This window comes from Pelecanus crispus, chromosome 7 (assembly GCF_030463565.1).
Source record: "Pelecanus crispus isolate bPelCri1 chromosome 7, bPelCri1.pri, whole genome shotgun sequence".
NCBI classification, from domain to species: domain Eukaryota; kingdom Metazoa; phylum Chordata; class Aves; order Pelecaniformes; family Pelecanidae; genus Pelecanus; species Pelecanus crispus.
In genome coordinates this window covers 1,926,788-2,038,465 of record NC_134649.1, presented here as the reverse complement: position 1 = coordinate 2,038,465, position 111,678 = coordinate 1,926,788, and the positions used below count along the sequence as shown (strand labels likewise).

The 111,678-nt window shown below is 54.1% G+C and overlaps 3 protein-coding genes across 3 annotated transcripts; 1 reads left to right on the top strand and 2 right to left on the bottom strand.

The window, feature by feature from the left end:
- Nucleotides 1–1,235: 1,235 nt before the first annotated feature.
- CLN6 (CLN6 transmembrane ER protein) lies at nucleotides 1,236–9,352 on the bottom strand. The gene is made up of 7 exons (XM_075713813.1): nucleotides 9,270–9,352; nucleotides 8,085–8,199; nucleotides 7,226–7,324; nucleotides 4,467–4,655; nucleotides 4,259–4,314; nucleotides 2,727–2,849; nucleotides 1,236–1,524 (listed from the first exon to the last, which is right to left on the bottom strand). The coding sequence occupies exons 1-7, from the start codon at nucleotides 9,350–9,352 to the stop codon at nucleotides 1,236–1,238; spliced, it is 954 nt and encodes a 317-aa protein (XP_075569928.1).
- Nucleotides 9,353–13,979: 4,627 nt separating this feature from the next.
- Nucleotides 13,980–18,541, top strand: FEM1B (fem-1 homolog B). The gene is made up of 2 exons (XM_075714371.1): nucleotides 13,980–14,227; nucleotides 16,794–18,541. Exons 1-2 carry the CDS (start codon nucleotides 13,980–13,982, stop codon nucleotides 18,427–18,429), a joined length of 1,884 nt encoding a protein of 627 aa, XP_075570486.1. The 3' UTR covers nucleotides 18,430–18,541.
- Nucleotides 18,542–25,583: 7,042 nt separating this feature from the next.
- Nucleotides 25,584–76,576, bottom strand: ITGA11 (integrin subunit alpha 11). Its single transcript, XM_075713862.1, is given in 31 exon segments — nucleotides 25,584–25,661; nucleotides 25,942–26,055; nucleotides 26,433–26,528; nucleotides 26,950–27,060; nucleotides 27,307–27,393; nucleotides 28,239–28,322; nucleotides 28,324–28,353; nucleotides 28,492–28,582; nucleotides 29,874–29,963; nucleotides 30,688–30,764; nucleotides 32,134–32,232; nucleotides 33,921–34,128; nucleotides 35,465–35,550; nucleotides 35,783–35,893; nucleotides 37,031–37,173; nucleotides 38,959–39,125; nucleotides 39,788–39,918; nucleotides 40,406–40,612; nucleotides 41,675–41,815; nucleotides 42,112–42,260; nucleotides 44,418–44,562; nucleotides 45,410–45,480; nucleotides 46,565–46,730; nucleotides 47,141–47,285; nucleotides 48,021–48,169; nucleotides 49,212–49,339; nucleotides 50,861–50,975; nucleotides 51,286–51,377; nucleotides 53,702–53,811; nucleotides 68,875–68,986; nucleotides 76,525–76,576. Coding segments are annotated over 31 exon segments (3,585 nt in total).
- Between the last annotated feature and the right edge of the window lie 35,102 nt (nucleotides 76,577–111,678).

The following is a 111,678-nucleotide window of genomic DNA, read 5'->3' as shown; positions in this document are numbered from 1 at the left end:
AGCGGAGCCAGCAGCTTGGCCGGGTGTTCCTGCGTGTGGGAGTTCTGCCTCGCCGGATCCACCAGTGCTTGAAGTATCCCAAAAAGAAACCCAGGGGCTGTGCAGGCAGGGCTAGCACGTATGCGGGGGGATGAAGTACCTGATGCCAGGCTGTGGCCGAGATCTAGACCCAAGGACAAAATATTTAGTGGCCATAGTGACTGTTGTGGCAGGGACTGGACCCTTCCCAGGGTAGACCTTGCCCCGTTACAATGAGAAGTTCAGGGTCCTTCAATCTCGTGGGATAAAGGTTCTCCCTTCAAAAAACAGAGCTGCTTCAGGAAGCAGCGTGAGTCACTCAGCTTTTAGTTTTTATTCAGCATGTTTTGCTAATAGCTTTTTTTTCTTCTACCACTTGGATTCTGTCAAATTTTACAGACATAAACCACCGCAGGGGTGCAGCTGGAGTTGCGGGAGCTCAGCTCCATCACCTGAAGCTGGGGGAGCGGGAGCAGACCCCACGCGAGCGGGGCCGATGCTGGAGCTCAGCCCCTGCCCGCTGCTCTTTTCGGGTTGCGTTCGCAGGGAATCGGCCCTTCTGCCTCTGCCGCCGGCCAGGTCCTGCCTGCACCCTGCGCTCATCACCCTGACGCCGATGGCCGGGACCCTGGGGGGCTCCCCGGGGAGGCACGGCCGAGCGGAGCCGCCGTGCAGATGCGAGGTGGGGCGGCTCAGCCCCTTCCCGGCATGTTTACTCGGCTGGGAGCAGCGTGGGAGGAGCGGATACATCTCTCCGTGCCAAGACACCGGGAGGGCGAGAACGCTCTTGATTTCCCGGCAAACCGCTCCCGCTAAAGGCGGGGGTGCTCTGCGGGGCGGCGATGGTGGCACCGGGGGTTCGCCGGCAGCGAGGACCGCGGTGAGGCTGGGATGCTGCGCCCCTGCTCCGGGACGGGAGGGATTTGGTGCTGTCCCGTAAGCACCTGAAAAAGTCCAGCGTGGAGCCGGGTTGTGTGATCGTGAGGGCTGGCAAAGCCAGGAGGACGCGCCTGCCACGGCCCTGGCTGCGAAGCGTTAAGTCGCAAAGATTATTTTTTCCCTTTTGTTGAAACACCCCCTCCCTAGCTAGGTCTAGTTAACATACGATACGTCTTGCAGCTAATGTTGGTCAGGAATTTATTTGAAATACATCTACATTAGAAAAACTAGATTTTTTTTTTTTTTCTTTTCTTCAAATCGCTCTAAAATATCAAAACTTATAAACTTTCCTTTGCTGCATGGAGGTTGTTCATGTGCAGGGTGTAAAACGCCCACGGCTCGGGGATATAGATCACGCCAGGGTACTTCTTCCTGAGAATTTTGTCATTCCACAGCCAAACCACCCAAACAGCGATGAGGACCAGTGTGATGATGAAGGAGTAGAAGAGAAAAAGCCCATTGCTGTCCAGGACGAGTCCTTTGCGTTTCTGGTGCATCACTAAAGCCATCATGGCAAAGAAAGTGAAAATGTAGAGGATGAAAATCTGACCCTCCGTCACGAGGTACCTACAAAGCAAAAACACCCGTTAGTGCCGCCGGGAGAAAGCACCGGCGCTTCCAGCTTTACCTGGGGTCAGCGTCTCGCCCTTCTCCCTGCTCTACATCCAGACAGAGCTGCGCTGCTTTCTCCTGCCAGCTTTTACGCTGCAATTTCACGTTTCTCATCAGTAATTTAACAACAGAGCTACGGGCTTCATTAGGAGACCGGGTAAAGAAACGCGCGCCCAGTACGGGATTTGAAAGGTGCGGGGCTCAGTTTGTGCATGCGATGCTTAAAGGCAGAACCGAAGCCAGGCGCTGGCTGCAGCTCGAGGATGTTGTGCTCGTTTAGTCCAAAAATCCACTGCTCCCCCTGCGCTGCGCCTGGCAGCGGCCAGTCCTGAACGGGTGTTAGCGGGGGGAAGGAGGAATTACGCTCCCTGGTTCTTCAATGGCTAGCACGCGAGCTGCGGAGAGTCACGCCGGTATCTTTAAAAGGAAGTGCAATGGGGTGACTGGGAACTGACCACATCTTCCTGATGATTTTGACTATCAAAAATTAATTTACTGTATAAAAAGTCTCAGCAGGGGGCAAAGCCACGGGCAAGAGAGAACATCATCTCTGAAGATGAATGAAAAGTTGTTTGGCTGCCATCGGGGAAACCGTTTGGGAAGATGAGGCTAATGAAAATGGGAAATAAATACGGCCTCTCTCAAAAGGCGATTTGGACCCACAGGGCGAGCCGAGGAGGCAGCATCTGAGCATCACCCAGGTGGCCTGGGCTCGCTCTAAAATCCCTGGCCAACGGGTGGGAGCATCCCTATTGCCACCAACAACCCCAGACCACGGAGATGCGCTGCAGGCACCGGGCGACCGCCCCAAAATCATCGGGGAACTGTAACAGCGCGGCGAACGGCAGCCTCTGAAGCGGGGCAGCCGGCAAGCACTGCGGAGGCTGGACGCTGGAGCTACAGCAACAGCAACACGACCGACCGTGCGGCTGAGGGAACACCCCAAGCAGGGACGGGAGCGACCCTGAAGTTGTCCCAACTTGCAAAGCGGCTGCAAATTTCAACCAGATTTGATTTTTTTTTTTTTCCGGACCTGCAGAGCAGAAGCTGGAAGTTCTGCCTTGGGGAATGGAGAGCCCCTGCCTGCACGCTGCCGGGCTGCCTGCGGTACTCCCTCGTCGTCCCTCGCCCACCCCGAGCGGGCAGAAGCCGCTTACCAGTAATAAAGGCTGCTGGGCCCCATCAGCAGCAGGGCGGGCACTGGCATCCTGCTCTCCTCTTCAACAGGGGTGAAGCAGCCGGTGAAATATATAAACAGTATCAGGAAAAAAGGGATGTACCTGCAAGCAGAAACAACGCGCCGCTCGCCGGTGTGGCCCTGGGAAGCATTTAAACCCCCCCCACACCCCCAAATCTAAACCACGCACTGAGGCGCTTCCTATGCTGAGCCTGTGAGTGAATCTGGTGAAAGAGCGGAAGCGGGGGCGGGTGAAGCAGTGGGGCGTGGGGTCCCGCTCCGTGGGGTCCCGCGGTGCCAGGCAGGGCATTGCCCCTCTGCCAGCACCACAGCTCTTGCTGCGAGATTGCCGCTGCGTCCGTACGACAGCCGAAGGGCTGGGGGTGCCGGGCTGCTGTACGTCCTGGCTGCACCCAGTGCTCCTGCAGCTAACGAGGCTTCTGGGGCTCTCGCAGGAAAAGCCCGAGTTTGCTGATGAGGTCAAACGCCGGGCTCAAGCGCTCATCGAATTTGTCACGCTCCCAGGCTCTAGGAGGCTGTTTAAGAGCGCTGTGTTGTGTTAAAAGCTGAACTGCGGGAAAGCAGGACGTGGACCGGGATTTCAACAACCTAACAGAGCCCTTTTATTTTTTTTTCATTTTAAAAATAATTCATTTCATTTCATTATCCCAGTTCATTTTAAAAGAACGGGATTTGCTTGCGCCGCAGCACTCGAGGAACAGCAAATAAACCGGGAAAGCCTGATGGGGGAGAAATTTCCCTCCGCGCTCGGAGAGGTTTCAGGCTTATCTGGCAGCAGATAAGGGCTGGACAGTCCTTTCTGGGGTCTTCGGCGCTGGCAGGACACAGGACACGTCGGCAGCACCGGGTGCTGCTCAGGCGGGCAGGAGCACGCCGTCCCGCTGCAACAGGCACTTCTAGGGTCAGCTTGGGGTGCTGGCGCTGAAATCGGCCCCTAACTGAGCTCCCTGGACCACCCTGCCCAAACGGGCTCTGTTACTGGGCTGCACTGGTCTGGCTACGCGAGCAAGCCGTCCCTCTCACCGGGGAGTCGCTGAACGGCTGCACGGCAAAGGAGGGGAGCGAGCAAAGGGCTAGAGAGGCCGGGCAGAGCCGGGTTGGGTTGGGGTCAGCTTCCAGAGGAGCAAAAACGTGGGTGGTGACAGCCAAGGAGCCTGCGGGGCCCCCAGACCCACGCTGTAACTTCTCTCTTCACCCGGGCGCCCCGTGGGAGGTGGCCGAGGACAGATGAGCCGTTCCTCTGGCCCCTACGGCTGTCAAACAGCTGCCACGTCCCAGAAATATCACCCAGACGGAGACAAAACTAGGGGGAACGGGCATGTTCCAAGGGAGAGACCCACTGTCCTCACACTGGCTATGAGAATGTTATCCCCAGCGAGCTCTCATCCGCTGCGTTTTATTTTTTTTTTACGTATTAAGCTACGATCAGATCAGATCTGCCCTTCCTTGTATTATGTTCCGAGGCCTCTAGATAGACTGTAAATTGCTTACCACATCGAATGACCTAAATATTCATCGTAGTAGTACAGCAGCTCAAAGGAATCAATCTGCAACGCAATGAAAAGAGATTTAAAAGGGCAGGGGGAACAGGATGCTATTAAATAAGCAATTAATATGCTTTTTTTTTAAGTGCTTGTATAAAACACAGCCATTAATATACTTTTTTTTTAAGCGCTTGCATAAAACACAGCCTCTTTACCAGTGTCTCTGGCTTCAGGTTCTTGATGATGGGATTCTCTCTTACAGACAGATGGTGCTGGTAGCCGCTGAAAATCAGGCGATGGTTTACGGAGTCTCCGACCAAGTGGATGCTGGCTCCCATGACAAACATGATGATGCTGACGTAGACCATTGATCTCGGTAAGGTCTTGGGGGATCTCTCGATGAGCTAAAACCAGAGAGACGTGTTGAACAGCAAGGAGGTACCGGCAGAGACACGCGACAACTTCTGCCCTCCCTGACTTCACGGTGCTTTGCAGAAATCATCTACACCCAAGCAGGGGCTTGCAGAAAGCTGCAGGTTGTGCTGCCGTAGCGGCTGTGAGCTGCTGCCTGCCGCGGCCGGGGAAAGCAGTTGTCCCCCAGGGAAAGCGGTGCGACCGCACCAGAACGAACTGCCCCGATTGCAGCTCTTTGCCTAAGCACATCTCAGACACGTTTCCACCAGCCTGCGTGGCTTTCAGGTTCGAGTACAGGCTTTATCGCTGTTTGCAACAATAAACACCGCGTGGTTTTTGCCCTTGCTAAACCTTTCTGCAAAGCAGCATCCTTAACCTGAGTCAATGCTTAGACTGAATCAGTGACCCAGTACTTCTAAAAGAGTACTCAAAGCAGTTTCTTCACCAGATGCGATCAAAACCCATTAATGAGAAGTAAAAAGGCAGCTGCTTTCCCTAGCCGGCTCTGGCAGGCTGTCTGTGCCCTCCAGTGGCAGCGAGAGCCTCCAGCAGCTCTCCAGCTGAGCTCTCCAGTGCTAAGAGACACTTGCTCCTTTAGAATTCTCCGCTGGATGATTTTCAAAAGGCTCTTGTTGGGTTTTCTTCTTTTTTTTTTTTTTTTCCTTTCTTCCTAGTGGAATCAGACTCGCCTCCCTCTGTACTTGCTTGTAAGGAGGAAGCTGCATTTAAACCCCTATCTAGAAATCCCTAAGTACCAGCACAACCGGTTGAGGCGACCTTTTGAACGCCGGCTTTGGTGAGGAGCTCTCCCCGTGCCATCTCCCGGTCTGCCTGGGTCTGGGCGGAGGCAGGCACGTCAGGCTGGCGGGGAGCCTGCTGCTTGCACCCTGGGCTGAGCCCTTGCAAGCCCGGCTGGGGACGCGGAGCAGGAGCTGCTCCCCGGGAAGGAGCTCCCCACTCAGCCGGCAAAGCAGGGAAGACCTCGAAAGACGTAAATCCCAGCTCAAGGGGTTCAGGCTTTGGAAGCGATGCCGAGCCGGCCTCGGGAACCGCGGGTCGGGGGGGACACGCATCAGCCCAGCCCCAGGATCAGCTGAGGCCACCGCCGCCTCCCTGTTGCCAAATCAGCTTTGCAGCCCTTCATAAACAGCGAAAAGCTCCTTATTTGTGTTTAATTTTGAGGCTTAACTTTCCCTTTCTCTGTAACTGCTGTATGAACGTCAGAGGAGTCAGCGAGGACGAGTAGAGCGAAAAGTCCAGGAGAGCTCTCGTCTGATGGAAAAGGACAGTGGGACACGGCCTTCGAGGGGACACTGGGCAAAAGAAATGCACCCTGAATAACAAATGGATTTTTTTCTGTGGACCAACCCTTCATGCTGTGCTGCCAGGGAAGTCCAAGACAGCAAATTTTAACCTGATGAGGACCCAGCCTGCAGAAATCGGCCGTGTCAGACTGTGACGGGTCAGACCGAGCTTCAGAGCTTTCACGTCCCCCAAAGGACCAGATCCTGAATATTCCTTTTTGGCCACAGTGGCATTTTAAAATCTCCCAGACAGACTCAGGAGAGAGAGAATCATTTACATCTTAGGAAATAATTCAATTTCTAGCTAATGGAGGTTAAAATATATTTATAATTGCTTTCTTCTGGCTGCTAAGTGTTTAATATAAGAAGGTTTCTAATGATACGACAGTCTTTAACCTCATAAATGGTTTACATGATCCAGTGGCTGGCAGCTGAAGCAAGATAAATTCAAGCTGAAGATACAATTCTACTGTCGAAGAGCAAATGTAATTAAGCTCTGAACAATTTAGAAAATCTACTATAGTTCCAGCTGCCTCATAAGGTCTTTTAAGTCATGGATGGATGTTGTCTTAAAAATACGCTTTGGCTCAGCCAGGGCGAAGGGCTCTGACCCCTCCTGAATCCAGACTTCCCAGGGGATGCGATTTGCTTTGTATATGCAGGAAATTGAGTTGGATTAAGACGCTCACTGCCCTGCTCTTTAAAAGGTGGCACCACAAACTCCTCCTGGAGTGGCAAACCTCTAACGTACGGTGGGGCCGGCTCGCTTGCAGGAGTTTGCGAATAACCAACGTTTGTTCAACAAGTTTAGATTGGATATTAGGAAAAATTTCTTCATGGAAAGAGTGGCCAAGCACTGGAACAGGCTGCCCAGAGAGGTGGGGGAGTCCCCATCCCTGGAGGGGTTCGGGCAGAGGTGGCACTCTGGGACATGGTTTAGTGGGCATGGGGGTGTTGGGTTGATGGTTGGACTGATGATCTTAGAGATCCTTTCCAACCTTAATGATTCCTAGTTTTACTTTCATTAAAAAATAATCCAGCCACCAAGCCAGGAAACATGAAATTATTACTCCCCCCTTAATTGGTTTAGTAGTGGACTTGGTAATGTTAGGTTAATGGTTGGCCTGGATGATCTTAAAGGTCTTTTCCAACCTAAACGATTTGATGATTCTATGGAACTCTTAGCCTTTACAAAACTGTATTGTTTGCCCTGGTAATATTAAGAAAAAAAGTAACACCTGCACCTCAAGGTTTACCTTTAGCAGAAGAAATGGTGTGATAACATTGTAAGCCATGTGGAAATAATCTCCAGCACTTGGTTTGTTTAGAGGAAACCACTCCAAAGGTAGGATTATCTGAGGAGGGGGGAGAAAAAAGCACATCAGTATAGCCTCACCACCCAGCTCGCGATCACAGCCCCGTCATGGGCTGAAAGACGGGGAGAGAGAAAATCTTTGCTTTGGACTGCCGCTGCTTGCTAATTGCCAGCTTGATTTCCCGTAGCTGTTAGTAACGAGGTTGGGCAGCTCTTCTTGCGGTAAAGCATCCCTAAAAGCGCAATCTGGAAGCGGGTGCTAAACGCACGGCGTATTTACGTCTCGGCCGTTCAACTCCTGCAGCGCTGCCCGAAGCCGATGCCGTGAAGTTGTGTGGCCAAGCGAGCGAGCAAGGCGTTCGGGAGTCCTGCAGCAGCGGATCTCTGTTAACTCTCTGCCACGTGCAGATGCCAGCAGTAAAAAATTACGTTTGAGGGTAATGGCCACTTCTGCCCTTCACCATTTAGAGAGCAGGAGTGCCAAGCTCTGGAGATACAGGCAAGGCATGGGGAAGAGCGGTAGGAATCTCTCCAGGTAACTTTTGTTATGAAAACGTAAAGATGTGGGATAGACGACATGGATACCATCCCCGTGACTGGAGCAACACGCTTGGTAGCAGTTACTCACACCAGTACGTCGCAGCGGTCCTCGCCTCAAGGACAGCTCCTCAAGGGCATCGCTCTGGGGTAGAAAACAGCCCACGGGTCTACGGGGGACCGCCACGGCTCTGCCACCCTGTCCCCCACCCTAAAGAAGTTGAGCGCAAGCAAAGCAGCGGGCCTGCCTCTGCCACACTCACCATCGCGATGGGGCGCCCGAAGTCCAGCACCCAGTTCTGCAGAGTGAAGTAGAACCACAGATCAAAATGAAACGGGGAGGTCTTGAAGGTGTCCTCGTTCTTCACCGCCCCATGCCTAGAGGTGACAGAAGTGACAGTGTCAGCCTGAAGTCACGGAACAGGGTTCTGAGCAGACTCCAGGTCTGCATCCCTACCCAAAACCTGTGCTTCCCTGGCTGCCGGCGCGGCTCCGGGCTTTGGGATCTGTGGAATAACAACAAAGTTGAGAGGCCGAAGAGAGGAGGCGGCAGTACAGAAGGGCAAAGCGTTGTTAATAAAACCTGGCACATCCCCGTAAGAAGGCTCTTCCTGGCCGAGAAGTGAGCACAAAAGCAGGATGAAAAGCTTAAGTGCTGAATTAAGTGCAACTATTTTTAACTTTTGCATGACAAAGCAAAAATTCAACTCCTGTGGCACTTCTGCTGAACGCCAAAGATGCACGGATGCCTGGCGGTACTCGAGCACAGGGACGCTCTGGGTGCACCATCACCTTCAGCTTCCGCTCTGACCATCCTCCTCTTCTGCCTCTGCAGAGCACGGCCCGATCCAACCCCGCTGAAGTCTTTCCACCAAATAAATAACCCCCCAGCACCACCGGACCTTCCCCTCCCGACAGGAACAGCGGACGAACCGCTCTCCTGCGGCGCCGAGACCCGAACGGCGCCAGCCGCATCAGCCACGAGCTTGCGCTACCCAAGCCCATGGTCCAGACCCGATGGATGGAGGAGGAGGATGGTGGGACCCTGGACGAGCCGGCGTGCCCTGGATGAGCCGGGACAGCCGCGGCTTCCTGGAAGAAGCTGTCAAACCCTGGACCAGCTGGGGTTCCTGGACCAGCTGGGATAACCCAGGTAAACCAGGATGCCCTGGACGAGGCTGCGGTGCCGAGCTGGGGAACCCTACACGAAGCTGGGGGACCCCGACCCTCTGGGACACCCGGGATGGGGTGCTGGTAGCCAGGATGGGGTGCTGGTAGCCGGGATGGGGTGCTGGTAGCCGGGATGGGGCTGGGGGGCCCGGGGGGAGGTGTGGGGGGGTGGGATGATGCCGGGGGGGCTTGGGGCAGGAGGAGCCGGGGGGGCCTGGGTGGGCTGGGGACCCCCGGGGAAGGGGCAAAGGGGGTTCCCGTGCCCCCCCGCCGCTCACCTGCCCGGGTAGAGCGGCCCGGCGGGCTGGGGGGAGCCCGGGGCCGCCGCCGGGAACGGCCGCCGCCGCACCGCGCCCTGCATCGGCCCGGCCCGGCCCGGCCCCGCTGCTCTCGGCCCCGCTCGGCCCCGCTCCTCCCGGCCAGGCTCCGCCCGGGCCCCGCCTCGGCGCCGGGGGATGAGCGGCGGCTGCGCGGCCGGGGCCCGGGACCGCCCCGGCGGGGGCGGGACGGGACGGGACGGAACGGGCGGGCCTGGCTCGGCTCGGCTCGGCTCGGCCCAGCCCAGCCCAGCCCAGTTCAGCTCAGCCCAGTTCAGCCCAGCCCAGTTCAGCTCAGCCCAGCCCAGTTCAGCTCAGCCCAGCTCAGTTCAGCTCAGCCCAGCCCAGTTCAGCCCAGTTCAGCCCAGTTCAGCTCAGGCCAGCCCAGTTCAGCTCAGCCCAGTTCAGCTCAGCTCAGTTCAGCCCAGTTCAGCCCAGCCCAGCTCAGCCCAGTTCAGCCCAGCCCAGCCCAGCCCAGCCCAGTTCAGCCCAGCTCAGCCCAGCCCAGTTCAGCTCAGCCCAGTTCAGTCCAGCTCAGTTCAGCTCAGCCCAGTTCAGTTCAGCTCAGCCCAGCCCAGTTCAGCTCAGGCCAGCCCAGTGCAGCTCAGCCCAGCACAGCCCAGCTCAGCCCAGTTCAGCTCAGGCCAGCTCAGGCCAGCCCAGCTCAGCTCAGGCCAGCCCAGTTCAGCCCAGCCCAGCCCAGTTCAGCTCAGCCGAGCCCAGTTCAGCTCAGCTCAGCCCAGCCCAGCTCAGCCCAAACCTGTTCAGCCCAGCCTGGTTCAGCCCAGCCCAGTTCAGCCCGGTTCAGCCCAGCCCAGCCCAGTTCAGCCCGGTTCAGCCCAGCCCGGTTCAGCCCAGCCCGGTTCAGCCCAGCCCAGTTCAGCCCGGTTCAGCCCAGCCCAGCCCAGTTCAGCATGGTTCAGCCCAGCTCAGCCCAGCCCGGTTCAGCCCAGCCCAGTTCAGCCCAGCCCGGTTCAGCCCAGCCCAGTTCAGCCCAGCCCAGTTCAGCCCGGTTCAGCCCAGCCCAGCCCAGTTCAGCATGGTTCAGCCCAGCTCAGCCCAGCCCGGTTCAGCCCAGCCCAGTTCAGCCCAGCCCAGTTCAGCCCGGTTCAGCCCAGCCCAGTTCAGCCCAGCCCAGTTCAGCCCGGTTCAGCCCAGTTCAGCCCAGCCCAACCCAGTTCAGCCCAGCTCAGCCTTCCCCTCGCCGTGCTCTCCCCGTTCAAAACCCAGGCAGCGCATTTGATTTGCCTTCCCTCTCCAAAGCACAAATCTGTTGCTGTTTTTAAAAGAGAGGCAAAGGAGCAAGGCGACATTTAACTCCTTAATTGCTCGTCAGATGAGCAGCTCCTGGCCCGATGCACAGCCACGCCACACCAGCGCTCACCCAGCCAAGCAAATGAGACGCAGAGGTGGGAAAAGGCTGGCGGAGAACGACACGGAAAATACAGACCGTCCCATGCAATCACTGTCTCGGCGTAAGCCCGAGGTTTAATGGAAATAAGGTGGTGGAGCACAGCGTGGCTCTGCCTCAGATTTCGCTTATCGCCACGAGCGGATCGCTACGTGTGCCAGGTCTCGCCTCCGTTAGCCGGGAACGAAATAACTTGGGTTCTGCACCCGCACGGCGTAAAGCAAACGGTTGTTGTTGCTCTGATAAGTCAGGAGACACGGATGCTGTGCTCTGTTCCCTCTCCCCCATTTTGACCAGATAAATGCCATCAGGTCGGGACGATTCACAGGCAGTAAAAGTGGAAGGCAGGGAAGGATTTGCACCCCTTGAGACTTAATTCCCACCCCCTGGGACTTGTAGTTTAGGGTGTAAATCGGGAGATGCATCTGCGTTTGAAACAGGCAGAGCTCCTCAAGTGGAGACACAGCTTAAGATGTGCTGCTGGTCAGGGGAAACGGGCATTTAATGGCAAAAAATGGTTTGGCGTACTGAAACCCTTCGGCTTCTGCCCCTGCTCCTAGGCAGCTGGAGGACTCTGACGCTGAGCACGATGGAGCTCAGGGCCTTACACGTGCTCAGGCACCATCAGGATCGGCACTGAGCTGGGAGCTCTGCTGTAACTACGCCGAGACGTTCGTGTCTCTCTGCGGCTGTGCACATCTATGTTGTTGAGATGGTAACTGGGGATGATCACTTGAAGCTGCGCCGGAGCTTTCCGCTGCGGAATCGTGGTCCAGACCACCATGAGCTGGACACACCGAAGTCGATGAGGCTCCAAGAAGCTGCAAAACAGAGACCTCGGTCTCTCCCAGGAGTGACGGTGGCAGCATTGGTGATTCCTCATGGACCTTCTCCGTGCCATTCATACTAACCCATGAGGCAACACGAGTGGCGTCCGCAGCTTTTGTTGGCAAAAAAAAATCCTTGAAAAGCAGAGGAGGTCGTTGAGGTAATGGAGACGGGTTCCACTTAAACTTACCGCGAACCCTGCTTGTCGTACTGTACCTTACATGCATACGTGGCTGTTAAAAGCTGATCCTCCTTGACTGAACACCGTAGAGCTGACCGCAGCCTGACTCACTTCCCTCTCGCCTCTCCGGGGCTCCTTTGGCCATGCTGGCCGCGCAGCCAGGCCACTGCTCCCATACATAATGCACGGCCCGGCCTGCACGAAACTTTCCACAAAGAGCAGCAGCTCCAGTTGCAGGTTTTTACATTAATTATTAACACGGCTGATACCGTATCCCCTTGAAAACAATGGCACGCAACGGACAGCAGCACAGGTTGTGTATCACGTTACTTACCGTGGCCTTTATCGGTCTCATGTTAACTGGTCACAGCGTGGGGCACCTCCTGAAGGTCCCTGGGAGATGATCTGTACAGAGGAAAGGAGAGGCGGCCAAGCAGGTGGGTTGCGTTTAGCTCTCGGTTAAGCTGATACGCATGCAGCAAGGCTGGTAATGGCATCCTGGAAACCAAGGACGAAGCTCCTGCATGCACCAAGACTGGGCACGACAGGCTTGTTGGGGTGGAGTCATGGCTGAGGTGATGAAAACTGCTGGTCCCTTCTTTAAAAAAAACAACAAACTGAACCAAACAAAACCAAACCCAACTCAAGTCAACCCAACCCTACCCAACCCAACTGAACCAGACCCAATTCAGCTGAACCAGACTCAACCCAACCAACCCCACCCAGCTGAAGCCAACCCAACCTAAACCCACCCAACCCAACTGAACCAGACCCAACGCAGCCCAACTGAAGCCAACCCAACCAACCCAGCTCGACTGAACCAGACCCAACCCAGCCCAACTGAAGCCAGCCCAACCCAATCCGACCAACCCAGCCCAACTGGACCAGACCCAACCCAACCCAGCACAGCTAAAGCCAACCCAACTTAACCCAACCCAATGCAACCAACCCAGCGCAGCTGAAGCCAACCCAACCTAACCCAACCCAATCCAACCAACCCAGCCCAACTGAACCAGACCCAACCCAATCCAGCCCAAATGAAGCCAATCCAATCCAACCAACCAGCCCAACTGAATCAGACCCAACCTAATCCAGCCCAACTGAAGCCAAGCCAATCCAACCAACTCAGCCCAAGTGAACTAGACCCAACCCAATCCAGCCCAACTGAAGCCAAGCCAAGCCAACCAACCCAGCCCAAGTGAACTAGACTCAACCCAATCCAGCCCAACTGAAGCCAAGCCAAGCCAATCCAACCAACCCAGCCCAACTGAATCAGACCCAACCCAACACAGCCCAACTGAAGCCAACCCAACTAACCCAGCCCAACTAAACCAGGCCCAACCCAACGCAACCCAACCAACCCAGCCCAACTGAACCAGACCCAACCCAACCCAGCCCAACGGAAGCCAACCCAACCCAAGCCAACCCCATCCAACCAACCCAACCCGATCTAACCAACCCGACCCAACCCAACCGGACCCAGCCCAGGCCACCCGAGGAGGGCGGGCCCGGGGAGGCCGTGCAGCGCCCGGCCGGACGGCGGGACAGGCGGCCCCGGGGGCGGGCGGCCGAGCAGCCCCGGGGTGCCGGGGGCAGGGAGCCGCCTCGCCGCCGCCCGCCGGGTCCTGCGCCTCCGGCCACCCGGAACGTCCGTGCGCTGGCACCGGTTGCCGGGGGGGGGCGGGAAAGGGCGCGGCGCTTCCGGTTTCGCTTCCGGTAGTCGGCGGCGGGGGCGGAGCGGCGGCGGCGGCGGCGGCGTCGCGCGCCCGGCGGGGCCCTTCCGGCGACCCGTAGCGGCGCCCCGCGCGCGGCGCGGCCCTCTGCGGCAGGCGGAGCGGCGCCGGGCCCGGGCCGTGCGTGGCCGCTCCCCGGGGCCCCCTTCACCCCCCGTGGGGCCGGGCCGGCGGCTTCGCGTCCCCGTCCCCGCTGCGGCACCGCCGCCGCGGCCGGGCCAGCTCGGGCGGCGGCGGGGATGGCCCGCGGGCCCGGTGCGGGCGGCGGGGGCTCGCAGGGCGGGTGAGGCGGCGGTGGGCGCTGGGGCCGCCCCGCCTCGCCGGCGGCCCGGAGGGGGCTGGCCGGGCACCGGGGGCGGCTGGCCCCGAGGGGGCCGCATGTGCCCCCCGCCGGGCAGCGAGGCAGGACGGAGGAGGAGGCGGAGGGAGAGGCCGCCCCGGCGGCGGGGCAGGCCGGTAGGCCCGAGCGGGGCAGGCCCGGCCGTCGGGGCCGCAGCCGGGAGGAGGAGGAGGCGGCGATGGAGGGCCTGGCCGGGTACGTGTACAAGGCGGCGAGCGAGGGGCGAGTGCTGACCCTGGCCGCGCTGCTCCTCAACCGCTCCGAGAGCGACATCAAGTACCTGCTGGGCTACGTCAGCCAGCACGGCGGGCAGCGCTCCACCCCGCTCATCATCGCCGCCCGCAACGGCCACACCAAGGTGGTCCGCCTGCTCCTCGAGCACTACCGCGTGCAGACCCAGCAGACCGGCACGGTCCGCTTCGACGGGTACGTAGAGCCGGCCTTGGGAAAGGCGCTTCGTCGGCCGTCAGAATGCCTTTGCTGTTTGAGATCCCCCGCCTGCTGCTGAATGCCTTTGCCCTTCTGAGGTCTCCCGCCTGAAGCCGTAGACGGAATAATATTCGCCGCAGCCTAGAGAGCTCCGCGTCGAGTTTCCCCTCGGCGAGCAGGTCGCCTCGTGGTCTCTCAAAACAGCCTTTTCTGCGAGATTGCTCGCTGCGGCGGGTGACAGGAGCCGTGGGCTCAGGGTAGGGTGGTACCTGCACGCCGGGAGCCAGGCCTTTATGTACACAAATTGAGGGTTTTTCAGTGTCCGGCCCGGACATCCCAAGGGACATCCCTTCTTTGCTGCAGGGAGCCAATGCACGAGGAGGCCAGGAGAGAAGTGTGATACTTTAGGACAGGGAAAGAAGGGGGTTCCACGTCCCCAGCCGGGGCAGCGGCGCTGATGCCGCTGTTTTGGGAGAAGCCTGGCAGCGCTGTCCAGGTCCACGGGCGGTGCGCTGCCACGGCAGAAGGAAGGAGGAACGTTGTTTGTAAAATCTCCCACAGTGCCTGTAAAATTCTTGCCCGTCTGTCCGTCTTAAACATCGGGCTGACTAATTATGAAGGTAGATTTGTCTTTTGAAGAGCTTCAGGTTTTGCATGTAGCTTGTGCGGAGAGGAGAGCTCGCATCAGATACTGAGCGAGAGGGATCGTAATGGGTCCCCGCTGATATCTTTCATCTGGCTCCTTGATGAGCTGGAGTTTTGCCTGTGCAGCTCCACCTGGCCCAGGGAAAGACCGGCTTGGTTCTTACATGCAGAACGAAGGGGGAGGAACCATCTTCCCTGTGTGGTTTGGGGGTTTTTTCTTTCTTCCCCTTTTCTTCCAGCCCTGTTTTTCACAAGCAAAAACTGGTTGCGAATACCAAGGGTGAGGCCTGCCCCAAATTCAGTTAAAGGAAGGGCCTCTGCTGACAGGAAGCGATAGGAAGGGCTGTCAGCCCCCCTCTGCTGCTGAATTTTCTCCTTTCTCAAGCTGTGCCTTGATGGGATGGTGATCTGCTTGCCAGAGCCTGGCGCAGATTAAAGGAGGTGTTGTGTGAGACACAATGGGCACAGTGGGAGTCGCAGCCTGGTGAGAAGAGAGAGGAGGAGGAGGAGACATGTGATCCCGGCGTTATTGTCGTTCTTCTTGAGATAAGGTGGCACAGCAGCTCCGCTTGTTTGGGCTCCGGGCTTGTGACTTGTAAATATCTGCCTGTAGCTCACCAATAAACTACCTCGTGTTCATTAACAAATCCTAGGTCCTGCCTTTCCTCCTGTTCTAATAGAGAAGTATTTTAATGTGCTTATTTACAAAAGAAGGAACTTCTTACTGTGAATAAAGATGTAGACATCTCTGCATGCCGGAGCTCTTAAATGGCCTCTGATGTGTTGTCTGGGGCTGTTGGATTTACAAACAGCCACACAACTATTCCTGTTGAGCTACAGGGATAAAATACCATAAAATGATAAAAATGGCTGCTAAAACTCAGTCGGCGTCTTACGATATTTTTAACTTTGGGAAACGTGACTGATTGGACATATGGAAATAAGATACTTGTTCCTCCTCTGTGATTTGGGATGCGCTTTGCATGTGTATTAGCCGCGGTGTCAACACTGCCTGTTTCTACGTTCAAGCGCTGCTTCAGAAATCAGGGGAATGGAAAGGAAATGGGCCTTTATCTTTGTAGTTACACAAGGTGCTGGATTTGGGAATGAAAACAGCTTAAGGAACTGTGATGCTTTCCTAAAGTTAGCTGTCCCCTCATTTACGAGTGCAGGCTGATTGATATCGTGGCCTACGAGGCCATGAGGTAAAGCAGATCTCTGAAACGGTCCAGCTCAGAACAACAACTGCTTTTTCACATTTTCTTTTATTCCCGGAGTCCCATTTGTGTAACTGGATGCTGGTCTGGTTTACGGCACGGTCTCTCGAACCAGACGTATCGGTGCAGCGGAAGCGGTGGCGATTTTGCAGCTCAGGGAGAGAGGACAAGTGAAGCGATACGAAATTCTTCAGCCAGCTTTGCCACCAGGCCTGGTGTGTTGTATAGCATAGCTGTACTGTTATTCATGTCTGAGTTTGGGTTTTTGTGTCGATATGCCGATTTTAAGTTTTTTCTCTTTCTTTAATGTGTCAGTTTCTGGCACAAGGTATCAAAGAAGCAGTAATTCTTGTAACTATTCTTCCCAAGACCTCCGTAGGCTGAGGGCTGGAGCTTGCAGGTAGGATCTTCAGAGCAGCCCGGGAAGTACTAGTGCAAAATGTGGCTAAATCCCCTGGCTGCTTTGAAGTTTCAGCTTCCAAGGCTTCTTCCCTCGAGAGGTCTGCGTGCTTGATAAGTCTCTCATTCTTTTACCTTGGCTATCCCGGTTAAGTTCCTTCAAGTACAAAACCAGGGTGGCTATAAAATGTCTTTTAACGGCTGGGTACGTACGTGCCTGTGGCGTGCTGCTCGGCTGCCTGTGAAAGATGCTTTTGGAAGAGCGTCAGTTTAACTCCTTGTTTCTGTCTTTACGTTTTTAGCTTTGTCATTGATGGAGCCACAGCTCTCTGGTGCGCGGCGGGAGCCGGCCACTTTGAAGTAGTCAAATTGCTGGTGAGTCATGGCGCCAACGTGAATCACACCACAGTGACCAATTCGACTCCCCTGAGGGCCGCGTGTTTCGACGGCAGACTGGACATTGTGAAATACCTGGTGGAAAACAACGCCAACATCAGCATCGCCAACAAGTACGACAACACTTGCCTTATGATTGCGGCTTACAAAGGCCACACGGACGTGGTGAGGTACCTCCTCGAGCAGCACGCCGATCCCAACGCCAAAGCCCACTGCGGTGCCACGGCGTTGCACTTCGCGGCCGAAGCCGGCCACCTGGAAATAGTGAGGGAGCTGGTCAAGTGGAAGGCGGCGATGATGGTGAACGGGCATGGGATGACTCCGCTGAAAGTCGCTGCCGAGAGCTGCAAGGCTGATGTCGTAGAGCTGCTGCTTGCTCATGCCGACTGTGATAGGAGAAGCCGGATTGAAGCGCTGGAACTTCTGGGTGCCTCGTTTGCGAATGACAGAGAAAACTATGATATCATGAAGACTTACCACTATTTATATTTAGCCATGCTGGAGAGGCACCAGGACAGCGAGAATATAATTGAAAAAGAAGTTCTTCCGCAAATTGAAGCTTATGGAAACAGGACTGAATGCAGGACTCCTCAGGAATTAGAGTCTATTAGGCAGGACAGAGATGCCCTTCACATGGAAGGCCTCATTGTGCGAGAAAGAATTCTGGGCTCGGACAATATCGATGTTTCTCACCCCATTATTTACCGGGGGGCTGTTTATGCAGATAACATGGAGTTTGAACAGTGTATCAAGCTGTGGCTCCATGCGTTGCATCTAAGGCAAAAAGGCAACAGGAACACTCATAAGGACCTCCTGAGGTTTGCTCAAGTCTTTTCTCAGATGATACACTTAAACGAGCCTGTTAAAGCCAAGGACATCGAGAGCGTTCTGAGGTGCAGCGTCTTGGAAATAGAGCAAGGCATGTCCCGGATCCGAACCACCCAAGACTCTGACATCCACACAGCCATGGACAACTACGAATGCAATATTTTTACCTTTCTCTACTTAGTCTGCATCTCTACCAAGACCCAGTGCAGTGAAGAGGATCAGTCGCGAATCAACAAACAGATTTATAACCTGATTCACCTCGATCCCAGAACTCGGGATGGCTCCAGTTTGCTGCATCACGCTGTCAACTCCAGTACGCCGGTTGACGACTTCCACACGAACGACGTCTGCAGCTTTCCCAACGCGCTCGTCACGAAGCTCCTGCTAGATTGTGGTGCTGACGTGAACGCCGTGGACAACGAAGGAAACAGTCCGCTCCACATCATCGTCCAATACCACAGGCCCATCAGCGACTTCTTGACGTTGCATTCCATCATCATTAGCCTGGTGGAGGCTGGTGCTCATACAGACATGACGAATAAGCAGAAGAAAACCCCTCTTGATAAAAGTACAACAGGGGTGTCTGAAATACTCCTTAAAACTCAAATGAAGCTGAGTCTCAAGTGCCTGGCTGCCCGAGCAGTACGGATCTATAACATCAGCTACCAAAACCAGATCCCCAGAACTCTGGAAGAATTTGTGAAGTTTCACTAGGCTATGTAAAATCTTTCGTGGTGGTGCTATCCCGGGACGACATCAATTGCAGACAGCAGAATACATATGTATACATGGAGTTGGTTTTCTCTATTCTTTTTTTTTTTTTTTTGGGGGGGAGGGGGTGTTCTTCTGATTCAGTCTGCAGCCTCAGTTCTCATGCAGGTCTTGGTCGGGGGGCAAGGGGGAAAAGCCACATCATTTTTCTGTAGTCGAATCCGATGTCTGAGATTTTGGTCATTTCTTTTGATTAAAAGAATTGCTTCGTTATCTCTTGGTTTTTATAAACAAAAAGAAAAGAATCCCAGTGTAACTCGTGCAGAGTATTTTGTTGCCAATACACATCTCCACTTAACGACTTGCAGCCCAATGCTTTAGGTAGTTACTTACAGAGGCACCTCTGAAAGCCTGTGCCACTGTGCTGCCGAGGCAGTAGCTTTACAAATTTTAAAACTTTGTGGAGTGAGGTGGGAAAGAACAATTGGAAATTTATATGGTAGTTGGGTAAAAGTGAAGTCTCGACATAACAGAGCAGTCCATTGCTCTCATACCTCACCATGTTTTTATGCCTTTCAGTTAATGCTGAAGATGTTGGTAACATTTTAAATTTTTTTTTTTCCTTTTTTAAATTGAATTTTGAACAGGAGTTATCAACACTACAGACTTATGGAATGCTCTGTTAGGAAATACAGGTTTAAATTCAGCTATGGTATGTTCATCTAATAGTAGTTGAAATATCAAGCTCTTCATTGACACTACTACAGTAAGTATGTAATAACTTTTGGAAAAGGAGCTTGCACATTGACCGGAATGAACCGAAGTCATGGTTTCTTTTTATGTAGCTAAGTTGCTCATATATAAAGATCATGCATGGATACCTAGAAAATTGATAGGGTATTTGTGTTTGTGTGTGTCCCAACATTTCAAAATGCTTTTAACTTGGGGTTTTTTTTGTTTGTTTCAATGATCAACGTGCACCTTTTTGACTCAAAAGTATGTAAAACTGCACTCTTGGGTTCCAAATGCTGTATCTTCCTAATGGAGTAGTCTGTCGCCAAAGAGAGTCTTCCTTTGGAGCAGGATACTGCTTGAAACCGGCTTTTCCGATAACTGTGGAGTCTGTGCCTCCCTGAATTGGACTTGAGGATTTTTCATGATTTTTACTCCTTTCATTATGAAAATCTCTATGAAAACTGATTTTTAAAAAATTGTCCTATCATAAGATCTTTTATGATAAGCAACTGATTGTATAATAACGCTGTTGCTTGAGAAGTACTTCTCCTTGGTAGAAGTTGCAGATACTCCGACAGTAAAATGTCACTTGTTTTGACAGGCTACTGAAAACTCTCGTTATTTTAAATGCAGCTTTTTAACTGTCAGATGATGAAAGAATGTTCTGTAAGGGTTTGGTTTTTTTTTTTTTAAACAATCTGGGTAGAACTTTAAGGCGAGATTTGGGCACACGTTTCTATTTGTATTACAAATAAATAAACATTGAATGTGGAATTAGCTCGTAACTCTCAATTTCTGTCTAGCACCAAGCAGAATAGCACTGCTTAGATTGTATGGTACCGCAAGCGCTGGCCGTTGTGTCTCCTTAAAGGGAAAAGCTTTGGAAATGCCGTGTCTTCTAAGCTGTGAACTTTGCTAGAAGCTAGCCCCTAAAATGAAAAATGGGTCCGTCATATCTCAGGTAGATTGGACTATTGCGTTTTAAAAAAAGTGACTCTTGCAATCGCACGTCAGGCAGAATGGCAAAGCCAAATTCAGCCACCTGGGGCCTTACTCCATCCACTTAACAAGTGGTTTTAGTGTTCCTGCACGGTGTTACCCTACGTGTCTTCCTCCTGCGTGCCGAGATGTATTCGGCTGAAGTCATCAGGAGAGCTGCAGTTTTGCATTTTGCTGCAGATTTACAGTGGCGGATTTTTAGCCTGGCTGTTGGAAAAGCAAATTAAAAAAAAAAAAAAGTTTTAAGTTGCAAGAAATGGGGGAACGCTTTTAGTCTCCCATTTTGGGATTGTGTCTGTTACCGCTAAAGCTTTGAATCTGGAACTCAAACAGCTTGGGAACAGGCACCTGGGGATTATTATTTAGCTAGTAAAGTTGCTGGTAGCAGACTCAGTTAAAATTAACCAAAATATGAATCAGTGTGTACGTGTTACAGAAAAAAAGCCTTCTGTTGTACTCTGCCACATGCTTCAGACGGAGCTCCGATGCCTCGCTGTTCCTTTTTACGCTTGCACGTTTATAATTCCTGGTGTGCGTGGAGTTAGAAATGGGAGTCGGTGGCCCTTGCGTCTGTTTGACTTGGGAGAGCGGGGGGAAAGGGGAGAGGGCTGGAGCCTTTCAGCAAGTGATGCTGCTTGCTGTCGGACAAAGCATTCTGCACTGGAAATCCTTAGTTGCTGCACCATTAAGCCAGTATTTCCTCGCGCTGTTTTTTTTTTTTTTTTTTTCTCAGGACCTGTTTCTGACATGGAATAATCTAAGCGGTGTGTTCTTGTGAAATACCTGTATAAAACCGTTCTTGGAACAAATGCGCGTGCTTGCAATATCTGTAGGTAATAATAAGGTGAAGGAAGCTGCTCCTCCCACAGATTCTGCTTTTTTTTTAATAAGAAAAAAATGTTACACCAAAGGATTTTGTGGAAAAGCTGCTTCTTCCTCCCTCCCTGTAGCTGTGTTCTGATCCTTTCCCGCCTTTGGCTCCGTTGCAGGATATTTGCTGAGGTTCTGCTCTGTTCATGCCGTTCCTGCGATGATTTCAATATGTGAAGACCTGAAGAGAGAGGATGCTGTTACCCAGGAGCAGCAATAAAACTTCTTGTCAGTAGGTTGCAAAGCGCTTTTATAAAGAGGGGGAAAGCTCGGCGCTACGGAAGGAGCCGCGGGTGCTAAAGCCGCTCCTGGCTCAGGTGTGGTCCCGGTTCCTGACGGAGATGGGTTCCCGCTTGGCTGCAGCCCGGGAAAGTGGCACGGTGCGTGTGCCGTTCTGCCGCCTTCACTATGGCAGGAAAAACTCTTGGCCAAAGGATAGGAAAAAAAAAAAAAAACCACCCAGCGGGTGCCTGTTTCTGCACGCCTGCGGGCGCAGCAAAGTCCGTCACGGCTCTCGGTGTCCCGGGACCTTCCCTTTCTTTCGTCTGGAAATTTCTTTTTTGAGCATTAAAAGCTGAAAGAGCGCGCTTGCTCTCTTTGTGGGAGTTACTTAAAGCTCTCGGGGAAAAAAAAAGAAATCTGTACAAACCCCACAGGTGCTCCTTTCACCGGGAAAAAGGCGCCGTGTGACGGCCCTTCTGCTGGGCCGGGGCGTGTGCCCGTAGGTTGTGGTCTGTTTTTTACAGAGCTGCTGTGTGAGAGCAGGCCGGCTTTTAAAAATAGACCTTGCCGAGGCCAGCCCGCGCTCAGCGGGATGCTGAGCAAACCCTCGGCCCCGCGTCTTGGTCCCTCTTCTCCCGAGGAACAAGCGATAGGACGAGAGGAAATGGGCTCAAGCTGCGCCAGGGGAGGTTTAGGTTGGAAATTAGGAAAAATTTCTTCACGGAAAGGGTGGTCAAGCTTTGGAACAGGCTGCCCAGAGAGGTGGGGGAGTCCCCATCCCTGGAGGGGTTCAAAAACGGGCAGAGGTGGCACTGGGGGACATGGTTTAGTGGGCATGGGGGTGTTGGGTTGATGGTTGGACTGATGATCTTAGAGATCCTTTCCAGCCTTAGTGATTCCCAGTTTTACTTTCATTAAAAAATAATCCAGCCACCAAGCCAGAAAACATGAAATTCTTCCTCTCCCCTTAATTGGTTTAGTGGTGCACTTGGTAGTGTGAGTTAATGGTTGGGCTGGATGACCTTAAAGGTCTTTTCCAACCTACACGATTCTGTGATTCTCTGGAGGGATGCGCTCGGGGAGGTGCGTTCCCAAAACACCGCACACGGAGGAGCGGCAGCTGGCATTTTACGTGCTCATCTTTGGGTCAGCTACGCTTACACCACAGTGCTGAGGTGGTGACGGGAGCCCTGGCTGGTTCTGGCATAGCGCACCTGCGTGAAAAATCTGCTTTTCCACGTTTATTCCGTAGGTTTCTACGTCATCTCCGTGGAGGCAACCACTGCGCAGCTCTGCCCCAGGGCCTAAGCAGCACTTGGCTTAGTAAAGAAAACTATTTTCTGAAAACAAGTCGCTTTTATTTTTTTCAAATGACAAGGCTCTTGTCTGGCAGGGATTGCACGCCGGCCCCGTCGCTGCCGCGCGGTGCCAGCCCGGCGGGGGAGCGGTGGCCCCGTGGCCGTGGCTCTGCGGGGACCCCCGGGCCTCGAGCCCCGTCCCCCCTGTGCCAGCGGTGCCCGTTTTGAGTTAAATTGGTAAAAGCTCTTGGTGTAAGTAGCTTTAAACCAAGTTCTCAGCAGCTGCAAACCCTCCGTGCGTTTTAGCCCGCAGAGACGTGCTGATGCCTTGATGCCCGGTTTAGGTAAGGAGAAACCCGCAGCCGGGCTCGCATCCCGCGGGATGGGCGTCCTCCCCAGGCGCCCCGAGCCCCTGCGCTGCAGAGGGAAATGGGAATTGTGTTCCTGGGGGTTTGGACTCGATGGCAATGAAAGCGCAGGTTCCTGCCAGGGCGCGGGGCACGGCCCCACGCCTTGGCCGGGGACCCCCACCGGGTGCCAGCGGGCGACGGCCGCTGCTGCGGGCCCCGGAACGTGCCGGGTGGGAGAGACGTGTGCATGGACAGTATAGAAAAAAATATATATATGTATACACACGCACAAAAAATATACACACACACACACATGCATGCACATATATATGCCTATATGTATATACAGACACGCATACTTCTTTTTATATACACATACATAAGCAGATACACATGCGCACATGTATATACATACATGCACATGTATGTATGTACACACACAGGGATCCTAGCACAGTGTTCTCTGTGAGCACGGCTTCCCAAAGCTGAAGGCTGGAGCTGCTCTTGGTCACAAATACACACGTATACATACAGATACATATACACACATCACATATATGTAGACACACATTCACACACAAATACATATATGTAAACAGACATTCACTCACAAACACATGTATGTAAACACGTGCACCCACCCACCCCCCCCCCCCCCCCCCCCCCCAAGCCTGTGCACCGTCTTGCCTGTGAGCATGGTTTCCCAAAACTGGAGGAGATAGATATGTATATATGCACAGACTCTATATATATATGTATATAATAAAAAAGTACACAAAATACACACAAACACAGATGTGTATGCCCTTATACGTGGCTCTGAAGCCGGAGGGCACCCACCCACGGCCCTGGGGATGCCCTGCTGAAGGATCCTGCCCAGGCAGCTTTTTCCTTGCAGCCGGTGCTGCAGGAATCCAAGGCTGGGGAGGGAGGGAGGGACCGTGTGGGGCTCGGGGGGAGGCAAGCGGCTGCTTTCATAGCACTGAGGGCTCAGGTGCTTTCGGGCAAAGCAGTTTTGGTGTTGGGTTTTGTTTTTTTTTTTTTTTTTTTTTTTCCCCCAGCAATAAAAGGTTGGAAAGACACCGTCAGTACTCCTCGTGCATCCTGCCTATGTGCCTTCAACAGCAGTAAGGAAAAGCGGTTGAGCGTGAAGAGGGAGAAGAAAATAAATCTGCAAAATTTGGTCTCGTCTGGGGCCGTGGGAGCGCTGGCAGTGCCATCCTGGCCTCACGGAGCCACAGGCACCCGCCCTGGTACCTGCACGGGGATTTTGGCTCTCCTGGGTAGCCCTGCACCCCAGCCGGGCCCCCCAGGACAGCCGAGACCCGAATCAGCTGGAAACTCTGACATGAACAACGCCCATTCAAGGTGAGGGTGCTGGCAAAGAAAAAAAATCAGACTTTTTTTTTTTATTATTATTATTATTTCCGCCCCCCCCCCCCCATTTTCTACAATGCATGAGGCTGATTCTGCAACACGTCTTCCTCCGGGCTCACGAAAGACGCCAGGGCTGCACCCTCGTCCCACCTGGCAGCACCCCTTTAAAAACCAGCTGCAAAAAACTTGCATCCAACAATAAATAAGTGGAGGAAAAAAGCCTGAGCCCCATCCTCCTCCTCCACTGCATCCCAGAGGGGTGTGAGCAGCTCCCGCCCGTGCCCAGCCGAGCCATGAAGTGGGCTAGCACAGAAGGGGAGCAGAGGCTATTCGTTTTTAAAATACTGTATTTTTAATCCTTAAAAAATACTAGGACAGTATTTAACAAACTTCATTACACATCCGGCGGACATATGCTTTCTTTTCATCCATAAAATTAATATTAGCATAAATAATTCTGCTATGCAAAAAGAAAGATTTTTGTCAAACAGCACCGATCATCCGGTTTCGCGTGACACCGAGTATGTACAATTATAATACACGTGCGGACCCTTGCTGGACACAAGCTCTTCGAAACTGCTCAGTTTGTAGAAAACACTTCAAACTGGGTTTTGATTTTTTTTTTTTTTTGGTCATTTTTTTTTGATTTAGTTATTTTTTTTTCTCCTTTGCTTAAACAGGTAAATATTTTTAAAATAAGTATGTACAGCTGGACACTGGAGATTTGCATTAAGGTGCTTTAATTTGCTATCATTTGTATTCAGTGCATTAAGAAGGTGGCAAATTAAAATCTCCACCCAATTGCTCTGGTTAACGAATGCGACGCAGTTTGAGAGCCGCGGCCAGCAAAGCCCACGGGTTTGCTACAGCTCAGCCACGGGAATGAGGAATCCTCAAATTTTTTTTTTTTTTTTTAAGGCTATTATTTTTTTTAAAGCTTTTTGCAGCCCTGTAGTTTGCCTCAAGTTAGGGGGCACGTTGCTTGGGTGGCCCCTCCGTCCCCGCACCGCTGCCACCTCGTTGCAAACCCAGTTTGAAGCTCCTCTCGCCGTGGCGCGGGGCCACGAGTAGGGGTTGGGAATTTCGGTATGTTTACGGTTTTGGGGGGGGTTGGGGTGGGTTGGTGGTTTTTTTTTTTGGCTTTTGGACCTGTTTAGGTGACTTCACACAAAGGGGTGTACGCTCATCTCGATGCAAACCCGAGCTCAGCACCCAAATCCCTCGGCATCGAGGCGAACCTCTGCTCCGTAAGTGGCGAGGGGCTGGGAGGGGGCGCGGGGGGGGGGAGCCGGCGGCCCCGGCAGCATCACTCCAGCCCCTGGGCGCTCCGCTCCCGCTCCCGCTCTGCCGCTCGCCTGCGGCTCCCGCTTTTAAAAAATCCAAGCTGTAGGGATTGAAAAGAAACAAAAGAAAACCCCACCATTACTCCAGCTGATTGCTGGGAAGAGTCTTTCCTTTAACGGGATATTGCCGGGAGGTTTAGACCTTGAATATAAATAATATGGAAGTGGAAAGAGGTTAGAGGAGCTTTTTTTTTTTTTTTTTTTTTGGCGATTCCCGGCAGTGCAAGGGGCTCGTGGGGCTGTGGCCACGGAGCTGGGGGTCCCTCCATGCATGGGGGTCTCCACCGAGCCCCCAACGGGTGCGGCTTAAGGGCTGCTCACCTTCCAGAGCGCGAGGACGAGCAGGGCCAGGAGCAGGAGACCTCCTAAGGTGCTCCCCAGGATGATCCAGATGGGGATCTGCGACTCCTCCGGCTTGGAGATTTCAAACGTTATCTGCAAGGAAAGAGCATCGAAATACGCTGCTGCCGCTGGCTGCAGGAGCCGGGCGGGCAGGGGATGGCGGGGACGGCGCGATGGCGGGGACGCTGAGCATCCCCTCCCGTTGGGAGGATGCTGGAGCTGCTGGGGAGGATGCCCCAGTGATTTGGCTCAGGTTTTCCCTGCTCAATCCAGTTGTTGGGACCGGAGCTGCCTGGCTCCGACCACAGCTGCACTGAGCTGCTCCGTGCTCTGCGGAGCCGGGTGCGCAGCGCGGGTGGCTCCAGCCCTTCCGCCGGCCGCAGGGTTTTTCCCGCTGGGGTCAGGGCAGGGTGTCGCAGCATCCCCAAGGCTGCCGGCTCCGTCTGTGACCGCCCTGCCCGGGGGCTTACCTGGCGGCTGGGGTCCTCCTCGCGGAAGACGAAGGGGCTCCCGAAGCGTCGCTGGAGAGCGGCGTTCGTGGTGAGCTTCAGTGACTTGAACTTCAGCTGCGCAAAGAGATGCTGGGCATGAGCACCGGCCACGGGAGAGCACCCAGCACCCCAGCCGGGTGCCTCCCCAGGGCTTTGCTCCCCAACATGGCTTTGCATCCGTGCCAGGGATGCTGCGTGCTGCATCCGTCGGGGAGGACGGTGCAGGTCAAGGAGTGAGCGTGGATGATTGCAGCAAAAAGGACTGCTTGAGATTAAATTCCCCATGATGAAGTGCCATGCGGGACGTTGGATGCACACACTGATAGAATAAGTAAGTTTTGACAACAAGAACCACCCCGCACATGCCCAGGCTCCCTGGGAGGGAAGGAAATTGCAGGAGAGGAAAAATAAAACAACCAACATGTTTTTTGTGGTGCGAGGGCTCCTTGGGGAGATTTCTCCTCAAAAGCCACGTGCTTGCTTTGGGTGGACTTACTGCTTTCAGAGACTTCATCCACAGATTGCCACGCAAGTGCAAGTTCATCTCCTCGTTGGGGGCTAACTTCACATTGCAGTCGATGGAAACGACGTCGGAGTTGCTGTGGTTCTGCAAGGGGAGAAGTTTGTGGCGTGGGAGCATCGCTGCTGAGAAGGGGAGAAAAACCCCCCGGGGCTTCACCCCTGGCACACAGCGAGGGGAGCGAGACCCACACCGCAGCTGAGGGGCCACGCACCCGTCCTGCCCCGCGGCCACGGGGCATCCCCATCCCGGGGGGTTTCTCTCTGGTTTGGTGGCTGCCTGGGGCGGCAGGGCTCAGCCCGGGGCCAGGATCAGGCCCGTGAAGGCACCTACCAGGTGGGGGATGCGGGAGAGGTCCTCCTCGGCGGGCGTCCTCCGGTAGTCGGTGTTGTTTCCCCAAATGTTGCAGGTTGCGTTCTCCTGCGGGAGAAGCCGATGGGCTGCGAGCACGGGGACGGCAACCACGGCGGCCACCTCCCCGCGTCCTGCCCCGTGCTCAGCACCCATCCTCGTGCCGGGGGACCCCGGCACCTGCCGGGCTTTGCTGGTGCTGGCGGCTGAGCTGGGGTCCCTGTGGGATGCGGGGATGCGGCTGCCACCGCTGCACCGCGGGGCTGGAGGAGGTCCCGACCCAAAAGGAGTCCAGCATCCTACTTTAATTAATTCCTGTGCTTTGTGCCTCTCCCCCAGCATTTTTGCTTTTTGAGTTTTCAGCCTGGCAGAGAGCCCCATCCGGGACACCAGCCGCGCGGGCTGGGGCGGCACAGGCGACGCGGGGACTTTGCCGGAGCTGGCAATACAAAATGCCCCCGTCGAGGCCAAATCCATCCGTAAACGCGCCATCTCCCGTGCCGGGCTCTTTCCATCACTCAGCACGTGAGTCCCGCACGGCTGCAGGGGCAGCGGGAGGCAGGGGATGCCCCGGGGTCTCTCCCAGCCCTCCCGCTGCTTTTATGGCTGCTGGAGGCTGCCGTTCACAGCTAATGCTTTCAAGACCCTCAAGAATTCATTTCATACCGGAGGGAGAAAGAAGAGCTCGGAGAAATATTTGGATTAAACCCTTTGGCTGCTACCATTTTCCACGTTTCCAGCCAAGCGAATGAAAAAAGGGAGAAGCCCAGGCACAAGCCAAGACTGTCCGTGCAGGTGTGAGCACGGGGGGGGTTTGCAAAAGGATGGGGTGACCCGCCGTGGCGTGTCTGCATCCCCACCCCTGGTGCAGAAAGGACCCCCACGTACTTTACGGGGATGAACCCCGCTCCTACCTGGTCCACCATGAATTCGGTCAGGAGCAGGAGGCGGTTGCCCGCCCGGGTGGCCACGGGGACAGTGAGCTTGATGGTCACCCCCCTCCACGGGGAAGAAGCCCAGGTTCTGCAGCTGTGAGAGCAGAGGACAGCGATGTGCCCGAGGTGCCAGCATCCCGCGGGATGGGGACGAGCAGGGTGACCGTGGCACATCCCACCTCCGGGGCAGCCCTTGGGGGGTCCCTCAGCCGGTTTAAAACCCCCTCCGTACCTTGAAGGTGCAATGGAAGGGGGGGCCGATGCTGTCGTATCTCTCCAGGGAGCTGTTCGACCTGATTTCGTAGTAGTCCAGGCTCGAGGTCCTGTCGTGACGAAGGAGGACAAGTCGCGAGGCGGGCCCGGAGCAAACGAAGCACGAAGCAGCCCCCTGCCCAGCTGCCCCCAGCACCAGGCTGGGCTGCCCCAGCCCCTCCGCAGCATTCCCCAAGGAGAGGATTTTCCGTCTGTCTGGCCCCATTTTGGATGGAAACCGTCGCCTGACTCCACCTCACGCAAAAAAAGACGGGGGATTTTCACGCTATTCTGCTTCTGCAGTATTTTCCCTTTCTTTGTAGAACTTTTCTCGCCTTTTTATTATAACAGAGACATCCAAGGCCCCGGTCAGCAGTCTGAATGTCACATATAAATCTGGGGACGTAAATCACATCTGGGTTTCGCAGCTGGAGAGGAGGGAAAGGAGCCAGAAGCATCCGACGGGTGCCCATGGGAGCCCGGCGGGGAGCCCCTGCGATGGGACACGCTGCAGGTGCCACAACACAGGGCGTGTGGCCCAAACCCCCCAAACTCTTTGAAATTATTCCCCTTCCCCCCCCCCCCCCCCAAAGGTACCCAAATTTGAATTTTTTGTGCCATTACTTTTCCTCCACGTTCTCCCTTCGCCTGTAAGGGCGATTCTGATATTTGTTAAATTGAGAATCCCCCCGCTCCCCATAAATTCTAAGTATTAAAGTGGTTTTATTTTCAGTGCCCCCGCTGCCTCTAGTGTAGAAAAATAAAATGACTGAAGGTCTTAAAAATCTGCTAAGAATTACAGCAAGCGGTGCCAGGGAATGTGCTTCTGGGGTCCATGTTTTTTCTTATAATCAGGTTCATAAATTATCCTCTGTGCCTTCGCTCCCTGCTCTCCTTGGACCGAGGATGCTCTCTGCTCTAGTTACAGTCGGTGCCCAAACCCTTGCACGCACATCCCTCAGCTGAGCTTCTGGTGAGATGATTTTTAGTGGGATGGCTACCGGCCCAGACGCGGGCTAGTAACACGTTATGAACATTATTACCTACAATAAGTACTTTTTCCCCTTAAAAAAGAAAATTGCCCTCACACCTATTTAATAAGACTTGTGCGTTTAAACATTATGAAGGCACAGCACCTCGTTTCTCCTTGCTGTTGCTTTTTATAAGGACCCGCTGGGCGGGATGCCCTGATTTTATGGTTCCTTCAGCCCCTTTTCTAAACAAATCCCCCAATTTAAAGCTCAATTGGCACTGGGCTCGGTTTGAACACAGCTCCCATGGGGCCAGCACTGGTTTTCCCAAAGGACACCCTGCAATCTGTGTCCCCCCCCCAGATGCTGAGTCCCCTTCCAAAACACGCACCTGGTGAAGAGCAGGTCAGCTTCATACTTCAGGTGGAAATTCAGGTGGGCGAAGTTGTCCTCCTTGGTGCTCTCCTTCTCCTCGCTGTCGCTGAAACAGCAGCGGGGCAAGCCGGGGGTGAGGTGGGAGCCAGCTCCCCTCTGTTTTTTTTTGGGGGGGGTCATAAGGAAGCAGGTGGGGATGGGCTGAACTTTTGCTTTTTGACCAAAGTGTAGAGAGAAGCAATTTTATTCCGTAACATTTATCAGCCCGAGCTCATAAAAGTAGATCATTTGGAGAGAGGTTTCACACCCAGCAGCCTTAAAGCCGTGCAGCAGCCCTGGCAGAGCGAAGCCTCGTTTGCTCTAATAATTGATGAAAATGAAAAAAAAAAAAAGAAATACCTAACGAGATTTCACTTGGCTGTCAGAAAACTTTACCTGTGCCGGGTGAGTGGGCGAGGAGAATTTTGCAAAGCTGTTAGGAGATATTTTTCCTTTATATTTGCAGCAGTATTTGCAGTTGTGAAGGTGGGTAAGAAAGCAGCAGTGGCCGAGCCCCGTTCTGCTCAGTGCAGAGCCTGGCAGCAGCTGCACAGCCTCCACATATACAGAATAATGACGGCTATAAATGTATAGATAAATAAAAATAGCCTAGTTTGTGGATACAGGGCTGCACTCTCTGTAATAACCCATGGCAATCAGGTTTCCTTGTGGTTATTCCCCGAGTAAAGCTTCCAGCATCGCCTACGGCTACGGAAGAAGGAAACGCAACACAAGCAGGCAACGTCCCGCCGACCTTGCAAACATGTGCAAGGGACAAAGCAACCATTAACCTGTTGGCGATCAAGTAGATCTCCATGCTTTGAAGGAAAATCGACTTGCTGAATTCAAAATCCAGGCGAAAAGCTACCTGCGGAGGTCGAAAACAGAAATGGAGAAAGCATTAAGGGGAAAAAAGCCCACCCAAGTGCCAGCCAGGAGCTGTGCGGGGGCTCTGCGGGTGAGAGCATCCCCTTGATCCTTCCGGGAGAAGGTGCCGGGCTTTGGGCAGAGCCTGGGAGAGAAGAGGCCACGCCGGGGATTTGCAGGATGTGCTCTCAGCCCCGCACACCGCATTTTTTTGCTCTGAGAATGGCGAAGCAAGCAGCCCCCCTTTGGAAAAGAAACCCTCCGGGGGACCTGCAGCGAGAGGCCGCTCGCTCCCATCTGCGGCACGGGGTTGGCTGGCGGGGGAAGGCAGGGGGAGAGAGGCCAACAACAATAAAATGTGATAAATGTCACATCTGCAAGAGCTGTGGCAATGACCTCAAACTGTCTGGGACTGCACAGCTGAGTATAATATTAAAGCTCCTGCTGCTCTTGGGCCAAATTTCCATTTCCAGCTTGTCTTTGTTTTGGCAGGACCTGGACTACCTGATGCCACGCAGATGCATTCTCAGCCCCCGTAGGTCATGGGGAGTCGGGGCTGCTGCGCTCTTGTGCACGGCCACAGGCATCTGAGAGGGCTTTTTTGGGAGCTTTAAAGCCTAGCGAGGTGCCTGGAGCTCATCTGTCATTATCAAGCTTCTGACAAGGAAAGGCTTCAGGCGGATACAGTGGTTGGAAAGACTTTTCTCTTTAGATCCCGTCTGTCTTGGCCCATTTTCCCATGGGGGTGCAGGACGGGCAGGTGGAATTTCGCAAGGTGACTGCAGAGAGTGGCCCCGACGAGCGAGGTCCTGCTCTGCCCGTGGCATCTCCTCGCTTTTCCTTCCCTACCTTAATGCTGCATGTAACGTTTGCAAAGGGGTTTATGGATATAAAAAATGATGCTCACTGGACCTGGGCTTACCCCAAGTGCTGGGAACCCCAAGAGCTGTGGTTTGGAGGATGCCACCAGCCCGAGGGGGCTTGGGCAGGCTCAGAGGAGGGTCCGGAGGGACCCTGGGCGTTCAGAGCAAGGAAAAACTCTCAGGCAGGGAAGGGTGCCTCATCCTGCGAGGAAGGAGCTCGGGGAAGTTACCATCAGTGCTTTGAAGCCACCATTAAATTGCTCCAAAGGACTGGAGTCAAATTCTTTGACTCGGAGGAGCTGGGTTTGATTTTGGTGCTCTCTTAGCATCAAGCAGTGTCCTAACCATCCTGGCTCCCCTAACGCAGCTTTCAAACACCAGCAATGGACAGAGGGAGGGAAGAAACCAAATGTTGATCTTTAAAAACCCTGTTCAAAGCCACCCAGCCCAAAGACGGCTCCCGTCCCGTGGATGAAGCTTTATTTGGGCAGGAGGGAATAGCTTTACCTTGGCCTTGGCTCGGAAGAACGGGTAGCTCACATTGCACACTTTCTTGTTGGGGTGCTTGTCTTCGGTCATGCAGTCGATGTTGATGTCCGTGTCGTCCTAAAACGGGATGTGATGTGTCCATGACACTGGGCACGAGCCCCATGACCTGGCTCTTTATGAAAGCAGCAAAGAAACCCTACGGGGCTCAAAACAGCCTTTAACTTTTGGAAGAAAAAACCCAAACAAACCAACCAACCCCCCTGCTTGCTGCAGGCTGGGAATCCTTCCCATGCAGCTGAATTCCGAGGGCCATTCCTGGAGAGGGGCATTTCTAGGAAGTGGCTTCCAGCTTTCTCGTTTAAATCCTCCTTAGGAATTTAACTGCAGAGGTGAATGAATGAACCCCCATTATTCTTGGCACTATAGTTAGGAAGAAGAATATTTTTCTGTGATGAGGAGTCACAGAGAAGCGTCAAGAGATAACATGAGCTGTTATTCTGCATGGCCACCAGCTAAGCAGAAATATTTAATCTCCTCGTCTCAACAATTATGTTCCTGCTGCTTGAACACCTTCCAGCTCACCAGCCAGGCTGGGGAAGCTCCTGCCCATCGCAAAGCCCAGGCACAGGCTGGGATGGGACACTGACCCATCGCTGCCAAGCTGTAGCAACCCTACGAGAGGTTGTAGCCTGGTTGTATGCAGGTGTCCATCCCCACCATGAGATGATGAGCTATTCCAGTTTTCGGCTGTGTTAGACCCCGCAAGGGTCTTGGTTCAAGCTGCTGCCACCGGACAAGTCCTACCCAGGAGCTGAATTATCCCAGCATCAGCTGCAGGGAAAATGCCTTGACAGCCATCAGCAATGCCCCGGAGCTTTCTTCCGCTCATCTGCTGAGATTATGGACTTGCTGGGGCCACAACTCCTCTTTATTTGGGTCTCTGTAAAGCCACTGACACAAACATCCATCCCCTTAGGTTGGCAATTTGCTTATTTATAAGGAGCGGCAGCCAGGAACCCGTTAGCAGTGATGCTTCTATAACCAGCTACAGATATTTCCTGCAACTGCTGCTGCATGGTGCTTTCTGTTACCGAGCATCGTAGAGTTTTTCCCTCTCACTTAATTTGGAGTAATCTCTCAGGAAATGCATTTTTCTTATTTTGTGGGCAACGTGCCCCACAATTTTCCCTTGGCACGGCTTGTAGAAAAACAAATGCAGGACATGGGATCTGCGGGCGGGTATGAAGTCATTGGGGGGATGAGTGAGGGCTCAGCAGCATCAGCATATTTCCCAAACCTCGCTGGGAAAAGGGAGGAGTTGCACCGAGACCAAGTGGGTGGTGGGGGTGAAATATTGGGGAGGGTGGGAATGGATGGGGCACGATGGGCTCATCCAGGGGACAGCCGTAGAGAAGTGGCATCACCCGGCTCGGTGCTGAGTTGTGGCCACGTTCCCATTATCAGCCCATACTTCCAGGAGTTATATCTCAGCTGCAAAAATTCATCCCTGACAGGAACTTGGCCGTGTGCAGCAAGTATTTTTAAACTATTAGAGTAGAAAAATAAAGAGGGAAATAATTTCATCTGCATTTGACCTTCTTTCAGGCTCTTAAAATTCAAACGTTTTTGTATTTCCAAAATAAAGAGCTGAAAGGGCTGTAAGTGCTTAGAAACTAAGCCCATAAACATGTCTGATTTATGAGGGATGGAGACATTTTTGGGCTCTGGTTTAGGACACAGCTTTCTCATCCGGCCGGGATTAGAAGCGCTTCTGGAAAGCCCTGGATCTCCCCCGGCAGCCTCACCTTGGGGATCAAGCTGGCAAACTGGAGGTTTTTGGAGAAGGAAATGTTGAGGACCGTGCTGTAGGCGTTTTCGCCACGGTTCTCCAGCACCGCCTCCACGGCCACCCTCCTCCTGCTGCTCTCGATGACGAAGACAGAGGTGTCGAAGGAGAGGGTGAAGGCTGAGCAGTCCGGCAGTGCCTTCCGCAGAGCCCGCCGGCAGTACTCCCTGCGAGAGGAAGGCAGCGGTGAAGGCAAGAGCTACCTGCAGAACCGTGCCAAGACCTAGCCCCGGGATTTTTATGTGCACGGTGCATAGGACAGTGCAAAGAAATCCCTGCTCTCCCTCTGTTGTGCTGCACTGCTACGGAAAGAGGAATCACAAATTCCTCCCGTGGACCATCAGTTCGCTTGTGATTTTTGGCTAACGGTGCCTAGCTTTCTCAGACCCAGTTAGGAGCTCTTAATACAGCTGGGGTGTAAGGGAAAAGCAGATCCCATACCATTAGCAAAGGGTAAAGCTGGCATTTAGTTTCAGCCTGGCTGAGATCTACCTCCCGGTAAGTTTACCAGCACAAACTGCAATGGCAGCATCTGCTTTTACAGACTTGATGGGTGTTTGGGCATTTATTTTCTTTATGCAAAATAAAAAGGGAAAGGAGAATGAAGGACGGTGCCACCTTCAGAGCCACCTTCTGCCTCTAACAGCGGGGCAGCCAGGGCACAGGTTTGAAGGAATAGCTCTATCCCAACAAGTCACCTCAAAAGTGGTTTTCTCAGCAGAAACCATCTCCACGTTGGCTGCTCTTGCAGGGCACAATCCGGTGCCCACTGATGCCATTGGGAAAGCTCCACAGGCTTCGGAAGGAACTGGACTAGAAGTCCGGCACCTTGGTAGACCATGGTGTCTGCCCATGATTGTAGGACTCCAGCCACTAAGATCCATAAATAATCCCCTACCTACAGCTCACTTCGACCTCCTGCAGCACAACCCAGCCAGAACCAGTCATGCCCTGGGTCGCAGCCTCAGGACCAAGAACTTTACAGGAGACACAGCAATAAATGCTGAATTATGGGATACAAGTAATCCCTAGGTAGCAGCGCTGGCCACGAACTTGGTCCAGAGCCCACTGCCATCAGCGGGAGGTGGAGATTCAGGCTCCTGTGCTCCTAGATAACCTTTAAAAGCTCTCTACGCGATCAGATGTAGCATATAATTATTTCTGTTGCGTGAGTCAAGCCTGTAATTGCCAAGTGGGTGATGCCAGCCTTGCATTTATTTCCCCCTGTTATTTACTGATTTGTCTCCCTGGGCCTCATCACCATGACATCAAATATTAGCTGTTTTGTGGATTCCCTGAAAAACCACCTATTCGTTCCAGGGAGGGAACAGGCAGAGGCTCAGAGACCCACTGCGAGCAGAGGTGCCAAGGAGCACCTTGGGGTGCTGTTGGATGAAGGACTGGCTGCGATGCCAGTATCTATGGAGCATGGGTTGGGGCTGGGTTTTGGAGACCCCCTGGGTTGTGATTCTGGTTGGGAGGATGCTCTGGTGACCTACTCACATGGCACTGGGCACATCGCTTCTGGCGTCCAGGACCAGATCAGGGACGCAGTGCTCATCCTCATTGCACCCATTCCAGAAAGGGACCTGAGGGGGACAGCAAGAGCAGCTCGGTGACACTTTGCACCCCAGGTTATACTCCAAGGAGAAGGGACATGGGAGGTGATCCCAGGCTGCAGTGAATGCAAACACATTGCTATCACGGGAGGGACCAGGGATTACAGCCCAAAGATAAAGAAGCAAATGCTACAATCAGAGACAAATCTGATGACCCAGTGTTTGACAAAAGGCATCCACAGAGGTCGGTGCCGCTACCTACCGAGACCTTGAGCGAGGTGGGCCAGCCGTCGTCCAGCATGGGGCCGTTCTCAGGGTGCTCCAGCTCGTAGTCGATGGAGAACGTCACCGGCTTCACATAGTCAGCTGTGTCCTGTGGCGGATGGAAAGCATCGTTGAGAAGGACAGGGCTCCTGCTCACGGAGGGGCAGCATCAGGGAGCAAGGTAAGGCAGAACTACAGGCATGTGTGATTATTGTATGAAATAAAAGCTTTACGATCTGGTATACTTGGTGTGTAATCATCCTGTCTCTCCAGCTAGCCCTTACCTAGGCACAACCCAAGCTCAGCGGTGCTACTCAACACTCATCTGATGGTGCGGGAAATGCTTCACCCTGGAGATGCTGGCTCCAAAAGATGGATGATCCGGGGGGACTGACCCTGAACCAGGCTCCCAGGGGGGACAGAGCTGTCCTGCAACCCTTACCAGGGGCTTGTCTGGCCGGCAGCGAAGCCGCACCTTTCCTGCAGCTCTATGAGCTCTTGCCATGCATTACCCCAGCTGCACGAGGTACAGTTAGATGCTCTGAAGCGAGATGCTTCTTGGGCTAAATCACAAGCTCCATCTCGAGATCCAGACTCAAATTTCCCAGAAGTTCACGGCGGTTCAGGCCAGGGCTTGGGGCCGGGCCAGTCTGGCAGTTCGGCCCTCCCTGGCCTCTGCACTATTCTCATCATTCACTCGGAATGTTTCATTTTGGCCAGGTTTGTGCATCAGCTGTTCCCTGCGAGCAATGCAGAGGGTTTCACTGGCTCCTGCAGCCGGGGAGGGGGACCCTGATGGTCAGAGGGGTGCAGAGGGTGAAAGCACCAGGGACTGGCATGGAGGCATTTGGTGCCTGATGAAAAAAATGAGTTTTCACCAATTTTGGAGCAGGATGACCAGCCTGACCTGGGTTTCAGGAGTGCACGCCCTCCCTGAGGGCACAGCTAGCAGCTCGTGGAAAGGAGCACAGTGCAAGCTGGGGCTGCAATGAAATCAGTGCTTGGGGACCCAGCAGCTGCCGTGCGCCGGCAGCTCCATCCCTGACCACATCAAACCCAGCGCAGAGAAATCCAGGCTGTGGGATGAGGCTCATTTCCAGCCCCATGAAGCCATTGAGGCTCCTCTGACTGTGTCCTGGTGCATCGCTGTTTTGCACAAGGTGGAGAGCATCTTTGTTTGGGCAGCTGGCTCTCCCCGGGGGCTGGCAGAGGAGGAGACCCCAGCCTTGTCCTACTTCACACTCACCAGGACGTGGAACTGGAGCCGGTCGCAGTGCTCCTGCCCGGCGAGCAGCACCAGCCCCTTCTGTGTGTGCCGCTCTCCGCTCTCGTCCAGGTGAGCCCGTGGTGTATACCTGCGCTCGTCAATGGTGGCATTGTACCGCAGTGCTGGAAGGAGAGCAGTGCCATCAGGGCTTCTCCCCAGGGTTATGTTCGCTATGTAGCAATGCTGGGTCAAAAAAAAGGGTTATTGTGCACTCAAACCCCTATTGCCTGGCTGGGAGGAGCGTGGCAGGGAGCACGCTAAGGGAAAATTGGGAAAATCAGGTTATAGCTATTGTTACCTGTTTCATAGAATCATAGAATCACAGGATCGTTTAGGTTGGAAAAGACCTTTAAGATCATCCAGGCCAACCATTAACCTCACACTACCAAGTCCACCACTAAACCAATTAAGGGGAGAGGAAGAATTAATTTCATGTTTCCTGGCTTGGTGGCTGGATTATTTTTTAATGAAAGTAAGAACTAGGAATCATTAAGGTTGGAAAGGATCTCTAAGATCATCAGCCCAACCATCAACCCAACACCACCATGCCCACTAAACCATGTCCCAAAGTGCCACCTCTGCCCGTTTTTTGAACCCCTCCAGGGATGAGGACTCCCCCACCTCTCTGGGCAGCCTGTTCCAATGCTTGGCCACTCTTTCCATGAAGAAATTTCTCCTAATTTCCAATCTAGACCTCCCCTGATGCAACTTGAGCCCATTTCCTCTTGTCCTATTGCTTGTCACTTGGGAGAAGAGACATTTCTTTTGGGCAAAGCATTCACTCTCCGGGTCAAATGAGGAATTTTAAAAATGCATTATTACAAGACACTGAGTAAAACCTGTGCAGCGTATATAACCATCTGCCTCATATATTCACATGCCGGCCTGTACCACTTCTGGAGGTATTGTACCCTGGAGCACTCTCCTCTCCTAGATGCTTTACTGGAGATCTTGCTTCCTGCAGCGCTGTCAAAAAGAAACTGAAGGTCCCCAACCCTGTGCTGAACAGGGGTGGATTTGCACCCACTTCACCAGTGTGATGCAAAACATGCAAGAAAGCAAAGAGCAACTGCCAGCCCCCAGCACGCACCATCCACAGGACGATCTTCTAGGTAGAAATAAGTGTAAAAATAAATAAATAAAGAAAACCCCACTCAGCTTTTTGTCCTGCAAGCTCCAAAATTATAGCAAGGATGAGGAAAAGACTGGATTTGATAGTACAAATCAAAATTCTTGCTCTAGGGGATGGGACCTTTTCCTTTAGCTTTGCTCGGGACTTGATTTTCCTTCGATAGTGTTTGCTGCTAGGTTGCAGGGAGCTGAGCCACTATCACTTCCCCTGCTCCAGCTGAGTCACGGGCATCCGCTGGGTAGATGCGGGGTCACAGCAACATGCCAGGGTTTAATAGCAGAGCTGGCCAATAGCTTCACAGAGATTCCCTGGAGTATTAGGGAAACATGCACATATGGTCGGCAGATGTGTCCTGCTGCTGCAGCGGGGAGGATGGAGGAGCTCTGCAGGACATGGTCTGGGCATGTCCTCTCCTGTCCCGCTGGCTGGTGGGGTGGTGGTGACATCCCCATCGCATGTACCACGGCAAGACGAGCTGCAGGAGAGCTTGTCCCAGGGCGTAGGTGAGAGAAGAGGTTAAACACAGGTACGGTTGTATCCTTGGGGTGTTTCTTGGCACTGCTTAATGGCAGAGCCACTGTCCCTGCTACAGCAGCCAGGGTAGGGACCAATTTGTGGGTGAAAAGGGATGTGGCAGATGGCAACGTGCACTCCTCCAGACATGCCAAACTCCTGGATGGTTTCCCTTGGCAGAAGCCGGGTGCTCCCTTGGGGCCGGAGACCTAAGCAACGCATAAATTGGGTTTTTTGTTGCGCGAGCAGCCGTCCTGCTTACCCACGCTGGCCGTCTGGAAGTGAGCCGAGAGGAAGATGGCGGTGAAGCAGATGGAGGCAGTCATGCAGGTGGCATCCTTCCCGTTCCGCTTGCAGTCCTTGGTGAAGATGTTGATTTTGGGGGGCTCGAAGCGGATGCTGGCGTTGATCTGGACCACGCTGCGGGACCTGCGGGGCGAGCAAGGGTCAGATGTGCTGGGGCACAGGATACCCACAGACGTCTGCAGCAGCCTCCAAAACTCTCCCACAGCTCCTGATTCACCCTTTTCACCCGTTTTCTCAACATCAAGAAGGTGCTGAGGAAGACCAAAGGCCACCACAGTATGCTGAGCTACTCTCAGCTCATCTATATAGTATTTGAAGAATAAAATCTCTTGCCTCCTGCTTGTGCCAGTGAAGTAGCTCAACACCAAGGCCAGGATTTGGCCCCTTGAGTGCACTTTCCAAGCAGACCCCAGGGTGGCCCATCTCTGCTGGGCACAGCTACCCTCCGTCCTAACAGCTTCAAGTGACTTTCCAATCATTAATCAATATTTGAAATTATTAAGTTGTTCTTATTAAATAAGAAGAGAGGGAGCCTGGGCAAATCACCACAAATCAATTAGCTGGCTTGAAACTCCTGGGGAGCTAACGATGAAATTCAATGCAAAACCAACTCTGATGTCCTTCTAGGTCCCAATGGCATTGAAATCCCATGGCCCTGCTGGACAGGGAGTCGTTACTGTGGAAAGATGGGTCAGATTGTTGGGACATCTGTTTTCCCCCGAAAAATGTCAGCATATCGTAATGAGCTTCAGGCAGAGGAGAGTGCCAAATGAGATACAGCTAACCACAACAGCACGGCGTTCCCCAGAGAGCCAACGGCCAAGTCTATGAGCCCATCTTCGTTCAGGTCTAGCTGTCCGTGGATGCTGCATCCAAAATACATCAGGCCTGGCGCGAGGTCCGCAGCAGCTATCCGCTGAAAAGCAAAAGGGAGAATCCAGTCTGGGTTCCAGCAGGAGCATCCCTGCCTGCGAAGGAGGGGTTTGCCATGCTGACCTCCACCATGCTACGGAAGACGCCCCTTTCCAAGTGATTGCACCAAACATAGTTTTCCAGGGAATGAGAGCAGTTTCTCTTCGAAGACACCATGCAGAGATTTCTGCTGAAATTACTCTGTGTATTTACTGTTTCTCACAAGCGTGAGAAATATCTTATCTACTGCAATCCTTTGCACCGTGTGCAACTAATTCGTGTGCAACTGTGTTGCCCCTAATTTCAAGCATGCATTCCATACTCTACTTTTGTTTTGCCTTGGACCCCTCACAAGAGAAAATATTGGGCAATAATAATTAACAATGTGATACGGCGTGTGAATTTATTGTGCTCTATCAGTCCTTAAATGGGCACAAACGACATTTAGTTGGATGAAGGACAAGGACGACCAAAGCACCCGGGAGCCGTACCTGCTTGTACTTCTTCAGGATGGTGTTTTCGAAGCCGAGGAAGATGTATATAGCTCCCTGGTGCTCGTCCTCCAAAGGCGCCCCGACGACGAGGTCGTTGTAGGAGTCCTGGTTGAGGTCGGGCACGGCGGCGATGCAGGAGCCGAAGCGGGAGTTCTGGTAGCTCTGCAGATCGACGAGGGCACCACTGGAAACGAAGCGGTTCTGCTGGGCCAGCCAAAGAGAAAAGGCAAAACACCCCCCCCCGAAAAATGTCAGCAGCAAGCGTGGCAAGAGGAGAAAACCCTCAAAGGCAAGCAAACAAGATGCAGTCACATGCGAGCAATTTCTCTAAGGAAGGAGGTGAGAGCCATCCTGGGGCCGTGGGACTTTCTGCTCAGCACGTCCCTTGGGAATGGATGAGCCCTGCGCCAGCCCCACGCCTGCTTTGCCTTCCTTTTACAGCAACCTACATAAATAATTGCATAAAAAATTGTGCTTTAGATATGGGGGACTCCTGCCTCTCTGGGCGGGCTCTGCAGCCTTGGATATAGAGCGTGACCTGCTCGCTGCCCCGCATGCCCCCGGAGCCTGACAGATTTGGCTCAGAAACTGCATTTTCAGCCAGATTTGAGGGCGGCAGGAAAGCTGGTCCTGCCCCAGAGCGCTGCTGGGCGCCAGGGCAGGGGACAGGGGTGGCACATGTCCCGTCTGTGCCCCGAAGTGATGGTGGAGGGACTGACCTTGCTACTCCCCACAACCCCAGCCTCTGGGCAGGAGGGTGCTCTTGGAGGGAACGGTTTTGGGGGAGCAAAGTGGATGGAGACTGTTCTGCCCAACAGACACCCATGTTGCAACGACCCCGCCTTGCACCCCGTGTTTTGCCTCCTCGGGGCCGGGAGCAGCAGGACCTCGCCTTGCACCCTGTGCATCACCTCCTCCGGGCCGGGAAGCTTGCCCAGCCGGGAGCAGGCGAAGCCTCGAGGCGGCTCTGCTCCAGCACAGGCTGGATTCCCTTCGCTGGCAGCGAACAAACCCCCTGAGACTGTTTATAAACAAGGAAAACAGACAAATCCTCCTCGAGTCTCGCAGCAGCCACAACAGCGAGGCGCTGCCAAGCTCTGTTGCCTTTGGACCGGGCTGCTGTGCCCTGTGATGTTTGATGGAAGCTGGCTGGTGAGCGCAGCTTGGAGCCACCCCGAGGAGGTGACACGAGGGGACACAGTTCCCGTGGTAGCACCCAAAGGCCCCGGCAGCATCCCCGGCTCACCCCACGGTGCTGCCACGTACCTCCTGCAGCGTGTAGACATAAACCTTGCCCCTCTCCCTGCCCTCGCTGAAGTACATGGGGGCTCCCACCAGCAAAACATCGGTGACGCCGTCACCGTTGACGTCGAGGGAGTTGATCTCACTGCCGTAGTAGGAGCCGATCTGGAGGAGACAGAGGAAGGGATGGCAGCAACGCTCCCGGTGTGCAGGGGCACTGCCACCTTCCCCGGCAGGGACCGCAGGGACATTCCGGTCCCCATCCCTGCTACGGTCATGCAGTTCGGAGCTGTGGATGCAGTGACAGCCAGAGCATCCCCAGCTGCCCGTGGATGCATTACGCTGCCGAGCCATTTAAACAGAACAATTTGCAAAATGAAGGGGGAGGATTTATGGAGGAGCATGCGTGCCAGGTAGGAAAATCCCTGCAGCATCCTTGGCAGCGTGTGCCCTGGCATTACCTGTTCTCCCTTCAGTGCCTGGTGGATGGTGAGGTTTCGGTTGTTGTGCATGCTGAAAATGATGACTTTCCCGGTGTGGTTGAACCTGGGTGCTCCCGCCACGTAAATCCGCTCATGCTTGGTGGATATGACGGAGGAGACGGTGTAACCTGGAAGGCGGGCAGGCGTGGGGTGAGCCCGGCCGAGCGGCTCCCTGCCTGCTCCCAGCTGCTGCCCGGTGATCTGCTTTGCATTAGCCCCCAGCTGCTGACACAACTCTGGCCGCCTCCCAGATGGGGAAGCTAGAAACCCAGATTTCTTCAAAGATAAAGTCATTCAAATAATCCCCAGCTCCCTGGCCCTGGGCTTTGAGCTGCCTGCTCAGGTCCTACCTACACCCTGAGCAGCGCAGCTGTGCCAAGAGTTTTGGCACTGTCTAACACAGCCGGCTAACCCCGTGTAAAATCCTTCTCTCATCGAAGGCGAGTCCAATTCACAGCCTGATAAGTGTTTTACTTCATGGCTCAAATCAACTTAAACAAATGCTAGCAAGGTGCGTGCACTCCGGGAGGCTGTGGCGCCCACCGCGCTGCTCCTTTGAGACCCCAGCAACACCACGTCCAAAACCAAGCGTGAACGACTTTGCTGAGGCTTGATGTTAACATCCACAGTCTAATAAAAGCCATGAATCCATCAAGACCGTTGCTCACGAGTCCTTATGGAAATAACCCTGAGCAATCCCTCTTTCCTACCCAGATGGGTTATTTTCTGCTCCGGGATCACCGACACCACACGTTGCACACTGGGCTCTGGCACTTGCCGGTGGTTGCGGATGGGCTTATGTAGGAATATAACACTGGGGCTGCAAAATCCTATTTTTCAAACCCAGCTCCAGGTTCCTGCATGTTCACAGTCAGTTTTAAATGCTACTTAAATTATTAGAAACTCAAAGCATTGCCAGCCATGAAGCTGGATCAGATCACTTGGGGTCACATCCAGTTGGATTTTCATAGAATCATAGAATGGTTTAGGTTGGAAAAGCCCTTTAAGATCATCCAGTCCAACCATTAACCTACATTACCAAGTCTACTCTAAGCCAATCAAGGGTAGACTAGACTAAACCATGTCCCCAAGTGCCACATCTGCCCGTTTTTTGAACACTTCCAGGGATGGGGACTCCCCCACCTCTCTGGACAGCCTGTTCCAATGCTTGACCACCCTTTCCGTAAAGAAATTTTTCCTAATTTCCAACCTAAACCTCCCCTGGCACAGCTTAAGCCCATTTCCTCTCATCCTATCGCTAACTACATGGGAGAAGAGCCCAACACCCACCTCAGTACAACCTCCTTTCAGGTAGTTGTAGAGAGCGTTAAGGTCTCCCCTCAGCCTCCTCTTCTCCAGGGATTTTGAGCATCTCCAGGGATTATTGGGGTTTACGGACCCCTTTGCCTGGGCATGGCCTTACTTGGGGTCTCTGTCTCCCTAAATATTCCCCTCCTGGGGGGATATTCCTAAGCCAAACATCGGCCTTGAAAACCCCAGGTCCTGGCACTGGGCGAGCTGCGCTGCTCCGCAGCGGGATGCACCGGTGTTTTCTTAATATTTCTGGATTTCTTACTCTAGGCAATGGGAAAGGCAGAGCCCAGCTGAGCCCCCACGCACTGTCCTGGGCACCCCTTGCACAGCTGCAGCCGTGCCCGCTCCAGGCGCTTCCAGCCAAGCCCGGGGGACACTCTGCTGTCACCCCAGGAGATGACCGGCGTGTCCGGGGGCTGTTCGTGTTCCCAGCAGAAGGAAGAGCCCCGACACGCCGGTGGGCGACCCCGCAGCACCCCACCCCGCTCCCTGCCGCGGGGCAGCTCAACCTGGCACGCACATCTCCGGAGAGAGGCTTCATTTTGCAAACCAGGCTGACATTTTTACTCCGGGGCTTCAGCCGCCGCACATGGAATGGATTAACCCAGCAGGTATTTCCTCCCTAGGCATGACATTTCATCAGTGCTTTTTAAACCATTCCAGTAAGCGCTGTAGATGACCCGGGCTGGCCTGTCTCTGAGCTACTTCTGCATTTAAATCACTGCTGTGCTTCACACCGTGGTTGACACTGGACTCTTCCCAGGTGAGGATGCTCGCGTACGCTGCATCTCTGAGCAAGGGGCAACACAGGTCTCGCGCTGACCGGAGCTCGCAAACAGCCAGGCACAGTACCGCCTACACTGGGAGTGCCGGCTGCTATTAGTCATTTGAGAAATATGTTGTGCTTCCTATTATTAAGCATAGAATCATGAATTCAGCCCTGGCAGCAGAGCCTCATTTGGCTTTCTCACCTAAATACGCTCCGTGATTTTTCAGCTCCTCCGGGAACTCCTGGAGATAAGATTCCCGCAGGGGAATGACCTTCCCGCTGCTGGTTTCCTTCAGGACGGCTCCGTTCCAGTCGTAGGCACCCACTGCCCCCAGCAAGATCCCATCCTGTGGGAGAGCAGGAGTAGTTCGAGGGTGTTTCTTGCCAAGTGGAGACAATTCTCCCCCATGCTGCCCATACGGGGCAAAGCCGATTCGCGCTGAGATGGACGAGGGGCCCCAATGGGCTGGTTTTGTGTGAGAATGCATATGGGGGTCTCTCAAGGCCCAAATCCTAGACTATGTACTTATTGGGGGCTGCAGAGTGCAGAAGAAAAGAACAGCAAATGGTCCCTCCCAGAAATTGCACGTTTTACAGAAAGGGGAGAAATCTCACAAATGGAAAAGAAAAAATAATCAACAACAACAACAACAACAACAACAATAATAATAATAATAATAAAAAATCAAGCAAACCATTCTCCGAAGCACACCTGGAAAGATGGAGGTTTTTAAACCTGCTGGAATGACATTTCCACCCCATCCATATCTTTTCAGCACGCTTTTCCCCCCTGGGAAAAGCCCGAGCAGAAATCCCTGCTGGCTTTTTGCTTGGTTCTGCCAGCCCGCAGAGCCTGTGGGTGGAAGGGGAGCGACCATCCTCTGCATCCCACCATCCACAAGCACCTTCCCCCCGGCACATCCCGGCACCTGAGGTCGGGGCATTGGGAGGAGCTGCTGCAGGCTGGTCCGAAGGAAAGCACTGCTCTCCCAGCAGCTCCCTTCCCCATGGGATAAACCAGCACCACAAGCATTTTCTTCCTTACGTTCATGTTAGCAATTTAGCTTCAGGATTAACAACTTGCGCAAAATGCCCGTCCCCCCCCCCCCCTGCAGCTGCGGCGGTGGTAAAGCACCTCTAAAGGGTACCTGCTTGCACAGGTTGGAGCAAAAAACCCCACATTTCCTCTCTTACTTCCACAACATGCGATGAAAATCCAGTCTGGGACATTTCCAGGCCAAAGGAGATTTCATTCTTGTTGGTTCCTTAAAAAAAAAAAAAAAAAAAAAAGGGGAATTTGTATTTAATGAAGAGCTTTGCTTCCCTGGAGGGGCTGAGCGGTGCCTTGGTGGGTCGGGGTGGGATGAACGTCCGCCTCCACCCCACCTGGGGCACAAAGGACCTCGGTTGCCCCAAATGAGCCTGTTTCTCCCTAAATCGCCGCAATTCCACCAACCCGTGCTGCTAATAGATACTGGGAGCTCTGCCGCGGTGCAGTTCTCCCCTTTCCTAGCTGCAAGGTCACACAAAAATGGGGATTTAGAGGATTTCGCTTCCTAATTGCAACTGGGTGAAGCTTCTCACCCAGGGAAGCTTTCTTCCACTGAGAAGTGTTGGGCTGGCTGGGCCGAGATAACTGGCAAAGGGGTGGGGAGTTTGTGAGCTGGTTTGACCAAAATTCTGCCAAACCCTGAGATGTTTAATTTTCAGTGAAAGCTCTCCATCTTCTCTTTCAATTGTTCATCCTGGGATGCACTTTTCCTATGAAATTTAGATAAATTTAGTTTTGGAGACCGAGAAACTTGTCACAAGGCAGACAGAGGAGCTGTTATTTAGAACAAAAATATTTCCTGATATTTAATTTCAGCCAATAAACCATAAAACCCCACATTATTCCCATAACCCCGCAATGTCTGCCACCCCAGGGAGTCTCTGGCAGTCGGCGTGTGGTTTTTGCCTGCTTATAACCCGTCTGGGTTTGCATGGAGTTTGATGGGTGAGAAAGACGCTGACACCCAGATGACCCCCGTGCCAAATTTCAAAGGTTTGCTATAAACGACAGAGCCATCACAGCTCTGCAAATAATGGTTGCAAGAATGAGGGGGTCACCTTTTGAGGAGAGGGCATCTGTGCTCCTGAAGCTTGAGGGGTGCAAACCACTCAAAATAAAGACATTTCTTTATATGTGACGATATTCAAAGTGCGATTTTAGGTTCTGTATCAAATAGATATTAGGGAAACCCCCAGTGTGACCCATTCAAATTCAGCAAACCGAGGACCGACAGCACATCTGGAGCAACCTGCTGCAGCCTGGCCGGCCGGGATGCGTCAGGAAGGAGCATCACTCACCTTCCAAGCTAAATATTCTTTCCCCCAGCGCGTCCACAATGTCTTTGAGTGCTGCTTCATCCGTGACATTAAAGAAATGCTTGTCGTCCGGGTCGCTTGCTATAAATTTTATCTCGTTCAAAAAGGCTTCAGGATTGATTCCTCTTCTGTTATAATAGCCCAATACCTAGGTTTGAAATAGAAATGCAAGACTCAGGGGTTTTCATGCGATGGATGGAGCTGTCCCAAAGCACCCGAGCGAGGGGTGTCCATGTAGAAGGAGCCTGAAAGCCTTGGCATCTGATACCCCATTGTGGGAGCAAACCGAGGAGCAAGGAGCTGCTGTAATTCTTCCGGGCAGCCCAGGCTGGGGACCCCTCATGCAATTTGGGAGCCACGGCACCGGCGCTGGCAGAGACAAGTGTCCCACCACCTCCTGCAAAAGCAGGACCAACAACAAGGACCCCTGCAAACACGCCGGGAGTGGCAGAGGTGGGCTACGCTGCCAGCCCCATTGCATTGGGGTGCATGGGGCACCGCTGAGCTTTTGCAGCCGTTCGCTGCTGAAGGGCCCCCCCCCCCCACCCCCCCGCTTACCGCCACTGCGTATCTGGTGACGTTGTCCTTCTCGCTGTCCTCGATCACCTTCTCCAGGTCTGGGCTGTCGTGCGACTCTCCATCTGTGATTACAATCATTACTCTCTTTGCCCCTTTCCGGCCACCTTTCTGAAACGCTTCCGAGCTGCAATTGAAGAGATGCCCTGGGCTGCTCAGCCTCGCCAGGCGGGTCACGGCTCCCACCGCTGCACGCTCCCCGAAACCGCCGCGGCTGCCGAGACGCCCGATCGCCCGCATTGTAAAGCACCGAGCAGTGTTTGGTGGGCTGCTAGCCCGTGGGAGGTGCAATCGGGTGCAGGATGCTCAGGAAACATTTTAGGAGTTTAAAAGGGGATTTTTCCACCGATGGAGCTGGCTTTTTGCAGGAGAGGAGCCTTTAATTCAGCAAAATGCCCTAAATCTGCAGCAGGAATACTGGTCAGGCTGCAGCAAAAACGTGCAGGAGCAGGCACTTGTCCCAGATAAAGGAGGAGATGGAGCTGAGGGTCGGGGCTGTACTGAGCTCCCAGGTACCCGACGGGCACCTGCAGAAGAGCTACAGTGCCTGGGGCAGACGTGGGGTGGCATTTTGGGGGCTGAGAGCTCAGCCCTGGGTGCTTTCAGAAAGCAAATACATTTTCAGAGTCTGCATCTGCGCCCTCCTTCTGTTCCAGCTGCAACTGAGGACGGGGCAGTTTTGCAAAGCATCGTTTGTAAAGCGCCAATGAAGGACTGAGTGGTTTTGCAGAAGCGTTTTTAACTTGGGGGTATCCCCTGCTTTCTAAGCAGCGAGGAAAAGTGGAAGGGGAGAGAGGGAAGAAAAACAAACGGTGATTTTAAACTTGTTATCAGGAGGAACAGGAAGGTGAGAGATTTTTACCGAGCAAACTCTATCCCATAGGCAGTCCTGGTTTCTGTACCTCCTCTTTGCTCTATGTGACTGGCAGCCGCTACCACATCTTTTACAGACCTGTAGTCATTTAAATGAAACTCATGGACGACATCTTCTCCGTACTGAACAACTCCGACCTAGGGATTAGAGGAATATCACAAAGGATGCCAACAACCCGCTGCATAGCGAGGGCCTGCGACACAACGAGCAAGTTTTGTCCATCACATGAAATAACACCATTAAAAATAGAATCATAGAATCGTGTAGGTTGGAAAAGACCTTTAAGATCATCCAGGCCAACCATTAACCCAATGCTACCAAGTCCACCACTAAACCAATTAAGGGGAGAGGAAGAATTTCACGTTTCCTGGCTTGGTGGCTGGGTTATTTTTTAATGAAAGTAAAACTAGGAATCTTTAAGGTTGGAAAGGATCTCTAAGATCATCAGTCCAACCATCACCCCAACACCCCCATGCCCACTAAACCATGTCCCAAAGTGCCACCTCTGCCCGTTTTTTGAACCCCTCCAGGGCTGGGGACTGCACCACCTCTCTGGGCAGCCTGTTCCAATGCTTGACCACTCTTTCAATCACTCTGTCCCGATGTGCTCCAGTTTTCCCTCTGTGGCACCACTGATAATGCTCAATTTCATTTCTATTCTCTCCAGCTCTCACCCATGCGCAGCCACCCCTGCCCTGCTGTAAAGTTTTGGGGTGATGCAGACACGCTGTGCCCCAGTGCGGACCCACAGCATCTCTAGATGGGACCAAACGGGGGGCGGATTATTTGTGCAAATCGTCAAGGGTATCCCTGCACAACCCCCTGCCCAAATCAGCCCACGATTACTAATAGGAAGAGGATGGAGAGCTCTTCACAGCTGTAACAAGCTGCCTCGGCATGGGGCAATACTTCTTTATTTCCATATGATTTCATCCTCCCCGTGCCTGGTCAGCGTGTGGGGTGCTGCTCTCTCCATAGCTCATTTAGAGACATTAATGCGAGCGTTATTTCCATGGGCTCAGCTTTCAAATCCGTACATTGGAAGTTTATTTTGAAAAAGCGTGGCGCCAAGTTACGGCATATTGGCAGAAAAGGGACGTTGAAAACGGCCCCGTGAGCACGGCCAGGGGACTCTGCACGACACCGGGGGGGACACGCACAAGTTGTGCAGGAGCTTACTTGTATCTGGCCGGGGCCAATATAAAATTTTTTCAAGATGTTTATCAGGAAGTGCTGAACTTCAACCCAAGGATATATGCTGTTTGATCCATCCAGAACTATGATTATGTCCATGTACGTCTGGCATCCTGTGAAAAATACGCAGTGTGTTATTGAAAGACCTTGGCAACGCTTGCAAAGGGGAGATTTACGGCTTCATTCCTCGCAGTCAGGTACTTGCTCTTATGGTTTGTTTGAAAAAAAAAATCTTACTTCAATCATTCATAAAGACCGTTAGGCGTCAGCAAGGTAGAGAGAAGCCACAAGCATCCTTTCTGCCGAGAAAAGACTGGATAACTTTCTAAGAATAACATTCAGCGGTATCTTTTCTGATGCACATTTGGACCTTTATCCGGTCTAATATAGTTGCATACTTCAAAGAGTGGCCCGCTGCAGGCAGGATCCGGCCTCCGTCCCTCCCGCCAAGCAATGTTTTACCCCTGAGTCACTCCTCAGCCCCGCCTATACTCGCCATATAACGCAAGTCGGGCATTTCCTCCCATTCCCATTAAATCCTCAGCGAGGAGGCAGCCAAAAACCCCGGCGAGAACCCCAGGGCTCAGCCCAGCAGTACGAGCCGCGAAGGATTTAGGCAGTTGACTGGTTTTCAGCAGCGAAAGTTGCTCAGCGTCATCTCTCTATCTTGTCTATATTTTATAACGTTATTCAGAAAAGTTGCAGAAAACCAGAAGATGCTGAATTTTCCAGTGACAGATATTCATCGGTCGCCCTTTTCACCTAACTGTAGGCATTTACGGGTTAGCGCATCCACGGTCTGGAGTCACCCATGGGGCACTCCATCACCCTGCTCCTCAGCCGCGTGCCGCCTCCGCGATCCCCCGCGCACCCCGGCACCCAGGGAGAGGAGCTGGCTCCCTGCATCCCGCTTGCTCAATGAGAACGCTCTGCTCGTCAACCCCCTTCTCCCTAAAAAACCAATTACCCTTTGCAGCGAGGGCTAAAAGCATCTCCTGGCCATAAAGAGGAAAGCGACGCTGAGAATTTGGGGCTGGGCTCTGCCTTTACTACCTCTGCCCCCGCCTCAAAAGCCCCGTTTTCCCGTGCCTGGCTCTATCCCATGGGAATTAATCGACACCAAACTGGTGGTGGAGCTGGGGCAAGGAGCTTCTGGGAGCCCCGATGGTGCAGGACAGGCTTCTGCAATTTCTTACCACCTACAGGAAAGCCAGGAAGCTTATTTAATACCTCAAAATAAAATCACGTCCCCAAATTTACAAATTTGGGCCAAAATATTTAGCTTTCAGTCAATCAGCTCTTTGTTTTGTGTAGTCAATGTCTGAATTCTTTCCCTATTTTGCCTTCCTAGCTGTGCTGATAAAAAATTCTGGATACTTTTATTTCTGGTTTTGGAAGAATAAGGTATTTTTTGTCTTCCCCGGGTGTCAGTCAAAAGGAAAATGTTTACCAGATGTCTGCGTACGTAACCCACTTCGAATCACTTCCCTGCAACCATTTCCTCTGCTCTCTTGCCTTCGCTTAAACACTGACATCGCTTTGTTTCCTCAATGGGACTGAAGCGATTAGAGAACAGAAATTCCCTCTGACTTCAAAGGCAGGGTTAGAGCTGCAGGGCAGATTGTTTCTCGTACTCTGCAGAGCCGGAGCCACCGTCTTGGAGAACCTGAAGTTGGAGTTGACCCGGGAGCACATGCCCGTGGTGTAGTAGGAGCTCCCGCACTCGTGGGACCAGAGAGGGCTACAGGCCTGAGGGAAAAAAAAAAAAAATTAAGCGTCAGGGATGGGTTTAAAATTGCCACTTTTTAATTGCTGCTTTTCAAGGCTGTCCTTTGCTTTGGCACCTTTTTCCCCCGTGGAAGATGAGGGTGCATGAGGTTTCTGAGTCCCGCGGTGCACGCAGCATATATATACATACACAGCGAGGCGTATTTGCGTGCCTTCACGTGTATATGTACATGCATCTGGCTTTGCATGCCTTTACACGCTACGTGCATGCACCTTGCAGCAACCTCCCGGCGTGGGGAGGCCAGGCTGTGCCGAAGCCCCCGTTCCTCACCAGAAAGCTGTTGTCCTTGGGGTTGGTAGCCAGGCTGAGGCCGAGGCGCATGTTGTCCTTCCGCTCAGAGACGTTGGAGAGCGTTACCCGTCCTTCGGAGAGAGGGTGCAGTTAGGGACAGCCGCCGGGCAGGGATGCCAGCCGCCCAGCCCACGTCCCCGTGTTGCTCCCTGGCATCTCTGGAGCAAGAGGGAACCCAGCCGAACGCCGGAGGAGAGCCGTCTCGGCGTGCTTACACTGCAGACTTAGCGCTTTTGCTTTTTTTTTTTTTTGGAAGCAGTTGTCAAGATAAGAATTGGGTTTTTTTCTTAGATGCCACAACCACCAAAGAGAAACGTCTTCTAGGGAATGAAACTGCGAGTCAGAGCTGGCATCTCTTATGTAGTCAGTCTTTAGGAAGAACCCCCTCTGAGCTGCTCTAGCATCTCAGTTTTTATTGTCGGGCCAGCAGCGGCTGATTTATCTTTGTGCATTGGTTTTCTTTCCTGTGTCACAACCCAGAAACCGGGAATGGCCCCCGGGGCAGCCCTGCCTTTCGGTTAATGCTCATACCGTTTCGCTGTGACGCAAAGGCTGCCTAACCCAGCCATTCCTCCGCTTCAGGGAGCGAGGCAGCTCCCCGCGCCCCAGGGCTCCCCTGTTGCTACTATGCCCGAGAAGCAAACCGAGAAGGAGGAAATTGGGCAATCATTGGGGGGTTGGTTTCTTTGCCTGTGGCCTTTGGAAGTTTCTTACTGAGGTTTAAACTGAGGGGAAGCTCAGAAACCAAGATCCACAGCCCGGAGCTTGAAGAAGCTCAGCCCAAGGCTGAGCAGCTTCCAACAACCCCTTCGTTTCTCCCCTGTGGAGCAGCCGGCTGCAGCCCTGGCTCTTGCCCACGTGCCCTGAGCTTGCTTCAACCCGCTGTCTGCATGCATGCCGCCGCAATGCCGGAGAAAAAGGGGCTTTAGACCGCATTATGGATCCTCCAGGATCCATACCCGCTGTCCTGCTCTGGTACCCAATACGCTGCACCTCACGACCGCAGCTCGGTGTTGGGGAGCAGGATGCTCCCCGCCGGCTCCTGCACCCGCTGCCCGCTTGGCGTGGGGAGGGCAGGGGCAGAGCCCCCGTCCCACGTCAGCTCCTCCTCCTCCGCGCTACGGACATCTACGCTGCATGTTCGCTGTCAGCCTGGCATCCCCCCAGGGCAGCTCCGCGTCTGGTTTCACTCAAATGGCCTCAGTGGATTGTGCTAACTAGACAAGTTAATTGGGAAAAAAATAAAATAGGATGTGCTCCATGGAACCGATCTTTTCCTTTGAAACTCATTTCCAATAGAAAAAAGATTGCTTTTAGCAAGATTCAAATTTACACACACAAGAGATTTATTTCCTTGAAGAGTCTCAATGTTCTCATAGCAAATAACACACACACAAAAAAAAAAAAAAGGAAAAATGAAAACAATGTTAAAATAAAAAAATTTTGAGCCAATCAATCAAATATTGTAGATGATCCAAATTTCCTCCTCTCTTATCAGCTCTGGTAGAAACCCAGGATAGTTCAGATTCATAATGATGAAAAATAAAGTGAGAACAGCTGCTCCAGCTGCACCAGCATTAAAAAATCCCAGACCTTGCCCCCAAACCCCAGCGATGCTCCTCAGGACCATGAGAAAGTCCCCAGCTCTCACATTCCCCGCTGAGACAGGGACGTGCCCGTCGGGTGCCCCGCTTCGAGCAGCAAAGGGGACTCGTCCCCGCCACTGCCCCGACCCGGGGAGGGCATGTCCTGATATCGCGATACTGTGCTGTTGGCACGGTCGGTGCTGGACCAGCCCGAGAAACCCCGAGGAAGAGCTCGCTCTCTCCATCCAGGGAGATGGGGTTGGGGTGTCTGCAGGACCGGAGCACCCCCGGGGTCTCTCCTCCTGCGACGGCAGTGATGGGGCCCACGGATGGTGGGGCTGGGTGATAATTCCCCAAATACCAAAGCCGTGGGGCAGGCTGGGTGCTGGGAGCAAAACTTGCCTGCGCCAACCCGCTGCGGTGGGCACGTCGTCCGAGCATCCCCCGGAGAGGGAATACAGACACCGCCGTGTGCAGTCAGGTATTTGCTAGTGGGACCATTAACTTGTGACGAGTTTATCCTGATCATTTAATAAACCTGTTTAAGCTACATTAAATAAATAACTTTTTTACTTTATTCCAATTTGCTTGATTTTTACCCCAAAGTTGCTTAAAGTTCAGCACCAGGAGTAACGTGAACACCTGAAATAATTCCTTATCTAAAAATCCTCCTAAAACATGCAGCCCTCACGTTTTTGGGGACGATCTGGGCAACGCGACAGGGTGCATCTTTACAGACCAAAGCAGTGCTAAAAAGCACCATGGTAAAACCACCCCGTTCCCCTCGCTGCCCCGCGGGTGCGCGGTACCTAGGTTGAGTTTGGTGCAGTTGCTGTGGGTGTCGCTGGTCACCGGGCACTTGTAGACATCTCCCGTCTTCTGCTGGCCATTGGTTTCATAGGGAGCTCCCACCACCAGCCTGCGGGAAAGAGGGGTCCGTCAGCGCCCAGAGGCCGGGGGATGCCGTTGTTCCCCTGACCTGACTCGGCGCAAGCAACAAAAGCGTTGTTTTGACTTTCCCTTCCCACGACAGCAGGCAGCAATAAGCCGGGGACGATGACTCACTGCTGCTTGGAAGTAATGGCCACCAGCTGCAACAGGGGCGAATGAATGCCTGGCAGCGAGCGAGGTCTGCAAAACCGTCTGACGGCGTGGGGAGGAGCAGGGGACCCCCATCACCACCTCAGCTCACGGCTGGCACCGGCACCGACACCCTCAGCATCCATCTGAGGTCCCGTGGTGGGCACGGCTGGCCCCGGGGAAGGGGGAACAGAGGTGCCCCTTCTCACCGCTGCTTCAGGTAGGAACATTTTCATGCCAGAATTGGCTTCAGGACTCAGGGGTGTACGAAGGAGTCCTGCCTAGCGATACCCAAAGGAATAGCAAGGAGCTGGTAGAGCAGTAACAGCAACTCACGCTAGGATCTGCGGGGAATTTTCCCCACCCAAAAGCTGAAAAAGTGAATTTCCAGGAGTTTTGCTCCGACCTGGGGTTGTTCACTTACGAGCAGTCCGGAGTGCTACATTAGGATCCCCAGCTCAGTGGTGGGTGAGGACATTGGACATCCATCTGTTCTTTAAAATAACAGGAGCTCATAAAAACACATACACCCACCAAGGATGCAGGCCATTAGTCGGGATGCATCTGGGACATTGCAAGCATTTTTCTCGCTTTTTCGTGTGGACTTGACCAGAACAGTACAAAACAGTAAACCAAAGGAGGAGGGGAGCAGGACCTGAGGAATTTGGCCATTCCTTCCAGGCTAGCTCAAAAATACCCCCAACCACAGGTTATTGGCGTCTTCTGCTCCCAATGTGTTAGCCTCAAAATAAATCTGCTCCGTGGCTTTTTTGCTTTCAAAATCCTATCGGTGGATGCAACCGTCCAAGTCCGGATCGCAAGATAAACAGGACCTCTTTTGTTCTGCGCCGCTCTACCCGGCAGCTGGCAAAACGACCGTCCCCAGCACAGATGTTCCCTGTTAGACCAGAAATGGTCATTTTGTTTTAAACGCTGCTTCTACAAAGATGCTAAACACTCATTCTTTTATTCCATCAGTATAAAAAGGAATTGCTCACCAAATTAAAAGCTCCAAAATCTAAGCAGCCTTTAAGGATTCTCATGGAAATACTTCCTGTCTTACAGCTTCATTGCTAACGAGGAGATTAATTAAGGGAAAATAATAACCACCTGGAACTGTCCTCAATAGCATCCAGCAGCTCAGGGAAATGTGGTACCTTCTCCCTGACCTGTACAAGGAGTTTGCTCATCCCGTTTGCTCATGGGGGGGGAGGTGGAAGGTGGGAAATGTAGTGCAAGAGTGTGGGAGGGGGCGAGAAAAAGACCTTGAAGATGAAAGAAAACGAAGGTTGACACACCTCAGAAGATGATGTTCTCTTTTTTCATCTCTTCATTCCAATAGACGAGGTTAACAGAAACAGGATTTAACATTAACTTCGCAGGGCAGCTCCACCTCGATGTCTCCCCCCACCTCGCAGCAGAAAAATCCCAGCTGGGACTTTCCCATTAATTAATATTCACATATTAATATTATCACACTACCCATTAATAAATATTCCTGAACACGAGCGGTTATTAGGTCGAAGCATCTCTTTCAAAGGCGAGACGATGATGAGGGCAAACCACCCATTCCCCCAATTCCCCAGCCCTGCGTCAGGGCTGGAAGCTCAAAGAAAGCCCAAATATTTACAGACGCTGCCATGAATGCAAAGGGGTTGTGAAGCTCATGAAAACAGAATTTTTGTCTCCCAAAGACAATGGCATTGTTTTCCCTTTTTGGTTAAACTTCAATGATTCATTAGCTGAAGCTGTCAAATTCTCATGGAAACTTGGCAGCTCGGGAGAAAGGCTTTTCCAGCTGTTTGAAAGGTGCCGGTTGTAGGGATGCTGTAAGGGTTCCCCGAATCGGCTGTTGGAGACTCTGCTCTACTCACCAGCCTACAGGTTGCTTACAAACCTCTTCCTTTACTTTGTGGTTTGTAAACCTGTGCTCTCATTTTTTTTTTCTTAAAAAAAAAAAAAAAAAAGTCCCATCCCAAATCACCCAACTCCAATCCGAGCATCCTGCCACAGCAGGGAGCCATCCCCTGCTCCATCCTGGCTCTCCCCCTCCCCGCACACCCTTGGGTCACCCCAAATCTCCCCTCTGTGCTCCCTGGAGGGTTGCAACCCGCCCCCCGGCCCCGGCCTGATGCTAAACAAGCAAAGCCCTCTGCAAAGAGCGGGGCGGCAGGCCCTTGCGTCACGGCTTGGCTAATAAATGAAGCTTTAAAAGAAAATAAGAACCAAACAAGCCCGCCCTCGCCTTCCTTTTCATGTGCTACTTATGGGGAAAACAAAAGCAAAAAAAGGGATTAAATGTAAAAAGTGCAGACTGCTCAGAGCTACATGTCTGAGGACATATTTTTAACTTTCATCCTGGGGGGGGAGGAAAAAAAGAAAAAACCGAAAACCAGGCTGTTGGTGGAAATACCGGAGGAGCCTCTGCTCTGCCTGCGCAGTGAGGGGAGTGGAAACCCAATTTCTCCTTTGCCAGCAAAGCACCCATGCGGGGTCCCGCTTCCCGATGCCCTGCCCGGGCTGGGGATGGGACGGCTGCAGGCTGGGCAAGTCTCACAGCAGCCATCAAAATGATGGGTCAAGGTCAATTTGCATTTCTTTCCACTCTTTTAACTGATTTCATTACACGTGCCCGAGCAGCGTATGCAGCGCTTCTAGCGCAACAGGGCAACATAAAACCCGAAACGCTGCTGCGCTTCAGTGTCTAAAACAATTAGAGTCACAGCTGCTCGGTACTGATTGAATTATTGGGGTATTTTTTTTTTTCCCCTTAGTCAAAACATTATCTGGTGAAATTCCCTGTGTCACAGACATTAATTCATGCCAGTTGTCTCAGTACTGAACCTCATAAACTATGTTTAGCTGGAGCACATCTCCCGGAAAAACACCCATCCCTGATTTGAAGGCATCAAGCGATGGGGAAGCCAGCATTTCCCTGGGAAATCTGTCACAGAGTTTGGCGCTTAAAAATTCGCGGCCGTTTGGATGTACCTACAGCCTCCTGCGCTGAGCCGAAGGGACGCGCCCATCCCCAGCACCCCGTCCCGCAGGAGCGCGTCACCGCCGTCGAACCACCTCCCACAGTCCTGGCTCTGCTTCTGCTTCGTCTCTTCAGTCCCTATTTATCTTCATTTATTATCCTCCGCTGCACAAGCTTTTAATTTCTGCCCGCTGCCCCTAAAGCGCTGTTGGTTTTTACCTGCGCTTTCTCCTGCCAGGGCTGTATTAACCAGCACCTTTGCCTGGAGGGGGCTCAGCCCCTCGCCCCATGACCATCCCACGCCACAGACACCCCTCCACCTTTTTGCATCCAGCAAATTCCTGACTTTTTAAGGCGACAACCCCCCCGCCCCGGCACAGCAGGCTCCCTGGGTGCATCGCAAAGGGGTTGCAAAGCTCATTTTGAGCCTTAAGATATTTTGATTAAATGGAAAGAAATCCGGAAAGGAAGGTATGTCTAGCTGGTGATCTGGGAATGCAGGGATTAGGGAGGTACGGAGAAGCAACTATGCTTTTCACAGGATTTTTCAATCAATGGGACACTTAATCTCCTGCATGGCAAATTCACTTGCGGTTAATTTATTCAAGATGGAACTGGATGAAGAAGTGATTAAGGAGGTTCAGGAAAGGGAGAGTTCAGCTGTGGAAAACTTTAAATGGGATCTGGGCTCCTTGGAGGGAGTGTGACAGAGGAATGGACTTTGAAATGTTTTTCTCCACATTGGCAATGGTGGGAAAAAATACCTAGTGGGAGTCCAGGGAGAGGCAGGAACGGCGGAGGAGTCAAAGAGGTGGCGGCACAGGAGGATGCGGGGCCTGAAAATGAGTCCTTGGTTTGACAGCAGCTTTCTGCGTGGCCTCTAGCAAATCATTTTATCAATCTGTGGTGATTTTTTAAATCTTTAAACACAAGACAGCTCCACTGAAGAGCACAAGCAATGTAGGATGGCTCTGCTGATGGTGAGGGTCCCATCGCCTTGCATGGGCAGCAATGGACAGGCTGCTGCTCCGGCCAGCTCTGCTCACCACGAGCAGAGGAAACTCATGTGTCAGTGTCCAAAGGCCACCTCAAAAACACACCTGGGACAAATATCTACAGCCAAGGGATGGGCGACCTCCAACACGGTCTCATAGAGGGAGTTTGAGTTGATGGCTATTGCATTATTAAACCCAGATCCATCCCTTAGAACTGCCCGAAGCCTGGGGAGGTCCAGCAGAGATATCAGAAGACGATGAACTGATTATTTTGGTCTCTTTACGGAGCAGTCCCATGGATGAGGGGCAGCCAGGGAGGGAGCTTGGGGCACCTGGGAGAGGAGCGCAGGCTGCAGCGAGAAGAGGCGTTGGGTCTGGGAGCACTAACAAGCCGTCCTGATGTGCGCGGGGTTATCAGCGTATTAAATAATATCAGTTGGGTACATTCAGAAAGCCGTTTTGAAGAGGCATGGTGCACAAAGCCAGGAGCGATGCAGACCTTTGCTTTCCCACCTGGCAGCAGCGAGCGGTTTCACCGAGCCTGGGAGCTGAGGCTGGGGTGTGCGGCAGGGGAGGAGGAGGAGGAGGAAGAGGATGGTTACAGCGGGGAGGTACTTGCACCACCTGCATCAGGTTTCCATCACCCTCGGCGAGGGACAATGTCCCCGGGTGCTGCCACCCAGGAGAGGATGCTCCTCCCGGCTGTGGCTGTTTCATCCACATCCTCTCCTGCATGGAACATCATAGAATCATCGAATCGTTTAGGTTGGAAAAGACCTTTAAGCTCATCAAGGCCAACTGTTAACCTGGCACTGCCAAGTCCACCACTAAACCACATCCCTAAGCACCACATCTACACACCTTTTAAATACCTCCAGGGATGGGGACTCAACCACTTCCCTGGGCAGCCTGTTCCAATGCTTGACAACCCTAAATAAGAATTTTCTCCTAATTTCCAATCTAAACCTCCCCTGGCACAACTTGAGGCCATTTCCTCTCATCCTATCACTTGTTACTTGGGAGAAGAGACCGACCCCCACCTCCCTACCCCTGCAGAGAGCGATCAGGTCTCCCCTCAGCCTCCTCTTCTCCAGGCTGAACACCCCCAGCTCCCTCAGCCGCTCCCCACCAGCCCTGTGCTCCAGACCCTGCCCCAGCTCCGCTGCCCTTCTCTGGACACGCTCCAGCACCCCAATGTCCTTCTTGTGCCGAGGGGCCCACAACTGGACACAGCATTCCAGGTGCGGCCTCCCCAGTGCCGAGCACAGGGGACGATCCCTGCCCTGCTCCTGCTGGCCACACTATCCCTGACACAAGCCAGGATGCTGTTGGCCTTCTTGGCCACCTGGGCACACTGCTGGCTCACGTTCAGCCGCTGTCGACCAACACCCCCAGGTCCTTTCCGGCCAGGCAGCTTTCCAGCCACTCTTCCCCAAGCCTGCAGCGCTGCATGGGGTTGTTGCGACCCAAGTGCAGGACCCGGCACTTGCCCTTGTTGAACCTCATGCAGTTGGCCTTGACCCATCGCTCCAGCCTGTCCAGGTCCCTCTGCAGGGCCATCCTACCCTCCAGCAGATTGACACTCCCCCGACTTGGTGTTGTCTGCAAACTCACTGAGGGTGCACTCGATCCCCTCATCCAGATCGTTGATAAAGACATTAAACAGGATTGGCCCCAATACTGAGCCCTGGGGAACACCGCTCGTGACCGGCCGCCAGCTGGATTTAACTCCATTCACCACCACTCTTTGGGCTTGGCCATCCAGCCAGTTTTTTACCCAGTGAAGAGTACGTCCATCCAAGCCATGAGCAGCCAGTTTCTCCAGGAGAATGCTGTGGGAAACAGTGTCAAAGGGTTTTCTAAAATCCAGGTGGACAACATCCACAGCCTTTCCCTCATCCCCATCAACTCATCCCGATCCACTCCCGATCGTCTCCAGCCCTAGCACTGCTGCTGGGCTGACGTCCTTCACACAAGTCTGGAGGGGCTCTTCTCCAGCATCCAGCGTTGGGCTGACTCGTTACCAACGAGCCATTCAGGCTCATTATTTAGCAGTGGTTGCAGGGGAATGCTACATCCTTTGCAAGACTGTTTTGCCCATTGAATACCTGGTAAATCATCCCTTGGCAGAAGCATTCCTGGTGGAGGCCTTAGAGCGTCTCGCTCACTCCCAGGTCTCCCTATGCTCCCCACATTGCCCCAATTAATAGACAACCTGCTAACGACACAGCAGTTGCAGTGCTCCATCCCCACATTTGGTGAGTTTTAGGGGATTTCTCTCCCAATATGTAGCGCATCCTTGCTTTGAGGTTTGGGTCCCACAGACCCCGCAGTGCCCAGCGCAGGCAACCAGATCCAGACCCTGACCCACTCCTGGACATGAGCTTTGTCCCCACCCCTGTCCCCTCCTGTCCCCTCCTGCTTCTGCATGGGGCGTGCCTGCAGGAGGCTGTCCATCTGCCACCGATGCGTACAAACACCCTTGGTTGTTGTTTTTTTAAAGGCTGATCAATGTTTTCTCTGCTTTATAACAAACCCTCTCATTGCAAAATGAAACATAAACACAACTGTAACTTAACCAGCTGTTCTGCGCGCCGGGTCAAGCCGGGAATGGACACTCTTAATTACACAGCCCCATTCCCACAGCGCATCTGCAAACCCCTCCCGAGGCCGGGCAGGACCCGTCGGGCCATCTCCCCCCACGCCGAGTGGCCACGTCACGGGAACAACCCTGAGGGGACCCAGCACCAGGCACGGAGGCACGCAAGGTCCGAGCCCTGCGCTGCTGCAGCAATTACACAGACATCGCAGTAAGCAAAATTACCGGCGCTCTCCTTAAAATAGCAGATGACGGGCATGTTGCAAAACATGTCTGAGGAACTCGCAGAATATTGTGGTCAGCAGTAATGATACTTTCTTATTTTTCCTGGTGTAAGTTTTTCCCTTTTACTTAGGGATATTGTAATAAAGAGGTGTTTACAGGCGAGGCCCGGCAGTGATTCTTGGCCCAGCCGTGGGTTTCCACTGCAGCATTTGGAGCTACTGGTCAATGCTCTCTGTAGGCTGCACGTGTTCGCCAGGACTCGTGTGATCTCTGGCTTTCTTCTGGAAGTTTCCAAAGCAAATCTGTGACTCTGGTTCTCACCAGGTGCCTCTTTCTTTCCCTAGTCACCCATTATCACCAGCTAACAGTGGGGTTTTTTTTGGGGGGGGGTGTCCCCACCCATGCATTTCTGCGTTGGAGGCTCTGTTGGCCACCAGCTCCAATACCACAGCTCCATCCATCTGCCCTTCAGTGCTCTGCGAGCAGGGCTCCAAGCTCCCAGCCCTAAATAATGAAGATATGATTGCAAAGGTCTTTTTACGGGTGAATAATATGGGATGGGAAGGAGCAAGACTCCCTTCCTCCATAGAGATCTTCATAAATGAAGCTACAGATAGTTTGCAGAACATGTGTACCATGATGGCACAGGCAGGACTTGGTGTCCATCCACCTCCAGCCTCCCCTGGTCTCCCCGCAGGAGAGGTGCTGGGGTCTTAGGGCTGCACCTGAATGCAAGTGCTATGGTGCAACGAGGATGCTTTAAAAACACCAAGGAGACAATTTTCCTCTCTGCATCAAGGGCCTGGCTGCCAAAGCTCGTGCTTGATGGGCTTCCTCTCTTTCTTCCTAAAAATCCTGGTGCACCTCGGAGGGGGAAGCCCACCTGTGTGTCACAGCAAGCAAAGGTATGTTAGGGAATGCTGCTCTTGCTGCAGCAGTTTGGAAAGCCCTGGGTAAACCCTCAGGGTTGGGGCAGGGGAAATTTTCAGGCTCTCGAGGTGGGGAAGGCGAGATGGAGATGCTGGGATGCCTGGGAGCCCAGAAGCTGCGGGGCAGCTGCTCTCCACCTGCCAGATTTGTCGTGTAGCACATTTCTGCTCATTGGGTCCCTCACAGAAAAAAAATACTGAGTGCAGTTCTGCTTTTTTGCTGGGTGGCAGACCTTTTCCTTCCTCTTTCAGCCTGCCACCAACCACGAAGAGTGTCAACTGTGTGCTGCTGGTGCAGACTGGGTTTGTCTGCAAGGGGACGTCCTCCCATGAGCCCCTCTCTTCCGCAAGTCCTACAGCGAGTAACACAAGACCACATCTATTTTTCTGATTAGACCAAATGCTTTCTTAAAATGAGAAAGAAAAAAATATGAAAGGGCCTAACAGGGCTGATGCAAACCCACCCCTGAGTCATAGAATCATCGAATCGTTTAGGTTGGAAAAGACCTTTAAGATCATCCAGTCCAACCATTAACCTACTCTACCAAGGCCACACTAAACCAATCAAGGGTAGACTAGACTAAACCATGTCCCCAAGTGCCACATCTACCCGTTTTTTGAACACTTCCAGGGATGGGGACTCCCCCACCTCTCTGGGCAGCCTGTTCCAATGCTTGACCACCTTTTCTGTAAAGAAATTTTTCCTAATATCCAACCTAAACCTCCCCTGGTGCAGCTTGAGCCCATTTCCTCTTGTCCTATCACTAACTACTTGGGAGAAGAGCCCAACACCCACCTCAGTACAACCTCCTTTCAGGTAGCTGTAGAGCGCGATCAGGTCTCCCCTCAGCCTCCTCTTCTCCAGGCTAAACAACCCCAGTTCCCTCAGCCGCTCCTCATAAGGTCTGTGATGACCACGCTGCTTTATGCCAAGGAAGAGCTGCCCCAGGGATGTCCAATGTCCCGTGTCCTTCAAGGCACCCTGGAAAGGTGCCAGGCAGGGGTAGACCAACCTGCCACCCCGAGGAGTCCAGCAATACTAATAACAGAGCCTATGTGATTTTCTGGAAAAAAAGACCCCATGTGTGCCAAAAAGGGGACAACCCCTGAACATGGGAGATGGGGTGGGCTGCTACAGCATCTCGCACCCTGCGGCCAGCCGGTGCCTGCAGCCCGGCACGGTGGGAGGGAGAGCCGGGAGCAGACATTATCCCCGCGCCGGAGGAATGCTTTGCAGTTATGTACCCTTTCACCAAAATAATCCGAGCACTCGGGTACCGGCCAAACCACAGGAGAATTACAGCCAAGAAAGCCTCTCGCAGTAGTAGGGAAATAGCAAACCCTTTAACTGTTTTTCCAGATCAGCACAATTATAGCTTTAAATCCACCGAGCAGATTTTTCTCTCTTCTCCCTCCTCCTCTTCCCTTTGGCCACGCTCAGACTGGAAACGTCATGTCTGTGCCTGGAGCAGCCGTGGGGAGGGGGGCTCAGGGCTGCCCCCCTCCAGGCACCCTTGGAAGGGAGGCTTAGCCCTGGGGTGCTTGCAAGGCTGGGCTCTTGCTGAGAGCAGTGGGGAGCTGTTCAAGGGGGGGTTCAAGGGGGCCAAACCCTTCACCAAAGGCTTCACAGCACCCTTATGCTGCAAAGCAGGGTCGGGACAGCACGAGACGTGAGTTCAGGAGGGAGAGAGCAGCTCAAGAGGTCTCTAGAGCATCCAGCACCCCCAGTGCTAGACCCACAGCCCTTGAAGCCCATCCGGGACCCACTCCCCAGCCATGCCACCTTGCCAGCAGCGTCAGCGAAGCCCTAGCCTCAGCCAGCTTGGGAATGCTATATTTATTATTTTTCTGGCTTCTGAAAGTTAATGGATGTTTATTCCCAGGGCTTTCCTTCCACAGCCAGTTCTTCTCAAGCTTCATTTTTTGCATAGCTGGAAACTTTCAATCCACAGACACAAGACGGAGCGGGGCAGCGGTCCCGATGCTCGCTGCATGGAGCATCACGGCTGCTGCTGTCTGTCCCATGGAGGCACAACCCAGCCCCCGGGCCCCTTTCCCTCTCCTCCTTCTGTACTGGGGTGTCCGGTGGTGATGGAAGGCTGAGGGCAGTGGTTGGCATGTCCCCTGTGCCCTTGTGGGAGGAGGGAACAGGTCCTTTTGTCCTTCCTTAGGGAGAGACGCAGCTCCTACTCATGGGATGATGGGCAGCAATCAGGAAAAGCAACTGGGAGAGGGGAGATGAAAGTCAGAGGGAACTTTTTTCCCTTTTTTACCTGATTTTGGACCTCTAAGAATATTCCTGTTTGTGCTTGCCTTAAATATCCATGTGCAGCATAAGAGAGCGCACATGCGGATGGGAGCTTCCATGTTTGAGGGACATACATCCCATGTGCATTTGTGGAAACACTTTTCATGCTTGAACACATGCATTTTGCCTGAATAAATCCGTCCACAGCAACAAACATGCCTGAACTCATGCGATTCATGCCTTAAATACCCCCCAAATGGTATGAACCAAAGTACAGCTTGGGGCAGAGGAACAGCTCCAAGCCAAGTCACCCTTTTGGATCAACACCACGATCATCTCTGCTCTTACAGTAACTCCCTCTCCTTCTACCAAAGCTCCTGCCAGGCCACTTTACCCCAAGCACAGCAGCACAGGGAGCTCCCATCTCACCCAGGTTTCACCCAAGATGCCCAGCCCGTGGGATCTGGGGATGCCCAGACCCCGTAACGCCGGGCACCACTTGCCCTGCCTGCACCAGGAGCGTGCCGGGGCAGGGCAGCCGCTGCCTGACTGCCGCTGTACGAAGCTGCGTTGCACGGTAGGATGAGTTTCAGTAGCCTGTTGTCATTTTTTCCATTCACATACTTGGAAAAGGCACTTGGGTTGCACCTCCAGCTTAATGAAAAAGGGAGAGAAAGTGTTGAGAGAGAGGTCTGAAAGGCAGTCACTGCTTGGGAAGATGATGAGCAGAGAAAAGCCACCCCACGAATCGATGAGATTTTTGAGCAGTATATATCCAAGCATTTTTTTTCCCCTTGGAGTTTAATAATCTGAATTCTTTCCTCCCAGATTTTCCACTACCAGGCTTGCAGTTACAGCCTCCATGTGCAAATGACCTGACTCTTTCCCCGAAAGGTTAGAAAAAGGGAAATAGTCGCAACTAAAAATATACCCACAGAATATTATATAGAAGTTTGTATGTACACATACACCCAAATATGCCTACACATACACACACACACACAGAGATATATATATACACACACACACACATATATATATATAAAGCTACTTTGAAACCCTTCTAAAACCATCCACACTAGCCAAAAGCAGCATTAAAAGACTCAGACTGAAGGATAGGTGCCAAAGTCCTCAGATTCCACATTTGGAATTTGGCAGCCGGGTCCCTGCACGTTGTTATAACCATCGCTCCTATACGAACCACGCTTCTGAGATAACCATTTAGCTTCTCTGAGCTCTTCTGCATTTCAGTGGATTTTGTTGAACTCCTCTGGGATGGTATTGAAGGATGCTTGTCTGGCTTCTGCCTTTACCAGCAACTGGGGTTTCATCTTAGCATCTCCATTTCTTCTGCCTCCTGCCAACTCCTGGGGCTGGCCGAGGCTCAGCACAATTATTATCCAGCTCTCTCTGTACGTCCTTGGTTTATACTGTAGATATTTTGTTTGTTCAGTCATTTATCCTTTAACCAGAGTGAGTCATGGTGGCTTCATTTTTTAACTGTGTACACATATTTAATAGACATTTTATACTACATAATTGCATATTCAAATAGATGCTGTACTTATGTATACGCATACACTCATTCTGTGCGGAGAACATCCATTTTTTTCATGCAGAGGAGTCGGCAGAAGAGAAAACTACAGCTGTGTCCTGCCTGATGTTGGCAGAAGAGATGTGAGAAGGGCCAAAATGAGCCAGAGCTGGTCTTTGCTCCAGTGTCCTGCTGGGAAAGGAGGCAAAATCCTCCCTTCGCTGGTCCCCAGGGAAGTCAGCCCTTGACCATCCCATCAGTGATGGTGGCAGCTCAAAAGCATGAAAAAAAGAAGCATAAGACCCCCCAAATGGCATGGGAATTGCAGTCCCTCTGCTGGGGTGCAGCCAGGATCATGCCTAAACCAGCATCCATAGCTACAATTGGGCTGAAAATATTGAAAAAATGGTTTTTTTCCACCAATCTCTGCAGGGCCCCTCCCTCAGAGAGCTCACTTTGGGCAGAAATCTCTGCAGAGCAGCAAAACCAGCCCACGCAGGCACTGAACACCCAACAGCTTAGCTACTGCTGCCGTCCCCACCTGGCAGGGAAACCAAACCCCAAGGGGCAGGGGGGAATTGCACAGGATCCCTCATAAACTCCTTGACCAGGACACCTGCAAGATGGGCCGAGGGATGGGACAGGCTCGGCCCCATCCATGCCCTGCTTCTCCTGCCCAGGGGTGGGCGAGGAGGGTCCTTCCTCGGGAGCAAGGCTCAGCTGCGGTCCCAGGAGGGTTTCCCACCACCTGCACCCACGGATGGCATTTTGTCATTTGAGGAGCGTGGTGGCACACGAGCCCCTTGGAGCAAGGTGTCCGCGTGCCGTTCACATCACATTCGCACAGTTACGCTGCTCTCCTCCAAGGGGAGACTTTTGGCACGTTTAGGATGAAATGAGATATGGAAAAAGGATATTCTCCAGAAGCAGAGGCAGGGAGGAACGTGATGGCAAAGACACTCGGTTCCTGCTCTATCTGCTTCGGAGAACTGTGATCTCTGAACAGCCTTTCCTAGGCTTAGCCCTGACCTGGCAGACACCTCTGCAGAGCCGGAGTCTCTTGTAGGGGCCAGCGGAAATACCAGCAAATTTTTGGTGTTTTGGATCCATTCCTGATAGAAAAATATTTCACAGCAGAGGTCTGTGCAAATGAAGAGCTCGCATGCTCTGAAGCATCAGATCAGCTGCCCTGGAGAGCATGGTCTACATCGCACCATCTCGCAGACATGCCTGGGCTCTGCCCAGGAGCAGGCGAGGGATGGAGACACCAGGCTGGGCTGAGATTCCCTTAGAAATTAAGCGCACATTGCCACCTAGACGCACTCCAGCATCGCTTGGAGGGAGATGAGGATAGAAGACTTCACACCAAGCAACGCAACATCATCCCTTAATATCAGTTTTCCTCATGCAGGTCTCAAGTGGGGGATGTTGCAGGAATTTGCTTTATTTACTGGAACTACTCAACAGTCATGTTTATGCTGTGCTCCGGTGGTTCTGGCCACGAGCAATTGTGCTGTCAGGCTGGCCAAAATTCTTTATCCCCCCAAAAAAAGCATTTTTTTTTGGGTAAATATCCACGTTCTCAAGCAAAGAAAGGGTGGAGGGCTGTGTCCCATACCAAAAGTTTCTGGCTTCTGGCTTGTTAAGTGTAAGCTGGGTGGCTGGGAAACAGTACCATAGCACAGGTTCATGGACAGCGAGGATGAAAAGGATCCCAAGAGACCACCTGGTCCCTGACACGGCCCCAGGCAGGGTCAGATCTAGGAGAAAGCTCCCTGACTGCTGCATGCAAACCTGCTCATGGACCATGGGGATGTCCCCCTGCGAGGATGCTCTGGTACCTGGCATGGTCACGCTTCTGGGGAGACTCAGCCCTGCTGCAAGCAGCCCTGCGCACGGTCTTGAGTTGAAGCAGTGGAAAAGCTCATCAACACCATGCAGATGCGAGTCTCTGAATTTCAGGGGGGATACTGGGTGCTAAAATACCTGCTCAGGACCCGTCTCTGCAATGGGGCAGAGGCAGCTTCATGGGCTGCACCCCAGGCAACCCCCTCCCTTCCTAGCCCACCGCAGAGCACACGATCCCAGCAGAAAGCTGAGCCTGATCCCACCATGCAAAGCTTTACGAATATTAACTCGGGTCTCTGCTGGATGGCGGAAGGAAATGGTGACCCGGAGAGTGGAAACATCAGCCCGGATTTAATTGCAAATGACTCCCCAGGATGCAGCTGGGAGCACCAGAGCACAGACGTCCCCGACGTAGGACGGAGGCCACAGCATCAGCATCACCCCATTAACTGGATGCGCGGTACCATTTGGGAAAAGCGCACAATCCTTGCGGGAAGCCGGGGCTCGGAGCCAGAGGAAAGGCTCGCCGCAGCATGCCTGGGCGGCTGGCCCCGACCTTCCATTAACTAGAAGGGAAGCGGTGAGCAGGGAGGTTTCAGGCCGTGCTGACGGCAGCTGGGGAGACTGAGGTTAAAGCCAAACCTCCCTGCTCCTCCTCGCAGTGAAATCTCTGCTCGGCTTGAGGACACAGGACAGGGCCCAGCCCCGTGCCCCCCGCCAGCACCAGCAAAGGTCATGCAAAGGCAGCACAGGTCTGAGTTTTGAATTTCAGGAGTATCCATCTGCATTAATTACATGTTTGTTTGCTGCCTTAAGCCTGGCTGTCATCCCCCCGTGGGGCAGATCCCTCAGCTCCGCAGTAATTGAGTTGCAGGGAATTTCACGGGCTTTTGAGCTGCCCTCATCACTGCAGCATCCAGATGTGCTCCTAGAGAGCACCAAGTGTCTCTGCCAACACCTGTGCAGCATCCCCCAGCAGGGATCAGCCCTGGCGAGGAGCAAAACCTGCCGCGAAACCCAAAACCTGAGCAAAGCCCATCTGAGTCTCATCTTGCACTCCCGACGGACGCAGGCAGGTCTAAGCACTTCTGCAGACCGTGGCTCTCTGGTGGAAACTATATAAACCGGGATGGCCTTGACTCAAAACCCAGATGGCTTTCCAGCACGTGTCGGAGGCTGAGGGGCCCCGGGGAGCCGTGAACCTGCTTGGAGCAAAGCCCCGCGCACGGCACCTGCCACCGACAGGCAGCCGGGCAGGAGCCAGGGTACGGCGCCCTCCATACACATACACCCATCAAATACAAAATATACTGCGATTCCCCACATAAAACTCCTCTTTTTGAAGGGAAGAGGGTTTCTGTTCTCTGCTTTGCCTGGGCTGGCTTGGCACCAGCATCACCAAGAGCAAACCTCAGTTTCCCTTGGAGCTGCAGCACTGCCCACCCCAAACTGGTGGTCGGATGGAGCAGGAGGAGATATTCAGCATTTTGGGTGGGTTGCTTTAGATCCCCTCCTCTTCAGAGCCCGGCGCACAGCTCACTTACCATTTCTTCCCCCCGATGTCATGCTGCTGCACTGTGTAGCCAAAATACGCTTCCTTAGAGCCAGCTATGATTTTGGGCCTCTTTGTGTCAATGTTGAAGGTGTCACTGAACCCTGGGGAAGAGAAAAGAAGGATCCCATCAGCCAAGGTGCTGAGATGGTAGAGGAAAACACTTTTCTACTGTGGTCAGAGACTGAATGAGTCACCCTGAGAAGCTGTGCAGTCTCCACCCATGGAGATATTCAAACCCCAGCCAGACACAGCCCTGGACAACCTGCTCCAGGTGACCCTGCTTGAGCAGGGGTTGGACTAGATGACCTTCAGAGTTGCCTCCAACTTCAACCATCCTGGGAATGCCACTTCCCCAGAATATATAACATGCCCCAGGAGGGTTCTACATGAACCAGGGGTGGTTTTACCCCACCACAAGCTCTGCAGCACAGCATTCCCACAGCCAGCCATGATGGAGAGGAGGCTGCAAGATCCAAAGCACACCAGCCCCACCTCACCTGCAGCCACCCAGCACTCCTCTCTCCAGCACTGAGCCCCCAAGTAGTAGCTAGCTCTACAGCTTTAAGCGGGTTCATTTAGGGTTTAGAGGCCACAGCTGCACAAGGTCCGGAGGGCAGCCCCCTTCCCCAGCCCACCTGCAAAGGGGCTTCATCCCAGCAGGCACCAATGTGCTCCTCGGGGCTGCTGAGCTGGTGCCCACCACCGCTACCAAAGCAAAGGTGTGTTTCTGGTTTATTGCAAAGGAAAAAGTATTTTTCCTCTAGGCTGCTGTAAAAGTGAATCAGCAGAAGCCAAGGTGGGCATGGGGAGAGGAGAGGAGAGCACCCTCCTCCCCTCTGACATCTCCTCCAGCCCCCTGCGACGGGCGATGCTCCTCCGCAACGCTTTGCTCCTCCAGCTGTGAAGCAGCAGCTGCTCATGGTGGGGATGGCCACCACCATGTCCCCACACACCCCAGCAGGGCCCACGGGCTGGGGGTACAGAGGAAATGTGTGGCCATGCCAAATGTGCCCGGTCTGGAGCCCATCACCCAGCCCGGCTGTCCCTGTGGGCTACCTCCTGCTGTCCCCAAGGGTTTTGCAGTACCAAAGAGCCAAAGCTGGGATTCACTTTTCCCAGGCGAGCAAAAGCCGGTGCTGCTGGGGGTTTTGCTAGGGAGAGGCGGCTCTGGAAAGGGATGTCCCTGAGGATGCATGCTCAGACCCAGACAGGGTGATTTTTGGGCTTAGTCCTCTCCCCAAGGCTGCTCTGGAGGATGCCCCTTCCCGCAGGACAGCGGGAACAGGATCCCTGGCCACAGCATCCCAGCTCCGGAGAGCCCGGTGCTCACAGCCCGTGTGGGTCAACCTTCAAGAGCAATTTGCTTGCCAGGGACCAAACTTTGGGGGATCAGTCTGGCAGCTCCTCCCTGTGCCAGGAGCCGGACCCAGCAACAGGGTGTGCAGATGGGGGGGTCGGGTGAGTCTCCCCAGGACTGCGGCATTCCGGGGCTGCTGGAGATGCCCCTTCACCCATCCATGGGTGCAGGAGCTGCCCCAAATTGTGCCCACAAGCCCCCCTGGGTGCATTCGATGGAGAAATTAGCTGGGAGCAATGACCACCCCTGGGCAGGGGGGAAAAACATTATCTGTGCCAAGGGGCTCATGCACTGCACTGTCTCTATTACTGGTAGCTGCAAAATGCTGCAGCCACCCATGTCCCATGGTCAGTGGTCCATGTCCTGCGGTCAGTGGTCCATGTCCCATAGCCAGCAGGAATCAGCCCACAAAAGCCCGGTCTTTACCCAGAGACACACACGCTTTGGCTCAGGCCAGCATCACCTTCAAACCCTCCATGGGTGCAAATGCTGCACGGCTTCTACGGGGCGTTGTTTTTAATTTACGATATTATTTTCCCCATGGTTTGCTTAGGCATGGCCCAGGTCCCAGCAAGCAGGACAGGAGACGGTGCTGCAGGGAAGGATATGCAACGGCCGGGATATGCCGGCTCTTTGTTCGCCTTCGGGCAGAAAGTAGCTGCAGTTGCAAATAAAAGATGCTGGCGTCCCTAGTAAGGACGGCTTTAAAGGCAGCAGAAGGATCACGTTTGGTATTTATAGGGGTATAAAGGGGTTGTCAACAGAAGAAGTTGGGAATGCTGCTTCCCAGGCAGAAAAATTCCGGATGGAAAATGTTTTTATGGCAGGAATGTTAGGGATAAACCCGATTTTTTGCAGTCATAGGAACACATCTGCAACATTGGCTCCATAAACAGAGAACTGCGGAGTCTCACCAAGGAGAGCTGAGGTAAGGAGCTTTAAAATCCTACAAAAAGAAATTCTAGAAAGCGGGTGCGGGGGGGGAAGGAGACGGAGGGGATGAGAGCCAGCATATTTTGTGGTAGACTGACCTTATTTAACATTACAAAGCAAATTAAAACCTCCTCCGATTTAGCCATTACCCAGTGGAGAAACAGAGGCCAGGACCGGCTGTCGAGAGAGGTGGTGGGCGAAGGAGGGTGGGGGAGGCTGCGGGGACGGGGAGCTGGGAGCACCCCAGGGTGTCACGTTGCTGCCACCGGCAAGCCGGGGTGACACCTGGACCTGGCTGGAAGAGGGGGCTCTTTTGGGGAAGGGGTTTTGTATTTCAAGCAGGGTTCAATTCCAGGTAATGCAGAGGCACCTTCATCACTTGGGCGGAGAGCAAGTGCCAGAGAGGATGTGCCGGGTTTTCTTCCAATTTTTTGCATTCAGCAGAGTTTCTCTCATTTTTGTACTGCAGAGCCCCAGGCAGAAGGTTTTGGGGAGCGGGAACGCTGGGACGAGTTGGGGACCCCCATCCCATGGCTCCTTGCTCTAGGACCCCATCGTGCAGCTGTAGCCTCCTGCAAAAGGCAGCCAGGCTGGTCGGGAAAAGCAACATAAACCCCAAATAAATAGCACGAATTCTTCATTAAGTGCAAAGGTCTCTGAATCGGGGGGAGCGGGGAGAAGTGCTGCAAGGGGCTCGTGCTGCTCACCGGAGCATCCCACTCGCGGCAGGTAGTGGGGGAGGCGATGGGGCTGGAAAAGCAAAATGATCTGGAAGAAAGTTTCCAGGCAATGGATGGCAGAGGGGAGGAATTTCAGAAAGTTGACAGATGTGGGTGCATTCGAGGCAGAAAGGAAAAAAAAAAAAAAAAAAGAAAAAAGAAGAATATTTAAACTGGCTTAAACTAATGGGAGTTTTTGGAAAGGTTGTCAAGGAGATTTAGCAACCCGAAGAACGGAGTCTCATTTTCTTGTCAGGAGTGACATCACTGTCATAAATAAATGACCAAAAGCCACATGTTTTACTTGCGATGCTGCCAAGGCAGGAAGCCTCAAATACCTCCCTTCCGAACTGGAGCTTCTGTCAAGTCCAAACTTTTGATTCTTGTCAGATCAAATATTGAAAAGAAAAAAACCGAAAACACAATTGGGAAACAATACTGGGAATGAAAGCCACCTTTTCTGCCAAAAAGAATAAAAATAAATCCTCCCTGTAAGGGAAACCTTCGGGAGGCGGATGCTCTCCGGGCCCCAGCACTGTCCTCCTGCCCATACCTCTGCCCGTGCCTCCTGCCTGCATCCTTGGAGCAGGCAACGGGATTCACCGCCGGCAAAGGGATGCCGGGAAGGTGCCATAACGCAGCCCGGCGGCACTCGCTGTGATGCCCCAAGGCTGCTTCTGCTGCCGTGAGAGGTTTAGGGCTTTAGCTCGCTACCTCTCCTCCAAACCTTTAGGATTTAAGGAGATGCGAGCCAGGCAGTGGAGCTGCAGGAAGAATTTTTTTGACCGCAAGGAAAATGCAGTCAATTTTTTTGACTGCATTGTGCAAACCCAACCTGTTGCACTGGCCTCCAGCACTTTCACACCTCGGGACAGAGCTCGTGGAGAGAGGCCGAGCCGACACAGGGCAGTGACATTGCGAGGAGAAACATCTCGAAGGCTGCGGCTGAGACCGGCGCATGGGAACCTGCGTCTGGGTCCGCACAGGCTCTTCTGCCGAATTCCCTAGGGAAAAGACAGCTTGCCCGCTGCTGGGCTGCTGCAGGTCCCCAGGGGAGGCACCGGAGGAGGTAGAGGATCTGGGGGCATTACAGGTGACCCGAGGAAAAGGGTACGAGTGGGACACAAGAAGAGCACGTGCCGTGCCGGCCTCTTGCTTTCTTGCAGGGATGAGCGAGCTGCGAGCTGGAGGAGCCCGGGAGCGTGTGGCGGGGGGAAAGGTCACATCTGCCGAAAACCTGGAGCGTGCTGGGGTCAAGCATCTCGGTCTGGCACTTTGAAACTCGCCTTGCTATTCTCACTCCTGCTTCCTCTCTCATCGCTCAAGCCCATCCAGGATAGGTGCCCTCTGCAATGGGGCAGCAGGGCCGTGGACCCCGGCATCGCCACGGCAACCTCTGCATCCTCAGCATCCCTGGGGATGCCGCTGGCCACCCAGCGCTGGACTGGGCTCCTGTGGCTCCATCCCCCCCACCACATGGGCTTTGGTGGCATCAGATGCTCCTCTGCAACCCATCTGCCACGCACATCACTTTTTCTTTTCTTAGGATTGAAAATATTTGCCTTAACTAGAAAATGTTGAAGCTTGATATAGGGTATTTGGGCAAAAACTAGCAGGCCCCGAGAAGGAGCAGGGTGGGCCATGTGTCCCTGTGCTTCCCTCTAGCTTTGATTCCTATCAAGCGCTTTTTGCTGAATGAGAGGGTGAAAACACCAAATCCCTCTCCATGTCGCTATCTCAAAGCCAGCGTTTGTCATCAGCTATTAGGAAACAAGCCGGGGTTTGGTGGCTGCTGCAGCAGTGGATGCAGAGCCAGGGAATACCGAGAAGGAACAGAGGATCAGTCATCACCGGCTCGTGTGTTGTAACATTCCTGGTTACCCACAAAATCTCTGACAAACAGTCCTGGGGCGTTAGTTACACAAATACCTTGTGCTTCCATAATTCCAGCTTTCTGGCCCCCCAAAAGTCAGGGAGGAGCCGTTTGATGGCCACATTTTGCAGCCCTAGGGAACGTGCTGATTATTCATTTGCCGCACATTTGTTAGTGATAATGCAAACGGCATCAGGAATAAAGAGCGGCAGGTCTCTGACCGCCCCTTTCCCAGGTTGTGGGGGCCATGGGGGGTCGGCTTCTCAGAGCCCCATGCACCTCGGGGTGGTTGTTTAATGGACCTTCCCTGGCCAAACGTTGGCCAGTGGGTGGACAACTGGTAGGTGGGAAGGTGGGGTCCCTCTCAGCCCCACTGTTGGGGCTGTGCAGCCACCCAAAATTAAGTACCCACTGTCAAAGCCTGGACTGGAGGGTCTCTTGGAAACCCACCTGGACAATCCCAAACGTGCCTCATGGAGCAAGCGTGACGGTTTTACCATTTCATGACCCTTTAGAGAGAGAAGGAGCCGACTCCAAGAAGGAGTTTGGTTTTGGACAACCAAACCAGTGAAGGAAAACAGATGGATGGTCTGACACAAGGGAAGTTACACATCTCAGCGCATCCTCCCTGGATCCTTCTGGAAGTCACAACTTTCCTGCCAGCGCACGGTGTCAGTGAGCAACCGGATGGTCCGCAGCCGCCAAAGGCATTTATTTCAACAAGCCATGGCTCAGCACCCCTTGGCCGGGCTCTCCCGCTTTTGGCCCAGACCTGTGCCCTGCTCGCACCGAAGCCTCGGCGAAGAGGAGCTGGCCTGATCTGAAATTTAGGGACACCTTGGCTTGTCCCCGGGATAGGCTGTGCGCAGAGGCATGGCACTGGTGGGGTCCCCGGCCCTGCAAGGTGCCAGCTGGAAGGGGACCTGCTGCTGGGCGCCGGCATCGCCTGCCTCCTCCCTTGGCTCTGTTGCTGGAGACAAGTAATAACCAAGCAAGCGCCGGAGATGCCGCAGTGCCTCCGGGGATTCCCAGCCCGTGGGACAACGCAAGAGCAGGGACAGAGCCCACGTGCAGGAGATTCGCCTGGGGCTGCTGGAAAGAGTGGGGAGGGGGCTTTCCCTCGGGCCAAGCACCACCAGAGCACGGTTTGCAGGCGTGGGCACGCACCAGGACAGGCAGCACGGCCCGCACGGCGAAGGGACCGTTCCTGAGGATGCACAGAGGGTGCACATCCCAACCCACCCCCCTCGGCTCAGCCCAGAGGTCCTGCACGTCGCACAAACTTGCTTTTAGTCCAGATGGCAAAACACCAGTGTTAGCCCTTGGCAAAATATATCAACCGGTAGCCACAACGCAACGCATCCCATCCTGGTCCGGAGACCACCACAGAGTGCTGGAAGCATTAACCCTTCCCACCGGCATGCGGCTCACGTTCGCTGCAGCAGCGTTGCCATCGCCGGCCGCTCCGGGCGCAGACAGAAACCCCCATGGGCAGAAACACGCGTGGGTTGGAATGCGCGTGGGCAGAAACACGCGTGGGCAGAAACACTCGCATGGAGGATCTCTGTTCAGCCCAAGGTGGAGACGCCGACTCGCCACATCCCCTGACTCCATCCTGCAATGACTGTCGTATTTCTACGAGCAGCCCCTCTTTAAGGGGAGCTCACCCCACGGACTCGGCCGCCCACGTAAGCACGGCCGGGGATGTGCCGCTGTGTGCCGGAGCGATCGGCCCCGGCAGCTCCACGCAGGCAGCCCCGCGCCCCGCCACGCTCGCTGCCGCCATGCAAGGCGCAGACACATGTTCCCTATTAAGCAAAGAAAGGCAGCTCTGCTGCGGCTAGCTTTAAAGGATCAAGCAACAGTGCAATTAGAAAGGGGGAAAAAAAGAAAAGAAGCAAAAAAGTACGCCCTGGCGTGTTTTTCCATCAGGATGTTTAGAAATGTTTGCAGTGGCAGAAGCGCTGCAGGCTGGCGGGGAGGCGTGAGCCGGTGGCAGCGCTCCTGGTAGCGGGGAAAAGCAATTTTTCCCCTTTGCAGCACCAAGCAGTCCCAGCCTGGCTGCTTGGAGCCTGGGCTGTGTGCGGGAGGATGCCAGATGTAATTGCAGTAAAAATGACCGCTGCCGGGGAGTCTCTTCCTGCAAGAAGCGAGCCCCGGCGCGCCGGTGAGGGGCCAGCAAGAAGCAGAATCCCCCCCTCACACCCCAGCGGGGCTCGTCCAGCATGCACCGAGCCGTATGGGGGACGCTGCAGGCTCGCCTCCTGACATGAAACGCTTGCCTAAAACCTCTCTTAACTCATTTAACCCCAAGCAATTTTCCTTTGCACAGCCCCCTCGTGTGCAACAGGACAAACCACATGTAGATGACAAAAGTTAACTCTAGGTAAAAGGGTCTGGCTTTATTTTGGGGGGACTTTTTTCCCCCCCGCCATCTGATGCTTCAGAAAAACACCAATTAATCCCGTTCCAACTATAGCCCAGCCGAGAAGGGGGCCGGGAGGATGCCGTGCTGCCCGCCTGCCTGCTCATTCCTGGGAGCCCATCAAAGCCCTCCATCCCTTTCAACTCCCCTTCGCCTGCCTCGAAGGCACCCGCCTCGCTCCCTCCCTCCTGCTCCCGAGAAAACTTTTCCAACCTCCTTATTAACCTTGAGCTTTCTCCAGCACCTTTCCCAAATAAGCAAAAGCTATTCCCGGTTGCTTTCCCCTTGCCTGGGGAATTGGGGTGGGCGCAGGACGGGGAGTGGGTGCTTACCGGGCAGGAGGCAGAGGGAGCAGGCGAGGAGCATCCCGCTGGGGAGGTCCATGGGAGCGCCGGCTGCCCTGCTCCCCGGCCCCGAGCATCCGCGGGAGGCAGCCAGCCAGACTGGTAGCCTCGCTAACAGAGCCCTTTCCTTATCCCCAGCCTTTCCCGGCTCCCTGACAGAAGGCGAGCATTGGGAGGGAGTGGGAGGGACGAGCGAAACTTGTAGGAGGTACAGCAGGAGAGGACGGGAGAGGGGACAGCCTTCGTGCGGCCGCGGCACCCTTTAGGGAGCAGCTTCCCAGTAGAGCCGTGCCAGCTGGGAACTTCAACCCCACGGTAGCACCCTGGTCTTCTCCCCATGGCACCCTGCTGGGGTCCCCCAGGGACTCCTCACCCCGATGGGGGCTTGGCGATGGAAGGTCTGCACGGGGTCACTGATGGTTGTGGGGTGCCGCCTCTGCTGGGTGCCACCTCCATTCAGGTGCCACCTCCAGCCACCTCTGCTGGGTGCCACCTCCATTCAGGTGCCACTTCTGCTCAGTGCCACCTCCAGCCACCTCTGCTGGGTGTCATCTCCAGCCACCTCTGCTTGGTGCCACCTCCATTCAGGTGCCACCTCTGCTTGGGTGCCACCTCCATTCAGGTGCCACCTCTGCTTGGGTGCTGCCTCCAGCCACCTCTGCTTGGTGCCACCTCCATTCAGGTGCCACCTCTGCTTGGGTGCTGCCTCCAGCCACCTCTGCTGGGTGTCATCTCCAGCCCCCTCTGCTTGGTGCCACCTCCATTCAGGTGCCACCTCTGCTTGGGTGCCACCTCCAGCCACCTCTGCTGGGTGCCACCTCCATTCAGGTGCCACCTCTGCTTGGGTGCCGCCTCCAGCCACCTCTGCTGGGTGCCACCTCCATTCAGGTGCCACCTCCAGCCACCTCTGCTGGGTGCCACCTCCATTCAGGTGCCACCTCTGCTTGGGTGCCACCTCCATTCAGGTGCCACCTCTGCTTGGGTGCCGCCTCCAGCCACCTCTGCTGGGTGCCACCTCCATTCAGGTGCCACCTCCAGCCACCTCTGCTGGGTGCCACCTCCATTCAGGTGCCACCTCTGCTTGGGTGCCACCTCCAGCCACCTCTGCTGGGTGTCATCTCCAGCCCCCTCTGCTTGGTGCCACCTCCATTCAGGTGCCACTTCTGCTCAGTGCCACCTCCATTCAGGTGCCACCTCCATTCAGGTGCCACCTCCAGCCACCTCTGCTGGGTGCCACCTCCATTCAGGTGCCACCTCTGCTTGGGTGCCACCTCCAGCCACCTCTGCTGGGTGTCATCTCCAGCCCCCTCTGCTTGGTGCCACCTCCATTCAGGTGCCACTTCTGCTCAGTGCCACCTCCAGCCACCTCTGCTGGGTGCCACCTCCATTCAGGTGCCACCTCCAGCCACCTCCACTTGGGTGCAACCTCTGCTCAGGATCTACCACCGCTCAGCTACCAGCTCTACTCAGGTGCCACCTCTGCTTGGGCACTGCCTCCTATGCAGATGCCACCTAGTCTTGGGTGCTACATCTGCTCAGATGCCACCTCCAGCTGGCTACCACCTCTGCTCAGGTGCCACCTCCGCTCAGATGCCATCCCCAGGACAGAGGAGAGCAGAGCCAGTGCCCGTAACACCGAGGAGGCTGCTGCGATGCCGCAGGGCACCACGCAGTGCTGGGGCACCAGGTCGCACTGTTTCGTTTCCCCAGCACCTACCCAGGCACGAGCACGTCTCTGCAGGCACGGGCACCCAGGATAGTCTGGCTGGGAAGCAAACAGCAAAAGAGCAGGAGGAAAACTGCTAACGGGCGTTTTCTTCCCCTCTGCCAGCACCGTCCTCGGGCACAGTGGGGTACTCCCGCTGTACACAGCTCTTGGGCCAGTATTCCCAGCGTCCCACCAACAGCCACCGTTGTCATTTAGGGCCCTGTCACCTCTGTGCTGGACTAAGCAGCCCAAAACACCCAAAGTAGAGCAGCGTCCCCAGGGTGGGACTTTCTCCCTCCATCCTCTTCCTCCCCAGGCTGGGGACACCCTTTGGAGGAGGCACCCAGGAGGCAGCTCCCGCTGGAGCTCATCTCCAACCGGAGCGAGACTTTGGGGCTGGGATGCAGCCCCGAGTGCCCATGGACCAGACCACGCAGCCCAGCTGGGGCAGCTCCGCTGGGGAGGTAGGACCAGCCACCACCTTGCTTCCACCTTTTCCAAGTGGAAAAGATAAATCCAGTCTTTGGTTTGCTTTCAAACAGTAGATGTGACCCCGGATGTCCTTCCCTACCTACCCTCCAGCCCAAGCCCTGTTTGCCAACAGGAGCATCTCCACGCGCAGCAATCTCCACGTTGCTACCTGCAGCGGTCAAGCTCAGTGAGACCAACCTTGCAGCCAGGAGAAAAGCAAAGCCAGAGCCGTCTGCCTGCAGTGCCAGCTCTCCTCCCCTCAAAGCAGAAGAGCAAGCAAAAGTCCTTGATGGGTTTTTTTTCCCCCTCTTCCCACCCAGCCGAGAGCAAAGATCTTTTGAGATGGGTCCAAAACGCCAATGTCTCTGTCTACTGAGTGTCTGTCAGACAGTTTGGGGTCTGCGGGAGGGAGATAAGCTCCGCTCAAGACACTCTTGGATGAAACAGTGTCTGGGAGATCCAGTTTCTTTTCATTCTCTCCTCTTCCCTCCTGAAAATATATGTTTGGGGTCTGCAGACGGGAGAGGACACATGTCTGGAACAGAGATCAAAGCAGCAGTAGGATCCAAAAGGGTGCAGAGATGTGGATATTCTTTAGCTTGTTTGTACAGTGCTCCTTCCACCGGCAAAACGCCGCTTGACAGATATTTTTGGTTCTTAACTACGTCTCCCAGCTGGTTTTCCCCTATATAACTCTGAGGAAAAAGCAGGATTTCAGGGGACAGCAAGAGCTGAAGGGAACAGAATGGCATTTCTGGTTTGGTGAAAGTTAAAAAGGAGTTTTTAGGGAATACAAGAAAATATTAAAAAGCTTGGGCAGGAAGCACAGATGAGATTTAAAACGCAGAGTAACCAGAGCACAGAGGGAGGGATCCCTGAGAAGTGGATGCTCTGAGCAGAAGTCGCAGCCTCGCTGCTCCTGCTCCCAGTCCGGGGCCACAGACAGGGCACGTGAGGGGAAATCCCTCGCTGGGAACTAAACTCTCCCATGCAGTTGGAAGTCAAGCCAGCTTTTCATGAAAAAAAAAAAAAAAAAAAAGAAAAAATTACGAAAGGCCTATATAATCTTGACATTTGCAGCTTGGTTTAGTTTTCAGAGAGATTGTTTGGAAGCAGATTGCTGGAACCAGCCAGCTTGAAGGGTTATGGAGGAAAGATGGGAAAAATAACACCAGAGGAAGGGTCCTGGGCCTTGTGTTGTCTCTCCCTCCCCAAACAGAGCAAGTGGGGTCTCAAGCACAGCATTTCAGAAGTTAAAAAACTCCATGGAAAACCCCAGCGGCAGCAGCTGCCTCCTGCCTTGAACTTCCCGACCTGGAAACCAGCGGAAAGTCGGATTTACAGGGATCCGCTTTTCCACTCCTGCCAAAGGACTGGCCGCGACAGGTTTCTCCGCACCGGCCGCGCTTCTTGCGCAGCAAAGCAAAAGGAGAAATCCCGGGAGCTGCTTTGGTTTCATGAGCGATGTCCATCAGACCCCTTCTGCTTTGTCCGTTGTCTGCAAGCAGCTTGCAGATCCCTGGGGGTTTCTCATGAGCCTAAATTGGACCCGATAGGGATAGCAGGGGAGCTGGGTCTTACTTGGCTGATCTTCTGCAAAACTGGTGGGCACTATAGGCACTCATGTGGCTGCAGCGCTCTGCAGACCCTTTCTTGGTGGAGTTATTGGCACTTGGACATCTTAATGCAACCGAGCCTCTTTGCATGAGTGAGAAATGCCAAGACCTCAAAGAAGAAGAGCTCTGCTGTGATAATATTGATGCAATACTTCCAAAATGTAAACAGCTGTCAGTGGAAGGGGTGGACAGGAAAACAAAAACCAAGGAAATAATAGTATTTCAGCCCCTTGCAAAAAGTTGTTAGGGGGACATGCTGTGACATCCAGCAAAAAACTCAGCAGCAGGGCTCCTTAATGTCTCAAAATCCTACAAAAGATAATTTTCCTGTATTTTTCATATGACATTAATCCTGTAAAAAGAAAAAAAGCTGGGTGCATATTAAAAGCTGCCTTCCCACTTCATTTTTGGATCAGGCTCCGATTTCAGCGCTGTTCCATTCTGGATTCCAGAAGATCTCTGCCTGCGGCAGCGTGGAGCTGGGGGCAGCCAGGGAGACCCCTGCACACTGCCACGGGGCGAAACACAAGCTCAGGCAGCTGAAGGCGGGTTATTCTTTTATTTTTTACTTTTTTTTTCCCCCCATTTCCCAGCTGCTGACTGCCATGAACACTGCAGCAAGGGGAGCAGTTTCATGCATGAGCATCGCGGGGGACAAGGACCGGCCCGCAGCGCTGCTTCCTCACAGGGCTGACATCTCCAATAGAGACTGGTGTTGCTGCAAACAAACAGCCGGTCCCCACGCAGGCGCTTGGAAGGGTGGTAGGAAAAGATTTGCTGCGAGCTCTGCCTGGCTCTCAGCGAGCCCTTGGGATGGGTTTCTTTATGTTGGATTTTGCTGGGGGATGTAGGGGTAAGGGGGGTGCTGAGAGCCAGGACGCTGGGCTCTGCAGGTGTTTGCAGGATCCATCCCGCCGTGCTGCAAAACCAACCCGATGAGAGTGGCATCGAGCCCTCAGGGCCCTCCGGCAGCCAGGAATAAATTGGTGGGGAAAGTGAGAAACAAACCAGTTTTGTCCTGAAAATAGAGAAAGCAAGAGCTTTTAGAGGGGAAGGGCAGCCCTCAAGCTTCCGAGCCCAAAAAAGTCTGGCTCCCAAGAAAAGTTTCTGCTCGTGGCTCAGACGTCAGAAGTTTGTGACCAAAAAAACCCTTGTATTCTCCCTGCAAGCCTGACAGTTTCCAAGAAAAGTGTCGAGGTGCAAACAAAGGCTCGTGCCCGTTGGAGATCATCCATGCTCAGCGGCCGAACACCGCTGGGCTTAAACCACCCCATCCCTTCAGCAGAAGCAAAACCTGGGAGCTGAACTCTGCACCTGAGCCCCGAGCAAGATTTTTGCCTTCCTGACCATCAGCATTTTCTGCAAATGCCAGCACGAGTCAGTAAAAAGCAAGGAGAGAGCAGGCAGGGACTGTTTCAACCCAGGCAGAAAGTTCATCTGGCTGCAGATCTGGTCAGGGAATTACACAAGCCATTCCTGAGCCTTTCCCAAAGGGAAGATCTCGTGTCTTCCCCAAATTAACATCCCTGGATAGGCTGCTTCTAAAATCTGGATAAGGAGAATACTGCACTGACCGTGCCCTTGCAGCTTGCGTGAGGATGAGGATGACCCCAAGTTGCAGGGCCGAAGCAGGCAAGCCTTCGTGCACCACCTAAATATAAAAGCCTTCACGTCACTGACTTTAACTTAAATCCGCGCATCCGAGCCCCAGCTCAAGCTCGCACCCCAACACCTCCAAACCCTACATGAGCTTGTGCTACCGACTCACCGGCTGCCCGACCTTCCTCCCCTACATTTTGAAGCCATCCCAGCAGTTCACTCTAGGTTTTCCCACGTGGGGTCATTTTTTCCAAACTTCAGCCTTTCCCTGCAGCAGATGCCTCCTTGTGCCTGACCTTTCAGAGGGTGTCATGTATTGGATGCTATCGCTTCTGGAGTTTTGGAAGAATTAAGCTAGGATACAAGGAACGTAAACAACAGGCAGGAATGAAAACAAAATCCCTAATTCACTAATATAAACAGAGGAAAGGCTGCAGGGATTTAATCCTGAGCTGCCCCGGGGTGATGGTGCTGCAGAGGGTCTGGGGTGCGCCCAGTGCTCCCAGGGGTGCTTCTCCCACCGTTTTGGGGGAAGGATGGGTGCAGGTTGGGTGCTCAGGTTACACATATCCTCCAGCTCAGGAGCACCAAACGCTGCTCAAGACCTGGGTCTGGGGTCAGGGTTGCACCCACAGCAGCGCTGGCATGGCAGGAAGGGAGAAGGCAGCACGAAGCCGGACCACCAGCGGCTCCCCGGGGGTCTCGCCATGCTCAGACCCCTGGGCGGGCGCAGTCGGATGCGAGCAGAGTTGATTTGCTGCAGATTTGCTGCAGATTTGTCACCCTTGGGTGATGGGGAGCAGCTCAAAGCCGTCTGCCGAGGGCGAGCGCGGGCCAGGAGAGCACGTGGTGCCGTCACGCCTGGCCGACACGCAGCCCCGCTGAGCTCAGAGCTCTGGAGAGTTGGTTGTCCAAAACAAAGGCTGATGTAAACAGAAAGCCAGCCTCTCCCGGAGATTATCAGCTTTGTGCGAAGCCAGGAAATGTTACGTCTTTAGAGAGCACAAGACAAGGAAGGCGAGAGCCTCCCCTGCCCTGCCAGTGCAGCACCCGGGGGGAGCGACCCGGAGGTTTCAGAGTTTGGAATGCTCCAGGGCTTTTTCTGCGCCCCAGGCTCTCCCACTCACTCACCCTACCCCAAGGGCAAGAGCACCGTCCCAGCTGGGATCGCCCCAAGTACAGCCTGGTCCGGGGAGAGGAGGGAGACTGGAGCCTAGGAAAGGAGGGGATGATGCTGAGCCGGGACCCAGGGCACCCACGGGGCTGTTGCTCGTGGGAGCAGGAAAATCCTGACTTATGCTACAAGACCAAGTCCAACATCCGCCTCCTTGCCGGAGCAGCCTGGGGTTCCTGCCCTCAGCATCCCGGGCTGGCTGCAGGACCCCTCTGCCTGCGCTCGCCATCCCAGGCAGGCACGGGCTGCAGCGGTAGGGACCCGGGGACCCCGGGACCCCCGTCCTCCCGGTTCTCCAGGGGAGCTAAGGAGGAGGCAGCCACAGCAACACCCAACTCCAGAAGCAACATCAAGGGATAAAATACACACTAACCCAAGAGAAACTCCTCTCCTCCGGTGAAGGGGTGCTGCAGAGACCCATTGGCTTTTTTCCCTTTTTTTTTTTTTTTTTTTAAAAAAAAAAAGAGGAAAGTAATTTAACCTCCGGAAAGCAGAGACTTGGCACCGCCACCATGTTTGGAAGAACTTTGGCCCTTAGCTGCAGCGCTCAGTTAGCATAAGCTGTATTTATTAGCCCTCGCCAAAACACTTCTCTCTTCTTCAATGCCACCAAGCTCGTGCTGGGGCCAAATGATTTTGTAGCTGGACCAGGGCTCGCAGGGCCTCGGGGGCGAGGGGCTGAAGTAGGCAGCAAAGCCTTGGCCAATGATATTTTTGCAAAAATATATACAAAATTCAATAGTTGAGACATTCCTGGTCAGATGTTTCTTGCCGTCTTGGCAATTGGCGCCCAGCTATAAACATCCACCTCCAAACAGATGAGCTTACACTCCGAAAGCGCTTTCTGAAGCATGCTAAAGCCCCTCGAAAAGGGTCACCAGAGCCCCGGGACCCGACGGCGAGGGCAGGGAGCTGGGAGAGCTGCAGCCTCCCCGGGACGGGGGGATCATGGGGTGCGGAAGGGCAAGGAAGCAGCTGCGGGGATGGGGTCCCCCCTGCATTTTAAGGTCACTGCTCTCCCAGCTGGACCCTGGGTCTGAGGCTTCCCAGGTGTCTGATGCTGCCACGGTGACTTCACGATTCAAGCAGCTTTCCCAAGGCCGTATTTACAGACCACTAACCGTAAAAGAAGTGTTTGCTACCGAGGAATTTGTTGACTTAGCCAGCATTAGGTTTTTTTTCCTCTATTTATTTAGTGTCTCCCTGTTTATTTCTTACTTTGAATGAACAAACATCCACCCTGCCTGGGTAATGAATTATTAGGATGAATCCCCTGCGGCAGAGCTCACGCTGAGTAACCGCGGTCCCCGCCTGACCCGTGGCACACGCTGTCTAGACGGGTTCCCAGGTACCACAGCTCCGATCCTGCTCACATCTCTTCCACACATACAGCACACCCCCCACCCCCCACCCCAAAAAAAATCATATCATTGGGGTTTTTTCCCCCCCCTCTCCTGTATAAGGAAGGCTCAGCTGTCCAGATCCCTGTGCATCCCCAGTGCATCACCCCAGAGAGCCCTGGGATGCCCTTGCATCCCAAGCACTTACCCTCCTCCCAAACCAAAAAAAGAAATTAAATACCAATCAAAACAGATTCTTTCCCCTAGGAAGTTTTCCATTGTGGAAAAAAGCCCCTCTTACGTAACTATTCTGAACTATCTATTATGAATATTATTTTATCTCCTGCCCCACAGCAGTGTTATTCACAGCTGCAGGTTTCTGCTACCTCCGTTGGCCCGCACGTAGCAATTCTTCTGTCTGGACGCAATCGCTGTGCAATGTGAATTCTGGTTGGGTTTTTTCCCCAGTTTAATTCTACCAAAGTGACAGACGCAGCTAACCCCTAAACACAAATGGTAAAGCCATTTAAACCTGGGTTTGTTAGAGAAGATTCCAAACTGGCTGTGTGCAGTTGGCAGTCCATAAAAAATCACAACATCAGTGGAGAGCTTGATTAATTCGCTGCTGAACCTCCAGAAGGGGAAAATATGCAACAGTAAAAGTAACTCCGGGCACAAAATCTTTTGTGAAGGAGGAAGAAAAAAAAAAAAAGAAAAAAAGCTTTTCAAACCTGCTTTTCTCCCTGTCAAGTGAAAGGGGGAGGCACAACTGGGAGAAGGGTGCTGCATGCATCTCCCGTGCACCCCACATTTCCCTGGGGATTAAACAAGGGGTATCGCTTGCACCCACACATCTTAGAATCATCGGATCTTTTAGGTTGGAAGAGACCTTTAAGATCACCCAGTCCAACCATTAACCTCACACTACCAAGCCCACCACTAAACCAATTAAGGGGAGAGTAGTAAATTTCATGTTTCTTCGCTCGGTGGCTGAATTATTTTTAATGAAAGTAAAACCAGAAAAGAATCATTAAGGTTGGAAAGGATCTCTAAGATCATCAGTCCAACCATCAACCCAACACCACCATGCCCACTAAACCATGTCCCAAAGTGCCACCTCTGCCCGTTTTTTGAACCCCTCCAGGGATGGGGACTCCCCCACCTCTCTGGGCAGCCTGTTCCAATGCTTGACTACCCTTTCTGTGAAGAAATTTTTCCTAATATCCAACCTAAACCCAATCTTTGCGCTTGACTGGCCCTACCAAGGAGGGAAACGTGTTAACACAGACAGGGTGGGTGGAAAAAAAGTAGCTGATGGGCTCTGGGTGGGGATGCTGCCCTGGCAGCATCACCCAAGCCAGCCCCTGCAAATCTCGGTGGTGTTGCTGAACGTGCTTCAGGGTAGGTTAAGGAAAGGGATGTGAATTTTTACACTGAGACCAAAAAGTGGTTTGGTTTTTTTTTTCTTCTTAAAGGAAAGCAATGCAACAGTCTCTAATAGAGCAAGCTTTGAGGGGATTCAAAGGTTTCAGAAAAGGGAAATACAATTTTGACCTGAAATCTGGTTAAGGCTCGAGATGGTCACAGCACGAGTCCCACCAGCTCCTCCACGCCAGCTTCAAACCCATCCCCCAGACCAGCAGCGCCAAAAGGGTGACCCCAGCCCTCACATGGCTTTTATTGGGAATTCTTGCTCCTCTGGACGCAGGTTAGGAATTGCATATTTTTTGTCATTTCTCCAGAACAGTCCACTGCAGAAAATAAGCATGTTACCCTTCTCCAAGATGCAATTGGGTTACTATAACGAGCCTTCGTACTTTCACAAAACATTTCCTCCAAGCAGCTCAAACGCCTTTCCAAACCAGAAATGCCATCAGGCAGCAAAATCAGCTCCCCATTCACCTGACTCCAAGGGCACTCAGTGCTGGCATTTTCTAGACAGCCCTCTCTAAAAAAAGGAAGGATGAGCCATTTTTAGACTCTGGAGACAGATTTAACACACTCCAGGCATCTGGAGAGCGCTCTGCTTTGCTGTCCATGCTCTGGTAAGGCCATTACCGGCCGAGTGCTCCTGCGGAGGATGAGCACCGCGGTCCCCTGCCTTGCCGGCACCGATGCCCAGCAGCCGGCAGCATCCCCGTGCCAAGGCAGCAGCCTGGGATATTGCCTCTGCCACTGCGTTTGCAGATCCCCGCTGCCCTGTGATTCATCACCTGCATTAACTTAAGCATCCTCTGATGGTGGGTTCACTCCTGGCGGGGTGGCTGGCAGTGGCTGCCCTGCAAACGTAGCAAGTGGAGAGGGCTGCGCCTCTTGCGAGAGCATCCGTCCCCGGCGTGCGCCCTCCCAAACAGCAAATTGCTCTGCTCTTCCCTCCCCACTGGTGTTACACAGCAAATACCTTCACACATGGTCCTTGAGGGCTTTTAAAGCGTCCACTCTCTGCTTGCCTTTTGCAAATCTGCTTGCAAGCAGCTGCGTACCCCTTCGGTTTGTCAGAAGGTCAAAAGCTTTTCTACCGCCCTGACTTTCAAGCGTGGAGGTGTGAGTTCAGCTGCATCGAGTGGCCCTTTGGCCATCGTCTCTGAAGCCAATGGGCTTTGTTAGGAAAGGCGCTGAGCCTCCAATACCCAAAATTCTCTCTTGCACAATGCAAACTCTGCTCGTGTATGGAGAATGCAGCTGTTTAACAGCAATTAGCTTAAATTAAAACAAGAGATAAGCCTCCCTGGCTGTAGCTTCTTTGAGAGCAGAGGGGATGCACGCTGGCCTGGGGCACAACGGCCACGCTGTGCAGAGCTGCTCCCGTCGGGTGTTGGGGACAGCGGAGCACGGCAGAGAAAAAAGCATCATCCTCAAGGCATCCTGTCTCTCAATCTGCGCTGCTTGAGATCCGATATTAGAGTCAGCACAAAGTTTCCTGCTTCTGCCAAAGAATTTGAAAGTTGGATTTTTAAGTAAAGATCAGCCAAAAGAAGGTGCTTTCTTTGTTAATGAAACCTGAGGTTTTGATCCAGAGTTGAATGCCAGCACATTCTCAGATTTTTTTTTCCTAGGAAAAAAAAAGGTTGAAGACATTATAAAGAAAGCCAGTTCTTCACAGAGAACGCTGACCCTACTTTTCACTGTCCCCTGGCTGCCTGTGCTGGCAGGAGCACCGGCGGCTCTGCCATGCAGAATTGTCTGCAGAGCAGGAAACGCCATCCGAACCAAGAAAAATGGGAAAATGTGAAAGCATTTAAAGCTGCCGCCGTCGGACTGGCTCTCACCAAAACACAGTCTCAACATCTAAACAAAATGCCTCGCGGATCCTGGAGATCCGCACGAGAAATATTTCAGGCTAAGGAACTTATTACCGCAACGCACAGGTGGTTGCTTTTCCTCCCTGCAGTCCATAAAACCAGCCCAGAGATGTCCCGGGGACAAGATTGCTTTGCAACCACGCTAGCATCAGAGCTGCTCCCTCCTGCTTCTGCCCGGGAATTCTCCAAAGGTTTAACTCCACCGCTTGCTTAAAATCATATAACAGCATTGCTAAGTTTTTTTTTCCCTGTCCTTTGCCTGGATTTTGGCTCCCTCCGTGGCTTGTGCCAGGAAATGGGATGGGGAAGAGCCGCCCCTTTGCTGCAGCAGCTGCAGGGAAGAAGCCCCCCGGCCACGGGGGTCTATACTCACGCTCCCTTTTTTGGTTTTTTTCCTAGTTCAAGCTCCCAAACTACAGTTTCCTCTGCCTTCTCCCACCCCTTCCCACATGTTATTTTAGCATTATTATTATTTTCCAAGTTGCATTACTATTATTTTCCAAGTTGCGGCATGTGCAGAAGCCCTGCCTGCAATGGCTAGCGGGGCTTGCAAAGCCCCCGCTGCCCGGTGGTCCCATACCTGCTCCCCGCTTGCCAGTTTTGGGGATCACACCCCCGGGACTGTCCCCAGCCAGTGCTCCCGTGGCCGGGCAGGAGCAGGGCCAGGCGGCGGGTGGTTAAGTGACTGTATTTCGGCAAACGGGGATGAGTCAGTGTCACAGAAATGCCGGCTCAGGGGGAAGGATGCAGCATCAGCAAGAAACCTGCCCTGGCTTGTAACAGGAAAAAGATGTTTTGCTGCCCGGCCCAGCCAGGGGCCTGGGACAGATTAGGAACAGAGAAAACTCCCTGCCAGCACGCACTAGGGACGTGCCAGCGGCTGCAGCAGGCTGGCACCCGCTCGGGAGGACAGAGCCGGGATGAGTTAATCCCCAGGGCTGCCCACCTCCCTGGCAATTTGCCTGTTTTAAACCAAACCCCAGCATCTCCTCTGGCAGAGGGTGCCAGATCTCACCCTCAGTCTGCATCGTTCCACCTCTCCCTGCAGCCAGGACCTCCCGAAGCCTGGCCCAAAGCGGGGGTCACCCCCCCGACCCACCCAGGGATGCTGCAGCATCCCCGGCCTCAGAGCATCCCGGGCACCTGTAACGCTGTTTGCCACTGATAAAATCCTAAAGAGATTCATGCATCAGAATGAAATAAAACTAAAGAAAACAGGCTGTCTACTTTGTATTTTCCAAGTTATGACAAATGAAAAATTATTCCATTCACAAAAGGTATTTATACTGAATGCAGCACTTTAATAAAGGAGCATCTTCATAAACTAAATAAACCTGTCAGGAAGCAGCTTTTAAGATCCTTCTTTCAGTGGACATACAGATTTTTTTCTGTGCCATCCGCCTGCGGTATTTGTGACGGAGTCAAGGATTATGCACAAAGGCACCTCTTCCGATGTCAGGATGCTGTTGGGATGGAACAAAACCCGGTGTGAAGCACAGCCGAGTGCCAGCCACCACTCATCCCACGCGGGTTGACATTGCTGTCTAATATGAAAAACGACCTGGATTTCAGATTTAAGAAAAACCAAACATGCACGCTGCATAATTTAACAGCAACTTCAGCAAATCTCCTTTTCCAGGGCCCTCAAACCCAAGGAATCAGTGCCCACATCCACTTCTGCCACTGCTCCCACTGCAAAGCGGCACCGACAGCTCACGGCGCATCCCAGCTTTCTCTCCCTTCACTTTCGGCTCCTCCTTAGTAAAAAGCTGCATTTTTTTTTTTTAAAGCTCTCAACATCTTTTGGTAGTTAGAGATTTAAAAAGCTTGAAATCATCTTATAAACCTGGAGTTTTCATTATTTCCATGCCGTTCTCTTTTAAAGCCAGCCTTTCCCAGCGGGACGGGCTGACGCACACCAGGGAAGGCTCCGCGGGAGGGACCCTCGGCTCAGCCGCCAAGCTCGGCTGAACGTGAGAATTCACAAGTATCCCCTCTGCTTCCTTTTTAATTAAGCATGTAATAAGGAAAGACAACTTTCATCGCCTGCAAGTGCCACCCGTATTAAAGCAGACTTTCTTCTGTCTCCAGCTCCTCCGCGGCCGCCGTTGCGGTGCATCTCCTCTGCTCCCTCCTACCCCCGAGCTGGCAGAAGCAGCCCCGCTCCTGACTCGAGGAGGCTATATTTAGCACGTTAGGAAGAAAAAAAAAAAAAAATACAGTTTTGCAAACTGTAACTAGAAGAATGTGTCATTTTGTAGACGTTTTCCTCCAGGCCAGACTGCTGGGAAAACATGTGTTTCATTAGATGCAGTAAGTCGTGCAGGTGGTCAGGGCGAGGGGGGCCAGCCCCATGGCAAATATATTTGTTTATTGTTTGGGGGAAGAGGAAAAAAAAAGCCTCAAATGATATCATGAAACCTCCGGATACTGCACTGCCTCTGCTCTAAAAATGAGGAGGGACTTGCCAAACCCTTTAAAGATGCTTTTTTTTTTTTTTCCCCCCTCAACACCATCAGAATTGTATCGGGAGTGTTACACAAATACCAGCTGGAGAATGCCGGGAGTCAGGGAGCCCGGGCGCAAGCTTGACCCGACTTTACGAGTTACCACTTACGTGGGACACCCGCAGCCCCGAGGGAGCTGGTCCTCGTAGGTCAGCTCTGCATTACAAACACACCAAGAGCCGGTTCCTGCGCCAAAGGCTGAACAACCTTCACCCCATCCCCACGACGGAGGGAGCCAAGGCAGCGTCCAGCGCTTGGTGCGATGCTGCGGCCCCTGCACAGCGAGCTGGGGAGGGCTACAGCCCCGCGCCCTTCCTCCAGCAGCCGACTTTCACTGGGACCAGTCGGGTCCTTGCTGGAGACGGTGCACCCACCAGCTCCAAGCAAGACCTTGGGAGGGTGGCCCAGGCAGGGGCTGCGGTGACATTTCGCCCTGCTCCGCAGCAATCCCAGCACAGGACACCCCGACAGCACCTGGACCGCACTCAAATGGCGCGACCTGCATCCCTCAGATGCTGCTGATGCCCAAGCATCCCAGATCCAGACCCAGCCCGGACCACTCCGGTCCAGAAACCCTGCTATAACCATCACTACAGGACCTCTCAACTGTAAAATTACTACGTCAACATTTTTCCATACTCCTATCACTAAAAAAAAAAAAATCTTGGTTTATGCAGCCAAGTCTCTATTACTCTTAAGTATGATGTATCGTTAATACATTTATGGAAGCAAAGCCATTCCTTTCATTTAGTGTTATAGCCCATGTTATGCTACCTACTCACACCTGAAAACCATTTAGGGGAGCTCTAAATTATTGTTCTGCTGCTGTGCTCACCTAGGTCTGTTAGAAAAATCAAACCAGAGCGGGTGGATTGGTTTCTCCTCTTGCAGCACTTGGCAGCCTGTCCCAGGCCCCCATTTCAACTGCGGGGATTTATAGAAGAGGAATTTTTTTTTTTTTTTTTTACAGTATTTTTCACTTCACACACATGCACACAGCCCCTTTTCATCACCTTTCAAAGCGTTAAGTGGACCTGGACCAAATGTGAACGCCTTTGATCCAGCCCCATGGCTACCCAGGCTGTTTTGCAGCCAGACCTCCCCCCCCATCCACCGCCAGGCTGGGCAGGAGAAATACAAAGCAAAACTGGAACACCCTAAAAAGAAATTTTGCAAATATTTCTGGCGTTTTAGGAGCCGCTCTGGGCTCCCCAACACCACAAGTGAACCTGCCATAGCCTGGCAGCAGGGTTTTCTCATGCTTGAGGTGTTTTTATTTCCCTTGCAAAGCTCCGGGCTGGGGGAACGACGTGCAAACTGTTGGCAGCAGCCAGTGCTTCGGAGAACCAGCCTTTTCCTGACCTCCTTGCAAAGGAGGGCACAGGATTGCAATTAAAAGCCCATTTTTCATTCCTGAGAGCTCTCTGTGCAGGGCAGGCAGGCTGTGCCCTCCAGCTCCTTCCAACTCATTGCACAAAAGCTGTTGAAGCTTCAGGATTCACATCCCCATACCAGGGCCCTCTAAGGAGCTCACCAGGACACGCAGCCTCCTCAGCAGCTACAAGGACAGCAGCCCAGTTACCAGCACAACTGGCCCCAAAGCACTTGGGGATGCCCCAGTTCCCCAAATTCCCATGTTTTGTCATTGTAGCTCCCTCCACCCTCTTCCTCCTGCATGCGTGCACATTCACAGATGGATACAAAAAAAATATTGCTATTAAAACTCCCAAGTTTATTCACAGAAAAGCATGTAATACATAAAAAATGAGCATGCTGGCTCCCCTGCTGCCTGCAGGCAGCTCTCCCCTGCCTGCTCCTCCACGGGGGGACGGCGCCGGCTCGCTCTTGCTCGCAGGAAGGGAAATCATGGGATGACACCCTGTACCCACAGCTGGGCCATAGCACGCACCCTCCTCCCACCCAAAAGCCCTTTGGAGATGGTCCCAGCTAAAGGAAGGGAGATGTCGCACGTCCTGGGGCTGCTCGGCGTCCCCAGCCCTGCGCGGTGCCCTGCCGTGGAGCAAGCACGTGGGCACGGCACAGCACGCCCGGTCTGGGCTGCAGCCGCTGCCAGAGCTCATGGACACCTCGGAGGGGACACATGCCAGCAAGGGGGGCACTGAGGTTTTTGCCCCGCAGGTAGCATTTGAGTCAGGGAAGCAGAGGGATATGCTAATTCAGAGTAAGTCAAGAATAGAGATTAAGGCATTTCCCTCTACACAGATTTCCTATTTGAGAGTTGAAATGGGTATTTCCAGCAAGCAGCTGAGATGTTGACAGCAGAAGAGTTGCATTAGCCTGGCTTCATCAGAGGGGGGGTTGAGAGCTCCCTTTCACCCCACGCAGAGCCAGCGAGGAGCCTGCAGAGCCTGGGGAAACGCTCAGGGCTCGTTTCACGAGCCCAGGGATACGTTGACATGGATTTACCTTGACGTGGCACACACGGGAGCGGGCCCACACGTAACTTTGTGCCCACACAGGCAGCACCCACCAGCGCTGAGCCCCCGGAGTGAGAGCTAAGAGCTTGCTCCAGCCTTCTCTAACACCACACAGAGCAGCAAGACCATGCAGTGCTGCTCAGAGCAGAAGCCCCCTCTGCAGAGCCCACAGCCATGCAGAAAACCAACACCGGGGCCAGGCTGGACCTCCAGGACCCCAACAGCAAAGTGCTCAGAGCCACCTGGCACCCACGGGTGCTGCAGCACCCAGTAGGGTCCAGCAGGCTTTGCTGGAGATATGGCTGAGCTTTGCTAAACAGCCACAGAGCTGCTGGGACAAATCCCAGGGTCAGGACACAGCATCTCCCATGCTCGAGCAGCCACAGACCCCAGTACTCACCCCAGGCAGAGGCTGCCTGCACAGGGCTGCTTGGTCACAGCCACCTGGGTCACCTCTTCCATGTGCCTGGAAAGACACTTGCTCCAGGTGCCAAGCTGGACAGAAAGACTTTGGTGTCTGTCCAGGACAGACTCCTGCACCAGAGGACACCACAACTCCTTGCAGCAACCAACAAAACACTGCCCTTGGCCCAGCTCCAGCTCTTTTAAGCAAAGGCTGCTAATTAGCACCTGCAGCCTGATGAGCTCATTTACCTTTGAACTCCCAGCTGATAGCACCCTCCTGCTACAGCCCCAAAACGGAGCACCCAGGTGCTGGGGTGCTCCCTCAGCAGCCCTGGGGACACGGGGGACAGAGGGAGGTGAAGCAGCCCAGGCTGCCTGAGCCGGAAGGGAAGCCCCTGCCCGGTGCATCCCTTGGGAGAGGGCAGGATTTGGGACCAGCTCTGGCTCCGGCAGCTGCTGGGCTGGGACGCGGGCGGCCAGAGCTCGGGACACGCGCCCGTGCTTCAGCAAAGCCCACCAAAACTTCCCTGTTTGAGCTCTCCGGCAGGCTCTCTCCTACCAGCAATCGCAGCAGAAGGCGATGAAAGTAAGCAGGGAAGGAGACTCAGAGACACAAGCGGTATGAAGCGGCAGCGAGGGACCTTTCCTCAGCAGTATTTGGCCGAGGTGTGCTGTGCGCGGCCGCGCTTCCAGCGTCAGGCACCCCGCGCAAGTGCGCTCTCCATCGCCAGCCCCAAACCCACGTTTCCAACAGGACCCTGCTAGACATTTGCCAGAAAATTAACCCGGAGCTGCGCGAAACGTGTGCAGCATGTGTGGGTGGGCCGGGAACAGCGCTTCTGGCACCGGAGAAGGCTCAAGTAGCCTCTTAAAAACTGCCAGGAGGGGCGGGAGCTGATGCGCTTTCTCCGTGTGTTATGCACGAAGGGTCGCCTTCCCGGCTCGGCCATGGGGCTGCAGGCAGCAGGACCAAAGCTCGTCCCTCCTGGGCAGAAAACACCTGCATTTAAATAAGCATTTAGAAAATAAACATAGCTGCTGAGCAATGGTGCTCAGAATTTTTTTATTTTTGGGGGTGTGAAGTATTGCCCAGCCAACGTGCCCAGAGCACTGCAGAAAACCCACGCCTACCCGGAGTCAGCGCTTGGAAAGCAGAGGCTTCCACGCTTTGTCTGGGTAAACTGAGGCACGGGCGGGCGCAGATGGCCGAGCACCCCAGCAGCCTCCAGTCTCGAGGTCAGCGGTTGCCACATGTAAAATACGGCTGAGCTCTGGCAGAGCTGGTGAAGCTGCAGGTCGCTGGAGACCCAGCTCCTTGGCCACGTGCTGTGGCTTTCCCGGGCGGCTCTTTGTTTGCTTTTGTTTATTTTGCTCAAAAATATTTGTAAAAAGCTCTGGGGATGTAAATGGCTTTCTAGCTGCTGTGCCAGGCACACGGCTCTGGTCGGCGTCGTGGTGCATCGCTGCCGGGGCTCTGCCTGGTGTGTCCTGTGCATCGTGTGCTGTCCTGTGCCCCCCGAAGCTGTCACAGCCCGGTGTCCGTGCCGGCACGCTGCCGGGGTGCCTGTCCCCTGCGAGCGCTGAGCACCCCATCCGATTAACTCATGAGCTCTCAGTCCTGACACCGCAAGCCCTGGCTTCCCGCGGCTAAAATAGGGGGTGATGGGGCAGAGCGCTATGCATTTTGCTAAAAATACGTAATTATTTCCTGGCTTTGGTGGAAATCGTGGTGGCTTTGTGCACCTTATCCCGCCCCTGGCCCTGCACGGAGTCACGCTGTTGGGTTTGGCACCGCGCTGGCTCAGCCCCAGCCCAGCACCCCGCTGTGGTATGGGTGCTCACCACGGCGGGCACCGGCACTGGCTTCGGCTGACGTGGGGTGCCTGAGCCGGGTGGGATTTGGGCTGCTCTGGGTCAGCTGCTCCAGGGCTGGCCAGGGTGGGGGCGAGGCGGGGAGACCCCTGGGGGGGCAGCGAGCCCTCCCCACTGTGCCCAGGGGGCTGGGGCTGGATGCGGCCGCCGCGCTGGGAGCCAGCTGGTGCTGGAGGGCAAGCGCGGCTGCCGGGGCTGCTGCTGTGGCGGGCTCAGCCCCAAAATGCTGTGGTGCACCCTGGGTTCAGCCCCCAAAATGTTGGGGTGCATCCTGGGTTCAGCCCCCCAAAATGCTGCAGTGCACCCTGGGTTTGGCCCCCCAATACGTTGGGGTGCATCCTGGGTTCAGCCCCCCAAAATGCTGTGGTTCACCCCAGGTTCGGCCCCCCAATATGTTGGGGTGCACCCTGGGTTCAGCCCCCCAAAATGCTGCGGTGCACCCCGGGTTTGGCTCCCCAAAATGCTGTAGTCTGCTCTGGGATCAGCCCGCCCAAAATGCTGTGGTGAGCTCTGTCTCAGGCCCCCAAAAATGCTGCGCTGCACCTTGGGATCAGCCCCCCAAAATGCTGGGGTGCATCCTGGGTTCAGCCCCCAAAATGCTGGAGTGCATCCTGGGTTCAGCCCCTGAAAATGCTGGGGTGCATCCTGGGTTCAGCCCCCAAAATGCTGTGCTGCACCCCAGGATCAGCCCCCCAAAATACTGGCATGTGCTCTGGGCTCAGTCCCCCAAAATGCTGTGCTGCACCCTGGGTTCAGCCCCCCAGAATGCTGGGGTCTGCTCTGGGATCAGCCCCCCAAAATGCTGCACTGTGCTCTGGGATCAGCCCCCCAAAATGCTATTCTGCACCTTGGGTTTGGCCCCCCAAAATGCCGCAGTGCGCTCTGGGATCAGCCTCCCAAAATGCTGGGGTGCATCCTGGGCTCAGCCCCCCAAAATGCTGCACTGTGCCCCAGACTCAACCCTTGAAAGACATTGCAGTGCATTGTGGGCTCAGCCCCCCAAAATGCTGTGGTGTCCCTAGCTCAGCCCCCCACCCCAAAATGTTGTGGTACCCCAGCTTCAGCCCCCTAAAAATGCCATGGTGCACCCTGGGCTCAGGCCCTAAAGGTGCTGCAGTGCCCCAGGATGGGACCCCAAAAATGCTATGGTGTGCCTCAAATTCACCCCCAAAATGCTGCTGTGCTGCAGGTTGGGACCCCAAAAATGCGGCAGTGCACCCAGGCTCGGCACCCAAAACGAAGGGCTGTGGAAAATGATGCTCGAAAGGTGCTTGGTGAAGTGCTGGACCTGGGGGTCATTTCTCCGTGCTTCCCTTCTCCAGCTCGTCCTGGCAAACCGAGGGGGTGCAGAGGGGTGCAGAGGTTGGGGGAGCTGGGGGGGAGCGAGGGGCTTTGGTGGGCTCCCGTCAGCTGCCGCTTCACCAGCCCCTTTCCCAAAGTATTGCATGGGGGCTTCCAGCTGGGGAGCAGATCCCGTTTCGGGTGACGTGATCACCGTGGGGATCCGTGGCAGGTCGCCCACGGGGGTCAGCGGGAGCGATTGAGGGGGACCCCACTCACTCTGCCCACCCTGAGGGTGTCAACCCCATCCCCGCTGCCCCTGCGCCCCGCGGAGACTTGGGGGTGCTCGTGCTGCCAGGGGAAAAAGAGCGAGCGGGCCAGGCGTTTCAGGTTTCCCTTTAAAATGCATGTTGGAGGCAACTGCCAAACACATTCACCGGCCAACAGATGCGAGCTATGGAAAACCCTTCTTAAATTGCCCAGGACTCTTGCCAGGACGCTCTGCCTAAAATGGAGTCCCGTTTCCATGCCCTCCGTGCTGCAAGGAGAGCTCCCAAGTCTGAGCGCTTTCTGATCTGCCGCCGTATCCTCCGGGTTTCCAAATCCAACGTACGCTTTTCCCCGGCAGGAGATGCGGCTTAGCGCTGCCTTAAATCTGGACTCCATTTAAATAGAAATCCGTATCAGACGTTGCCTGTCTGAGCAGCGGGGGTTCAGCCAAAAGACCCAGACTGATGAGGGTTAGAAAACGAGCTCCCCGTACACTCCCGGGGGCTCGACTTTGCACTGCACCCCATCATTTCTGCTGCTCTTCCCCATGCCCACCCAGCACCTCTATCTACAGGGGACAGTATTACGAGCCTGGGAACCTCTGGAGATGCACCCACAGCCCGTGGGACCCATGGGACCCGAATGTTGCTGGGTTGGGAACATCCCCTGGGGGACTTAGCTGAGAGACTGAGCCTGGACCTCGGTGCATGCTTTTACCCTGATATTGTCCCTCCGGTCTCTCGGGCTTTAGCCATTGGTGCCAGAAGCAGAATCATAGAATCATCGAATCGTTGATGTTGGAAAAGACCTTTCAGATCATCCAGTCCAACCATTAACCCAACACTACCAAGTCCACCACTAAACCAATTCAGGGGAGAGTCATAATTTCACATTTCCTGGCTTGGTGGCTGGATTATTTTTTAATGAAAGTAAAAACTAGGAATCATTGGAGGAGCGTTGCAAGACAAATGCAGGGGGTTACCATAACACACAGCCGGCGGCAGGAGCCGCAGCTCGGCCTCGGAGCTGGAGGACGGGGGGAGCGTGTCGGGAGCGTGTGGGCTTTGGGGGACGGTGACGGAGCAGAGCCACCAGTGCAAGGAGGGCTTCTCACCTCGGTCGGGCTGGGGGAAAAGCTGGTTTCCGCAGGATTTTTGTAGTTGCCTTGGGTTTTCCCACTTATCACTCATCACCCGCTGCCTGGGTTTAGGGTTAGAGCTGTCTCTGGGACCCCGCAGGTTCATCTTCCTCCAGCAGAGAGCAATGGAAGAGCTCCAGGAGATCCTGGCTTCTCTTCTGCACCTTCTGATGCTCATCCCTCTGGTTTTCCACCAAGAAACTCTATACGGGCAGAAAATAAGAGAGCTGGGAAGTATTTTCAGAAAGAAGGGCTAGGTCCTGCTTTGCATGAGGCACAGGACAGGCTTTTTATCAAAAATTTAGCCAGGGAGCGGAGCTGACAGCAGAGATGCTGAAAGCTCAGCTCACAGCGCTGCTTCCGATCCATGCCAGTCCTTCAGCGCCTGCCAGTGCAAAGCCACGTGCTCCCGGGGAGCCTGGCCGTGCCGTCTGGAGACCAGGAGCACCTCCGTGAATAGGAGAAGAGGGGGAAGGACATTGCTGCATCTTACGAAGAGGGTGGAGGCTTCACACCTCCTTTGGGCAGCAGCTTTTCACCCAAGCTCAGGAGCCAGCAGCCATTCCTGGGTACCTGAACGAGCCGCCTGATTTCAGAGCTCCTCATGGCACGCGTTGGGTTAGGGAGGCTGAGTCAGAAAAGCTGCTCTTACCGAAAGCTCCGTCCTTTCAAAGGGTCAAGCAACGTCCCGGGGTGGGCAGCTCAAGGGGAAGCCGCCGTCTCCTCTGCCACGGCTGGAGCTGTCAACACGGAGGGCGATGCTGCACGGGAGAAGCTGCAAAGCCATCCTTGAGCTGCGTGTCCGACAGGTCACTGGGAATACGCTTGCTGGGACACGAGCCACCAAAGCCACGACATGCCCAGCCCATCAAAAGCCAGCAAACACTTTCAAAGAGCTACTTTTTAAAAAATAATTTTTAAGTCCTTTGCGCCCCCAGCCCAAAATCCCGCTTTAGCGGCGAGAGCCCAGCCACCTCCTGAAAAGCCCTGGAAAAACTCGCTGACCTCAGGGAGTTTTCCACCCCGGTTAGCCCAGAGCCCGCAGATCACAGCCCTCACTAGTGTGCTGGGGTGCAGGGGAAGGAACGCCTGGAACCACACGCACGCTCAGCGTGGGGCACGGTGACGAGCCACCAGCTCGGTGACAGGCGCTGCTGCAAGCCGGCGGCTCTGCTGAGCTGGGGAAATGCAGGTGGGGACAGGCAGCCCCCTTGCAAGGCCCGGGACAGGGTGGGACAGGTTCAAAAGTGGAGATGAGCTCTGCGTTTCTGGCTAAATCTGTCTCCCCGAGACGTCAGTGCAATGTCCCCACCGACGGACAGGTTTTCTGTGCTAGCTGGCACTGGGTGAAGCTGAGCTTAGAGGGCTTCACGGGCTGCAAACGCCATCTCAACACCTGAATAACCACAGTTTTCTTTGGGTAGAGGGAAAAAAATAAAAGAACAGTGACTTGTCTACAGGTAACTCACACCTTGGCTACTCTGCAATGACCTCAGGCTGTTTCAGACCCACCTCCGGACAGCGGCCCCGAGGGAGGACACACAGACGCGTGGTTAACTTCAAGCACATCCCTACTTCTGCTGCCGTCAGCTCAGGCACGTGTCGAATCACTCTCCTGTGGCTGGGGGGACTTGAGGTCTTCGCCTGCAGTACGTGACCGTCCTTTCCTTGCTTTGCTGCCCGGCCGCGGGCAGCTCGCCCCTCACTGCGGCAAGTCCTGCTGCGGGAGACGGCGCGGCTGCACAGGTGCTTTGCGTCACACCCCCGCTGCTTGAGTGCTGCAGCAGCCACCGACCTACACGCATGGAAGGAGCACACCAGGCAGGGTCAAGCTCCGAGCCCCCCAGAGGGGATATATATGCAATATGTTATATTTCTCTCTTTATCTCCCCAAAACGCACCAACCCAAAAACGTAACCAGCTCTTTGCCCCGGCTGTCTCGCTTCGCTCCAGCCTCTGACGCGACGGCTGTTTTTCTCTCTGTCATCTTCTGCAAAGCGTTTCCGATCCGTCACATGCTATCAAATTAGCAGCTATGGCAAGAGCTGGCTATAAACAGGCGCTATGTAAACAACAAGCCACAAGAAGAGGCTGGATTTAACTTGCTGGTGCTGAGAGGCTCCCTCTTGTTTGGCTTTTCTTGGGAATAGCTTTTCCCACTCGTGAGAGGAGGGCTCTCATCCCAGCCAGCTGGTAGAGGCTGCTGGCACCCTTGCTGGGGAGGTGAGCGAGGAAGGCTGTCCCTCCTCCTTGCCGGAGAAAACAGCAGCTTCCCGCTGGGCTGAGAAGATGACGGGTGCCAGGAGAGCGGCTTGGGACCCTCCGCTCCCGGCCGGCGCAGAGGAGCACCAGACCCCGGTGCTGGCGCGGCTGAACCGCGCTGGGCTTCTCCCCCAAACCCACATTCAGCCACAGCTTCCCCCTTGCCATCGGGTCGTCGGTGGTTGCCTGGGGACCAGCGGCAACGTTTTGCGGTGGGAAACTCAGCTCCCACCCTCCATCCCCCACGCCCTTAGAAGTGATTTTCCACCAGGAGGAGCTGCCATGTCTCTTTGATTCTCTTCCCATGTCAGACCTCATTGAGTTTTCATTTGTGCACCACATTCAGTTCATACTTGAAATGAGTAGAAATAGCTCCAAGTTCCCCTCCTAGTTCCCTGAGCAAAACGGGACCTTATCCAGGACTAATCTGAACCAGATGACTGCAGCGGAGGGGAAGAGCAAGGAGAGTCAGTAATAGAGAGATGTTTGTTCTTGCTAACAGTGTTTTTAAATGGAAACATCTTGCTTTCAAGTAGAAGGGCTTGGGTTTTCAGTGCGGTCCAAGTGCCAGGTTCTACCAATATTGTTATTCCAGATGAACTTTCATCAAAGCAGATGAAAGCCCGTCCCTGGACTTCTCTATAAATTATCTGGTATGAAATCCAAACATTAACCTCTGTATAATTCACAGCTGCAGTAACTCTGGGGATAATCCAGGACAATTTGCCATGCACAGACTGTACGTAGTATCTATGCTATATTTATTTCAATGTAATTTTAGCCAGCGCAAACAAAGCATTCAGCTTTGGCCGCCTACTACACCAGTCCAGCAACGGGAGCGTCCCTGAGAACTGTAACTCATTTTTGATGAGGCAAAGAACCATCTCAGTGGATCTTCCCTTAAGAATCAAGTATTTGCTAAGGGAGGACCACACATCCTTCATTTCAGAGGGAATGGCATTGCCGAGAAAGAGCATGGACCTGGAGGACATGAGGACTCGTTCCACCCGCCTCTGGGGTGGCTCAAAGCATCGGGACCACCTCCTCCGATGGTAGCGTTGGGACCACCACCTGCGACGGTAGCATTGGGACCACCGTGTCCGACGGTAGCATTGGGACCACCGTGTCCGATGGCAGCGTCGGTCACGGTCAGTCTCTCCAGCGCTCTGGTGCTAACGGAGCCCAGCCAGCCCCGAGCCCCGAGCGGTCCCGTCTCTCAGCCGGCCGGGCAGACACCTCATGCAGGAGACTTAGGGCTTGTCCTGCGTCCCCAGAGCAAAGCCATCACGGGCTTGCAGCAAGCGACTTGGCCAGCTCCATTCGTGAATCATCTCATAACCTGGGCTCTCGGGTGACACAGTAATTATATGTTACAGCGTGGCTTCGTTATTATTCTCATATGTCCGCAAGCACAGCCTGGTGCGATGGAGATGTGTCTTTCCAAGAGTTTCACCAAATGAAGGGCTGTGGTGGAACCAGGTCAACCTCGGAGCTTGCCCCAGTGCTGAGCCTGGCTCAGGCAAGCCAAGTAGTGAGTAATTGGTTGATGAAGTCTCTCCAGAGTTACAATTCGGGATGGGTTCGGCAATATTTCTCTTAGGAGCTTTCCTTGAGCAAGGTGATGTATTGCGCCGAAGACAGACACGCGACTGCAGCGTTACACCTCCCGAATCTCCTGGACGCAGGCGCTACGAGGCACGCTCTTCCCGCAGCCCCTGCCCCACTGCACAGCCAGCCAGGCAGGCGACGACTTGCTTTAATTGCTCGCATCGACCGAGGCAGCATCTCCTTCCTCCCGCTCAGCAGCGCCAGTAAATTAAATGCACAGATAAATAAAGGGATGGGTGGGATGACCCACATGGCAGGAAGGATGGAAACGCAGCCGTGCTCCGTGCGTGGCCTCCAGATGCTGCGAGGCGGGAGGTGGGGGGGCACGGCCCCCCTGCCCCAGTCTGGTTTCGGGAGGGCTTTTCTTAATTAGCCCAGCTCAGGCCCTTGAGCATCTGTCTGCCTGGGTTTGCTCTGCTGCAGCAATGGCTGTGGACTTTTGCTTGCCCCAAGGGATGTGCATTGCCACATGCGTCCCCCCCCAGTGTCCCTGGGGTCCCCTGGCACCCTCCATCCTGTCCCCACGCCCTCCCTTGCAGCCGGCGTGTGCTCACAGCCCTGCGAGCTTCCCATCCCCACGATTTACGCACCAATTTTATCTCGGCAGAGCCGGGAGAGGGAGCCCAAGCCACCCCCATCGCTGCTCCTCGCCCCAGCCCCTGGCTCCCACAGAGCTCCTCGCCCGCCATGGCTGCTCGGCGAGGCAGCGTGGCACCGCACCCCTCTCAGCATCACCCACGGACGCGCTGCGGGTGGGAAATTCGGGCTCTCTCCAGCTCTGTCTCTGCTCGGCAGCTCTTTGCAGCAGATGCGTCTGCATGGGGTTGGGGCTGGATGGCCTGATCCAGCCCGGCGGGAGTATTCCCGTTGGCCATCCATAGGCATCCTCCTGGGCCACAGGAGACCCGTTTCTGCGAGCCGTGCGTGCAGCACGGGCAACGAGTGATCCTTCCCATGCAGCCCTGATGCTGATTTCCTCTGCAGGCAGCTCCAGCCGGAGGAGGCCAGGACCAGGACGGATCCTGTGCAGTGCCAGCAGGAGATTTTAACTCTTTGCAGGCGCTGAGCAGCTCCCTTTTCCCCGGGGGCCGCAGCAGGAGAGCGGGTGCTGTCAGTGCAGGTCTGCACAGCCCCAGCACCCTCCTCCTCGCCCCCCAGGATGGCAAATCTAGTCTGGGGCTGGAATGGGGTCCCAACAAACCTCCAAAGCAAAACCCAAGTAACAAAGCCCCTGCAATCTATCACTGGCTTAATTTTGATCCAAAATATAGTAAAAGCCTTCCCAGTCTGCCAAAAGCAGGACGATTTGGGGTTGGAGCTGCTGTGCTATGCTGGTGAAGCAAGGAGCTGTGCTATTTTCCTAGCCATGGGGCAAAGCTAAGGGCCCGTTTGCCCCCGCCAGCTCTCAGCGGTGCCCCGTGCACCCGTTAATGCCATTTTCTGCTGGGATTTGTGCAGAGATGCTGCGACGGGTGCCCTCAGCCCGCGGCATTGCTGGAGCACAGCCACAGCGCAGGCACTCGGGGCAGGGAATCGCCCCGTGCTCGGCAGGGCCGGCACTGCGGTGGCTTCCCCATCGCTGCAAAATCCCACCTTCCCACCCCGGCAAGGGCTGAGCCACCCCAGCATCCCTCCTGCTCCGTCCCCCGGCTCTCCCTGTCCTCCCCGCTCCACCCCGAAGAGGGTCCCAGCCCTGTCCCCAGCAGGAGCATTTCTGAGCTCCCCCCCAGCAGCAGCATTTGGGGGTTGGGGGATGCCGGGGTTTAGCACCCTATGGAGAGGCCACGTGGCTGCAGCCTCCCTCCATCAGCAGGATCGGGCCCCCAGAAGCCACCCACCAACGCCCGCCTTCCCAGCAGCCTTTCCCTTCTCGCCCTACCTTCGCCAGCTGTCCCAGTTCGCCGCTCCAAGGGAGCTGTTTCAATCAGCTAATTGATCCTAATTAATCCCAGCAGCTCCAGACGAGCGCAGGAGGCGCAGCCAGCCCCGGACGCTGCCGATTCCTCAGCACGAGCGACAGTGGCTGGGGCACGGTGGCTCCTCCAAGGCTTTGCAAGAGCCTGGTTTCTCCCCGTTCTCCTTACCTGGACCTCGACGTCCCCTGCCTCGGTCACCTCCCAAGCTCTGTTTAGTTTTAAGCATCGTCTCTGTCCGCATCGAGTCTCCCGCTTCAGCCACCAGCTGCCGGGAAAATGGGGTTTTTGTTGGGAAGAGGTCAGCGCTGGGTGGTTTGGGAATTAGAAGTGGCTGCTTCTGCTGGCTAATGTCATTAGCTCTACATTAATGGCATTAACCTTTCTCACAGTTTCCAGTCCAGCCCACGACACATGGTTTATCTTTAAAAACAGAGCTGATTTTTAGAAGACTATCAGAGGACAGACATTTTTTTACAGCTCTCGGTATTCACTTGTTATCAGATCCACTGATATTTTATGGCAAGGCTCAGCACTAGAATAAAACTCAGTAATCTTTCATCAGACTCCTGGCTGAATAATCTTCTTATAAAAAGGAAATCCTTTGTTTATTGGCAGAGTGCTTTTCTTTAAGGGGAATTGGAAATGCATTTGGTATTGGTCTCAAGGAGTTTTAATTCAGCAACAATAAAATAAGTTGGTGCAACATCTGATCTAATGGCTGGATAATTCTGCGCCTGGGCTGGTTCCTGCTGGTTTCATTCCCATGTAACCAGGAGACCACGAGCTAAAATGCTGTGTTTTCTAAGTATTGCTTCTCTCATCTCGGATGATAGGAAACTTGAAAAAATGTGAGAAAATGCCTGTGTTTCATGGCTGGTGCAAGAGGGTGCAAGGGTGTGCAAGGCCAGGTGATGCAGGCTAAGGCTAGCAGGGATGCTTCAGTGCCTCCTGGTACCCTGCACCCCTGAATTTATTTTGAGTCGGTGCTGTCAGGAGGTCGGTTTGCTCGGTGCCGAGAAGAGGAAGCGGGATAAAATTCCACAGATTTTATTCCTGCGCCAGTGACCTCGTAGCAGCTGTTTGAGCCCGGGTCTGTGGAGGTTTGTGGGCACCCAGCCCTACGGTGGGACACCCTAAGTAACCCTGTGCATCCCAGTGTCACCTCCAGGCTGGGCCACCCTTCGTTCGCCTGGAAAATGGGAATGACAGCTCTGGGACAAAGCAGCGGTCTCTGGCGTTGTCACTTGTCGCTGTCTATAATAGGGGGGAAAAAAGAAATTCACTTTGTATGTGAAGGGAAACAAGGCCATGGGTGCTTATGGATGCTATAGGACCCTCCTACGATGCCCAGCCGGGAAGGAGCGGGCAGCGAGGTGCAAACCCTGCAGAAAGCCGATGACAAAAGATGTGACCTGGTTGCAATCGCGTTGCAGAAGCCGGCGACGCAGCCCATCGCCCGGTCAGCGCCCAGAAACCCGCATTTATTTGTGTCGGTTTGGAGAAAGGAGAGCTCTTGCGCTCCCAGTACAGCTCTTGCGCTCCCAGTGGATACACACTGGTCTTACTGGTCGCCACTGGACCTGGGTGACGGGCTGCGTGCGGGGAGCCGCCATCCCCCTGCGCATCCCCGGGGGGGTGGCAGGTGCCTCCCGGCAAGGGCAGCTCGGCTGGCCAAAGCACCTAAAAAATGCCTTTTTCTCCCCAAACCCGAGCAGCACCCGCGCCCCTCTCCCCACCACCCCCCCGCCTCGGCTGCCCTCCCTGCCTGCCCCTGCCTGCTGCCCCCCACCCCGCTCCGGCGCGGGAGGCGGCTGCTCCGTCACCGCCGCCGCCGGCTGACATCACCACCGCCGCGGGCTGACGTCACCGCCGCCGCGGGCTGACATCACCACCGCCGTGGGCTGACATCACCACCGCCGCGCCGAGCACCGAGCGCTTCGGCTGCTGGCCCGGGCGGGCTGCGCAGGGCTGCGGGCTGCGCTGCAGCCGCTGCAACCGGCGGCTCTGCAGGGAGAAGGCAGCAGCCTCTCCCCCCGCCACCCCCCCGCCGGCCTTTTTCTTCCTTATTTTTGATTTTTCCGCTCCCCCCCCGCCGTTTCTCCCTTCCCCTCGGCGCATCCCCCCGCTCCCCCGCCGCCCACGGACCACCTCGCCCCTCCGCGTCCCGCATGCCGGGCACCGAGGTAAGGACAAGCGCAAGGTGCCGGGCTGGGGGCTGCCGCCTCCCCCCGCCCAGCTTGGTGCTTTTGATTTATTTTAGCTTTTCTTGCATTTATTTTTTTCTCTCCCCACCCTCTCGCCTCTCCCGCTCGCCCGGCCCCTCCAGCTCGTAGCCCTGCTGCATTTTTAACCCTTGGAGCAGCCGGCCGGGAGGGCCGGGGGGGGCTGAGCATCCCCCGCGGGTGGACCCCGCTCTAAGCCGCTTTCCGCAGAAGCTGCCCAGACCTCTACAGGTGGCTGCCGGCTTGTCTGGGGGGGGGGAGGCCTCGGGAAGGGGGCTGGGGGGGGATTAAGGAGCGGGAAGCGGGGGGCTGCGGGGTGGAAGGGGCTCGGTGGCGGCTGAGCAAAGCCACGCCGGGCAGAGCTGCCGGGTGTGGGAGGCGATGCGCGGCCGCTTCGGCCCCCCAAATCTGCCCTCAAACCGTCTGCGGGGTCAGCCTGAGCGCTCCCCTCTCCCAAATCGCTGCAGAGGGGAAGGGTTTGCTCTCCAACGACTCTTTCCCATTTCTCTCCGTCCCCACCATCCCTCGTACCAGGGAGCTGAGTTCATCACCTCCCGCTCGCCCCATCCCGCAGCGGGTCGGGGTTGTGCCGGGGTGAATCTGCCACCAGGGTCGTCCAGAGCACGCAGCATCCTGAATTCGTGCGTGATACGGCGATGTCCGGGGAAAAGGGGCTGCCTCCCCGCTGTGGGAGCCGCGGGACTTTGGGAGCGGAGCGGTCCAAGCTGGACCTGCTTGGCCCAAGCCCTCCCGCTTGCTCCGCGGCCCCCACATGAGGATGGGGTTGTGCCGATGACTCTAATGGTTCGTACACTCGAGGGGAAACGGCAGCCCCCCCGCCTTGGGAAGGTCCCTGGCCCCGCGGTGCGCAGGGTCTGGCCGTAGCTGGGAGGGTCTTGGTGGGCTGCTGTCCCCATCCCGGGGGCAGGACTGTCGGGGTCCCTGCGGGTGTTTGGTGCCACGCCGCTGCTCCCGGCTGCGGCACGGCTCACGGGGCTGGAGCGCAGACTTGCCGGGGCATTGGGCATGGCGCTGAATTAACGAGCTTGGGGCATGCAGAGTGGGAAGCAAATGGAACTGAAGCTGTTGTGGTCCTTCTCCGAGCCCTGAGGCGGGACGTGCCTGGGCAGGGAAGCGGTAGCTGTGCTCTGTTTGCTGCCTTTCACCCCAAATGTCGCTGGCGGGAGGGGACACGCATAGGGGGACACGCATAAGCGTGCTGGGGACATCCAGCGAGCCTGAAGATGCTCAGGGCCAACGCTGGTGCGTGCCCAGGCTCCCCAGTGACGAGGCTGCTGGGCAGGAATCGCTCGCTCCCGTCTTCGTCCTTAGCAAATAACTTGCATTTTGCCTGCTTGGCTTTTGCTGGCTGGTCAGCAGCGTCTGCATTTGTTGTCGGGTATTTCCATGCACCTCGTGCTGCGTTGAGCTGTCCCGCAGCCCCTGCCAGCTTGGCAAACCCACCAGCATCTGCCTTCAAGAAAAAGTGCATTTCCAGCTCTTTCGGGTGCTGAGAGAGGGAAGTGAAGGGTCAATTGGGTTGAAAGAACTACAAACATACCGATATCAAGTATCACAGTCTTAAGCCAGGCTGATTAATTTGTAGTGCTCGTTAACAGATTTTTTTTCTGAGTGCAAATTGATTTATTCAGAGCTACGGTGAGGAAAGGCCGCAGGGCTGTAAGGGAAGCACCGTCAGTAGGACAGGAAAGGACTCTGCTGTTAATTTTTGGGGGGAATGGAGGTGTCCGCTGGGACGATTTATACCGTGTGCACAGAGTATGCTTTCACTGAAGCGGTGTAAAGCTCTAACACACCCTATAGATATTATTTCCTGCAATATGGACTATCCTGATGCAAGCTAAAGAAAGCCCAGGAGCAGGCTCCTGACCTGCCACGGCATCAGCGCCGGGGGCTTTCATGGAAAAGTCGGGACACGGACCCCCGCGCCAAGGTGGAGAACGTGTCCTTCACTCACCGGCCCGTCCCCTCGGTGCCAGGCTGGCACGCAGGGCCCAGGCTGATCTGGCGGGGGAAAAAGGAAGAGGCACGAGCACCCATGGGGGAGGAGGTGCTTTTTCTGTGTGTTTTTGGCTGCCAGGAGTCAGTGTGAGGTGGTGGCTTGGGGAAGGGTCCAGCGCCCCGAGGCTGGAGGGAACGGGGGGTTTGGGGATGAGGAATCGCGCGTGTGTTCCCATGGTGGGGCAGGCGGGGAGCCCCGGGGGACTCCTGGGGTCTTTGCATCCTGCCCAGCAGCAGGTGTCTAATGAAAACCAGTAAAGCCCACAGCTCCCAGTGCTGCCAGGGACAGGCATTTATGACGTTCCTGCAACAGCTCTTCCCACGCTAGGGCCGCTTCCCAGGCGGTGCTGGAAATAGGAGCCATGGGTGGGATTTTAGAAACTTTGCAAATTCATCCTTAGAGGAAAATTGATTTGAAAATCAGATCCGGGTGCCTAACACCAGGCAAAGCTGTGCTAGCGCCAGCCTGAGGCATGGGGAGGCACAAAAAGCTTTTCTTGGGGTGTGTGGGGGGCCTGGGGGAAGGCAAGGAGGGGGCAGAAATATCTGCTGTCAGCATGTGAAACAAGCTGGTTTCATCCGTGTCCCAAGCCACCCCCTTCCCTCCCACAGGAAGAAATGCAAGCAGCCGCAGCGCATCTCCAGACCTCGCTCTTTTGGGGGAGTTTGCTCCCCAGGAGAGTTTAAGCAGGTTATAAATAGGATGGAGAAGGCCCGAGTGAAATGCAAACAGAGCCCACGCCGCAGGCTCGGGGATCTGCCCAAACTCTGTGACACTTCTCTGGCATCATAGCATGGCATGGCATGGCATGGCATGGCATGGCATAGAATGGCATGGCATGGCATGAGATGGCATGGCATGGCATGGCATGGTGTTGCGTTGCATTGCGTTGTGTTGCATTGCATGGCATTGCTTTGCAATTGCATTGCATGGCGTGGCATGGCATGGCGTTAAATTGCATGCCATGCCACGCCATGCCACGCCATGCCACGCCAGCTCTGCCTGGCCAGGGCTTTCTCCAGGTTCTGCAATAAGAGCCGCCGAGGTGGTGGCCTTCAGCTGCAAAGGTGCTGTAGGAATCAGGGGCAACTTCACCCCTGCTCCTGCGAGGGTCTGGGGCTTGGGTTTGGTCTCTGTTGCTTGCAAACAGAAAACCTGCCCAAACGTGTGAAGAAAAGGGTCCGTGGTATGAAGCTAAACAAGTCGTCTCCCACATAGTGATAGGACGAGAGGAAATGGGCTCAAGCTGCGCCAAGGGAGGTTTAGGTTGGATATTAGGAAAAATTTCTTCATGGAAAGAGTGGTCAAGCATTGGAACAGGCTGCCCAGAGAGGTGGGGGAGTCCCCATCCCTGGAGGGGTTCAAAAAACGGGCAGAGGTGGCACTGGGGGACATGGTTCAGTCTAGTCTACCCTTGATTGGTTTAGTGTGGACTTGGTAGTGTAGGTTAATGGTTGGACTGGATGATCTTAAAGGGCTTTTCCAACCAAAATGATTCGATGATTCTATGATTCCAAGTCTGCTTGCAAAAGCAATAGGCAAACAGTGCTGACAGGCCCGGTCTCACGGCAAATGGGAATTGCTCGACGGCTGTGGTTTAGTGGGGCTGGGTGAGTGATTCCTCACCCTCGAAGACTTTCTGCTTTGTACGGGCGAGCAGGAGGAGCACGAAGCCGGGCTGGCGGTGATGCAGGGCTTGGGGGAGAAGGGGTGGGCGACACAGGATGGAGAGCAGGAGCGGGAGGAAAGAGCCCGTGGCTGGGCTCTCCGGATTTATTTGCCATCGAAAGGGTAAAGGGATCTTTAGGGACACACAAGTGGGAATCCTGCGGCCAGGGAGGGGCTAGACAAATTTAACCCCCGAGCAGGGCTTGTGCTGGGTGTATTTTGGCAGGCAGAGGCATGGCAGAAGTCCCTTGGTACGTCAATGGTGCTTCCAGCTCCCACCCATCGCCAGAGGCTGGTTCCAAAGCCCGAAATATAATTAACCACGAACACAAGTTAGTGAGGGCCTGGGGGCGTGTTAATTTTGGGAATATAGTTTTAAAATGACTGGAGGTTTTTCTAAAACACGCGGTTTAAAAGAGGATGCCATCTGGGAGGTCCCACGACATGCATTAGTCTGAATTATCCTATGGTCTCCTCTGGCTTTATTATCTATTAATTGGCATTAGTCCTCGAGCCACGCTGCCTCGATAACAGCTCGTCCTCATCGTTCAGCGAGCAGATGCAGCCGAAACCAAAACCCAGAGACGAAATTGCAACTGTGGCCTGTCGTGATCAAGCGCAGTAAATAAATACGCCCTGACACGGGTAAATAGTAATTACCGCAGAGGCCCTTGACTGGGCAGCTACGGTCACGCCGCCGCGACGGCGGCAGCCGAAATGACGTTCCTGATGGCGAGTGGCGGTGTCCTCTGCCTCGGCGGTAAGGGCAGATTGAGAGTGTCTGGGGCAAACGCTGATCCCGTGGAAAAGCTGATGCTGGTTCAATCAATAGAAAGCTTGGTTGAAGGCACTGGGCCATGTTATCAGGGAGAATGGCTTTGCAGAAATTAGGCTTCGGACAGCACAGCTTGACTTTGTTTCTGGAGAAATAACGGGTGAAGCCTCTTCTCTAGGCAGTTTGCTAAAAATTAATTTGAGGAAGCGCCGCGTGCGCTCTGATGCTTGAGAAACGGCTCCAAATGATATTAGTAAAACTCATGTTGATGAATTAGGTGCGAGCTAGCCAACGTGTCTAGCGAATAGGTTAACGGGATTTATCACTGCGCGGGGTTTTGCTCGTGCTGTTCAGATCGATAGGGCGCCTTTAACCCTCAACCCTGCACCGGGGAGCGGGGCCAGCTCCCCACGTAGGAGCGAGCGTCACAGCGAGCCGCGACCAAGGGCCGACGCTTTTCCCAGCGGGAGAGGGGCACAGAGGCAGCGGTGAAGGCAGAAGCAACCTGCGGAGGCTGCGGGAGGAGCGGGGCTTTTTCTGCCTCTTGCTGCCTTAAAATCCATGTATTTTGAATTGGGGCTCAGCGACGTGGCGGTCGGAAAAGCCTCATGCATTTGGGCTGCCCGGGCAGGCGTTGCTGATAAATAAGTACTTGTGCAAAATGGATTCCCAAATGCGTTCGAGGGAGGTATGGTGGGACGGTGGCTCTTCTGGAGGGGCTGCTTTGCAGCATGCGATGGGTGGAAATCACATAATGGCACATGGTGCCGCAGCTGGAAGGAGGTAAGGAGGTCGCGCTGCTGACCAGCTGGACCGGGATGGAAGAAGGCAGTCGGAACTGAATTGTTCATAAAGTACAGAACAAGTCCCCTTGTCTCCGACAGCGTGGATGTTCGCTGATCTTTAGCCTTGGAGGGATTTCGGGGGGTTGGGAGCAAGCATAACGGGCCGCTTTGAGTCTAAAAATGGAAGCTCCCCGTCTCAAGAAGTATTCCTCGCATCAAAGGCAACTTGTCTGGCCCGCAGCTTTTTAATGAGTTTTAATTGTGATTCAGCGCAGCGTTAATCTGCCGCTTTAACATTGCCCGTCTGTGGCCAGCAGGCTCGCTGGGCGCTGTAATTCATACCCTGCAAATGCAACGCAGGGGCGTCCCCCCCCTTCTTCTTCTTTTCATGGAAATTTTATCAAATGATGAATAGTTCAATTCATTACCCAGCTAGCAGAGAGCTCGAAGGACTCGAATCCTGGATTCCTATCTCCCGAGTCAGTGTGTAATTACCCAAATCTGGCAGCAGGCAAAATCTACGTGACGGAGCCAGCTGCTAGAGTCCCCCACAAATCTGTGAATCCCATCGTTCCCGGGCTGGGAGGGGACCTGCGCCAAGCTCAGCTCCCAGAAACCCCGCGCTCCTTTGTTCATCGTAAAGCTGTTGGCAAAGCCCTGTCGCTGCGGCTCTCCGGCCGGAGTCGGTCTGCAGAGCCTTGAGCGTCGCTGTGAAAAGCCCTGGGAGCAAAACTGCCTGGGGAGAGGCTGTGCCGGGGTGGT

Bases quoted from the DNA above. Each gene is read 5' to 3' on its own strand.
- FEM1B (XM_075714371.1), top strand. From the start codon at position 13,980: ATGGAGGGCCTGGCCGGGTACGTGTACAAGGCGGCGAGCGAGGGGCGA. The intron at 14,228-16,793 runs GTACGTAGAGCC...TTACGTTTTTAG, and splicing joins GGCACGGTCCGCTTCGACGG to CTTTGTCATTGATGGAGCCA.
- CLN6 (XM_075713813.1), bottom strand. From the start codon at position 9,352: ATGCAGGGCGCGGTGCGGCGGCGGCCGTTCCCGGCGGCGGCCCCGGGC. The intron at 4,656-7,225 runs GTAAACCTTGAG...CTCTGGTTTTAG, and splicing joins CACCATTTCTTCTGCTAAAG to CTCATCGAGAGATCCCCCAA. The intron at 4,315-4,466 runs GTAAAGAGGCTG...ATTGCGTTGCAG, and splicing joins ACCTGAAGCCAGAGACACTG to ATTGATTCCTTTGAGCTGCT.